Consider the following 144,179-nt stretch of genomic DNA (forward strand, 5'->3'; position numbering starts at 1 on the left):
AGGAGAAAATAACAAATAACAACCACAGCAGAGTCAGTGGCAGTCATGTGCAAAATAGAAATGCAATTAGCTCTGAACTGTCGAACGGTGTCCGCTGATAATATTTTACATGCAAGGAGATCGGCCTTAGAAAATAGGCCACTGGCCAAAATGGATAAAGGATTCTTATCTGTGTGGGCAGTGTCTGCAGGATGTACAAATGCATCTTGAGTTTGTTTTCTTATGACTAATAAAGTGCCCGACTATAGCGGCTATTTCAATATATTAACACTCATGGGAAGAGGGTGGGGGTGGGGGCTTAAAATATGCTGACCTTTAATTAAAAAGCGGTGACATGTAAAACTAAAAGTGCAAAGGCTTGCTTGTAAGCCCCCTTACTGAAGGAAACTCTATCACTCCAGCTTACCTTTCAAACTTGATTACTAAGTGTGTCACATATTTCATACCCAGCCTTTGGGAGATGCCGGCTCCTAGGAGACTTTTCATTTAGGCAACAAAGAATATGAAACCTTATCTCTTTCTATACTATCTCCAAATGTGTCAATCACTAGCCTTGTATGATATCAAGAGTTCCATACTGATGTTTGAAAAAAACATGCTTCTCTATTTTTTTCTGTTCAGCTATGAAGGTGGTAATTACCACTCCCTTAGGCAATATATATATATATATATATATATATATATATATATATATATATATACAGTACTGTGCAAAAGTTTTAGGCAGATGTAAAAAAATGCTTTAAAGTAAGAATGCCTTGTCTTGTTGCTGTGCTCAGTATTGCCATGGTGTATGACTTTTGAAAGTAAACTGTCTTTAGCAACCTCACCTTGTTAGCTGAGTTTGGCTGTTCCTCACCCAGTTTTATTCCTCCTACACAGCTGTTTCTGTTTCAGTTAATGATTGTGTTTCAACCTACATATTGAATTGATGATCATTAGCACCTGTTTGGTATAATTGTTTAATCATACACCTGACTATATGCCTACAAAATCCCTGGCTTTGTGCAAGTGTACCTAGAAGAATTGATGCTGTTTTGAAGGCAAAGGGTGGTCACACCAAATATTGATTTGATGTAGATTTTTCTTCTGTTCACTCACTTTGCATTTTGTTAATTGATAAATATAAACTATTAACATGTCTATTTTTGAAAGCATTCTTACTTTACAGCATTTTTTCACACCTGCCTAAAACTTTTGCACAGTACTGTATATATATATATAGGACTATACATAAGCTCTTTTTACACACACACAGCTCAAAAAGGAAGCTGGAGTGGAGGTACTTACCATACGGGGATCGGGAGTAGAAGGCTGTGGTCTCCTTCTGGGGGGGGTCTCTTGGACTTTGCCATAGAGCTTACTCATGGACGCTTGGTAAAAACGCATGCTGTTGGTCAGACCGCAGGTCTTGATGGCATCCAGGAGATGTAGTGTGCCAACTCTGTCCACATCTGCAGTGTATTCAGCCAAATCAAAGAAATCTAGAGACAGGAAATAAATATAAAGAAACAATATGAACGTAGAAAATAAAACTGTTATATCTCCCCATTTCATAGCTATGTGTATTTATTGATTTATAGAACAAAGGAAGTGAAATGAATGCATTTTCTGTGTAAACCATTAATGAACTACAGTATTTGCATGTACTTGGAGCAGTTTGGTTAAAAAGTCAAGTGTAGTGGAATTCAGGCCTGGAAAATGCATATTAGAAGTATTTATCATGTATGCATCTATAACTTTAATCATTTAATCATGAAATAGACGGTAATATAAAAATATACAAATGACTTTGCTGTTATAACAAGAAAGACATTGACAACAACTTAATGAAGGTATGAGACATTGCTAGGGTTAAAAGGATTTGGAATAGAGTCATACATACTTACAGCAGAGTAGAACATCATTCACAGATGAATAGGGTTGAGTGGGCAACTTTATTGCCTGCAGGGGACAGTTGACCAACTGTAGGCAGAATGCACGCCCACAAACTGCTATGTATGTGAAAAACAACATGCACCATCCTTCTTATACAAAATTAAGAACAAATTTAGAACAAATACCATTTTAAAATTTTGGTCTAGTGAGTGAGTCTGGAATCTAATGCTTACAACTCAATTAAACCATTGCCCATCATAAAACATGACCCTATTTATATAAGCCCATAGAATAACTGCACATGACATAACTTGTGATGTACTGTATGCCACAGACAGATACATATTTCAGCATCATTAAACATCAGTAGGCTCCAGAAACCTTATCTGTGCTCACACAAACTACCGTAATCTTGAGTAGAGTATAGCATTTCTAAAAAGTGGGGTGTTTGAAAGTTAAGAAATTGTTGCAGTTTAAACTCATACCTTGCATACCTGCCAAGTCTCCCGATTTTGTCGGGAGACACCCAATATAGAGGGTGAATCTCCTGTCTCCTGCTGAGACTCAGACAACTCACAATAATTTGGATAGCCAATTGTAATGCATTATTACCTTAAGTAAATTTTCTCTAACAAGCGCACCTACCCGCCCCCCGCCTGCTCACTCACTCGCTCTACAAGTAAACCAGTAAAAAGGGTATGTATATATCTTAATTCAGCATCCCCCCATCTTTCAAATGCTTTATTGTTTAGATGCCAGCAATACCTACAAGTGTGGACTGAAAGTGCATTTGAATTTCCAGATATTGGCCTTCAGGAAGAAATGGATGATAGGGAAAGGAGTGATAGTGAGGATGCTTACTATGTTCCTCAGCCAGAAGTGCACAATGAAAAACATTTTATCATTATTGAAACAACCATGTTTTAGCATGGAGAATGGTTGACTTAAAGCCTGTTAACACTAAATGGGATGGGCAGCTGCCAGCACCACCAGACAATGAAGCTCCACCTTACCAATACTTAAAAAAAATGTTTTTAGACAACATTTTTTATCACTTAGTTGAGCAAACAAACCTTTATTCTATGCAACAGATTGGATCATCTGTCAATACAACTACAGATGAAATGGAGTAATTCCTCTGAATTCACATTCTGAGTGGGATAATACAAATGCCCTCTTATCACATGTATTGGAATGATGTCGTTTCAATCTGATTGCAGATGCAATGCCCCGGAACCAATTTGATAAGCCTCAAAATGCCATACATCTCAATGACAACAGCACCATGCTCCCAAAACACCAACTGCAATATGACCCACTCTTCAAAGTGCGCCTTTTTCTAACATTAGTCAAAGAAATCTAAAAGCAATTCCTATTGAGAAGCACCAGTCAATTGATGAAATTATCACCCCATTCAAAGGCAGGAGCTCTTTGAAGCAATATATCAAAAATAAGCCTCACAAGTGGGGGCTAAAGGTATTTTTCCATGCAGGAACAAGGAATTGTCTGTGATTTTGCAGTGTATGTTGGCAAGGGCACCACAGAACACTGAGAAGTCCTCCCTTGGTATAGGTGGAGACATTGTGCAGAGGCTTTTAGAAGGTCTTCCATCTGACCAAAATGTAAAAATCTGCTTCTGAATCTGAAGTAGCCCATGCATTACTTCAGGCTGGCAAGTCTCTAAAGTGCAAAAGAGGCCAATCCTCCCTGGATTCCCTGGAAGATGATGCGCCTAGATGCAAGGTTTCCCAGAGGCCAGTGAATGATGTGAGACATAAAATATAAGAAGGTTTAGGTTTGGTCATGCTTGATAGGAAAAGTATATACACATATACACTACCGGTCAAAAGTTTTAGAACACCCCAATTTTTCCAGTTTGTATTGAAATTTAAGCAGTTCAAGTCCAGTGAATAACCTGAAATAGTACAAAGGTAAGCGGTAAACTGCCAGAGGTTAAAAAAAAAAAGTTTAGGTTACCAAAAACTGAAAAATAATGTACATTTCAGAGTTATACAAAAAGGCCTTTTTCAGGGAACAAGTAATGGGTTAACAACTTACAGCTGTTCTGCAGCAATGGAAGTAAATTAAGCCTTGAAAGTTGATGCTAACAATTCCTACAGGTGTCCCAACTTTTGTTAATTACTTACAAACCCTCTGTCTGTATAAAAGCAGTGTTGGAACAGACTGTGTTACTACACCCTCTTAAGCATTATTTGGACAGTATTGTACTGCAGGAAGTAGTATATTGCTCTCATAATGGTGAGAAAAAGGCAATTAACAAAGGAAGATAGACAGACCATTATAACCCTTAAAAGTGTAGGTCTTTCCTTTAGAGAAATTGCAAAGAAAGCCAAGGTGTCAGTGAGTACAGTTTCCTACACCATCAAAAGGCACTTGGAAACTGGAGGAAACTCTGACAGGAAGAGGTCTGGCAGACCCAAAGCCACAACAGAATCAGAAGACAAGTTTCTGAGAGTCAACAGCTTGCGTGATAGGCGGCTCACAGGACAACAGCTTCAAGCACAGCTTAACACTGGTCGAAGTAAGCAAGTCTCAGTTTCAACTGCGAAGAGAAGACTTTGAGCTGCAGGTTTGACAGGTCGAGTGGCAGTAAGAAAGCCATTGCTAAGATGGCAAAATAAGAAAAAGAGGCTTGCCTGGGCCACGAAGCACTGCCAGTGGACTACTGAAGACTGGAAGAAGGTCTTATGGACCGATGAATCAAAATTTGAAATCTTCGGTTCATCACGCAGGGTTTTTGTACGCCGTCGAGTAGGCGAAAGGATGGTTCCTCGGTGTGTGACACCAACTGTCAAACATGGAAGAGGAAGCGTGATGGTCTGGGGCTCTTTTGCTGGATCCAGAGTCGGCGACTTGCACAGAGTGAGTAGCACCCTGAACCAAAACTGCTACCACAGCATTTTGCAGCGCCATGCAAGACCCTCTGGTATACGCCTAGTTGGTCAGGGGTTCATCCTACAGCAAGATAATGACCCAAAACATACCTCCAGGCTACGTCAGAACTACCTTAGAAGAAAAGAACGGTAGGCTTCAAATCATGGAATGGCCAGCACAGTCTCCAGACTTAAACCCCATCGAGCTGGTTTGGGATGAACTGGACAGAAGGGTGAAAGCAAAGCAACCTACAAGTGCAACACATTTGTGGGAACTTCTGCAACAGTGTTGGGAAGAACTTTCCGAACAATATTTGATTTCCATTGTAGAAAGAATGCCACGAGTGTGTTCGGCTGTTATATCTGCAAAAGGTGGCTAATTTGATGAGTCAAAAATTTAGATTAAATTTTGTTAAACAAAACGATTCCATGATTTCTTTTTTATCTCCAATTGTTTATTTGTTCTATGCTTTAATTTCATTGAGACATTAAACTGCATAAATGTCAATAAAAACTGGAAAAATGGAGGTGTTCTTTAAAATGACCGGTAGTGTATGTATGTGTGTGTTTGTGTATTTTATTAAAGCATTTTAAAATTAATAATTAGTTCCCTTTGTGTTAACATCAAATAATTTTTTTAGCAAACATTTTTGAGGAAAACATCTTAATTATTTTTGTGCTTCAGAAATTAGTTATGTTAAAAATGTTTTTAGAGTATTCAGATACTTCACATGTACTTTAAATTGTTTACAAAATCTTTTTAAAAATTACAAAAACAATTACACATGTTTTTACTTCAGTGTTGCCCACTGATTCCAAATGAACTCATGTTGTAATTTAAAAATAAAATATGTAGTTGCAATTTTTTTTCAAATTTCTAATATTTATTGTATTAATTTTCTGTGTGGTCCAGTTGTTAAAGAAAATGGCTTGTAACCAGGAGGTCCCTGGTTCAAATCCCACCTCAGCCACTGACTCATTGTGTGATCCTGAGCAAGTCACTTAACCCCCTTGTGCTCCATCTTTCGGGTGAGACGTAATTGTAAGTGACCCTGCAGCTGATGCATAGTTCACACACCCTAGTCTCTGTAAGTCGCCTTGGATAAAGGCGTCTGCTAAATAAACAAATAAATATATATCTAACCATTTCAATACTTAACCATTTTACAGACCCTAGGTTAACATATTAAAAGATTAGAAAACTGGTCTACTGTTTTGATGGGAGGGATCATTCCTGTAGTTCTAAATCAGTAGACTTAAGCAAGGTTATCTTTCCTTGACCTGTATACTGGTCTGCAGTCCCGAAAGAGTTAAACTGGAACAGGGTATTTTTTTGCACAAAAACAAAGCATATCAGCAATCAATGCATGGGGATGCTTCTCTGAAAGAGTGGTTAGTAAACTTGGATTAAGTTAATAAAATGGTTACGTGAATAAAATGAGCCGTGGTTGTAATGTAGAAGTATGGACCTGAAATTTAGAGAAAGGTATAAATTCATGTGGCCGCAAAATGGTACATTTTTATTGGACCCAAATAATCAAAGGGAAACACACTGTTTCTGTAGCAATTAAATAGCCAGAAGTAAAAAAAAAACATGGAAGTGAAACAGTTCATTGTTAAAGGGCAAACTTGACTGTGAGAATCATAGATTGCACCTGTGTACCAAATATGAAGACAATATCTCAAAGTTTCTCTTTTATGCAAAAACACATACACACAAATAAAAACATGACCTCAAAATGGCAGCCACGTCAAGGTCCATGTCAAGTTCATCATGTAAAGATGAAGTCAGAGACAAGTTTATGGAATTACTGACACCAAAGGGTAGATTTTTCTTGTAATACACTATTTAACATCTGACCTACAAAATAATAGAATACAGTACAGATAATACAGACAGTCTCAAACCATTGTCTGTATTATCTGTCCAACAATATACTTAGATACTCACCTGCCCCCCCCCCCCCCCCCCCCCCCCCCCCCCCCCCCCCCCCCCCCCCCCCCCCACTTCTCTTACTCTTTCCAGCCAAAGACTTCATTAATGGAATGTACAGTTAGAGCAGATAAGAGAGCGGAGAACAGGAGGAGGAGCGGGAGAGATAAATCTGCTCATGAGAATCAGCACAGCTATAAAACTGTGTCAGAAAATTTAACCTCCCCATTCTTTTTTTTCTCTTATCTCACAGTCCATTTATTATTAATTTGATGGGGTGGGGGAGATGTCAGTGTTCTGTGGTGAGAGCCAGAGAGCCATTTATCTTACAGAAAAAAAAGAAAAACAAATATTTTCAAACCTACTGTTCAGAGTTTCTCTGGTTTCCATGTGCCAAATGAGAAAGCAGGAGCAAGAAGAGCAGTCAAAAGAAGTCTCTGAAGCCCCTTCCAGAAGATCAAAGGTTTCTTTCCTTAAACATTATGGCACCATAATGGTTTTGTGGAGTCAGAAAGGCCTTTCAGCTTGAAATGTTGTAACTTGAATGATTAGTGACACTGTAATACTTTGAAAGTTTGCTTACACAGAGAGATCCAGCTGTGCCAGAAGCTTTTAAAAAAAAAATGACAAAAAAACACGAGTTGTGGAGCCACTAGAGAGTATTAGTATGGAGATGTAAAAAGATAGCCAATTCATTTTTTTCCCCCCTTTATATGTGCTCTGGGAAAAGAAGACTGAGAATAAAATGTGGGAGAGAGAGAGAATATGACTATTTTTAATAAGTACTTTTATAGTTTTAACTTGTTCCCAAAAATGGCCAACAGGACACTAATGAATAATGTGAAGATTATTTAAAAAAAAAAAAAAAAAAACTAAAAAAGTTGAAAGCACCCTAGAAGCCCAATTATATACTGTATATTGTAACAGTCACTTGTGCACTACAATGCTTAATATTGAAGAGGTGCTAACCAGTATAAGGCATTATACAATGTATAAGGCAATATAAAAGTATAAGCGTTTATAAAAGTATAAAGGTGTATATAAACCAGTATAAGCCATTATAAAAGTGTTTCTGTAGGTAAAGATGTCAACATACAACTGAAACAGCATTTAAATCACTCAACAATCTGCTTTTATTTTCTCATCTCTGTCACTAAGAATTACAGGAAAATTGGCAAATATACCATGGTATTAATTTAGTTAGAGAACAGAACAAAGAAAACTCTGAGGCAAGCAGTAGCAGTAACACTATTCAAAAGCCATCAGAGAAATCACCACGCAAGTCTCACTCAGCATGTATACAGTATATGCAGCAGCGGCATCTACTTATTAAACTAAATATCGCCTTATAAAACTGACTAGAGAGTATGCAATGTTTAAATTACACAACCGTTGGGCTTTTAAAACAAGGTCGGGTTTGGCATAGAATTCAACTGTGCTCGCCCCGGACGGGAAGGACTGCGCAAACTGACACGGAAGTCGTTTAGTCCGCATATCATCTAATGCTGGTTTACAATCTAGGGAAATTATGCCAGTTACCGGCCATTGGTGTGAAAACAGCCTCAGAAATTATTGGTCAGCTTCTCTCGAAGACCGCAAAAATAAAATAAAATAAAAAAAATTTAAAAAAAAAACTCTTGAAAGCCCCCCCCTCCCCCTCGATGTCAATCAAGTGCAGTGTTTGGCTGTTACATGAATCCTCCCTCAGATGTGGGAAATGAGTCTGCTTTCAATTCCCAAATGCCATTTCATCAGGAAAATGTTACTATAAATGGCAATGTTCAATGTAATGTTTATGGCAAATAAATAAAAAAGTACAAAATATATGTTACAATCAAACAGTCTTCAGGAACTATTTTTTCTCAGTGGAAGGATACATAATATATTTCTTATTTTTTTCCCTTAAAAAACCTATTTTGTTTAATTATTTTCAAGAAAAAAGTGTAGCCATTTTGTAAGCAAAATAACCCACTCCAGGGTGTATGGTAAGACAATTTTTATCGCACTTCCTGGGTGGTTGAAGGGTCTCGGCCTGCGGCCTCGTGCCTCACAGCGCACCCAGGGCGTGCAGTAAGAATTGTCTTACCACACTCCCTGGAGTGGATTATTTCTTACATTTTATATAGTGAAGGTAGAGTCTATACGACAATACAAAAGCACAAAAAGCTTTGACCCAAACATTTTTAATGCCTTACCAAAAAAGTTTCCAGAGGGATATTCATAGTCGCACTCTCAACATTTTCTTCAAAAGGATTCAGTGCGCAACTACTGTTGGTTTATATTCATCCAAATATTCCTTATTTGTTTAAAAACAAACAACATGTTTCAACACCTAATGTGTCTTCATCAGGTTCACATTAATTGTGAATTAAAGGGTGGCTTTACATTTAAACCAATCAATTTTACAATTAGTTAAATATCTCATATGTTTTTCAGTTAGATCATTTGCTTAGGCAATAAAACATTGAATAATCATTATAAGAAAAAATCTAAACAACATTAATCAGCAATTTAAATATTGACAAGTTAATTACACTGAATAATTAAATGACAAGTCATCTTTAATAATTTAAGTAATATACACAGGTTTTACAAGTATAACGATCAGTTAAGCAGACAATCAATTATCTAGTGTGTACAGTGCCTTGAATAAGTATTCACCCCCCTTGGACTTTTCCACATTTTGTAGTGTTACAACCTGGAATTAAAATGGATTTAATTGGGATTTTTACCATTTGATTTACACAACATACTTAAGACTTTGAAGGTGCAAAATATTTTTTATTGGTGACACAAAAGTTAATTAAACAAAAAAAAGACATTTGTTGGTTGCATAAGTATTCACCCTCCTGAGTCAATACTTGGTAGAAGCACCTTTGGCAGCAATTACAGCTGTGAGTCTTTTTGGGTAAGTCTCTACCAGCTTTGCACATCTGGATCCTGCAATTTTTGCCCATTCTTCTTGGCAAAATTGCTCAAACTCTGTCAAGTTGGATGGGGACCTTTGGTGAACAGCAATTTTCAAGTCTTGCCACAGATTCTCAATCGGATTGAGGTCTGGGCTTTGACTGGGCCATTCTAAGACATTCAGGTTCTTGTTTGTAAACCACTCCAGTGTAGCTTTGGCTGTGTGTTTAGGGTCATTGTCCTGCTGGAAGGTGAACCTCCGCCCCAGTCCCAGGTCTCTTGCAGACTGAAACAGGTTTTCCTCTAGAATTTCCCTGTATTTGGCTCCATCCATCTTGCCCTCAATCCCTACCAGTTTCCCAGTCCCTACCGATGAAAAGCATCCCCATAACATGATGCTGCCACCACCATGCTTCACCGTGGGGATGGTGTTCTCAGGATGATGAGCAATGTTGGCTTTGTGCCACACATAGCGTTTTGCACTGAGGCCAAAAAGTTCTCATCAGACCAGAGAACCTTTTTCCACATGTTTGCTGTGTCTCCCACATGCCTTTTGGCAAAATCCAAACAGGATTTGATTTTTTTTTTTCAGCAATGGCTTTCTTCTCGTCACTCTTCCATAAAGCCCAGCTTTGTGAAGCGTCCGGGTTATAGTTGTCCCATGGACGGTTTCTCCCATCTCAGCTGTGGATCTCTCCAGCTCCTTCAGAGTTACCATTGGTCTCTTGGTTGCTTCTCTGACTAATGCCCTCCTTACCTAGTCACTGAGTTTTGGTGGACAGCCTTCTCTAGGCAGAGTCGCGGTTGTGCCATATTCTTTCCATTTTTTAATAATGGATTTAACGGTGCTCCGGGGGATGTTCAAAGTTTGGGATATTTTTTTATAACCCAACCCTGATTGATGCTTCTCCAGAACTTTATCCCGGACTTGTGTTGATAGCTCCTTGGTCTTCATGATGCTGTTTGTTTAGATATGCTCTCTAACAAACTCTGGGGCCTTCCAGAAACAGGTGTATTTAATCTGAGATCATGTGACACTTTAATTGCACACAGGTGGACTCCATTCAACTAATTATGTGACTTCTGAAGGCAATTGGTTGCACCAGGGTGTCACAGCAAAGGGGGTGAATACTTATGCAATCAAGACTTTTCAGTTTTTTATTTGTAAATAATTTTGAAAAATATGTAGATTTTTTTCCCCACTTCGACATTATGGACTATTTTGTGTAGATCAGTGACAAACAATCCTAATTAAATCCATTTTAATTCCAGGTTGTAACACTACAAAATGTGGAAAAGTCCAAGGGGGGTGAATACTTATGCAAGGCACTGTATTAACCATAACAATAGGACCACATTGAATACTTCTGAAGAAGAAAGAACACGTTGAGAGTGAGACTACGAATGTCTCTATGGAAACTTTTTTGGTAAGCCATTAAAACTGAATGTTTGGCTCAAAGATTTTTTTAACTTTTGTATGTTTAACTTTTGTATAATTTAATTGAGGTTTGCAAAATAAAAAAGCATGGCAATTAATAATGATTAATCGACATCTACTGTATATTTGAAATATTGGCAAATTGATGTATCAAATCACTAACATTTTTCTCAAATTAGTACCAGTACATACTGGAAAAAAAGCAATATTAGACAAAGCCTTTGTTGCATGAGTGTTAGAAAACGATCATCTCCGCTTTCAGCTGTAAACTCTGTCAGCAAACAAAGATTACTGCTACAATTTCACTGAAAAAACGTATTATTATTTTTTTTTATTTAAGAGTTGATTTATAATCCTAAGAAGCGACTAACGATGTGGAACAACCTCCTACCAGGGAAGGTGCACTAAGGTTAACTGAAACTGCTGCCTCACATTCTTCACCTACTGGCTTAGACACGGCAGCTATAGTGTAATCCTGAAATATTGGGTTAACTGCTCCCTCCACAGTCCTCTCCACCCTTGCAAATGCTTCCCTTGTCTGAACCAAACAGGGTTGATTTATAAAAGGTCAGTCCCTCACAATTTGGTATATACAGACGTGCTCAAATTTGTTGGTACCCCTCCACAAAAAACGAAGAATGCACAATTTTCTCTGAAATAACTTGAAACTGACAAAAGTAATTGGCATCCACCATTGCTTATTCCATATTTAATAGAAATCAGACTTTGCTTTTGATTTTTTATTCAACATAATATTGTAAATAAGAAAACAAATGAAAATGGCATAGACAAAAATGATGGGACCGCTAACCTAATATTTTGTTGCACAACCTTTAGAGGCAATCACTGCAATCAAATGTTTTCTGTAGCTCTCAATGAGACTTCTGCACCTGTTAACAGGTAGTTTGGCCCACTCTTCCTGAGCAAACTGCTCCAGCTGTCTCAGGTTTGATGAGTGCCTTCTCCAGACTGCAAGTTTCAGCTCTTTCCATAGATGTTAGATAGGATTCAGATCAGGACTCATAGAAGGCCACTTCAGAATAGTCCAGTGTTTTGTTCTTATCCATTCTTGGGTGCTTTTAGCTGTGTGTTTTGGGTCATTATCCTGTTGGAGGACCCATGACCTGCGACTGAGACAGAGCTTTCTGACACTGGGCAGTACGTTTCGCTCCAGAATGCCTTGATAGTCTTGAGATTTCATTGTGCCCTGCACAGATTCAAGGTACCCTGTGCCAGGCGCAGCAAAGCAGCCTCAAAACATAACCGAGCCTCCTCCATGTTTCACTGTAGGTATGGTGTTCTTTTCTTTGAAAGCTTCATTTTTTCGTCTGTGAACATAGAGCTGATGTGACTTGCCAAAAAGCTCCAGTTTTGACTCATCTGTCCAAAGGACATTCTCCCAGAAGGATTGTGGCTTGTCAATATACATTTTAGCAAATGCCAGTCTGGCTTTTTTATGTTTTTCTTTCAAAAGTGGAGTCCTCCTGGGTCTTCTTCCATGGAGCCCACTTTCGCTCAAAAAGCGACGGATGGTGCGATCAGAACTGACGTACCTTCACCTTGGAGTTCAGCTTGTATCTCTTTGGCAGTTATCCTTGGTTCTTTTTCTACCATTCGCACTATCCTTCTGTTCAATCTGGGGTCGATTTTCCTCTTGCGGCCGCGCCCAGGGAGGTTGGCTACAGTTCCATGGACCTTAAACTTCTTAATAATATTTGCAACTGTTGTCACGGGAAAATCAAGCTGCTTGGAGATGGTCTTGTAGCCTTTACCTTTACCATGCTTGTCTATTATTTTCTTTCTGATCTCCTCAGACAACTCTCTCCGTTGCTTTCTCTGGTCCATGTTCAGTGTGGTGCACACAATGATACCAAACAGCACAGTGACTACTTTTCTCCATTTAAATAGGCTGAATGACTGATTACAAGATTGGAGACATGTGTGATACTAATTGAAGAAACTAATTAGTTTGAAATATCACTATAATACAATTATTTATTATATTTTCTAAGGGGTACCAACAAATGTGTCCAGGCCATTTTAGAATATCTTTGTAGAATAAGCAATAATTCATCTCTTTTCACAGCTTCTTTGCTTTATTCTATGACATACCAAAGGCATGCAAGTATACATGATAAAATAGCTTTTAATTTCATCACTTTTCAGGAGGAATGAAGCATTATTTCAATGAGCTGTAAGGGTACCAACAAATTTGAGCACGTCTGTAATTTGGTATGTAAATGACAGCCTTGTCATATACTGTACATATTGTATCATATGCATCTGCAGATATTTTTTATAAATGTCAGTTTCAGATCAGTACTGTATCCAAGAATGTACAAACTAACAATGCTGAATGTGTAACAGCCTCCTGGCAAAGAACATGCAGATTTAAACGCCTACATTCTCTGAAATTGTACTATATGTGGTTGTAATCATTGAGGAATGGTCATAGAGCACCACAGAATCACTGTCAAATTACTGCTCTCCTAGCTGTCCACTAGCTACACCCTATTGACAGAGTTACAGTAGTTTAAAATGCATTGGCCAACCCCGATACACAAATAGTTAATAAACCCATTGTATTTTAGACCCATAAAATTGAGGGGGTAAAACATATTTCTGTGGCAGGACATAGAGCAAATGTACTGTAGAGTTATGGGTGCACAGCAGGGACCTCAGGTTAAATTACACAAACAAAACACACCTTATTAAATGTAACATGTTTTTATTTGACATGAGCACTTTGCTTGATACTCTTAATCCTCTTAATCCTTAGAAATGTCAAGAATTATGAAAAAAGGTACTAAAATGGTGGCATTTCCACACCACTGCAAACAGCACTAAATTAAATGACCCTTGATACTGACAGTCTTGCAAAACTCTTAACTTTCAACTGAAGAGGCCTAGAATGGATTCCATTTAGCTATCTGACACCCCAAAGCACATACCACAGTGAATTTTTATTACAACCCTATACTGTAAGGTTCTCAAGTTATATCATCTCTTAGATTCTCCAAAGACTTCAGTACTGTAGGCATTTTAGCATGGCCAGCAATGGACAGCCACCATTCTAGCCCGGTATAAAGTTAAACACAAAATCAATTACTTACTTCTGTTTCATTCTCACATAAGAACAGATTGCATACAGAGTGGAGAGGTATGTTCCTGCCTCAATTGCATGATAACAGATACAAATACGTGTCCGTCATAATAAAACAAGAAAGTTATTGAGTATACACAAGGGTACTGTACTATCCCCAATTCACAGTGGAAGATATTGACAGTTATTGGACTACAGTAAGCTTAAATTGAATAAAGAGTGTAATTTACCCAGCTCTAATAGGTCAGGAACAACTGTGTCATTCTTGCCCGCACACACACCAGTGATAAATGCATGGAACTTAATTACAAACTGAGCAGCATATAGTACAGTCAGAGTGAAACTAGAAAGCAATCACTTCAAGTGCTTGGGATTTTTTAGAAAGGTAGAATTAATAAAAGCCACAGTGGGGATTAAAACAGTGGAGTAGCTGGATCCATAAAAGTTTGACAAGTTAAATCAAACAAATTGTTCTAATGCTTACATTCTTTGTAATTATGTAACTATTGTTATTTCATCAGCAGTGCTGAAGTTTTAAAAGACTGGATCCAAAGCCTGGGGCCCTTAGGTCAGGTTCTGGCAGATATTGTTCTTTACTTGGCTGTCTGTGAACTTTGCCAAGTCTTGTCAGTATTGGGGTCCACAGCCAAGTAAATACAACAAAAAAAAGTTACATGTATAGATGTATTTTTATTACAAAGTTTTCTGTGATCCAGATTTGAGACTCAGAGGAGACATTTAAGTTTATTACGAGCTGCAAACGTTTTTTTTTTTTTTTTTTTTTTACATTTGTACTTATTAAACAAAGTTGTAAAGTACAGTAGAAAATAGTTTTAATCTTTCATTTCAGGTGTCGTTTTCATTCTGAGTTTAACAAATTGAAAAGGTTGAGACCCTAAATGTCTACAGTACTGTTTAAATTTACGATTGTTGGCAATACTGTTATAAAATATTGTTTTGGTTCTTTGTTTCATACATCTAGCACAAATGAATGGTCTAAGGTCTTTATATAAAAACAGAATAGACAAACTAAGTGCTCTCTGGCTGTAAATGATTCCAACCCATATATCAGGATATTACATAGGTTACAAATTAAAATTATGAAAATTAAGAGTTTTAAATTGAGAGACTGAGAGAATTTGCTCTGGCCCAGTAGCTGTGAGTAACTTACCTAATAAGCATACCTAAAATTACATGGGACGCTAGCGGTGCGTTTTAAAACAAGGATTACAGGAAATAAAAGGCAAAACTATAAATTATACTATCAGGATCTTTTTCAGGTAGGTGAATTAATTAATAAATGGCAATTATATGAAAGGTGACACATAAGGGCATTGCGAAGGTGCAGTTGAAAATGTGGGATCAGTAATTATACAACCACATCGTAATTAAAGAATAAGTAGTTTTAAATGTAATTGTATTTATTTTTTCACCTTTGTCTTTCAGTTCTGCTGGCCGGCTAATAATAATATGAAGACGGTGAGTCCAACAGAGTCAAAAGATAACCACATCATTTGATTTCTTTGTAATCAGGAAGTATAGTACTTCAAATAAGTCACAACTAGGATTGTACAGGCACAGATAATACCAGGTGGAGACACAAATTATTAAAATGCAATATCGAAGCAACAGAACCACTTCACAGTCATTTTAAACATTAAAAAAAAGCGAATCATTAATGTTCTGACATTGGCATCTTTGCTTATTTCCTTTGGAAAAATTGGAACTCAGACACAAACATTTAAATATACCTTCCCGTATTTAATATTAATTAGGTTATTTGCATTTGAAACAATTATTTCTCAGGCTAAAAGAAAACTACATGGAAACACACACAACCTGAGAGTTCTACCAAAATAGAGTGAGAAAAAGGTGAGACTTATTTTTCTTTTTCCATGGAAATAGCCCCATGGAGTCACCTGTCAACCACTCTGGTGGCATATACATAGTACAAACAGTTAAATCTGTTTACTTCCCTTTAAAAAACCAAATGTCCATCTCTTTCCTTTGTCTCTAGTAATTTAAGAAATAAAAGATTTCAAAAGATTATTTAATTGTTTGAGGAAACTAGGCAGCATATTTCTCAGAAGATGTGCACCTCTCCATTGAAATAGCATCAGTCAGGTAACAATGTTTCCCCAAACCTGAGCTACACATTTCCCCCCAAAAGACATTCAACAGGTAAGTTTTGTATTTTTTTTTCATGTAGTGTAACAAGTTATTTCATGTTAAAAACAGCATTGTTTAATAGCGTCTAGTAATAGGGATGGTATTTTATCCATCACACTCTGTAGAACTATTGTAACCTTCTATATTCAGACCTCTTGAATAAATGAATAAATTAGTCTAACTGACCCATTAAATGTCAATGAGCCATCTACAATATTTTTTTCATTTTTAATTCCTTTTATTGCTTTAAATGTGTGTTATTGTAACTCCATCCAGTATCTCAGCTGTTTATCAGACAGCAATTGTATAATTTATTATAGAGACCAATTTCTGTTGGTCACCTCCCCCCTCTGATACATTGTTAAACACAACTTAAAAATGTATCAGAAAGCATACTTATGTCACAAGAGGCTATAGCCAATAAATAAATAAATAAATAACAAAATGCATACATAATCCCTGTATTTCTGTTTAATAATGCAGTCCAAAGACATTTTATGACAAGAAGAGTATTTGCTTATTCAACCAAAGCACAAAATGCTAAGACAGAAACACAACAGACAATATCTGGCCATATGAAGTCGGCCACGAAAAAGCCATCCCTGAAGGACATCTCTGTGATGAATAAATTGCAGCATTTAATTGGTTATAAACCATTTACTGTCTGAACCTTTCAAGTATGTAAGGTTGAAGTGATTTAAAGTGTTGACAAATTAACTGAGAGTACTGAGCTTCAACTAACAGGCAGTTTCCACCCAGATCATTTAACCTAAATTCTAGTCCGATAGATTAGATTAATTCAGTCAGGCCTTGGTCAGTCCCTTTTCTCACTTCACTGTTCACCCTTTGCAGGCCAATATGTTATGAGTGGCTTCACTTACAATGTGCTGTACTGTACATATCAGAGGAACCAACATGCTCATGCAGTACAAGCTTAAAACAATCCTTATTGCACATATTATTATTCTATTTTTAGTCTTTATTCTATAAAGCACCATAAAACATATCTGCCAAGGCACTAAATATTGTTATTATTACATACTAAATATGTAAGCAATAACCCACGACAGGCCATGCAGAAAGATATGTTTAACCACACACCCTGGAGTAGGTTATTACTCTTATAAACTGGCACTGTTTATTTTATAAAAAGAAAACAAAAAACATTAGGTTATTATCATAACCCTGATTCCCTGAAATAGAAATGTAACCATTATCATATGGATATTTACCTCCTAAAGACCCCAAACCTGAATAAAATATACCAAAGCTGCTGAGCGAGGCCTGTTGCACAACCACGGTCCCGCCCCAAGGGTACAAGAGGACTGCGCTCACAGATCTCATCGTCATTTTTCCTTCAAGCATTCTGCAATCATAGATACAGCGACCTTGAAGGTTAATGGTTACATTTCTATTTCAGGGAAGCATGGTTATAATAATAATCTAACGTTCCTTTTCAAGTATGAAATGTAACCATTACCGAATGGGTGAGTGTACCAAAGCTGTCGATAGGGCAATATTGCAGAACGACTGGAATGCTACAAGGCTAAGCCAAGAGGCTGCCTTGTGCGTTACCACACAGAACCCCAGTAACAGTAGCTAGAGTGAAAAAATTGAGGGAAAAACTCACCTCTATGTCTGTGTTGCACGGGTCGACTGGGAAGTCAGGGTTTTGAGGATCTAAGACATTCAGTCTGTAGAACCTAGTGAAGGTATGGGGAGTAGACCACACCGCTGCATTGCAAATGTCCTTGACAGATGCACCCTGGAATAAAGCCCACGAAGTTGCCATGCCCCTGGTGGAATGGGCATTGAGCTTTTCTGGAGGTGGCAAGTTGGCCAGCTCATAGGCAGCCCTGACTGTGTCTGCTATCCACTTGGACAGCAGCTGCTTAGACAGGGCTTGACCATAAGACTTTGCCCCATAACAGACAAAAAACTGTTTGGACTGCCTCCAACTTTTTGTCCTGTTAACATAATACGCTAGGGCCCACACTGGACAGAGCATATGGAGCTGCTGCTCTCTGTCACACTGAAAAGGAGGTGGATGGAAAGCCTCCAATTCCACAGACTGGTTGACATAAAATGCCGAGGTAGTATTCGGCAAAAAAGCAGGATTGGTATGAAGCGTAAGCTTTGTCCTGGCTTCTGCAAAAATTAAGCAGGCTTTCGCAATTGTAAATGCCTGCATCACACTTATTCGCTTTGCTGAGGTGATTGCAAGCAAGAAAGCCCCTTTGAGCAATAAAAATTCAGCTCAGCTGAATGCATGGGCTCAAATGGAGGCTTCATGGGTGTGTAAAGCACCACGTTAAGGCTCCAGTGAAGAACAATACCCTTCATAGGTAGCTGAAGCCGCCAAGCTCCTTTTAAAAATTGCCCTGCCAGGAAGTGAGCTCCTGGGGAGACCGAGTCAATCTTGACATGGCAAGCTGAAAAGGCTGCAGATAGACCTTTAACGTAGAGGAGGATTTCCCCTCGTCAAACAGGTCCTGCAAAAATTGCAGTATAAATACCATGGGACAGGTCGTGGAGTCAAAATCCTTAGGCAGACACCATGGCTGAAAGACGCCCCACTTGTACCCGTACTGGGAACACGTGGACGCTGCTCTGGCATTTGCAGGGTGTCAATCACCCTATGAAACAGACCCAGACAGCTTAAATGCAGCCGATCAGGGGCCAAACCCAGAGCTGTAGGCGCGATGGGTCGGGATGCCATAAGGTCCCCCATGCCTGACTGAGCAGGTCACGGCGCTTGGGCAGTCTCTATGGCTGGCCGCTCAGGAGCTGTATCAGGGCTGAAAACCAGAGTCTCTTGGGCCAATAAGGGGCTACTAATAGCACCCTGGCCTGGTCCTGTCCGATTTTCTCCAGACACAGTGGGAGCATTGTGAGTGGTGGGAAGGCATATAACAGTTGCCTCAGCCACTGGTGTGCCAAGGCATCTATCGCCAGCGGGTCCTTGCCACCTGTTATGGACGGTACATGTCCACCAGTTCGTAGTTACTGTGGGTGGCAATGTACAGGGATGCCCACCTGTACAAGCCACTGGCAAAACTACTCAGTCAGTACCACACACGAGACTGTGGGAAGCCTGCTTGTTAAAATGTAATAAACAGCCTTCGTAATAAGGATGCTAAAGTTGTCACCAAAACGGCAGCAAGATACTGTGGAAGAGATTGCAAGCAATCAATGAGGATCATGAAAAAGTAAATGACCATGACCTACATACATGTAAATGTTAAATATAGGGATAGACACCTCCATATATCACATATTATGATGCTCACAATTGATTCTCTCAATATACAGTGCCAGAAAGTGTGACATACTCTACATATGTACATACTGTAAGGATAGACAAACAGACCCCATGTACTCACAGATTTTGATACTCAAAAAACTGTGCTAAACAATGTAATTACTGACTATAAGTGGTTATGTAGATATATGTAAACACAAACATTTGTCAATGCTAGATTTGGGTTAAAGAAGACATTTAGCCAAGTCTACAGTACTTTCCATTGCCGGTATTATGTAAATTAAGAAAATTTCCTAACAAATAACACAAAAATGTGATGACATGCGTTCTTTTAGTATATCTGAAATAAAATACAATTAAAAACCTTAAATAGGTTTAAAATAATCACTTGAAGCTAGGTAATGTTTATCAGTCAATTTTGTGGTCAATCTAATTCTGGTAGTGCCATGAGTATTACAGTGCCTTGCATAAGTATTCACCCCCCATGGACTTTTCTGGGTCTGGGCTTTGACTGGGCCATTTTAAGACATTCAGGTTCTTGTTTTTAAACCACTCCAGTGTAGCTTTGGCTGTGTGTTTAGGGTCATTGTCCTGCTGGAAGGTGAACCTCCGCTCCACTCCCAGGTCTCTTGCAGACTGAAACAGGTTTTCCTCTAGAATTTCCCTGTATTTGGCACCATCCATCTTGCCATCAATCCTGACCAGTTTCCCAGTCCCTGCCGATGAAAAGCATCCCCATAACATGATGCTCCCACCACCATGCTTCACCATGGGGATGGTGTTCTCAGGATGATGAGCAGTGTTGGCTTTGCGCCACACATAGCGTTTTGCGCTGAGGCCAAAAAGTTCAATTTTGGTCTCATCAGACCAGAGAACCTTTTTCCACATGTTTGCTGTGTCTCCCACATGCCTTTTGGCAAAATCCAAATAGGATTTGATATGTTTTTTTTTCAGCAATGGCTTTCTTCTCACCACTCTTCCATAAAGCCCAGCTTTGTGGAGCGTCCGGGTTATAGTTGTCCCATGGACGGTTTCTCCCATCTCAGCTGTGGATCTCTCCAGCTCCTTCAGAGTTACCATTGGCCTCTTGGTTGCTTCTCTGACTAATGCCCTCCTTACCTGGTCACTGAGTTTTGGTGGACGGCCTTCTCTAGGCAGAGTCGCGGTTGTGCCATATTCTTTCCATTTTTTAATAATGGATTTAATGGTGCTCCGGGGGATGTTCAAAGTTTGGGATATTTTTTTATAACCCAACCCTGATTGATGCTTCTCCAGAACTTTATCCCAGACTTGTTTTGATAGCTCCTTGATCTTCATGATGCTGTTTGTTTAGATATGCTCTCTAACAAACTCTGGGGCCTTCCAGAAACAGGTGTATTTAATCTGAGATCATGTGACACTTTAATTGCACACAGGTGGACTCCATTCAACTAATTATGTGACTTCTGAAGGCAATTGGTTGCACCAGGGTGTCACAGCAAAGGGGGTGAATACTTATGCAATCAAGACTTTTCAGTTTTTTTATTTGTAAATAATTTTGAAAAATATGTAGATTTGTTTCCCCACTTCGACATTATGGATTATTTTGTGTAGATCAGTGACAAAAAATCCTAATTAAATCCGTTTTAATTCCAGGTTGTAACACTACAAAATGTGGAAAAGTCCAAGGGGGGTGAATACTTATGCAAGGCACTGTAACTATTATGTACAACAAACACTTTACTGATATCGTAACAATTACATTATTAACTTATTGGTGTTCTTAATCTAATCACTGTTGGTGAAATACAACACATTAATAATGACAAGCAAGAGATTCAAAATAAATCACAATACAAATCACTTCACACTATGGTTTCCACCCACACTTACTGTAACTTAGTTATACTAGGTGTACAGGCCAATAGTTCATGGTTCGTTGAGTGATTTGCAGCCTGTCAATGAAACAATTAATATGTGGCTTGCATAGCACGTCTTATTTAAAAACACTATTGTCAAGCCTCCACTGAATGTTTTATTGAACAGCATAGTTTTGAATGATTATCTGCATAACAGGGCACCCTTTCTGTGTACAGCTATAGAAACCCCCCAAAATTACATTTATTTCCCTGTATTGCTAGACACTTTTGTTAAAACTGATCATATTTTATTAGAAACTCCTTTACATTTACGTCACAACCACAACAAAGTTCAAAGAGGTCAGTAGCAACCCATTGGTTGTTAATATATTCTTGAGCCAGACACTGTGGTTCATCCTGTTTGGTTTTGAAGTCTCTTACTCCTACCTAACCCACAACCAAGTCAGAGTTCCATAAAAAGTCAAGCAAATGAAGGGCCTCAAAATGTCAACATGACTGTACCAAATGTTTGTAATGGAGTCAATTTCTTATAATTACAATTGCGTAAAACTTAATCATATATGTTCACTGGCTGAATGAACTGCAGTACTCCCTCCAGTCTGTAATTTTATTCCAGGCAAAAAGCAAAATGTGAACCCACTACGACTGTATATGTGACAAAATGGTATTATTACACCAATGGTTATTTAATTATTTCCCCTGGTAAGTACCTGGATTAAAGTTTTAGTAAACTCAGTTGATTTGATCAAAATATACCCATCTGAAATCCATCTCAGATGGGTATATTTCAACAAAGGATTTTGCTTCTTTTTATTCATGTGGCCACTCCACAATTAGCACCAATTACCTAAATGGGAAATGGCCACACCTGTGATTACCGGCAGGGACAGATTTAACACCATCCCTGCCAACCTTACATTCCCACACACACACTATATACATTAAGGACTTTCACCCTGCCACATTCCATTTAAAACATGTTATTGTATTATGATGTTTGCAATTATAACTCCCATATTTTTATAATTTTTCTTTTTCAACTTCACATGCGTCCATACTTTACCCTAAAGCTGGTAGAGTCAGCAAGTCACAATATCACATGATTTACACAAGTCTGCAACCAAAACAGCAGCCAGCTCATTTTAGCAGTAGAGAACATGTTTTTAACCTTAATATTAGATGCATCTTAATTTTAGACAGACAGGAACCACCATTCAAAATGTTTGTAAACATCATAAAAAGGTAATGGAGGGATACAGAAAATATTAAAATGGCATTTGTAGCTATTGCCCTTTAAATTGCAACACTGCAAACAGGCTAGCAGTCGACAGATCAGATCGCTCTGTAAGTAAATAATATTGAATTTTTAAAGTGAATGATTGCCAGTTGAGTTTGTAACATTGTTGTGGTGGTGTAACAAATCGACCAACTCCCACAGGGAGCAGCTGACTGGATTTAGAATAATTTGCAAACAATTGTCTGCAGCACCCAGCTCTCAACCTGTACTGCATTATATAAGCAGTGACACTAAGCTAGTGCGCCAGCACTCAGCGGAAGCTCACCGAAGAGCCTTATCGCCAAAGGGCCGGTAGTCTGCACTGTGGTAGTCCAAACAAGGACAGGACAGCATGGATCGGCTGCAAAATCTTCTAGCCAAGCTTCTAACTGAAAGCTTCAACTCCAGACCAGGTTTGCATACATTCTATCTTTTCTTTTTATTAATTATTGTTCTCGCTCCTCCTATACCTGTCTGTTTTCGCCTGCCTCTCGGCACCAACCTCTCCCATAGCCATTTCTACTTCCTTTCCTCTACTGCTCCCTACCATGACTAACTTTAATATCCCTGTAATCCTCTCCTCTCGTTCCTGTCCTCTGGCCTCTCCCTACCGCCACAAATCTAACTCCTCTAACCTCATCTCCCTGCTTCTCTCCCTTTCTTCTGCTCATCCCCCCATTCCCCCCGTCACCCTCTGGAATTGTTGCTCAGCTTCCAACAAAACTGACTTCATCTCTGCCTTCGCCTCTCACCTCTCTCTTGACTTCCTAGCTCTCACTGAAGAGTTAAAAGTTTTAACTCTTTCTTGCCAGACACTGCTGCACTGCATATGTCCTGGATGGAAGCACCGTGGAACAATGCCCATGAAGTCGACTGATCCCTGGTAGAATGGCCAGTGAGCTTCTCGGGCGGGGGCAGATTGGCCAGTTTGTATGCAGTCTGTACTGTGCCTGCTAACCATTTGGGCAGAAGCTGTTTAGACAGAGCCTGTCCCTGGGACTTAGCCCCGTAACAAACAAACAGCTGTTCCGACTGCCTCCAGCTTTTAGTCCTCTCCACATAATATGCTAACGCCTGCACTGGGCAAAGTGTATGGAGCTGGCACTCTTTGTCAGACTGGAATGGAGGGGAATGGAAAGCCTCCAGTTCCACAGACTGATTTATGTGGAAAGCTCAGATGGTCAGGCATGCTGCGTCCTTGGAAAGTAAGGACAAGTTTGCAGGCTGAACCAGTGCAGCAATGGGGGCCTCTACTGGTGGAAAGTGGGTAAGTTTGTCCGCATCAGAAACCCTGTACAGCGAGTCCATTGAACGGGAAACCGCCATGCCCGTGGCCGGGTGTTCCCAGGTGGACTGTAACTATCGGCTGTTCATCATTGTAGCAGGGCAGGGCCCTGCCTGTAAATGTTGTTGTGTGGTGATTTGGTGGTGGTTGGCAGGGATGGGGTTAATTTCCTGTCCCTGCCAAAATACATGTGAGAATGTGGCTGGAGCTAATTGAATCATTGATAATTAGGCTCCAGCCACATGGTATAAAAAAGGGGAAATTCCTTTGTTTGGAGGAGGTGTTTTGGGGTGAGTGAACAGTGTGTTACTGTGTTGCTACAGTTGTTTGTTGTGACAAAGTTCAGTGAAGGCTCTGCCCAGCCTGAACAGTTTTGTTTAACCTTTTGTTTTGGCCCTTGTGCCAGTTATTTTGTAAGTGTTTATTGTGTGCGAGATCTGTTTTTGTTTGACCTTTTATTTTTGCTCGGTGAGCAGTGTTTTGTTCAACTTTTTGATTTCTTTTTGTTATTAAACTGCGCAGCAGCGCTTTAACTGCAGTTTCCTTGTCTCTGAGTCTCTTTGCCTGCCGAATACCATCTGGGCCCATGACGCTACCCTGTCACAATCATAAATAGAGTGCCTTTCAGTTTGTGCTGCAGGCCAGGGCACTTGTAACACTGCAGTCGCCCACTGCATTAAAGGCATAAGTTTGGCTGAAAGCGAGAGCTGTGCCACTGGCATGTCAGACTCTGCATTATCTGATGGGAGGACCAGCTGATCATTCACCTCCTCTGAGGCAGCGACAGAGAGCATGTCATCTAACTCATCAGTCACTGTCTGCAAGGGTGCAAATGGAGCAATCAGTAACACTACTGGCACTGACGGTGGAGCTGAGCACTCTTTCAACAGCTCTGCAAAGATTGCTTGCTGGCTTGAAACTGCTTTCCAGATCTTGTCAATCTGCCTCCTGCCTGCCGAACGTGATCGGTGGGCTTTCTTCCTCCTCCACTTTGGAGGGGGGGAAGGTGAGGGGGAACTGCAGGAAGATGGTGAGGAATGAGAGGTAGAGCTAGATATGGGGCTTTTCCTAGCTCGACTCCTACCCACTCTCTGGACAGGACCATGAGAAGAGTGGCCAGCTTCACTGGTGGAGCATGGCGATGCCGAGCGCTGCACAGGCATGAGGGATCATTCCCTAGAGAGACGTGCTACTCGGTTCTCGAGAGTACGTTTCTTGAATGATGCACAGATATCACAAGAAGTGATGTCTGTCAAAGCCTTCTGCGCATGTTCAGATCCGAGGCACACAATGCACTCCATGTGATCGTCCTTTGCAGGCAGCTTGGCCTTGCAAGTGGTACATGCATGGAACCCAGATATGTTAACAATACTGTGCAATAAGTGTGCAATACACTATAAAGTGCACTTTTTTACTGTATATTAGTACCTGCACACTGTACTTGGTGCTCGGTACTGACACATAGTGTCGACACTAGCACTAGGCACTCGGTACCAAGACTCGTTGCCGATATGGTGCGCTCAGCATTGACACTCGGTACACACTCAGTGCCGATACGGTGCGCTCGGCGTTGACACTCGGCGCTGACACAGTACTCTCAGCGCTGACACTCAGCATCAACTCGATGCACTCGGTACCGAAACAGTAACCTCAAACTCACAAGCGAGATGGGGGGTGATAAATCGCAGTTACTGCAAGTGGCACGTTAGCAGGAATGCCCACCTGCGAACACAAAACCAGCAGCAGTCTGCACCAAAACAGTAACCTCGGTCCCTAAGGATAGGGGGCGACGAGTTGCAGTTACTGTATGTGGTGAATCAACAGGGATGCCAGCCACTGGCTAATTCTAAATTCGCACACGAAAATAGAAAAAGCCTAGCACTGCTAGTAGGAACACCTCTCTTAAGAAAAACACAGAAAAGCAATAAAAATGCACCGGTGGAACAAAAAAACCACAAGGTCCACAAAATATTCTTAGATTTATCTAATGTATATAAAAAACAACAATTATTATATACTCAGAAGTAGTGGGTTAGAAGGAGCGGATAACCGAGCTGCAGGCTTCCCACGTTACACAAGGCCGGGGTAGGACTAACCTAGCACAGACTAAAAACAACAGAATATAGCTCAAAATAATTTTATACTTCAGCGATTCTGTAATAATAATAATATATAGCACTAAAACAAGTTAAAAGCACTAAAAATAGGGCAGCAGTGTGGAGTAGTGGTGAGGGTTCTGGACTCTTGACCGGAGGGTCGTGGGTTTAATCCCAGGTGGGGGATACTGCTGCTGTACCCTTGAGCAAGGCATTTTACCTAGATTGCTCCAGTAAAAACCCAACTGTATAAATGGGTAATTGTATGTAAAAATAATGTGTAAAAAATAATGTAATTGTATGTAAAAATAATGTGATACTTGTAACAATTGTAAGTCGCCCTGGATAAGGGCGTCTGCTAAGAAACAAATAATAATAATAGGTATATAGAGAAGAAAGATACACTTATCAGGAGTAATCAGCACTGCTAAAAAAAGAAAATGGTATTGCTGGAAGGGTGCGCTGCTATTTTGTGGTTGCGGGGTGGAGACGCAGCAGCACCACCCTGCTCTAGCAAGAGTCTTTGGTATAGAGTTTTCAGTTCAGGTGTCTTAAAGGGAAACACCCATTTTGTAAAGCTTAATATTCCCTACTTAAAAGGTTACCCTCTGTGAGGGTGACCCAAGCAGTTGTGGTTTGCAGAACAGAATAAAGTAACTCCAAAATAAATGTAATAAAATAAAATATTTATTTTAGAAAAATTACACCGCTAACAAACAAACTTATTGTATAGTAACACAAGGGGGTTTACAATAGAGGTCTGCTGCTACCCCTTCCCTTGCAAAACAACAATGAAAATTCCCTCTCCCAAGATCAGGTAGTCCTATATATATACCTGGGTGGATCAAGCTCCTCCCATAGCTACACCACTCACCAACAATTTTCTTTTTTTTCTTCTGGTTATGAAATCTAGGGTGATTACCCAGCGCTGCAAAATGCTCTACAAAAAATGCAGATGTGGTATTTGTGAGTGGTATACTGTGGGGTATAGGCTGATAATATCAACCCCTATGTCAAGTAGACAATCATTTTGGCCCAGAGCCTAGGGACGTATTTAAGAGTTAAAAGTTTTGTACTAAGGGCTCATTATCTGAGGTTTTATTCCTGTTTTAAGCCTCCCACTGGAGAAATGTGTTAGTCAAAATGACAAAATTTCAACCCCTGTTGGATATGTTGTGTTTCATAGCACTGTTATCACAAGTTCTATTTTCCAGTAGCGGCAGAAGTCCAGACAGCTGAAAATCATGGTGATTGCAAACAAGTGCTGAGCAAACAAGATATTTACATTGCACATGATATCCCATACACAACATACTTGTCGTAGTGCGATCCACCAAGCCAACAACATTTTTTCTAGAAACCAGTTATTTTATAGGGTAGTGTTTATGGTGTCTCCATCACTCATGGTTTCAATTTGGTATCCCACCCTGTGACAGAGATCGAATGATTCTTGGCGTTAGATCTCCCTCCCGACCAGAAAGGGCACTGTGTAAAGGGAACAGAGTACCCTGGACTGGATGCATTGATGGTTTTTTCCCAGGGTTAGGCGGAAGTCGGCCATCTAGAAAGGGGACTGAGCTAAGGTACACAAAACCAATGACCTGGACAGGAAACGGCGTGGCATCCGTGGATTGGAGGAGCGGATGCGCTTGTTGACCAAGGGTCATGGGTCACGGTATAAAAAGGGGACGTAGTAATGTGATCTGTTCACAGTCTCCAAAAAGAGACTGTGGGAAAATAAATCGTGGGTGTTTTGTTTGTTTGTCTTGTCTAAAAATATTGTTTGTTATTGTTTAGACAGCTAACACGATTCAGAGCTATTAAGGAAGGACAGCACTAAACCCGGATCCAACATCACTGCACATTGTTTTCACAAGAACTGTATTCACCACAAGCACTAGAGCACGCACTGTGGACTGGTGTTTGTGTTTGTGTATGTGTTACTTGTAGGTAAAATATAACGGGACTATTATTATTTTGGGTTCCACCCGCAGATTACAAATAAAATAAAATTTAAAAAAGGTGACATTTCTAAATCCAACATGCCTGAAATACAACTGTAGACTATTATGCCTTCCGGTAGATATCGTTCTGTAGAGACCAATCACATTACCTTAACACTGACCTATTGCCTGAGCGCTCGCTCTGCATCCCGCCTCCAGATAGACAATCTGTCAGCTATGATTTGGGAAATTGTGTTTTGATTGACAGTCCGCCAATACTACCTTGCTATGTTTTTTTTTTTTTTTGACCGAACCTATATATTTTTTATGTCTAGTCATCAAAAAAAAAAGTTTTCAAGCGAGGATGTTAAAGATGATATTTAATGTATAAAATGTAATACATTGTTAGCGTTTTCGATGCTCGCACTCACGAACAAAAACTCATAATTTATATTAGTATAAAAGTATAATTAATATAAAAAAAATTAAGTTTTAACCAGTTATCTTTGGCATGCTAGGCAAACGTGCTAAACAGTACACTATAGGCTTGTGTTTCATTCACGCCTCACCCTAACAGTGACATAATCACCACACACACAGAACTGACAGGGAGGAAGGTAAAAAGGAGCTGGTGTAGTGAGAGATTTCGTTTTTTTTCGCGAGAATGAAAGAACCTCACAAAAAAAAAAATTGAAAAAAAAACTAGGTCCCAAATCCCTTATCCCTTTTTGTCAGGTCCAATTTCTCTTCTGCACTCGCCAAAAAAAAAGATGGCGAAAAAAGAATTGGCCTCGCGAAATAAAGTATTTAAAATCTATATTTCAAAATAGGAATTTCCTCTGACGACAAAATGGGGTCTAACAAAATAATATATTTTTTCGTGATGGCCACATTCTTTTTTCGTTCATTTCCACTATCCAAAAAAGTGGAAATCCTATTGAAAACAATGGTGGATGAAAATGTGAATAACTTTTTGGATTCATATTTTTACACGAAACAAACTCAGGTATACTCACTCACCCTAGCATGTTCTACCACAAAAAACGTTTAAAATTCCATACTATCTGTATCTCAAAAACCGCACAAGCGACTGGAAAGCTACTTTCCACATCAAGAGATCTACCCAAGGGACAGTGCATTCAATTTTTCTGGGAAACGACCCAAAAGTTATTAAAGGGCAAACATTTGAGTCCACATTGAATCCATGGTCAAACCCTAATCACGCCCCAATAATATTTATGTTCAGCGTGCACAGTAAATCTAAGATGGACCTCGGGGTTAATAGTTAATAGAGGGAGAAACTCACCTCTATGCCTGTGTTGTAAGGGTCTACTGAGAAGCCGCCATTAACACTCTAGTTCCAAATCACAGTTTTGAGGATCCACGAAATTTAGTCTGTAGAACCTAGTGTAAATATGGGGAGTAGACCAGTAAAGGAGGTGGATGGAAAGCCTCCAATTCCACAGTCTGGTTGAAATGAAATGCTGAGATAGTCTTTGGCAAAAGAGCAGGATTGGTACAGAGCATAACCGTTGTCTTGGCTTCTGCAAAAATGATGAAGGCTTTTGCGATTGAAAATGATTGCATCACACTCACCCGCTTTGCGGAGGGGATTGCTAGCAAGAAAGCAGCTTTCTAGATGGCGATAAAAATTTAATCTCAGCTGAATGCAAAAATTGCCCTGCCAGGAAGTGAGCTCCTGGGGAGACCAAGTCAATCTTGACATGGCAAGCTGAAAAGGCTACAGATAGACCTTTAACGTAGAGGTGGATGTCCCCTCGTCAAACAGGTCCTGCAAAAATTGCAGTATAACTACAATGGGACAGGTTGTGGAGTCAAAATCCTTAGGCAGGCACCATGGCTGAAAGACGCCCCACTTGTACCCGTACTGGGAACACGTGGACGCTGCTCTGGCATTTTGCAGTGTGTCAATAAACCTATTGAACAGACCCAGATGGCTCAAATGCAGCCATTCAGGGGCCAGACCCAGATCTGCAGGCTCAAAAGGATCGGGATGCCATAAGGTCCCCCGCGCCTGACTAAGCAGGTTGTGGCACTTGGGCAGTCTCCACAGCTGGCTGCTCAGGATCTGTATCAGGGCTGAAAACCAGGGCATCCTGGGCCAATGAGGGGCTACTAAGAGCACCATGGCCCGGTCCTGCCTGATTTTCTCCAGACACAGCGGGATCATGGCAAGGCCAGGTAAACTGCCTGCAATTCCAAAACACTAATGTGGCGACCATGCCAAGCTGGGTTCCACATACCTTGCAAACCCCTGCCATTCCACAGCGCCCCAACCCAGGCTGGATGCGTCCGTGGTAATGACCTCCTTTCTGGTGACACTGCCCAGCGCTACGCCGAGGCATAGATGGGCAGGCTGTTTCCACCAACAGAGTGCCTTTATAGGCAGTCGCAGTTCAACGTGGGCTGAAGAACCTGCTTTTGAACCAGGCCTGCAGATGGCGCATGCAAAGGAGACCCAAAGGTAGGGTCTGAGAAGCTGCTGCCATCAAGCCCAGATGTTTCTTGAACTTCACTACCGTGAGCGCTCTGTTGAGTTGAAATAGCTCTAAACAGGCGGCTATTCTCTGCACTCTGCCGTCCGACAGAGTGGACAGCATGAATCTGTCTCAGAAGGCATGATCTGTCTCTTCACAAGATTCACCATAAGGCCCAACCGTTGAAGGTGCCCGGTGACAAGTTCCGTGTGGGCCTGTGCTGGAGACTGGGCACAAATGAGCTGGTCGTCCAAATAATTGAGAACCGATGCCTTTGAGTCTCAATGGGGCCTCCATGCAGCTTCCATGCACTCTGAAAAGGCACAGGGAGCTAAAGAGAGGCCAAGTGGCAAGACCCAGAACTCGTATGCTGTTCCCTGAAAGGTGAACTACAGGAACCAGTCTTGATTGACTGCAAGAGCTGTTGCATTGTCAACATTTTGAACCTCCTTCGGCTCAGATACAGGTTGACCTGTGTGAGGCCATGTGGCGGAGTGTCCCGCCCCTATTTATTATTATTTGTATTTTTGTTTGCGGCGCGGGTAAAAGCGCCGCGTCTTTTGTTATTATATTTAAAAACCCCGTGAGGATGCATGGCTGATCAGCTACTGATTATTTAACTAGCTGACAGTCATGCATCCTTACCAAACACGTGCAGACTCTGGCCGGGGGATAATAAGATAATTACCAACTAGTTAAATCCCTCGGCCAGAGTATATAAACCAGCAGCACTATGCACTCGGGGTTGGGAGTGTAGAGGAGAGCGGAGAGAGCGGAGAGAGCGGAGTGAATAAAAAGTAATTAACAATTGCTAAAACGTGCTGGATTAGCCAGCACGACACTTACTTGTTTGTTTGTTTATTCGTTTGGCCCTCGCGCCTTTTGTTTTGTTGTTTTGTTTAAATCTTTTGTTTTGTTTATTAAATACGCTGAGTGCACTAGCACTCAGCTTCAACCGCCCATTCATTGTTTTGGTTTCTACTTCCTGGTCTGTGACGTCACCACTGCGAGCCAGACTGCCACATATGGTGGCAGCGGTGGGATAAACAACGCCTCCAACAGCCGGACCAGGATTGAAAAGTGCGTTTTTTTTTTGTTTGTTCGTTTTTTTTTTCCAAATTAAAAATGGGGAAAAGTAGCCGGAGGAGAAAGCAGCAGCAGCAGCAACAACAGCAGCAGGAGGCGCAGCAACATCAGCCTTACCTTGCCACACTGGATATCTGCCTCACCTGCCTGAAGGGTGAGGAGTGGTGCTTCGCGGTTGGTGAGGTTGGGCACGTGGCACCAGACCAACCCCCTCCATGGCAGGAGAAAGAGGAGCCAGAGCGTCCAGTGAGGGAGGACCTGCATCCTCCAAAGAGGACGAATGCACTCTCCTCTGAGGGAGTCTGGGACTGGCTGGTGGAGCCGGGGAGGGATTATGAGGAAGCCCTCCCTGCAGTGATCAACCTCCTGTGGGCAAGAGATGGGGAGCGCTGGGAGGCCTGGGAACAGCAACACCACCCAGCTTCCCTCCCAGACATCGCAGCCATGGTGTTCAACTACCTGGCTGCGGATATGGGAGAGACCCTGCTGCTGCCGTCTCCAGCATCAGAGGGAGAGGAGCCATCGCTGCCATCTCCAGCATCAGAGGGAGAGGAGCCATCGCTACCGTCTCCAGCATCAGAGGGAGAGGAGCCATCGCTACTGTCTCCACCAGCAGAGGGAGAATGCCTGCTGGTTTCGCCTCCACAGCCTGGGGAGGAGCCCGAACGTCCTACGCCCGAGTGGGAGGAGCCCGAACGTCCTACGCCCGAGTGGGAGGAGCCCGAACGTCCTACGCCCGAGTGGGAGGAGCCCGAACGTCCTACGCCCGAGTGGGAGGAGCCCGAACGTCCTACGCCCAAGAGGGGGGAGTCGGTGCGTCCACAGCCCAAGAGGGAGGAGTCGGTGCGTCCACAGCCCAAGAGGGAGGAGTCGGTGCGTCCACAGCCCAAAGAGGGGGGAGTCGGTGCGTCCATAGCCCAAGAGGTGGAAGTCTGCGCTTCCACAGCCGTAGGACCCAAGCTGCAGTCCCAAGAGCCGGAAGGGGAGGAGTTACAGGCTCAACCCCCTGAATTTTTCTGGGGGGGAGAAGGGCAGGATGCTGGTGTTCCCCAGCAGCCTCTATTTATGCTGCTGAAGGGAGCACGGCACACACCAGCCCAGCCGCCACAGCAGAGGGAGCCAGCACCGCCACAGCCTCCCTCTGAGTGGCCAGCATCCGCCCCATCGCCTCTGCCTCCACCACCACCAGGAGCAGAGCAGCAGGAGCTGCCTCTGTCTCCACCACCACCAGGAGCAGGGCAGCAGGAGCTGCTTCTGTCTCCACCATCACCAGGAGCAGAGCAGCAAGAGCTGCCTCTGCCTCCGCCACCTCCACCAGCAGAGGGTGAATGCCTGCTGGTTCCACATCCACCGTCGTGGGAGGACTGCTTGCCCCTCCCACCTCCACCAGCAGAGGGTGAATGCCTGCTGGTTCCGCCTCCACCGTCGTGGGAGGACTGCTTGCCCCTCCCACCTCCACCAGCAGAGGATGAATGCCTGCTGGTTCTGCCTCAACCGTCGTGGGAGGACTGCTTGCCCCTCCCACCTCCACCAGCAGAGGATGAATACCTGCTGGTTCCGCCTCAGCCGCCGTGGGAGGACTGCTTGCCACTCCCAGCTCCACCAGCAGAGGGTGAATACCTGCTGGTTCCGTCTCAGCCGCTGTGGGAGGACTGCTTTCCCCTCCCACCTCCACCAGCAGAGGGTGAATACCTGCTGGTTCCACATCCACCGTCATGGGAAGGACTGCTCCTGCCCTGCCTCGCACCACCCAGGGATGCCTGCCTCGCATCGCCTGGGGCTGCCTGTTCCACATCGCCTGGGGTCGCCAGGGATCCTGCTTCGCCTGGGGTCGCCAGGGATCCTGCTTCGCCTGGGGTCGCCAGGGATCCTGCTTCGCCTGGGGTCGCCAGGGATCCTGCTTCGCCTGGGGTCGCCAGGGATCCTGCTTTGCCTGGGGTCGCCAGGGATCCTGCTTCGCCTGGGGTCACTACACTGTGGTCGGAGCCCCACGGAGGGGAGCTGCCGGCCATGAAGAAAGGGGGGGAGGTCAGGAGACCAGCTCCCCCAGCCGCACTTTCGCGGCCGGAGATCATGTGGTCAGAGCCCCACGAAGGGGAGCTGCCAGCCATGGAAAAGGGGGGGGAGGTCAGGAGACCAGCTTCCCCAGCCGCACTTTCGCGGCAGGAAATACTGTGGCTGGAGCCCCGTGAAGGGCAGCTGTCAGCCATGAAGAAGGGGGGGGAGGTCAGGAGACCAGCTTCCCCCGCAGCAATTTCGCTGCAGGAGAAAGGGTGGCCAGAGCCCCACGGAGGGGAGCTGTCGGCCATGAAGAAGGGGGGGCAGGTCTGGAGACCACCCCCAAAAATTTTTTGGCCAGAGGAGCTGGCCGGTGCGCGGGCCATTGGAACACTACGGCTGTTTGGGTGGGAGGAGGACATCCCACCGTGGCCGCCACCTTTGGCCCGTTGCTGCCCCTGTTCCTGCGCCGGGACTGCTGACCGGGACTTTGGGGACTAAGGGGGGAGGTGGCCGAAAAGGCCATGTGTGCTGCGCACAAGGGGGGGCATGTGTGGCGGAGTGTCCCGCCCCTATTTATTATTATTTGTATTTTTGTTTGCGGCGCGGGTAAAAGCGCCGCGTCTTTTGTTATTATATTTAAAAACCCCGTGAGGATGCATGGCTGATCAGCTACTGATTATTTAACTAGCTGACAGTCATGCATCCTTACCAAACACGTGCAGACTCTGGCCGGGGGATAATAAGATAATTACCAACTAGTTAAATCCCTCGGCCAGAGTATATAAACCAGCAGCACTATGCACTCGGGGTTGGGAGTGTAGAGGAGAGCGGAGAGAGCGGAGAGAGCGGAGTGAATAAAAAGTAATTAACAATTGCTAAAACGTGCTGGATTAGCCAGCACGACACTTACTTGTTTGTTTGTTTATTCGTTTGGCCCTCGCGCCTTTTGTTTTGTTGTTTTGTTTAAATCTTTTGTTTTGTTTATTAAATACGCTGAGTGCACTAGCACTCAGCTTCAACCGCCCATTCATTGTTTTGGTTTCTACTTCCTGGTCTGTGACGTCACCACTGCGAGCCAGACTGCCACAGGCCACCATCCCGCTTGGGCACTAGGAAGTACCTGGAGTAGAACCCTTCCTCCAACTGGAGGGGGTCTATCATGCGAATGCCCGTTTTTACAGCAGAGCTGCTACCTCCTGAGACACCACTGTGGCATCATGTGGGTCTGTAACTGAAGTTAACGTCATGCCCCGAAAGGGAGGGGGACCCTGCTTGAACTGCAGTGAGTAGCTGGTCTAAACGGTAGTAAGCACCCAGATATCCGTGGTGCACTGACGCCAATACTCCAAATGGCTCATCTGAAAAGGGGCCCTGGGCCTGTGGCAGCAAACCCCTAGGGCTGCTGCATGGCTTTTGCCTCTGCACCATGCAGCAGAACCTGTTGTAGCCTTCGCAGCAAGCTGCCGCGGGCCGGTTCTGAACACCACCTCTGGCAGCAGGCACAGCCAGCTGTACCGGTCTTGGAGGCTGCTGGAGCACCAGTTTGCCACTGGTTTGCACACTGGGGGTGGTCGCTTGGAAAGCAAGCGCACCAACTCCTTTGTGGATTCCCATGCTGCAGCATCTCGTCCACCATGGGACCAAAGGTATGCCCTGGTTCAACCCTTTGCGGTCCTATGTCGGACCTGGTCCGACATCGCAATTTTCCCTTTCCGGTCCAATGTCGGACCCTGTCCGACATCATCAGAAAGACACAAAAAACAGGTCTCTAGTCATTTTTTGTCCGGAAAAAGCTGAGAAAACCATTCAATGGCCAGAGAGAAGCCGAAAAAAAAGTGCGTATCTCATGAATACTGATAGACCTGGCACCACATAGATAACACGGACATAAACAAACAAGATAGCTGCTTCTGCATCCAGCACTCAAAGAACATCACAGACATTTGCAAAGCTTTTTTTAGATGTTATAGTAATAAAATAATGACTTGGATCGCATTATTGAGGAGTTTGGTGATAAAATGAGTGATCAAGAGATGATTTATCGGTATGTACTATTATTAAGAGGCATTTGAAAAATATAGCGAACAAGGGGTGAGGCAGGGCTGGAGATGCAGTACTGAGTGTCCTGTTGATATGCAGTGCCTTTTAAATGTGTTTCACTGGAGGCTGTGTGGTCCAGTGGTTAAAGAAAAGGGCTTGTAACCAGGAGCCCCCGGTTCAAATCCCACCTCAGCCACTGACTCATTGTGTGACCCTGAGCAAGTCACTTAACCTCCTTGTGCTCCGTCTTTCGGGTGAGATGTAGTTGTAAGTGACTCTGCAGCTGATGCACAGTTCACATCCAGTTAACATCCTTGGACAGAAGCACTAAATTAGGCACCTGTACCAACACGGCAATTGAAACCTCCACCAGAGGAAATTGGGCCAGGCCCAGCTTCTCTGCATCATGCACCTATATAGGATGTCCATAGACCAGGAAACAGCAATAGCTGTGGCCAGGTGACCCCAGGACGACTGGATCTCAAAAAGAAAATGTGGATGCACTGGGGGGACACAGGAGAGGTGATAGGCTTGTCATCAGAGATGGACTGCAGTGGCCCTCTTGATCAGTGGTAGAAGCTCTGTCGGCAGGGAGAGCTTAACTGCAGGGGATGTGCTGTCTGACTCCATGTCCTCAGATGGGAACACCAGCTCCTGTTCACCATCTCCTCAGAGGCGGCGACGGAGAGGGAGAGCAGGGCTTCCTGTGTGAGCTACTTTTGCTACATCCGCTCGCCCTTGGCACAGAGCCATGTGTTGAGGATGCAGCCACCTCTCTGCCAGAGGATGATGGGGAAGAGCGCTGTGCAGGAGTAAAGGATGCAGAGCGCTCTGTAGAGCTGCGGTTTCTCAAGCGTGTGCTTGGAGAAATGTGCACAAAACTTGCAGAAACTGTGGTTCACCAGTGCCTCCTTGGCGTGCTTTGGCCCCAGGCTTGTCCTCTACAGGCAGACTGGCCTTGCTTGTCTTGCAGGGATAAAACCCAGGTATTATGCAAGTAGCAATGCAGTGTACAGTAACACTGTAGAGGTGCTGCCTCAGTCTGCTTATAGACAGCAACGGGCCTGTTCAAGACCCGCACAAGACCGATTTGGTACTGGACCGGGGGTGGTGTAAGCACCAGTCGGTAGCGGGTTAGAAAAGGGACAGAACTGAGAGAACTCTGTTTGTTAGAATGAACTAACAGCCCTCGTAATGGCGATGCAAAAGCTGTCACCAAAACGGCTTCACGCGGGGCACAAGGCCGCAGCGGGATGTAGCAACAGGCTGTAGTGCACAAATACGTGTAATTAGTAAAACTAATACAGTGATTATTTTTAATATCACATATAATTTGGGTAAAAACATAATAAATGCAAACATCTGTAGCAGAAAAAGTAACAAGTACTTATCTGAATAGGCTCTTCTGTCAGGTCAGCTCTTGAAAAGAAAAAAAAAATGACGCTGAGATCTGTTTGTGCAGTCCTTTATACCCTCTGGGGCGGGGATGACTGCGTTACAGGCTCGGCTGAGCAGCTTTGGTGTTGAATATTCAGGTTTCAGGTCTTTAGGAGGTACTCATTTGGTAATGGTTACATTTCATACTTGAAAGGGCACCATCTCTGTCCTGCATAAAACATGGAAATGCAAAATGGCAAGCAGGTATCTAAATTTAAAATATCAGTAGTACTTACATTATTTATATAAAGCTCTGAATGTTTCGTTTTTGTTGTCTTAACGTTAGCCCACGATCTGTTGCAGCATGTCAATAAGCATATCTGTAAACCAGACCAGTGAAAATACATTTTATATTTTTGAATCTTACCTTTAAATAATAAATAAATGTATACAATACATATTTTAACCACCTTTAAATATCTAGGATTTTAATATCACTGAATACATGTAGGGATTACTTTGATATTTAGTACACACAACAAAGCAAGGTTTTTTGGGTTTTTTTTTTTTGGTAGGCCCAGGTATTTACACATTTACACATGTAGACAATGAAGTAAAAACATAACACACCATCCACTGGAACAACTGCTTTCCGGACAGAGCACAAGGATTCCCATCACTCAATGCTGAAACTCTAACCACTTTCGAGAGGTCAGTATTTGGGATGAGCCCTTATCAACTGCAGATCTGTATAACAAAGCAGGAGCCCAGCACTGCTGTGGCCTCTCTTCCCATCACCCCTAGCTGAGCCCAGCACAGAGTTTCCTCTCAGCTCCCAGCTGTTCCTGCTACATTTGGCTTTAATCAGGTGCAGGGCAGGAACTCAACATCCTGTTGCTTTGCTCTGATTAGGAGTCAAATTCGACAAATTGGTAGATTTCTTGTCCCAGTGTTCGCCATTTAATGAATTGTTTGGTTCAAAGTATTTGTTTTTTAAAAAAAGGACTAACAGGGGAACAAGACCTACAGCTCAACATGCTCCTCTTTCACCAACACTAGACCATTCACAAACCTGTCTTAGTTACCAAACCTTTTATTTATCTGGTATTTGCAAGCCAAAAAATACACTTAATTACTGTTTTTACATCAAAATGTGATACTCACTTTATGATGTTTTTATATAGCAAACATGGTATTGTATTTCAATTAATGACAGTTGCCTCTACTGTATATTCACATTGTTTTCAAGTGAAACGATAAGCAAAAACTTAAATGTGAAATAATTAAATAGCATCCCATTAAAATATACACAGTCAGGAAGTAGAAACCAGATATATTTGCAAACTGTACAGCTGGGTAGGAACATTGTTTAGTTATCGCTGCTTCCTCAGTTGAATCTTTATTACAAGTTTGTTCAAAGCTTACAGACTGGGGGACTGGTGTGACATCTTAACTGCCAATTTTATTAAGCCCGTTTACACTCAGCTTTCCACTACAGTACTGTGCAACACTTACATTGCAGTACACTGCAGTAACATTGGTGTTGTAAATGCAGAAGATAAATCTATTCAAAGAGGATGATGCTATTCAACACACTTTATTTTATTCTTTCTAATTTAAACATAAAGGACCAAGACAATCCTTTGATAGTGTCCTTCTGTGACAAATCTCCCCAAAAAGTTGGATTTAAACCCCTACCATTTACAATTTAAACCAAACTGTTATTAGGGTTGTTTCAAGCCAAAAAATAAAAATAAAAAGCATGAATTTGCTGCTTTTTCTTTGGTAAAAAAATCTAACCTATGGAATTGAATGCTACATTTCACGTTTGAGCATAATCGCTGCGAAAAAAAATGTGAAATTCGCTGGGGAAAAAAAAAAGAAATACGTTCGATTTTTTGACAAAAAACACAGAGATCACCACCCTGTCTTGCTAAATTTGGATATAATCTGAAGGTAATATGGATCGGGTGCAAGCTGCTGCATGGTTATTGCTCCGAAGAAGAGAAAGAAAGAGAAGAATGTGGATTCACCCAATAAAAACGAGCAACGGGAAACCGTAGGGGAGTACCAGCATCATGTGCAAGAGCTGAAATATACTGTATATATTTATATAATCTCAAATTGTGTTACTGGTAACAAATAATCTCAACAAAGTTATTGACAAAAAAAAAAAAAAAATTAGAAGTACAGACAGGACTACCAAACACAACCATTTCAATGCATCCTGATTATTATTATTATTATTATTATTATTATTATTATTATTATTATTATTATTATTAATAATAAACAATACAGCAAACGCAGGAAGATGGTACTGTCAATGCAGATGTAACATCAGACAGCGTTTTTACATTATTGGGGAAAAAATACACATATATTAACATATATGATTGACATAAAACCATTTTAGACAGTTTGATTTGCTGTAAATACAATACCACTTACCTGCGTATGCTACTGGATATAATTAGATATGTGATTTTGTTTTGGAGTTCAGTCTATATTTAATAACGGGCCGCGGTATCTCATGGCATGCACTAAACAAAGCTACACCCGGACATTTAACGAAAACCTGTAATCAAAACAGTGTGTTTATTTTAACATACCATTAGTGCTGCTTACTTTCTGATTTCCTCATATTTTCCCATAATTTCTGTTTGTATTCTTTATCGAGATATTTCTTGTGTTGCTTATCATAACGAACAAGATATTCTGCTCTGCTATAAATCAGATGTTCCCCCATCTTGCCTATGATATTTGACGTGCAAGTCTGAATACAAAAATAGCAGCGAAATATTGGCGTAAAAAACGCAGCGAATTAACCCTAAAGTGTGAATAGCCCTATAGTGTGAATAGCCCTTTAGACTGATCAGGTTAGGTTTTGGTTTTTTCACAACAAACCAAAAATATTACCTTCCTGAAATGTTGCACATAAGAAGCAGAGATCGTGCCCGTTCCATGTATTTTTTTTTATATAGATTTTTATTTTTGGGGGTTTTACCCCAAGGTCAAAGGTCAAAAACTTTGTTAAGGTGTAACTTCCTTTGGTTGTCTTCCAAACATGTTTTCCATGTTTTCCAATACTGAGTTTGGTATAAATCGGAGATGGTAGGTACCTGTTGGGTGATTTATCACGGAATGGCCCAATGATGAAGTGATGTATTGAGGAAGCACATACATACGTATGTTATAGGCAAATGATTATCAGTAATATTAGGATTAACATTAGGTATGTTGTCTCCACTTTTTAGTTTAACATCCTCTTATGTTTTTCATATGTCATATGATTTTTAATTAAAAATTAATAGGTCTCAAAAGTGCCTTTGACTTTGCTTTGGGATTGCTTCACTGCCCTAATGCCTTTAGACATTTTACATGTACCATGTACAGCATGGTACATGTTAATGCTGAAGAGAACTAAGATATGTTTTCCCTTGCTGCAGTATTTCCAATGCACAGACCAACAGCAGCCCAGGAAGAAAAAACAGGAAATAGACAGGAGTGCGAACCCAGCTTCCTGTTCTGTACCTGAGCTTTGCTGTTCCCACAAGCTTCTCAACAGCTTTTGAATTCCCAACAGCAAAATACAGTGAGATGTTTTTGTTTGTTTGGTGGCTTGGTTGCTATATACTCATTCCCAGGTCTCCAGAAAAGATTTGGGGTCATTGAGTAATTTACTCTCAAATTTAGGCACTATGTGAGCAAAATGCAACATTACCTTAAAATCATGAGTACTTTTAATACATACTGTACATATTTTAATGTTAACTTATGGGGTATGGATTAACTACAGCCTTATATTTTAACTGTAATGTTACTTTGAACAACAACTTAAATTTACAATTGTTCCACATGTAGACACTGGGCTTTCCTTATTTTCCACCCAGAAAAATGTATTTTACGCAGCCATGTACCTGCCTTAATAATAACAGTCTGTACTCCCGATGTACGGTAGTTAGTACTGCGTTCACCAAGTCTCCTCCCTCTAATACTAGGCTGTTACAGTTTTTCTAGTTGTTTTCTATAAATCTTTCCACAGCTGTTGCTAACTTGAAGTGACTACCAGCAGAGGGTCCAGAGGGCTACCACCTGGTCTGTATTAGGGGCAAGCCTCCAGCTGGGCACCCCCACACCTACACACACACACACCCCCACCTCCACACCTCCCTGCCTCTGTTTCACTCACTAAGTGAGGGCATGAATGGTCTCAAAGGTCTTATCAACTCTTGTTTTTGCACATCACTGGGGGGTGGGGGGGGGGACCAGGCTGCAGTTTGTTCTTTCAGGGGACCCTCTGGGAGACACTTTCCCAACTCTAAATATCTTTTGCAGTGTAAATGTGGCCAATTTAATTTATACTAATACCTCCATTATGGGCTTAATGAAGTGGAAAGTGAAAACTTCTGAGTTTCTTTTCATGGCAAACTAATCCTCAAATTACGAGTCACTTTTGTCTGAGAAAAATGTTGGTTTTGTGTGAAGCTCTACAATGAAGATTAAAGCTACACCGTTATAGAGCAGAATCCACAAGTGCCCTTTTCTGGTTGATGCAAAAATCTCAAACTGGATAAACCAACTAAAATAAACAATCAGAATTCATGAAAGGCAACTCAGTAAAGTTTACCAGTCACTGCCTTCCTGAGAACGTACTATTTTATAGCTACACTCTGCAGTTTTTTTTTTTTTATAAAAGTACACAATTGCAGACAGAATGACAGAATTTTACACTTTCTGCAGTGCAATAGAAATATTCTTAAGCAATAAGTGAGGCACAGAAAATGTACGTCTGAGATATCAGCATTCAAACAATCCCTAATTTAAATTTCACACTACAATGAATACTTTTTAATTATACTACCAGTATATTAAATCAGGCAGTGGGTGAAAGCCAGACAAAACTGCCCGGACCGGCACTAAAACAATGTGAACCGTCTTCAAAACACAATTACTCTATAGTCTACATATTAAAAAAGACCATTCATTACATTAATTTTCACTTTTTTATTTATTTATTTTTTTAATTAAAATGGATGTGGACCAAGAATAAAACTCCCCAGACAGGGCACTAAAAAAAATGCTGCTACAGTTGAACTGCTTTTAGTTGAAGAGCTTATTAATGACTATAAAATGATATTTGGAAGTTAAGGAACAAAACATAGGCAAGCAAGGACAGACATTATTTTGAAACCAATATTGCAGAAAATAAATACTGTCGGTCAAACAGACAGAACTGCAAGTAAACTAATATATATATATATATATATATATATATATATATATATATATATATATATAGACAGTGAAAACGAAAGAAAAATTAACATTGGCAAAACAAAAAATCTGCTTGGGTGGTGAACCGGCTCATGGATACTTAATTAACACCTGAAGAAATAAAAATCCAATCAACTATGAACCAAAAGTATGAATGGAATTAGGGGAACAGATACGCACACAGTCCTCAGACAGTCACTACTGGTATGACTGTATCTCCAGATGTGTTTAAGTAGGCTATCAGGGGTTTTCAACCTTTTTGTTTTTTTTACAACTGTACCCCTTCGGTCTGGAGGTTTCAACTCAAGTACCTCGGTTTTATGTCTCATCCGAAGGATATTTATTTAATATATATTTTATGTCAACAGTTTAGGACTGACAAACTGCTGGCTTAGGACAGAATACCAAATAGTAATTCTTAAAGTTTTTAATTACAAGTCTTTGGATGCACTGAATCAAAAGACAGTATTTGGGAATCTCTTCGGAAACACACCTATTTGCTTTCTATTCGGCAAAGTTATTATAAATAGTCCAAAACAGTCTGCACTGTAAAATGTTTATCATGTTAATATTTACTTCCCATCTCAGCATAATTGTGCCATTTCAAATGTTTATATCAAAACATTAACCTCAAGAAAAAACGACAATAACTAACTAGGAGGCTGTGTGATCCAGTGGTTAAAGAATCCCAGCTCAGCCACTGACTCATTGTGTGACCCTGAGCAAGTCACTTAACCTACTTGTGCTCTGTCTTTTGGATGAGACGTTGCTGTAAGTGACTCTGCAACTGATGCATAGTTCACACACCCTAGTCTTGTATCTTGTGAAGCGTTTTGTGATGGTGGTCAGCTATGAAAGGTGCTATATAAAAATAAAGATTATTATTAACAATGTTAAATCTTTTATTAAAGCCACCATAAAATTATCCATAGCATTCATTGGCTTTGCACTTTCTGTAGACTCTTTTATGTTTTCTTCCTTCGTTTTTCTTTTGCAAGTAAGAAAGGTATCCATTTTTGACTCAAACCGATACACAGGATAAACTGGATGTACAGCACTTTACCAAACACCGAAAACAAATTCAACCAGAAGCTCTTGCTGTTACTAAAATGCAGCTGCACCTAAATAAGACAAAAATGGTCAAAGTATGAGTATTGTGATTATTATTTATGTTTACCGGATAATTTATACTTCTTAAATGCAGAAAAATTGTACTTGCTGTTTAATATTCAATTATATGACGAGTTGAAAACTGAGCAGTGCAGAACACTCTGAGCAGAGTGTATTTTTGTGAATAACCTAAATTTATATTTATATATTCAGTGTGTAAGGTAATTTGTAATATGGGAATGTAATAGTATTATAATATGTACAAGTTAACTATTTTTGTTCTGGCTTACCCACTAGTACACGTATATGAAATTACATGAATTAGGATTTCCCCTGCCTAATTCTTACTCTCTGACCCTCTATGTAACCAAAGAAGAGCAGCACCTTCCTACAACTCCAATGTATAAGAATGAGGTTAATACATATTTTTTTAAAAGCCAACTTCTCCTGGTTTTAATAATACTCCATTGGGAAGGTCCCCCACCCTTAATTAACAGTACATGCAAATATTTGAAATACAATGCTATTCATAAACTGCGTCTTCTTGGTGCCTCCGCTGTAGGTCACATGATCTGATTGCAGTGAGACCACTGAACAAGTTTGAACTACAGCACACAAAGGGGTTAGGCACTAAGCAGCAGTAGCAACGTTTCATATATACAAAATCAAAGTATACAATACAGCCAAAACAACACAAGGTCTTCAACAGAAAAAAAGTGGGATCAATGATAATATTGCTGGCGCTAATAAGAGGTAAGAAAGTAGATTTTAAAACCTTGGTTAGCAACCCTTTCTAGCTTAATTCCTGTCAATTTCACAGATCTTAAAAGTCAACATTTTTTTAGAAAAACTAAATGTGTATGCTCAAAAAGCAGCCCAGGCAAAATACCATGATACAATTAAATACATACCAGACTAAAGTTTTACAGGTGACAGAAAAGTTTTTAATTGGCTACAGACAAAATAAACCAGTTATTAATACTGGAGATAAAACTACAATAGAGGGAATTCACTAAGGGTTTGATTTGATCAATATATACCCTGCCGAGTCACAGCTGGATTTTTACATTTAAAGGGATTACACCTGGATTGCATCAAGCACCTATTTTTAGGGGTATTCCTGGGATGACCAAGGCCAGGTGGTTAAAGTAATCAAAGGGGATTCCCCAGTGGTGTGATATCTTTTACAAAAATCCAGCTGTGGCTTATACCGGAAGGGTATAGGTTGATCAAATCAACTATTAACCAAGAAGACAAATGTTCAGGCTAAAGCCTTCTCCAGGGTTATGCCGTATTGTAATGCGGCACATTTACAGAAAGCTACCAGTAAAAAAATGGTTGCACTGATGCATTTCGAAAAAAAACTTTATGGAATTGTCCTCTGAGTTTATTATTGATTATTTGAAGGTAGGTTTAATACATTTGCAGTATAATAATATAATAATGGTGGCAATCTAACAGGCCATCTAATTAAACACCACATGAAAATCTTGCAGCCCACCACAACAATAAGATGGAGTAGCATTTGGCAGGAGGGCTGTGCCTTTAAGAATTTACAAAGACGGGGTCTTCACCCCTTTATTAAAAAAGGAAGCGTTGCTCAGTAAAGGAAGGATACCCACTTTAAATAAGGAAATGAGTTTGCAGGATGTCCAAATGCTACTTTCTATTAATGATAAGACTGGTCCACAGAGCACTCTTACAGACTTCTCTCATAATTTTGTTTGGTAAACTTATTGCACATTACCTGAACAACCTGTACAAAAATAAACAAACCACATATATTGAATACTGCTTAACAGTTTTATTCCATCTCTCCATGAAATGATGTCATCACAATGATTGTTACTAAATGCTTACTGGGTGTTCTGCTCTAGTTAAACACTGGAATTACAGGTTTACTTGAAGATTTAGTGCCAAGCAAAAAACATTACAGACAAAGTGATGGGGTACCAGCACCAGTTTGTTTTGTTTCTTTCTGTCTATCTTTCTTTGTTTGCCCCCCCCGCCCAGTGTAAAATAACAGGTACGTGTGCTTCGGTATTGGCGGTGATTTTTTCATGAGTTGCTGAGCTATTTTAGAATAGCCCCCATGTCTTTCAGTTGTACAAATCTGTAACCATGAGGGCACTTTTACTCGGCCACTGGCGCGTGGGTTAACATATGGAACCAAACAGTTAATTGCATTTCACAAAACAACAAGATTATATGGTAATATGCTTACAGGTAATCAAAAAAAAATAATAATAATAATAATAAATGGCATTTGAAGCTACATGGTCTTTAACAATCCAGCATGATATAAATAAAAAAAATATATATAAAAACCCCTTTAAAGGCATCTGTTTAGTGTCTGCAAGGGTAACGTGACCCATGTCACACACCAATTCCTGAGGTTTGCGTAAAGTAGATGCCTATCCTCTAACATACTAGCTTACGTATCACTACTACAGTATAAAACTACAAATTGTTGATGGGTTCAGGTACACTGTCAGCCAGCGATGCACACTTACCAACCATCCTGTAGCACACTTAGTCATGTTTAAAATTAATCATTCTCTTGTGCAGCTACTAAACATTAACTACAACTCAAATTCACAACAAAAACAGTCAACAGGAAAACATAAAATAAAAATGTATTAAGGTTCACTTGAGTGTTCAATACTAGGAGGCCCTGTATTTACCAACCTACTGACTGAGGTTGCATTTCCTTCAGACGTAAGGTGAATATTAGCGTTTTCGGCATTTTTGCACTGTGGAGATCAGAAGGATACATAGACAGTTATTAAAGACAGAATAATGTACAACAGCATTCCACTAGAGGGTGGTTTCACAAGTGCTTGCAACAGGATCTAATCTGTGAGGGGGACTGTAGACAAGCCTTTTTCACCTCTTACCCCACAGTATTGAGATAATGAGGCAATTAAACAAAAGGACATGTAGGTTGACATACAACTTTATTATTTTACTGTGTTCTACTGGTAAAATGTTTGATTTGTGGAAATCAGTCAGTTCATAAAATAACCTGGAACATTTATCAATAAGGAGACTGTTGATAACAAGACTGTACCAAGGACACATTCCTTACTAAGCAAAGAAAATACAAGGCCCTGGAAATAATAAGGAATGAAATGATATTCTACCCTATTCTACTGCTGGCAGTACATTTTCAGTAACAGTAACACGGTCAGGTGATACAAAATATGAGTGCCTGAAACATAAAAATACAATTCACATTATATGAAATCTGTGAGCCCGTGTCAGGAAAGATTTCTTACAGGGAGAAGGAGTATTATCTACAGGGTACTGTATAGCTCAATCCCTATTTTCAGGTCTCATGGACAAGGCCACATAATTGTGCAATTTCATATGTACATTTCCAAGGCTTGTGAATGTAGAGCTTATTTGTTTTGTTGAGACTGAGTGGCTACCCTTATCAAATTGACTGCAGTGGTTGGTTCTGAAAATGTTTAACTATTAAAAAATATATACACATTACCATGGATCCCAATTCAAATTAAAGTGTAACAGCTTCTCTCTGTAAAATAAACCACATTTGGTACAATTCATTTTGAAATATAGGCTACAACACTAGCTGTTCTTGTCTTTTTTAAATATATATTTTTTAGACACACTAAAGGCAGATTTTGGTTTGACACAGATATAAATACAGTTGAGCAGTCATTTACAAGGGCCTACTGTGCCATAGTTATCATAGGGAGAGTCAGTATTTGAGTGGTGGGAGTTACTGTAGTAAAGTATTTAATAAGTTCAAGTTACCACCAAACACTGACCTGTAACATTGCACACTGAGATAATGAGAAATATGATGCACTGATCTGCAGTTGACTCCACAGAGTTCACAAAGAGTCTGTGTATGTGGGACTACAGACATGGTGGCCTCTGTGAGAAGTGGTAAGAACATTAAAAGTGGCTTCACAATGTGATTTGTGGATGAAAATAAGGAAGCTGGCTTTAATTATTTTACTTTTAATTATGGCTCTTGTTTTTTTCTACAATGTGCCATTGTGCTCAACGAAGAGCAAGTACCCCCTCTCCTCCCACCTAAATCCTAATCAAAGAAAACAAAATTACTAATTGAACAGTGAAAGACACTTAAACCACTGATGGATTTATGACCACGTTGTTTAAAAAAAAAAAACATTAAGATAACAAGGTGTTAATATAATTAATAGCTGAATAGATAAGGCCGCACTGAATAGAAGGTGTGCCACTAACTGAAGCACATCATTAAGGTTTTTTTTTTTTTTTTTTTACATGTTAAGATTTTTAAGTATCAGCGCAACGGTCTCTATAAACATTACAGCAGTGTGGATTCTTCCAAGCATTTCTGTTTCTGTGGGTTGCATTTTTTGAACGTTGTGTAATTTTCTCACTACCGTACCTGGAGCTATCATCCATTGCACCCCCTTATTCCCAACCCCATCAAAGTTGAGAGAGGGGATGGTCTTTATTTAATGGAAGAAACTGGAAGTGAAGGGTATACAGTGCACATTTATCCGGTGAACGGTGTAGCATGGTGTGCTGATTAATGGGCTGTTTAGCAGTGTAATTGATTATCAAACTGTAGTGGTCCATAGATGGCTGAGTTCTTCACTTCAGAAACAACCCAACACCTGCATGGGACCACTAGCATGAGAGGACATATTTCAACAGGGCAGACAATTGCAGTGGGCCTTAGTTCCAGTTAATTCCAGTGCTCGTGACAAGGGTAGAAACAACAAAAGGGTTTGAATCTGTTAATCCACGGTTTCAAAAACCATAAATTATTTCAATGCAGATTCAACACTTTATGCCACCCTTGAAAACGGAGATATTCCATCTCAAAGTATTTATCCGAAACTCTTTTAAAAAGCTTGTTTATCATTTAAAGGTTCTTACTGGTTCGTTGACAGGTTTCTATTACTGTGGTTTCTTGGACAAATCCAGTTTTTAATAAAAAGGTTTAATTTGAATAGTATACATATTCAATTACAAGATGCAATTAAAAGTGGTCTCAGTCCCAAATGACTCACCAAAAAAAGCATTTGGATGTGTAGGTGACAACACAGATTACTCCATTTGTATCTTATCTAGTTTATATTTTCAAGACACACCAAGGCCATTTTCGGTTTGATACAAATGTAACTACAGTTGGGCAAATTTCCTGTAATACATTTAAAGGTACCTTCCAACACTGCATCATTTTTCCATACATCAGATTTAAAAATGTGTTGCTGATACGTTCACTTATAAGCAGTCATATTTGTAAAAATGCATTCTCATTAAGAAAATGACTAAATCGTGCTTTAATGTTTGCTTAACAAGGATTTAGATGTTGAAGATGCAAGGTGTTTTTATTATTACCTCTTTATTGTGCAACCCAGCTGTGAAGTACTATTTTTTTCCATTTTCGTGCATGGATTTACTCTTTCTTGAGATTGACATGCATCACTGTTTACTTGATTTTTATTTGAAATGTGCTACAAGTAACAAAAAATATGCTTTTTACTCATTAAATTATTTGTACTCTAAAAAACTGTCAATTCTAAAAGGTACTCAATACACTTCCAGCTCTGTTGTAACAGATACTCAGCACACCCCTATTAAAAGATTTAATGAATGCATAATTCAATTAACTAAATTAACTCCTGTATCATGTGGCAGTGTAATACAAAGCAGTAAATAGGCCAGCCAGTAGCAGTCACAACTAGGCTGTGAAATTTGGGGGTTCTTTTAATTAGTTATTAAATGCAATACTAAATAAAGTGCAATAGAGCTGGAAGTATAATTAGTGATGTTTGAGCCAAGTTCTGCTAAAAGCACTTTATTCCTGACTTTAAGGACCACTCCCAAGCAGCTAGTGGAAAATGTGCTGAACAATGGCAAGGTTTTGTGATGTGAGGCTTTTGTCATGGAGGGATGAATTTAATTCAAACCTGGACTCCCAAAAATGAAAGTGTTACTCACTATGCTTCCTTGCCACTGACCTTTGCAGTAGACTTAAACTAGGGTTACCATGTGGCTCCAGATTAACCTGAAGCTGTGAGACAGAACGGGATTTCAAACTTGCCCCTAAATTGAAATAAATGAAGGTGTAAATGAACCATCCTTAGCTAAAATTAAGAATGGTGCTTAAATACCCGCATACGCGTCAAATAATTGTATTATACTAAGAATGAATTGCAGCCAGTCGCTATTTTTTTCTGTTTGTTAAAATTCAATCGCACATATTATTCTGCAAATACAATCGCATCATCATCTTGTTGCTTTATCGATAAATTAGCTATTCGTTCATTAAGATCTGATCAGAAGCAGCTGATCAGTGTGAATTGTTTGCTGCGCCGAAGCAAATCCACCACAGCAGGATTAATCTCAGCAAAGGTGGAGCTCATTTATACGTGAATTACTTTCAATTTAGGGGGAATTTTGAAATCCCGGTCTGTCTCAAAGCGTCCGGTTAATCTGGAGCCATATGGTAACCCTACTTAAACCCAAAACTTGAAAACATGCAAGGTCTGACTGTCTGGGAGGATTCAGTAGGCAGTTATGATTTATTTATTTTAATTTCACAATGTGATCTTAAACAGTCGTTCAGTGAAAAATATGTTGAACATGTACATGGGAACACTGTCATCTTAACCTCAGGATTCAATGCAGCCATATCTTTTCTTTTCATTTTAATCTTTTATCCAAGAATAAATCATTCATTCAGTGGGGGGGGTGGGGTGGGGGGGGGGGGGGGGGGGAGTATGCCCAGCAAGCAACAAGCAGCCTAGTGCTGAGGCCGTGCCTTTGCCTCCGCTGCTTACCTGCAACACAAAGCGGGTTTTGTCAGTGGTGGCTGCAATATTCCCAGCCGCTGCTGTTGCTGCTGCAGCACACAGTGTACATATTGAAAAACAGCTGTTTGCTGACAGAGCACTAGCTGGGAAGTAAAAGCTGAGTGAAGTGGTTAACCCACATGCCTTCCCCACTGATAAAGTGCTTTGATAAGCAGACTGTACTGGTGAAAGCTGGCAGGACGGCCAGGACGAAGGCTCTTAGCAATGAATGCGTGGCTTGTCTGGAGGTGGCGGCCCTCGGCTCCTGCACAGGATTCTCCGCATTTCTGTTCATTCTGATAGCTTGCGGAATGGGATGCTTTGATCCTTCAAAGAAAGTGAGGTCCTCTGAATGTGGGAAATACAGAAACCGAACCAGCTTTTCCCTGGATTTTATTATCATTATTATTATTATTATTATTTTTTTTTATCTTTATACAATGTATATTTTTGCATTTTTAAGTGGTAGGAATTCAAATGTAATTCCACAGTAGCGTTTCATTATTTATCAATTATTTTCTATAAAGTAATAATGATATTCACAATAAAGAAGCCTACAGTTCCAAACCATATTCCGAAAATGTCATTATATGAAAATATAATGGTTCACAATAATAAAACATTTTCAAATACTAAGCTGTTATGCATTCCACAAACAGGGACATTAATTTCAGTTATAATTTACTTTAGGAAAAATCATACACTTTTATTTAAATGATTGAATGGATCCCCCACTGTTTAGATTAACTGAATATAGCAAAAAAAAAAACAACCCTTTCATAGATGTATTGTGAAGAGAGTCTATTTCATTCCAACGTTTATACATTGAGCTTTTCTTTGATATTTTTACAAAAGACATTCAAGCGTTTTTGTGTTCATAATAATCTGCACAACAAATAATATTTTATTAATATATTTTATTATCATTTGTTTTAAAATATTTATATACTTCTGACGTACTGAATACATGTGATTTTGATCAACTTGAGCATCTTAACTCTTTTAATGCTACTAGTGTCTTCCTGCAAAAATAAAAAAAAAAATTAAAAAATGGTTGACTAGCAGTTAAGATGGCATCTCTAAATAATATAGTACATTTGTTATTTAATTTTACGAATATATACAAAAACATGGTTTGGTGGTCGTAAAATAGTTCTGAAATCAGTAATGAAATTAACTTACCTGTAGGATATTTATTATAAATTACAAACACATTAAAATTGGGTTTCTAACAAATAAATCAGTGAAAAAATACATGTAACTTCAATCTTTTTTTTACACTTGGCGATTCAACATTTACCTAACAGATAAATCTGAAAAACGTTATCGTTCAACAATTAAATCTGAAAAAATAAATTTGTGTTTTCACAAAGAAAATCTGAAGCCAACGTGCAAATGAGCCCCCACCAATTGACACGTTTGATTTGGCACTGTCCGCTTCCCTGCCTCCTCTGCATACAATGCCAAAAGAATAATGAACACATTTCAAAACTTTTAAGAATGTGTTTGTTAACATTTATGTATTTAGCTAAATCTGGACTTTTTTGGTTAAATCTAGAAAAACACTCGCCACTTCAAACATCATTTCTCCAATTCTACAACTCCTAGAGTGATCGTCAACAACTCATTTGAGGTAAGAACTTGGACTAATTAGCTGTCATTTATGTATTTATTCATTTTTCTCTCCTTAAAATTTTTTTTTACAGAACTGCCCCTTTAGTCAAACCTAATGACCAATGCATTAACCTAAGCCCCTTTCAGACTAGCACTCCTACCTGTATCCAGATCCGGGTCACAATCCCGGGTAGTGTGAAACCACGTACCTGGGTTGTACACGGGTTGACCTGGATCCCAGTGACCCATATTAGGCTAAATCAACATTTGGGCCGATGGTTCAATCCAGAGAAGCTTGGATGGATGTGTCAGTAGCAAGCTGCTTCCGGGGCATTGATACACATATTGTGCACTTGCGTCTGTCACCCAGGTCAACCCTGCTTTATCAAAAGAAGTGTGAAATCATGTACCCGACCCGCGTGACACCGGGTCCTGACCGAGGTAGAGCATGCCAGTGTGAAAGGGGCTCTAGTAATGATCATCAACCCTGAGGGAGCAATCCCATTTGAGTAAACAGTGGCACATTTAAATACTGCTACTATTTAACTCTGTTTAGATCACTAAAAAGGACATATATTACCGTAAAAATCGTTTTATAGGTTGCCCCCCCTTTTTGAGACTTCAATTTTAGGAAAACACATTTTTTGTGTTTCAAATACTTTTTTAAACAATTGATTTTTTTTTCCTGCATGCTCAACACCAATAAATAAAGATACACAGGTTTAGTTTAGAAATAACCCTTGTTTGCAACATTTTATTCCATTAATAATTTTACAGTGTTGTTTTATGTTTTTAATTAAATTGCTAGAAACTATACTGTTTTTCAAAATTTATAAAATTTAAAAAGTAATAATTAACAGAGCGTAAAATCAAGTTATTTTTATTTTAGCTTACCAAGTACCCAAACAAGTTCAAGAACATATCTTCTTTGCTTTACTGAACATTTCTTTCCAAAACCATACTGAGACAATAGTTCCAGCTGTATTGGCTTTATAAATTAGTTGTATTAATTCAAATTTAAAAGAAAAGTATTAAACAGCACTGCTTCATCAATTAAAAAGCAAAAAAACAATAAACTAAACAGTCCATCTAATAACCAGCAAACAACATATTTTAGAGTTGTTGTATAAATACATTTATTTTGTTTTGTTAATCAGAACCATAACCATACACATACTTTACAAGTGTCCCACTGCGTTGCACTGACATGTAGAACAAGTTACAGTATGTATTCATTCAAAGTCATTCAAACTAAATGTCAATAATCAGGCCATAAGCACGTTCCTCCTCTATCTCCAGGTACGTACTGTTTTTTCAGCATGCAATTACCATTTATTTTGGTAAATTCAACAACGCGCAATTTCAAACCTGTTGAGTAGCATTTTTGTTTTTTGTTTGACTGTCTTACTTTATCCAGTCTCAAAGTCACCTGCATTATTATAGCATTGCAGCTACAATGAACGGAAGGCTTGATAAGTTTACTCAGCTTTCTAACCAATAGCGGTTTGCTATGGATCCCAGGGGCGGGCTCAGTTTGAATGTTGACAAATCAATGACTCGTGATGGTGGGAATAAGGAAATTCATAGAGATTGCTATCTATTGTGTTAACAGTGAAGCAGTGTAGCTGTGACTTTTTCATATTCTGAAGATTAAGAACTTTAACCACTATTTTTTTTCCTCCACGTACACACGTCCGAGTTGAGAGGAGGTCAGTCAAGAGTCTGAAAGCTTGCGTTTAACATTCAAAATGATTAAGGGTGTTGAGAGTAACAAATTAAAACTGTAAATTAGAACAGTGGTTTTCTGTTTCTACCTAGCAACATGACCTGATGCCGTAGATCCTGAACAAATAAATCGGGTTGTTGACAGTTCAGTTTGTGTGAGCCATGACCGTGGCTGTAATAATCCCATTGTGGCGCTGGTACAGTAGTTTAATATTATACACACCGGCGCATACGTCGCACCGGTGTATTAGTCGCCCCCCCCCCCTTTTAAGGGCCCTGCAAAAATGCCTAGAAAATCGACTTATTGGTGGTTTTTACGGTAGTTTAACCTTGTCTTAAGAACACTTTTGGAAATGTTGTCCTCACCTATGAAATCTATATATATAATGAGACATGTTTATTTATTAATTCATTAGACAAGTTCTATAAAAAAAGAAAAAGATAGCATTGTCTGTTTTAATGATTTAAACATCTAAATATTGCTGTCTTTAAGTAGAATTTCCCACCAAAAGGCAATTAATCAATCCCCTTATTAACATCACTCAATACAAGAAAAATACAGTGAAAAAAAGTCCACATTTTTTACTAGTTTATGAGTTGGAGGGTGGCGATATTTAAATATGCAGCTGTTTAGATGATCTAAAATACTTTAAAAAAATGCATAGCCACAAAAAGCCACTAGACAGAGGCTTCTCCATCTACAAAGACAAATACGTCTCATCAAAATGTTTGTCTAAATGCAAAACTAAGTTTCTTTTTAAATCAAAGATAAACACACAAATAATAAACTATATTCATTTTAAAAGTGTTTTTTGTCTATCAAACTGCCATTTTTTTGTTTATCAAACTCCTCCATCCTTTATCTCCTCTGATGACTTTGCCTCTTTCTTCTATTCTAAAATCTCAGATATCCGCACTCTTTAATACCTCTCTTCCCCCCCCCACCCCGCTCCAACCCCTACACCCCCTACTATCACACCCTCCTTCTCCACCTTCTCTCCCCTCTCAGACTCTGACCTCTCCTCCCTGCTCCAGGGCAACAAACCCACCATGTGTGCCCTGGACCCCCCTCCCCACTCACCTCTTTCAAGCTGCTGCTCCTGCTCTACTTCCCTTCATCTACCTCCTCAACACCTCTCTCCTTTCTGGTCTCTTTCCCTCTGCCTTCAAACAAGCCTTTATCACTCCCCTCCTCAAAAAACCTACCCTTGACCCCACCTCCCTCTAGAGCTACCGTCCTGTCTCCCTCCTACCCTTCCTCTCCAAAACCCTCGAGCGGGCAGTACACCACCAACTCTCTGCTTTCCTGTCCAACCACTCTCTGCTCACCCCACTCCAATCTAGCTTCTGCTCACTCCACTGAAACCGCCCTCCTGTCTGTCACTAACTCACTAAACTGGCCGAGCTGCCTCTCTCTCCTCTGTCCTAATTCTCCTCGACCTCTCTGCTGCCTTTGACACTGTCGATCACTCTGTTCTACTATCCTCTCTCGCTGACCTGGGAATCTCTGGCACTGCTCTGGCCTGGTTCTCCTCCTACCTCTCCAACCACACTTACCAGGTAACCTGGCGTGAAGCAACCGCCACACCTTGCCCTCTCTCAACAGGAGTCCCCCAAGGGTCAGTCTTGGGTCCTCTCCTGTTCTCTCTCTTCTCCTGTTCTCTCTCTACACCCGCTCCCTGGGCCCCCTCATCGCATCCTATGGTTTCTCATACCATTTCTATGCTGATGATGCTCAGATTTTCCTCTCCTTCCCCCCCTCTGACTCCATCATTCCCTCCCGTATCTCTACCTGTCTGTCTGTTATCTCCTCCTGGACGCACTCGAATCACCTCAAACTCAACCTCTCTAAATCTGACCTCCTTTTCTTTCCCTCCTCCTCCTCCCCCTCCTCTGATCTCTCTATCTCCATTCCTCTGGAATCTACCACACTCTCTCCCTCCTCCTCAGCTAAGAACCTGGACCCCTGTCTCTCGTATTCCCAGCACATCTCCACTCTGGCACGCACTTGCCGATTCTTCCTGAGCAACATACAAAGAATCCCTCCCTTCCTCACCAACTAAGCCACGTAGCTCTTTGTCCAGGCCCTAGTACTCTCCTGCCTAGACTACTGCAACTCCCTCCTGGCTGGCCCCCCTGCATCTGCCACCCCGTCCGCTCCAGCTCATCCACAACTCTACTGCTCGCCTGGTGTTCTCTCTGCCTCGCTTCTCCCACGCAACTCCACTGCACCGCTCACTCCACTGGCTCCCAATCGCCGCTCGCATCCAGTTCAAGACTCTTGTACTCGCTTACAGATGCCTTGACCAGACTGCACCCAGCTACCTCCAGACCCTCATCTCTCCCTACACCCCCAATCGACCTCTCCGCTCCTCCTGCACTAGAAGACTGGCTCTACCTCCTCTACGCTCCCCTGCCTCCTGAGCCCGCTCCTTCTCCACCCTTGCCCTGCAGTGGTGGAATGACCTTCCTACAGACGTCAGGACTGCCTAGTCCCTGACCACCTTCCGGCGCCTCCTCAAGACTCACCTCTTCAGACAGCACCTATAGAACTCCTATTCCCTCTGGACACTTTATCACTCTTCCTTAATGCGCTTTACTTGCACTTATCTGCTCCCTATTTTACTGCATTTAATCCTGTACTTTACAGAGTACATCGTATCCTGATGTAACTATCACTGACACTGTTATCTGCTCCGATATTGATTTGTATTTTGTAATATACTTGTACTTACTAGAACTGAAGTCATTTTATTTTATCTTGCTCTTAATTGTATTAATACTTGTACTGTGGTTCTTGAAATGTATTTTTTGTTTATGACTGTAAGTTGCCCTGGATAAGGGTGTCTGCTAAGAAATAAATAATAATAATAATAATAATAATAATAATAATAATAATAATAATAATAATAATAATAAAAATAAATAATAATAAAAACTCAAAAAATTACAAAAAATTTTGTAATCAATATTGATTCCAAGAGACAATAAAAGAAGAACAAATTCTACATATCAGCAACTGCGACTCATAATTTAACACAAAAATTCTGTGTGTGTATATATACACAACTATATATATGCCCAAATAACAACACACCTTTGTGGTGTTTGAAATGCCAGAGCCACCACCAAGCCTTTTTAATAAAACCAAAATAGATGTATAATATCAATTACTTTAAACACCAACAATAATAATAATAATAAGTAACTATTGCAGGGATTGCATTATTATTATTATTTATTTCTTAGCTGACACCCTTATCCAGGGTGACTTACAATTGATACAAGATATCACATTATTTTTACATACAATTACATTATTTTTTTTCACATTATTATTACATACAATTACCCATTTATACAGTTGGGTTTTTTGCTCAAGGGTACAGCAGCAGTGTCCCCCACCTGGGATTGAACCCATGACCCTCCAGTCAAGAGTCCAGAGCCCCAACCACTACTCCACACTGCTGCCTTAATCATGTAGCTGCTAGTGTCTATAAATAAGTACTAAATAACAAAAGTAACAAAAACATATATATATATATATATATATATATATATATATATTTGTGCAGTTTAGCAGTTTTACAGTAGCAAAAAAATTATACTATCTTCTATACAGTTTTTGTTGTTTGGTATTTATTTCCAACTGTAAGTACATCAGCAATTAATTAATTAAATTTAATTAATTAATTAATTAAAATGTAACCCATGTTAACTCATTTTACAGTATAGAAAATGAATACATATTGCTTGATTGCTTAGTTTATATATTTATTGCCCATGGATTCTTAGATCAAGGTATTCTAAGAATTTCCAGAATTAAATAAAGCTTGTCTAGACCGTGGGTCATACACTTTATGTGAGTCCGTTTTCTGTTGCCTGGCTAACCAATCTTCAGCTGTATTCCTTCTACTCTAGACAACCTGTTCAAGAAGTTAACAGTGACAGACATTTTCATTTTACCTAAGGGTGCATTTAGCAAAACAATTGTCAAAAGCATATGAAGAGGGAAGAAAATGAAACTTCTGGGGAAAAAAAAAAAAAAGAAATATAAGGAGGTCCAAGAAATGAATATTTGAAACACTTACGCCATCAGCCAAAGCAGGGTGCCATGTGTTTACTTTAACTAATGAGATAATTACCCATTATTAATCTTCTGCAATTGTGTAATTTTGAAGGAATGCTGGTACTGTGAAGTGTTGTAGATTAAGGACCATTTCCTGATAGATAGGCAAGAAAACAGCAGAGCCGTTCCCACACCATGGATTAGATCCCAGAAGCCTTTTTGTCTTTCATCTTTTTTTTAATTTTTTTTTTAATATAGCCTACAGAACTCTCCGCTCCAGTGGGACTCAGTGCTAGTGATAACATCAGGATTATGCATTTTGATCTGCTTCTCAATGCCAGTAACCGATAAAATAGAGAAACGTGAGATGAACGTGTATTCTCTTACCATCCCGACACAATGCGTGGCAACTGAAACTAATATTGGGTTATGTGTGACCAAGTCTTGAATTGTTTTACAGCTCCTTTGTGGGATCTGTTTACCCCCAAATACAGTGTTATGCTAACCCCATAATCCATCTGACCGAAGACAACCCCATTTGAAAGAGAGGCAGTTACATCCCACGGTATGAACAAGCCAGAGCATCTTAACCTGTTTTTTTTTTCATTTTCCCTGGAGCAATTGGTCAGTCATGGTGGTTGTGACAAGTAACAGATACAGGTACCACATCGTGGCGGAGTGTCCCGCCCCTATATATATGTCCACTGTTTAATTATTATTTGTATTATTGTTTGCGGCGCGGATAAAAGCGCAGCGTATTTGAGGATGCGTGACTGATCAGCTAGTGATTTATTTAACTAGCTGACAGTCACGCATCCTTACTAAACTCGGCCAGAATATAAAAGCCTCCAGCTGTCCACGAGAGTGTACAGAGGAGAGTACGGGAGAGCGAGCAAGGAGAGAGTTATTTAAAAACAACAACTGCTAAGCGTGCTGGTTTTCACCAGCACAATACTTATTTGTTTATTTGTTTGGCCAATGTGCCCTTTGTTTGTAGTGTTTTGTTTGTTTAAATCTTTTTTTTTTTTTTTTTTTTTTTAAATAGTGTTTTTTGTTTGGAAAAAAAGAATAAAATGGATAAAGTGGAGGAGTTTATGAAGAGGTGGCATATGCATCAGAGGGAGTTGAAGGAAGGAGGGGTTACATGGTGCCTCGCCTGCCTGGAGTATGGGCACCTCCCTGATGTGTGCCCATATGAAGACCCCCTCTTTGTGCAGGTCTTGATCCAGGTGAGGTGGAGACCGCGGAGGAGTGGATCCATCTGAAGGCCATACCATCGCCGCAGGTGGATCAGGAAACCTGCCTCACCTGCCTCAAAGGGGAGGAGTGGTGCTTTGCTGTCGGCAAGGTCGGGCACAAAGCACCCAACCAACCCCCTCCATGGCAGGAGGTGGAACTGCTGGTCCCGAAGAAGGGAAGGAGGGGCAGTGCCAAGAAGGCGAAGAAGCAGGCTCCAGCGCCCAGAGGGGGGGAGCCTGTGCATCCAGTGCCCAGAAGGGGGGAGCCCGTGCATCCAGCGCCCAGAAGGGGGGAGCCCATGCATCCAGCGCCCAGAAGGGGGGTGCCCGTGCATCCAGCACCCAGAAGCGGGGAGCCCTGCATCCAGCGCCCAGAAGGGGGGAGCCCGTGCATCCAGCACCCATGAAGTTGGAGCCCGAGCGTCAAGAGCCCAAGAGAGGGAAGCTCAGGAGTGGACGCTGGGATGGCTACCTTCCGAGGCCTCAAGTTGGTGCCCTTCCTGCGGAAAGGGGGGCCACTCCGTCGTCAACTGCCCCCGCCCTGGAGAGGAGGAGACATGCCCCCGCCATGGGAGGACAGCTTACCGCTCCCACCTCCACCAGCAGAGGATGAATACCTGCTGGTTCCGCCTCAACCGCCGTGGGAGGACTTTTTGCCCCTCCCACCTCCACCAGCAGAGGGTGAATACCTGCTGGTTCCACCGCCATGGGAAGGACTGCTCCTGCCCTGCCTTGCACCGCCCAAGGATGCCTCCCATGCATCGCCTGGGGTTGCCTGCTGCTACGCATCGCCTGGGGTTGCCTGCTGCTCCGCATCGCCTGGGGTTGCATGCTGCTCCGCATCACCTGGGGCTGCCTGCTGCGCCGCATCGCCTGGGGCTGCCTGCTGCTCTGCATCGCCTGTGGAACCACCAGTTACAGGGTATGAGGGAGAAGTGGAGCTCCCGCTGCCGCCTCCATGGCCAGGGGCTCCCCTCCTGAGTTCCTCCGGAGGGTCCGCTGCTGCTGCCGTTGCCTCCGGAGGGTCCACTGCTGCTGCCGTCACCTCCCCAGGGGCTCCCCTCCCGAGTTCGCCTCTGAGGGTCCGCTGCTGCTGCCATCGCCTCCGGAGGGTCCACTGCTGTTGCCGTCACCTCCCGAGGGTCCGCTGCTGCTGCCGTCGCCTCCCGAGGGTCCGCTGCTGCTGCCGTCGCCTCCCGAGGGTCCGCTGCTGCTGCCGTCGCCTCCCGAGGGTCCGCTGCTGCTGCCGTCGCCTTCTGAGGGTCCTGTTCGCCTGGGGTCGTCGAGGGTCCTGCTTCGCCTGGGGTCGTCGGGGGCTCTTGCTTCGCCTGGGGTCGCTGGGGGCTCTGCTTCGCCTGGGGTCGCTACCAGTCCTGCCATGCGGCAGGAAATACTGTAGCTGGAGCCCCATGAAGGAGAGCTGCCGGCCACAAAGAAGGGGGGGGGAGGAGTTCAGGAGACCAGCTTCCCCAGCCGCACTTTCGCGGCAGGAGAAACTGTGGTTGGAGCCCATACTTTCCACAATGGAAATTTTCTATACTGTAACTGTAATTTCTAATTTTAACATATACTTTAACATGCTTGTGTATGATTCTCTGTTACGTTTTCTGATATTTTATTATAAAAGAGGGACTTTATACAGAACATTATCAGCTCAGACATCAGTCAGAACGTTGGTTACAAAAAAAAAAAGAAGATACTACTACTAAATACTACTCCAACTATTACTATTAGCAAATGTTATGTTTGCAGAAAAATCACAATGCTACATAACAACTGCAGCAAGAAACTATGAAGTAGGAGCTCTTAGATTAACTTCTTTAGCTATTTATTGGAAGCTTTGAAATGTTAGATTATTATCATAAGCCTGGTTCCCTGGACATGCATCTTTATAAAAAAGGAAGACTGCCCAGATAGCATCAGTACATGAGAATGTTTTTTTTTTTCTTAAATGTATTTATTTATGACTATTTGGTGTTGACTTTTGGCAGTGGTCTCATGTGTCTGCCATGTTACTAGAGAGTTTGAAATGCTTGCTGGGGCCATGCTAACAAAGCAGTGCTAAGTAAAACAAAGCAACACAAAACATGTATGTTCATGTAACCTTTACTGTATGGGTATTAACTTCTAAGAACCAAAACCTGAATAAGATGTAACAAAGCTGCTCGCAGAGCCTGTGATGCAGGCATGTCCCGTCCCCGAGGACATAAATGAACTGTATGCACAGATCTCATCGTCATTTTTCCTTCAAGCCTGCTGCAATCATGGACGCAGCGACCTTCAAGGTTAATGGTTACATTTCTATTTCAGGGAACCAGGGTTATGATATTAACCTAATGTTCCCTTTCAAGTACGAAATGTAACCATTACCGAATGGGTAAGTATACCCAAGCCGTCGCAAGGGCAAGATTCCCACATGACCGGAATGCTACAAGCAGGGTGGGAAAAAATCACTTTATAGGCCTGTAGCCATTTGGCCACTAGCTTTCAATACCTGGGGGCCAAGTGAACATTTATGGTTGCCAACATTTTCAAATGGGGACAATATGAGGAGACTTTTATATTTTACACACACATTGCTTTTGCATGGTTTGTTTTCATGTAATGGGTGTTTTTTATGATCTTTAAGTTGTGGTGGGGGGGGGGGACTAAATACAATCGATGTGCCAGAGAACTAACTCCATAAAATTCCAGGGAACTATATACATTACATGTCAGGGAACTAGTTACATTAAATTCCAGGGAACTATGTTCTGTGTGCATAAAATACCAGTGAATGAAATATATACATAAAATGCCAGGAAAAATAACTATATAAAAAAACAGCAGGAGCTGTAGCCAGGTGACACCAGGACAACTGGATCTCAAATAGAAAATCTGGGTGCACTGGGGGGACGTGGGACAGGTGGGACCCCAATGGGACAGACAGCCCAGCAGTACCGAACGTTCACTCAGCAACTTTGCGAGGACAGTTCCGTGGTGTGAAACTGATGCCCAGAGCTTCTCCGAGTCTGCCAATTGCTTGGACCGGTGACTCTTCTTCCTCTTCGGAGGAGGAGGAGAAGAAGAGGCAGAGGAGGATGAAGAAGACCGTGAGGACAGCTTCCTGCTTGGGCTACTTTCCCTGGTACATAGTACGATCTCCCTTGGCACAGAGCAATGTGGGGAGTTTTGTGCACAAAACTTGCAGAAACTACCAGTGCCTCCTTTGCGTGCTCCTGCCCCAGGCAGGCAGAGCATCTGCCGTGCTTGTCCTCCACAGAGATAAAACCCAGGCATTATGCAAATAGCAAGCAATGTACAGCAAGAATGTACAGTTGCTGCCTCAGCTGCTGAAGACAGCAATGGGGCTGTCAACAATACCTGCTTGGTACCAGACTGGGGATGTAAACACCTGGTCGGTAGCGTGTCTGAACAGGTATGGTACAGTACCGGGCTGGGAACGGAGCAGGTCGGTGACCATAGTACCTGGGTACGGGTCTACTCGGTTTGCAGTTACCGCGGGTAAAAATGTACAGGGATGCCCATCTGTGCAAGCTACTGGCAAAACCACTCAGTCAGTACCCACACGAGACTGAGGGAAGCCTGCTTGTTAACAGTCCTCATAACGGTAATGGAAAGCTGTCACCAAAACGGCATCAAGATGCTGTGTGAGGGATTCCCGAAGCATCCTGAGCCCAGCAGCTGCTCTCAGTACACGTATGCCACAGCATGCAATGCAGACAAGCCTGCACGTAGTCTTTGTGAAAACAGAAAAATATCATGAGAAAAGAAAATATTTCTCACATACAATAATACAGTAATACAATTACTTAAATTATACAAACTGTCTCATAATATTATCCGAAGCCGGAGCTATTGCAGCCTGGGGGAAGAACACAAAGTCAGCCGACTTACTTTGCTTGATCCCTGGGATTTAAGCGATTTAAGCTGCTGGCTTTATGCAGGACAAAAGGCCACTGTGGGAAGTAACAAACAACAGGCTGTAGTGCACAATATATATGCGTAATTAATTAAAAAATATTACAGCAAAATAAATGATCTCGTAAATTATGTAAAACACAATAATTAACAGACATTATACAGTCATAAGCAACAAGTACTTATCTGATAGGCTCCTCTTGTCAGGTCAGTCTTGAAAGGAAAAATGATGATGAGATCTGTGCGTGCAGTTCATTTATGTCCTTGGGGGCAGGACATGACTGCATGTCGCTTTGTTATATCTTATTCAGGTTTCGGGTCTTAAAGAGGTTAATACCCATACAGTAATGGTTACATGAACATACATGTTTTGTGTTGCTTTGTTTTACTTAGCACTGCTTTGTTAGCATGGCCCCAGGAAGCATTTCAAACTCTCTAGTAACATGGCAGACACATGAGACCACTGCCGAAAGTCAACACCAAATAGTCATAAATAAATACATTTAAGAAAAAAAAATAAAAACAAAAACACATTCTCATGTACTGATGCTATCTGGGCAGTCTTCCTTTCTTATAAAGATGCATGTCCCTCGTAAGTTTACCAGGACTTTGAGTTATATTACTCACTTAAATAAGCTATTAAAAAGCAGGGGAAATATTTTCCTTAACCATATATTAAAATTGACTTTTCTTTCTGATCTCTCCATTAACTTAAATCACTAAATAATATACCCATTAATCTTGGGGTATGCTGGGTAATATTTTGCTTATTCAGTTTAAAGAAAAGTGCATTTTAAATACCTATTCTAATGACCGTTAAATGATTTTAATTAATCTCCATTATGGGATTTAAGGCTGAAGAAAAGGTGCTGGACTGCGCAAAAACAACCACCAATCTTAGAATACAAACTTCAAACTGACATAGCTCTCTATCTGAAGCCCCCTAGTTAATCTGTTCAAGTCATACTCCAGCCAAAGCGTGGGCCAAGTGCACTGCTGTTCTTTTCATAAAATACACAGCAAAAAAAAAAGATCCAAGTCCGACTCCCACTGAACTCCTCCGGTGCAGTTAAAATCAATCAGTGCTCAAATTCCAGCCACCTTAGGTGGTCCTCTCAAATGTGAAACTGCCTCAGTGATGTAACAGTCTGACGGCACTGAACATTCCTGAGCCAGACCATAAACTGTGAACTGACAAAAACACTGTAAATTACATACAACTATCACTGGATTCTGTAATTTAAGCCAGGTAACTCCAACTGTCACTGGGCACATTTCGGTCAACATGCACTCTCCTGTGACACAGGTATTCATTTAGTTAGCTCTGCCGGGCAGCACAAGCTCGTCAATGCCTTTTGGAAAGGGGTGCGTGCAAAGGAAAGTCAGCTGTGTAATAAGAGGCTATGCAGTGTCTGTATCACTAAATTAAAGACAGTACACCAGAATCCACTGATTAAGTCCTTCATCCAGTAACAGATATTGTTACCATGGTTATAACAGAACAAAAATTGTGAATGTTAAATAGCTTCAACTGACATTTTTTATGTTGTTTTTTGTTTTTTACCACACAATAATTGCAAACATAATAATAAATATTACAATGTCATTGTTAATTTATAATAATTGTTTTTTTACAAAAAATATTACAGAGAATTAAAATCCTAAGTGTCTTCAAGACCAGGTATTAACAATGTCTGTTGCTATTATACTACTTATTTCTGGAAAATGTGAAACAAGATGACCTTTCAGCAGAGAGCAGTAGAGAATAGCACTGCTCATTCACTCTGTCTAGTGGTTTTTGCAAACCATTAGGAAGCTATAAGACATAATACTGCACTCCAGAAGTAAAGGCCAAATAAAATATTGGGGTAAAATAATTAAATAAATAACTAAATGAGACAGTTTCTCCTCTAACATTTTTTTTTTTTTTAACATATTTGATTTTTTTTTCACAGGGACAAGTAACATTAAGCTCTCTCTCTCTCTCTCTCTCTCTCTCTCTCTCTCTCTCTCTCACACACACATATATATATATATATATATATATATATATATATATATATATATATATATATATATATATATATATATATATATATATAGCTTTGTTAGGAGCTGAGTGTATTAAAACATTTTCTTAATTTTGTAAAATACATGGCTAACCCATAGAAGCTGCTGTTGTGGCATCATTTTAATGTCCCTTCTAGTGTGGCCCAGTCAAATTCCTAAAACAGTATTTTTCAGAAAGAGTCTTTCAGATGTTTTTGGATTTTTTTTTTTTTTCAGCTGATAATAGATTAGAAGTAAACAATGATGGAACCCATCCTCTGTTTTTTAATGCACTGCTGCAAAAATGTCTTGGGGCCCAATTCAATTGGCTTTTAGTGAGGGGAGAAAAGCACTTCAAGAACCTGTAAATTCATGCATACAAATTAAAAGATGTGGATGAATGCTTAGTTCATCATCAATGGTGTGTTAATCTCATCAAAATAAAACAAAATAAAATATGAGCTGCTTACTGCTTGTATTTATATTTTACTAAAGTGCTTTTCCACAGCTAAAATGCATTTGGCCAAAAAATATTATATTGGTAATGGCTCTTCATAATTGAAATCTATCACAGAATATTATAATTCTCAACAATAAAATAAAATAATATAAAAATTCAGCTCACAAACACTCTGTTGTAGTGCTGTTTTTACTATCAACTATGCTCTACAACAGTGGTTCTCAACCCTGGTCCTTAGGGACCCCTGTGTCTTCTGGTTTTCATTCCAACTGAGCTCTCGATTACTTATCTAAAACCTTAATTGAACAAATAATTAGCTTAATTAGGCCTTTTTAATTGTTTTCTGCTCTTAAACAGATGGAGGTTTCAGTTTAACTACAAAGTGTTATAAATAACTTGAAATCTAACTTTTTAGGAGCTGAGCACAATTAAAAAGGCCTAATTAAGCTACTTGTCAGTTCAATTAAGGTTTTAGATAAGTAATCGAGAGCTCAGTTGGAATGAAAACCAGAAGACAAAGGGGTCTCTTAGGACCAGGGTTGAGAACCACTGCTCTACAAGAATGCACTTTTAACACTGTTCGGGCCCTATTTCGCAACGTTTGCAAACCCCTAAGGCAATCGCAAAACACTTTTACGGACAGATAACGCACCAGAATCAGGTGCATGTGTGGGCAACAGGCTTTGCCCACATATGCGATTTAGTAACCGTTTTAGTGCCCACTCGGTAAGTTAGCTTTGGTGCTCGACATCGTTAGCACTAGCCCAAGCCAGGGAGCCATTGCTAATGGTGAAACTACCAGGGAAACAGGCAAAGAAAAGAGAGAGAAAAAAGAAATACGGAGTGCGCACTGGATTCATGTGATAATGTGATACTTTGTACTGTGATTTTGTAACAATTGTAAGTCGCCCTGGATAAGGGCGTCTGCTAAGAAATAAATAATAATAATAATTTCTACGTGGCCAGACAAAGAGAGGAGAAGGAGACGTCCCCAAATATTTAGGAGTCATCTGTCTTTTCTGAGCCTGTCTAAATGTATGCTGCAATTTCACCTCAGACAAACAATCACTAACATCTGCCAACTGCTTCAGGCTGACCTGGAAGGAGACATGCAGAGAGCATACTGTCTGTAGCACTAAGGTATGCGCACCAACATAGAATAGGCACCTCTACGTAAATCACAAGGGGACCTATTCTGTCAACGTGCAAATAGTGTGTGGTCTGTGATGTTTGAGGGAAGCAGATGCTGAATTTAAAGCCCCAGTGTTGGAGGTTACAGATGCTGCAAGTGCCAGGCAGGTCAGACAAAGCCTTATAGACAGGGGTTCACATAACTGGTACGCAGGTATGCATGGGGACAAGAGTCCAAAGCCCTAACCACTAGGAAAGCATTTATAATAAAGGCAGCAACTGTGCTCACGGTTCGAAGGTGAGCTATACATTCCTAACTTAAGGAAAACTCCTGATTCTAAATTTTTCGCCCAGTCACTTGCTCGCCCACTCAGCAAGTGAAACAGAAAAGAAATTATGTAACTTAATTTTGCTTATAGATCACTTTTTTAAAAAATTTCGTACTCACTCTCCCCTTACAGGCTGGTAAACATGTGTAGCCTTGCTTGAGGGGCTTGGTCATCCTGTTCACTTGGGCTGCTGGACATTTAAATAAAAATTGCACTTTTATCTTCCTTCTTATTTTTTGGTTTGAAAATACTCTCCATTCACTAAAGGGAATGTTGAATCCTTAATGGTTGTAACCTTACTCCCCCATTGTGCTTTGATTGGCTGGGCGCGCGATTCACTATTTCATGTGTGTTAGCCCACGCATGAGACCCGACTCCTTAAATCACATTTTCGTGCGCTACTGCAGTGGTTCATGCGGCTGCGCACATATTTACTAAATAGGGCCCTTCATGTTATTCTTTTTGTCACATTCTTTTTGACCTGCGGGAGAAATGTATTATATAGAAGCTTTACTGTTTGTATAAAAGAACAGTACCTGATTGGAACACTAGTAGAAATACAAAAATATTGAGTTCTGGTATATGAACATTCCCTCCATGGACATTTTTATTCACCCACAATCGTTCCCAACACATACCCTTTCTGTTACCCAGCATTTTGAGTAACTGTGAGACACTGAAACAGAATAATGTGGGAGAGTTCCCTGCAGTGAAAACAAACAGTGAGAACAGGTCAAAAGTGTTCTCTTGATTGATGTATTATGTTGTTGTCTGCCACAGGAGGCATCTAAAAACAATTTCTAATTACCATTCATCATGTTTTTGTTTATCACAAAACGAGGGTGGTAACTGTAACTGATGAATAAAATAGCATTTTAATGGATGTTTTTGTGTAATGCGTAAAATACACGTACGAGCACTTAGACTTCACACTTTTAAGCTGCACTTATGCTATTATAGCTATTAGTGTTTTTTTTATATATATTTATTTATTTTATTTTTGCCGATTGAATGATGTTTTAGGTTGGCATGACTTAAACATCCTGTGGCTTGCCATAAGTACTCCTCTAAAAATGAGCCTGACATCAGAAGAATTTTCTAGTTAAAAGTGATTTTATATAATATATGGATGTGTGGCTGAATGAATTGTGTGATTGTGTGAAGGAATTTGATATTTTAAAGACATATGAGAAACACATTGATTCTCACGTAAAGTGTAAAGGGGTTTCAATGACACTTTTAATGTTTTTTTTATTAAGATCTAATCAATCATTTTCCCCTATAGAATAGATACTGAGAATAAAAATCGCAGTGGGCTTCTGTGACTAATCAAGTGATACTGTGACCTTTCAGCTCCAAAATATGTTGATTACTGTACGTTTGCTCCATGGTATAAACGCAGTTTAAAGGTCAAAGCATATATATATGCTTTTAAATGACAGCTAGTTGTTAAGTTAGATGAAAGCTACTGTAGTTTGAGTAAAAATTGTTACTTCTCAATATTGGATAACAGAGTAATTGAACCACTCAGAACAACTTATAAAAATAAATAAATAAATAAAAAACATTACAGTGGAATTTGAAACAATCATTTTTACATGCCTAAGCCTGTCTTCAATCTTTCTACATAATATTTTTCGATTTGCCAGCGATGGGGAGACAAATGCAACTAGTCTGTTTTGGAGTGAGAACTCCTTAGCCCAATACCTCTGAAAACTCCCTGTTTCACAAGGCCCTTAGAATGACCTGATTATGTTTCAGATAAGAGCTTATTATACTGTTACTGCTGTTCAAACCTGTGCTTGGTAATTACTGAATTAAGTATATAATTAGTCTTCAGAACAGTAGCCAAACTGGTAGCAATACAGCATTCACTCTGCCAGTCCTCGAGTGCTTCAGAGAAAGGATTTTCTTCCTTATCCGAGATGAAGTTACAATTAAACTGTATTTTGTCATGTTAGCAAACAAAGGATTGAACAGCACTAATAGTGTAATAACCTCTAATCTGAAACATAATCAGGGTATTCTGAGAGCCATGTGTAAAAGGAAGTTTCAGAGGTATTGGGCTAAAGCGACCCTACTCCTTCCCCTTCGGTTTCACAGTTTGTAACAATCATGCTATTGTCGTACGGTCCTCTGTGCACTGTATGACTGATTTCTTTAAACAATCCTGCTGCATGCTGTCATGTCTGGGCATAATGGCTCTGGTATTTTGCACTGTTTAAAATCCAGCCTCAGGGATGACAGATTTTATGTTACTCTCTCTTAATCCCTACAATTTCAGAACAGTGTAATGACTTCAAGGCCCCATAGGTAGCGGCTGTCAGTGTTACAGTAGTACTGGGGGGTCAGCTGGAAGGTGCTGAAAGGGATTCACATGGAAACAGCCTCTACAGATGTCTTCTTGTAGAAGAACATCATCTACTGAATAACACAAGCCTTTAAAACAGCACATAAAGACTGCCTTCAGTCAGCAATAATATATAAACAATAATAAATAACCCAGACTTTTTTTTTAGAAAACCAGACAGATTGTTAGCTAGGCAGCCATAATGTTATAAAGAAGATCAATATATATTTTTGCAGAAAATGATAATGGTTACTTACAAAAAAAGAATAAACTGATGATGTTTAAAACATCAACTGAGTATATCTGTGAGGCAACACACACATGGGAGTTTTGTTTTGTTATGTCATAGGCATTGTTATAAGTAGTTTTCAGCACCCCGTACAGATGTTCAGGGTCACAGTGTAAGTTTGAAGATGTCAAATAGATTTATACAGATTTCCATTATTTAAAGTTCTGTCATCATGAATTACAGAAATCCATTAAAACAAACTGAACTGATGCATAGGTTTTATAAAATACCAAGTTTCTTTATATATACTATTCAACTTTTGCTAGAGATCAAGATTTTCAATAAAGCTACATTTAATACGGTGTTATTTATTGAATGGCTGATTGTGTTTACATACAGTTTAACAATGTATATGTGAAAAAAAGATCTGTTTTAGTGATATGGCCAGAGGTATTCTTATTTTTCCTGTCCTTCACTGGCAATGGAACATGACTGAAAGAATCAAAGAATACTGCTGTATAACAATTATTAACACAATAACTCTTCTAACTGTTCTCTTTACCCAAGAAACTTGACCAAATAAAAACCATATGACCTCAATATGGCAGCCATATTAGGTCAGAGGTCAAAGTGAAGGGTACTGTTGCCAAGGTGACCAATAACAATTTAGATCACACTCTCTTGCCTTTGGACTATCTTAAAATGTACATGCCCAATGTTTCCCTTTTCCATCAGTGAAATATACACTGCTCACAATTCTCTCTCAGGCTGTTCCTCTGTGAATTGACATTGTAAGTGGAAATACACTAGTGAGGAAGGCTGGATTTACCTGGAAACCATCACTTACAGGTACTAACCCTTAAAATGGATGAACGGGGAAGAATTTACAGTCCTAGTTCAACAGTGGGTTGGAGGCCAGCTAAAAAAAAAACATAAAAATGTACCTGGTTGAATTTCTAAGAAAGCCCTTAAGGCATTAAACTGACACAGACACCACAATAACCAACAATACAGTTAACTGTCAGGAAGCGTAACAGGAAGTTGACACAGATGCAGATACTTGCAGGTTTGAAAGCGCTGGTGCACGGTGTTTATTACAACAAAAATAAATCAAAAGATTTAACAAAAACTCTGCTCAGAGAGGAAAATAAAAGAGTAAACAAAAACAAATCTCAAACACAAAACTGACACCCAAACAAATACCGTGCTGGTCTGCCCAGCACAAGTAGCATTTGCTTTCTTTCTGTTTTACTTTCTGTTTTAATCTCTCCCGTCTCTCACACACTTGTTCCTCCTCTTTGAACACCCACCCCAAACCAATTACTTAATTTGAAGACGGTCACATTCTGCACGAGTTTGTAGGGATGGGGTTTTAACCCCTTCCACGCTGCCAAACAATAACAAACAAAACCACGTGTTTTAAATAAACATAAAATACCTTTTAAATCATAATCCAACAATAACCCATTCCTTTTTATATCAACCCACAATAACACATTTGTTTTAAAACCCATACATTTTTAAAAAAATCATAATACATTGAGTCACCCATTCTTAGTAAACATAAACAACACATTTAACAGCAGGGTTTTGCCCTGACCTCTATTTACACGCAGGGTTTTGCCCTGACCTCTATTTACACGCAGGGTTTTTTCTGCCCTGCCACAAGTTGCTTTGAGTTCTGGGTCTGCTCTTCAGTTCTAGTTGCGTGCCTTAGACATATTTGATGTAGACAAGATCAGCTAAAGTGTGCATTTTTCAAATGAGGGCCCTAAGCAAATGTACAGTACTATATATGGTATTGGGAAAAATTTACAGGTATTACAGTAGCAACACAGATTACATTTAAGCGATTATAGAATAGCCTAAAGGAGAGAGATCATTTTCATAGTCTTTCCATCGTTGTTTATGACGAATGACATTATTCAAACGAGTAATGGAGACACTAATCCAATCTTGTTCACAGTGACATAAATGTTGTGTAAACATGTAATGAATTAGAAATGTCTCTCAGTATTAGGAAACTGGATATGCTGAAGACAGAGAATGGATTCAAATTTCATTTTAGACTAAGTTTATCACACCCAGGGATAATTAAGTTGCACATTTTAACAAATATACATAAGTAGCTTCATGCAAACAGGTTTAAAAAAAGTGAGACAACTTTGAAACAACTTTGAAGTACAGTATAATCCACGAAACATAATAGTATTTAAATATATAAGATTCTATCTTTACCAAATACATTTGAGTTTAAAACCTGTCAAACGAATAAAGGTTAATTTCTTTAAATACCATACAAATTGACAGAACTGACTTTTCAATGGGAGCCACAGAAGCATAGGACTCAATATATAGGCTGTATTCATCTGTTTACTGTGTTTGCAAACTATCAGGAGAAAAAAAACACAATGGTGTAGGCTCTTCGATTTAAGCTGCTGGTCAATAAACTGACATGCCATTACACATACAATACCTTTCTAATGAAAAACTAAAATCTTTCAAAATATAACCATTTCCCTAGACTACGTCTTGGCAACATTCTAATTAAATGTCAACTTTGAATTTCAGGCTGTCTGTGCGAGTTCTTACTTCTCACCTGATGCAAAACCTCTACAGCAGGGGTACTCAATAGACAGACTCCGTTCCAAATCCGGACCGTAAGTACATTTTCACCGGACTGCCAAGTCATATGCCAGTCTATGCTGTCACATTGAAAGTGGTACCCTGTCAGATTTTGGTTGATCTGGTTTTTGCAAACTTAAACTGGAAACAAACAAGACAAAATGAAGTCCACTGCAAATTTCCAGTAAAAAAAATTTACAAGATAAATATTTGCATACTATTTTCTTAATGGTGGAAAAATATGGTAAATTAAATTGAAAAAGATGTAAAAGACATTATCATAATCATGGTTCCCTGAAATTGAAATGTAACCAAACCATTACCAAATGGTTATTTACCTGTAAAGATCCCAAAACCTGAATAGAATATCAAAGCTGTGCGTAAGTGCCCATGACGTAGCCATGCTCGCCCCTGAGACGCTAAGAGGACTGCAGACACAGGTACTAGTAATCATTTTTCCTTCAAACATGCTACAATCATGGATGCAGCGACCTTGAAGGTTAATGGTTACATTTCTATTTTTAGGAAACCATAGTTGTGATAATTGTGTGGTTTATGTAAGCCACCAGCACTGATGATGGTCAATGTTTGACTGAAACATCTGCGCTTTGCACTTTTTGCACAGTATGCACATTGTGTTTTAGCCTATTAATAAATACAGCCTGTTGTTTTTCATTGAATTTAGTGTTGGTACGCTTTTTTTTCCTCGGTATGCAGATCTGTTATGTGGCGTGTTATCGGTTTATATAAGCCACCACAGGAGTGTTGTCTGTCCGGACAAGCACGTGTCTCCCTTGAACCTTCTGTAAAAAAATTCTGCAGGGCCAGACAAACTGCCTGCAGCTCCAAAAGATTTATGTGGCGACCCTACCATGGGGGGTTCCATAGCCCCAGTGCACCCCTGCCATTCCACACAGCGCCCCAGCCATGGCTGGATGTGTCCGTGGTGATGACCTCTCTTCTGGTGACCCTGCTCAGTGTTACGCCAAGACGTAGATGGGCAGGCTATAAGTGCTGTATTGAGCTGAAAAAGCTTCAAACAGGCAGCTATTGTCTGCACTCTGTTGTCCGATAGAGTGGACAGCATGGACTTGGAGTCCTCTTATGCTCTCGGGGGTGAGCATGGCTGCGTCACAGGCGCTTGCCCGCAGCTTTGTTATTCTATTCAGGTTTCGGACTCTTTACAGGTAAATACCCATTCGGTAATAGTTACATTTCATACTTGATAGGGAACAGCATAATGTACCAGATTGGAATGGGCACTTCCCTGCTTTCTTAGCGGAAGTTGTTTAGGCATTGTTTAGGCATGCACGAGCAAGCGCAGTGCGCTGCGTACCACTGTTCACAGAGTACCTGAAAATAACACTACATCAGTGTTACAAAGCCCATTTTTGTTAAGTAGCTTTTCCAAGCCGATTACAAAATATTACTGGTAAAACACAAAATATAATGCTCTTTTTAAAAACACATACGAGTCAACGCATATTTGTGTTACTGTTGGTACTCCTGTGTGGTGGAGTGTCCCGCCCCTTTGTTTATTTATTTATTATGATTTGTTTATTATGGCGAAAGACGATTTTGTTATTTGTTATTTATATTTTAAAAACCTTGTGAGGATGCGTGGCTGATCAGCTACTGATTATTTAACTAGCTGACAGTCACACATCCTTACTAAACTTGTGCAGACTGTGGTCGAGGGGTAATATTATTATTATTATTATTTATTTCTTAGCAGACGCCCTTATCCAGGGCGACTTACAATCGCAAGCAAATACAAATACATTCAAGTGTTACAATATAAGTAATACAATAAGAACAAGAAATACAATAATTCTCAAGTGTGACAAACCACAATTCAATAATACAGCAGATAATAGTGAAAGTTACATCAGGATATGATTAAATAGTGATAGTTACATCAGGATATGATTAAGTACAAAATACTACAGATTAAACACTTGGCAGATTACAATATTCTGAGGTACAGGATTAAATGAAGTAAAATAGGGGGCAGATAAGAGGAAAATAAAGCATATTTAAATGAAGGGTGATAGTGTCCCAGGATACAACAGAGGAGTTCTACAGGTGCGGTTTGAAGAGGTGAGTCTTAAGGAGGCGCCGGAATGTGGTCAGGGACTGGGCAGTCCTATCTTAGTCCTATAAGATAGGACTGGGCAGTCCTATCTTATTATCTAATAAGATCATTAACAGCTAGTTAACCCCTCGGCCAGAGTATAAGAACCGGCAGCTGTCCGTGCTACGAGGAGAGAGTGTACAGAGGAGAGTTCGGGGAGCGGAGAGAGCGAGGAAAATAAAATAAAATAAAACAAAACAACTGCTAAGTATCGTGCTGGGTTAAAACCAGCACGCTTATTTGTTTCTGTTTGTTTGGCCAACGTGCCTTTTTGTTTTGTGTTTTGTTATTTGTTTAAATCCTTTGTTTTGTATTATGATTTAATAAAAGCAGCTGAACGCTGTAGCGTTTCAGCTTTCACCCGCCCATCCACTGTTTTGGTTCTGTTACTTCCTGGTCCGTGATGTCACCACACCTCACCACTGCAAGCCATCCTGCCACATCCTGACTCAGGGAAAGCACACAATATCGTACTGTACAGTACTACTCGTGTGTAAGAAACTTCACTTTGCAAGCAATGGTAGCGCAACGGACAGAACTCCGTCCACTACAGATATCACATCATTCCACCATCCACCAAAATGTGCTATGTGTGCAAAGCTTAGTAATCAGTATGCTGATTGTATTGGCGATTAAAATTGTCAAATTCTGCGATCCAAGTCAGGCTTACAACACAAGTAGTTAAAATGTTTCCTGTCTTAAGTATCTGCAGATCACATTATGTTGTGGATATTCGTTCTCCAAGACATACATTATTAATATTAATATCAGCATCCTGTTCTGACTGATGCAAATCTTTGCGTCTTTGTATTGCTCTTGCTGAACTCACCTGTAACTCAAGGCCCTTGAGGACCTGCCACTTCTCCCACTTACTGTGAGTATTAGTCGATTATAAATGTACTGAATGTAAAATAACTGTATTTTTTTATTATTTGTAAGGTGTTTTTATTTTTAATTCACTTGAAAGAGGAAGCACAGTGATTTTTCAGTTCTATGGTTATGGCAGTGTTGGATCCAAATACCACCATCTTTGAAAATCACTAGATCCTCTGCTGTTTAAAATATTTTTGCAACCAGAAATGCACAAGACATGCACATGCACACTTCTTGTTAGATCTTCATAATCATGGTCCAGAAATGAATATGTATTATCTTACTAACAGTATATAGATGTGCTACTGTCTCGATCAATAGAAAAGACCCCATAGAGTGCTAATTGATTTCCTGTTCTGAAGCAAGATTGATCTTTGGATACAAAAACAATCATAATAATCATTTTATATACTGTATTTTTTGTGTGTCATTTTTGATGAAAACCTCTCTGGTATTATATCTGCCATAGCTTTGTTGCATCTAATATAATACAAAAGCTTTATTTTAAAGTGTAGTGCTAGGCTTGTTCTGAATTTAATACAGAATATTAATGCTACAATAGCAGTCAGAAATATGCAAGTCGAAACACAATCTAAAGGGAAACAAAGCACCCATAGAGCCCAAAATGTTAGCAGCTCTAAATAATATCCCACCTGTCATCATGTCAAACAGCTTGGCGCGTCTCCATAACAAGACAAAAGTCACCTTTGTGTGGTGCATAGACTTAAATCAAGTAAAGAGGTGCTTTCTGTAGCAAGAGAGCAGATATTCTTAAACTAGAAAACAAGGCTACTTTCTTTCATTTCTTGCACGTACAGGTTAAAGTTTAACAGCTGCAGCTGTGTCAAACTGTAAAATATTATGTTGTAACCTTTTCCTCAATCGTAGATACTGTTTAATAAAAAAATATATACTGTACAGCTTATATTAAAAATATGATCAGTAAACTGTTGCTAATGGATTTGACTCCACTAGTAAGAAATATATTTACATAAAAGTGTTTCTTTGTAACTGATTAAGTGTGTATTGTATCAATGTTTGCACACAAACATAGACTATGATAATGTAAAATAATACATTTCAAATATTTCATGTATGTAGTTTTTCTTAATGAGAAGACTCAGGAAAATGTCATTTGTTTTAACTGTAAGCTTGGGCTCACCCAATTGTAAATCTGCTTTGTGTGACTTAGTAAGGTAAGTTTCCTCTATATATACACACTAGGGGTGCACCGATAATCGGTAGCCTATCGGCATGGCGCCGATGTAAGGAAAAAAAAAACACAATCACGATCAGCAGTTTTTGTTATTTTAGCCGATAATGTACACAGATAGTCATGCTTAAATTTCTTCCAGCACAGAATTTTAGGTTTGGTCAGGTGTGCTTACTATACTAATGACAAGAACACTGAGACAGTCATTTTCCCAATGCTGTCCAACGTGTGATCAACTTGCAGTGAATATGTCTCAAAAGAGCGGTGTTTGGGATTTTTTTAAATATCTGAAGACAACAACAGGATAGCAGAGTTGTGTGCAGCAGAACAGACTTGATGCCCTTCCCGGTCACAATAAAAAAAAAAAGAATTAAAAGACATTTATGTTGAGATACTGTCTATGATTTGGGGAAACTTATAATACTCAGATGTACAGCAGAAAAACTATTTTTCAAAAGAACTTAAGGTACAGTACTGGAAAACAAAATAATATTTGCACTGCAGTATACAAAAGCAAACCTGAGTTTGTTTTCAATGCTTTAGTTTTATTATCTGTAATGCTTGTTACTACAGACCAGTATACTAGCTGCATCTAAAAAAAAACATTTCAATTTAACAGTTAAATTAAACAGTTCTAACAACTAAACATCTCTTGATAAAGCTCATAAAAACAACAACCTTGGTGATTTGGGCATCATAAATACCCCACAGATGCATATGAAAACACATCATTTCTCTAGGAAAAAGAAGATGATCACATTGAAAAAAAAAAAAAAACACAACACTATTTATTTAAAAAATACTTATGTTAAGCATTAGTGTTAAACATGTTATCTTGAAGGATCTTACCATGCAAATGGACCCCCGAGACCTGCCCAGCATGGCTGTTTGACTTACTGTGATCTAACTATACTCTGCAATACTCTTGTTGTCAGGGATGACAAACCACCAATTATGAAGAACAAACTAAACAGTGTTAGAAGCAGAATTTAGTAGCACAAATACCTTTTTAACTGTTAATATTACACAGAACTTTGTTCAATGTGAGAAGTATCTCAATTTTAAGAAAACAATGGACAAAAGCATCTTTATGCATTTTAATGATTAAGAAACGCATCACCAGCAGTCTCCCTTTGGGACCATCTCTGGGCAAAGCTGAGCGATATGGAATTTCTCTTATGAGGCCAGACAAAAAATGACCACAAGTGGTGTACAGTGGTAATTTCTTCCCCCCTGACTGGGTTTGTTACAGGGAGTTTGCAGTGGAATGTATAACAAACTTACTGTTTCAAGGTGCAAGAAAATAACTGGTACACACCTCTACCTTATTACAGAAATTCCACCTTGCTCAGGCTTGCTATGACACTGCCCCAGAAGTAAAATATGCTGGTGACTTTAATAAACAGGTACTAAACAAACAGTAATAAACGGTGATTAAGAACGCATAATACACATTAAGAATGTATTGAGTATTCCTTTACAAGTGCAAACCTTCACAGTCAAGATGAGGTGTATTATTAGATCACTCTACCTCTTCTTTAAACATTTTTGATAAGTCCAGTTTTGTGCATACAATAGCGTACACGACTTACCAGGAGTAAACCCACATTAACACAGCAATCTTTAACAGTAATCCAGCATATTCAATGACAGAAACAAAGTCCAAGTGCTATACAATACGTAGGTCCTCTAGGCAGGCAGCAAGAACCCCCAGCAAGAATGATTTAATGTACCCCAAGCACACTGTAACGGTGTATCGGATACAAGGGGCCCTATTTACAAAACATTCAGGGAAGTTTTAAGACTGTTTTTTTTTTTTTTTTTTTTAAACATATTTTGATAGTAAAGCAGAAGGGCAGTTACTGAAACTCTTGATAGATTTTAAATATTGTGTTCATTTTAATTCTCAAAGAATGACTAGCGGGCCTGCAGACTGAAAAGAAGCGGTTGGCTGACGAGGTAAAATCAATTGGCGACTACTAAATTAAAAAAAAAAAAAAAAAACAGGCACCTATTTGTTTTTCCCTAAGGTTGTTAGCCTGATTTAGGCATCTCATCAGTCGTTCACAGCTGCCAAATAGGGATTTCTGTTTTAATTTGGCACTCCACATTCCTCCTCGTACACGTCTTATGTATTTAATATTAATGCCAAAATAGACTCGGCTGGTGAATAATACAGCGTTCCAGGAGCATACCGCAGAGGGAGTGCCAAAACAGTCAATGCAAAGCGACCTGACAAACATCACCTTTCCGACGCAATTCAAATTTGCAATACTGTTAATGTTTCCAAGTTCCCTGTGTGACTGTCAGTGTGTCGTTGCCTTTGTGCATTGACCTGTTTGGGTTTTAAAAGCTGTGCTTTGCTGCTCCATAGAGAGTTTATTCATATCCCACCCACTGTAATTATAATTTGTCCCTGTGTTGTATGGCCAAGTCAAAATGATTTCCTGGTCAGAGTTATTAGACACTATTTTTTTTCTGGTAAAAACTGTCTGACATATTTATAACTGCTTTATATTTCTGATTTATATAGTGCTCAAAGAACCAACCCTTGTTACTTTAATGCATAGTTCAAGTTAGATTTCATGACGTCGCTCTACATATGAATATGTGTACCTCTTCTTACAACCATTTTTTCTACTGAATGTTCTACAGTGATTCTCAAACGTTTTCTAGATGGGACTCCTTTTGAAGTGATCTGGGTCTGCCATGACACAAAAATAATAGCCATTATATATATATATATATATATATATATATATATATATATATATATACAGTGCCTTGCAAAAGTAGTCAGACCTCTGACCAATTCTCTCATATTACTGAATTACAAATGGTACACTGAAATTTCGTTCTGTTTGATATTTTATTTTAAAACACTGAAACTCAAAATCAATTATTGTAAGGTGACATTGGTTTTATGTTGGGAAATATTTTTAAGAAAAATAAAAAACTGAAATATCTTGCTTGAGTTTTACCCCCCAGTGACTCGACTCGAGCTTGGCATGTCAAAGACTCGACTCGACTCGAGCCTTACCCCCCAGTGACTCGACTCGAGTCCCAATTTTTGTGACTCGATTACAACACTGGTGGAAGTACCGACTTCAGACTCTGCAGCTTTACTGTGTTGAAATTAATGGGGAGACAAGAAAGGCCTCAGCTGTCCCACTTTCAGCAGCCATGAATACCAAAACCTTTTCCTCCATACATATTACATATGTATGATAAATTAGGGGCAATCATATCCCTCACAGCAACTCGATAACTGCACAAAATAAAATAATGTAAGCACCATCTTTAAAAATATTACATTGCATGTAAGCGATCCTCTGTACTGATGCAACAAATAATATAAAATAGTCTGCACTGCAAATATTTCTGACATTACCATTTACTTCCCGTCTCAGCATAATCGTGTGCCATTAAAATGTTTACAATATCAAAAACATTAACCTCAAGATAAAACTATAATAACTAACAATGATAAACTTTTTTTTTTTAATTCAAAATTACCCAAAGGGACTCTGTATAACTTTCTGTCACACTGCACTTTCTGTAGACTTGTTTTCTTCCTTCGTTTTTCTTTTGTAAGAATTCCAAACACAAACAAATCCACCAATCAAAATCAAGCATGCATACAGGTGGAAAGTGCTTACCTGAAAGATGTGTTTTTTTTTCCATCTGCGATTCACTTTGAGCTACTAAACAAAACAAAACATACGATATATTTATGCTCAATGGTTTTTAAATAATATATAATACCGTTAACAAATCAATTCAGTCATTATTTAATTTAATTTAATTTAATTTAATTTAATTTAATTTAATTTAATTTAATTTTTATTTGTGCATTTCTGAGTCGTCCTGCGAATCCCTATGACCCTACGCGTACTCTCGGGTGAAAACCCCTGAGCTACAGTATAGTATGAATATAATAAATATTTATTTTGTTTTATCAAACCTTGCAAAAATACAAACAATACAGTTGTTGACGCCGTTAATTACCCGCGCAGCAATACTTAAGGACTCATAAATAAATACATCAATAAACACATTTAAAACAGTAAACATTTGATTCAGTTGCACATAAAAACACTGTTTGTAAATTCTGTTTCAATTTTACATGCTGTCATTTCAGTAGCTTCCAGTACCTTGCTCCCCCCCCCAATCTGCCGAAGAGGCAGTGGACTCTTTAAACGCGTCCCGGCTAACGTCAGAATAAACAAAAAAATCACTGACCTAAAACACAAGTTATGACAAATGCGCATAACATATACAGCATGACTTCAATTTTCCACACCCCCGATTACATAGCAAGATCTGTGCCACTGTCATATTGACTATATAAATACTTAAGTGCATTATTAAGTTCAACACCCTGAGTTTTCATTTATCCACCTTTCGTGCATATACATTATTAACAAATAGAAAATTAAAAGGAGTACAATAGTTTGGTATAGAGCAGTGAATCAGTGTAGTTGGAAGTTCACAAGTACTGTACAGGTAGTATAAATACATATTTACACTGATATCATAATAAAGGTGCTGCAGATCATTTGAGATTCTTGCTGGACTGATCATATGTACGCTTAAAACAGGGTTAGTGTTTTGTGCAGTATTTATACTTTTAAGCACTTTTTATACAGCCTGCTATATTGATTTTAGTTCAATAACTATAACTCCTCCCGTTTGAACGAGCGTTAACAATCAATTGATTAGAAGCAGAACTCCAAACTATGAGCCTTTTAGCAACGCTCTGAAAATACGCACAATTGGCCTCAGCACTTCCAAATACATTGTTTTGCTCCCATGTTCCCCCTGGTGGCAGGACTTTCACTTCAGTTACTGGGTTAACAAATTCAGTCTTTACTATTTTCTCCTTTACAGTTCTCTCTATTCATCTTATAATCTACGGTAGTTATTATTAGTAGTAGTATTCACTGTTGTATAGGATAACTTTCATTAGAGTTAACATTTTTAAAAATCATTTAAACTGACATGTCCTTAAATGTCAAAATGAACAGTAATCAACAGATTAAAATATGCCTGAAGTGTGTTTCTGTAATAGTAACTTGTGTTCAGACTTTACAGTATCCTAAAGGCAACACAGCATGCTTTTACAATTACAGGAGGCATTTAAGATTTGTATTGCAAATGTAATGTGATTAATCACAATTCACACATCAAATAACAAAATCCATAGAGCCACCTTTTACATCATCATAAATTGTTGACAATGTTATTGTGTATCAAGCTGTCAACAATGTAAAGTTACTGAACTGATACTGAGTAATCTATTCAACAGAATAACAATAACTATATATATATATATATATATATATATATATATATATATATATATATATATATAGTTATAGTAGCCTAGCTACTCTGAAATACATCATGTCATGTACTTTATGCAATTTGAACTATTTTTGGCACATATTAAATATACATTTTATTATTTTTTTCACATATTCAGAATTGTTATCATAAATATGGGGTCTGACAAATATCCCCCAAAGAATCTAAATGAAAATGTTATTCCAAAAGTGAACTACAACTCTGTAGTAGTACATTGGACACCCTTTCATCAGTGAACACTTCCACAAATATGTAGCAACCAAAAATGTAAAGCCCTTTTCATATCTAGGTAATATTAATGGATTTAATCATTTTGATTTCATATATTCTATTTGTTGTTAAAGCTTTTATGAATGCAAAATATGTTTTTTTTTATTGGCTAAAGACAATTATCTATCATGTAATATCTGATATGGGGGCTAGAAATACTGTAATGAACCCAACACTTGTTTTTATTTCTATGTACATTTTATACAGTTTGTTTTATGTACATTTTATAGATTTGTTTTTGTTGGTCATATTTTTGTAAAGGTTTGTTTTAAGCTGCTTAGAATGAGATTACATCTATATGTTAACATTATCGTTAAGCAAAATACATGTATATTCAACTGTTTTATACACTGTTAAAAAAAAAAACACTTCTAACAAATGCATGTAATGGGGTTGAGTTTAAAGCAGTTTAAAGCAGTTCCATTTTAGAATTCCCTATTCTTTTATAAAACTGTATAGTGTTCTAACTATGATCATTCAACCCAAAATATGCACCTTCTTTACTGCAGTATAACATTGATGCATCTTTTCAGTGTCCAGCTAAATTAAAGTTTAATAAAACAGAGCACTGTATTCAGGGTTTATTCGAGCCAAAATTATCAAATTTGACATTATGTACAACTTTCCAATATCTGTCAGGGAAATTCTAACAATTTCCTGTCCCCTGCCAAATTATGCTGACAAGGTTATGTGCTAAAAGTTGACTAACAGGTACTTAATTTGGACATAAATAGATAATACTGCTTTTTTGTCAGAAACCACACCTTAACTTTAATTAATACCAGTACTTTCTTCTTTTTATTTTTACTGTTGAATGAAGTCAAGGGAAGGAAGATAGAAGAGCTGACTGAATAAATGTCAAACATATTCCTTGACATGCAAGCTTTTCAATACTTATTATCTGATCTGCTTATGACAAAGTGCTAAAAAGAAACATTTTGACAAAGGTGTCAGATAAGTTGTTTATCAATATCTTCATATCACATAAACCAAATGCTTTTTCATTGAAATGTTTGTCAAAAAGTTTACCAAGTTTCTATATCTTAAAATAAAAACATAGCAGGCTACTAACTGTAAACTATGTACTGAGCACCAGTTTGTAGCCAGGCAAACTGTCTGTTTCAATCTTTTAATTAATTTTATTTTCATAATACACAGTATATACATGAACAATTCCCAGTTGTATTGCTTTAAAACTTTGTTACTGTCAAGCATTTTTCAGCAGTGCTGGGTAAAGCCCTGTCAATCTACTTCTGGCTTTAGTGGTTTTTATTAAAAAAAACAAACAAAAAAAAAACGTAGATAGCCATCAGTTCACTAACTGTCCTGTGCATTTTGCTGTGCTACCCAGCAGCTTTCTCCTTTTTTTAAAAAAAAGGGGAAAGAGTGCAATTGTACAAGCATTTCCGTCCAGACGACAGACTAAACAAATGTGACTGCTGAGGGGAAAACTCCAAATTATCTTGGTTTTTGAGCTTGGAAGTATGAAGGCAAGAGTGTTTCAGATAAGACTATATTCTGATTTTGAAGCTTAAACCTAAGCTCCATATAAAAAATAACAAATATATATTATATATATATATATATTTGTATTTATTTTTTGAAAAATATTGAATCAATTAGGTGCGAAATTGTAAGGGGGGGGGGGGGGGGGTCCAAATGAGACCTACCCGTAGTATAAAATGCAAATTCAAATAAAATATTTAGGCACTTGATGAAAAAAGAACAAGCATATTTGCTTGTATGTCTGGAAATTGTTTATAATATATATATATATATATATATATATATATATATATATATATATATATATATATATATATATAAAGGTTATACATTTATGCATGCTTTTCTGGTTTAAGCATATTTATGCACTATACGTTGATGCATCACATTATTAAATATCAAACTGAATTACATGTTCCACACACACACACACACACACACACATATATATATATATATACACACACATTTGATGGGGCACTTTTTTAGTTTATTAACTGTTTACAGCTAGCTTCCTAACATTCCTAAAAAAAAAAAAAGACCAGCTAAAACCTTGCAGCAAACATCAGATCTTTACATTGGAATGATCTACTCGAAGACAAGTATATCCTTAAGATGGGGTTAAATTGGTCTATTATACCCGTTGTATATTAATTGGTTATATATGTATATACATATACATACATGTGTTTAAATACGACTATATGTTCTTGTTTTTTAATTAATGTCATGAGAAATTACATCTCCATGGGAGAGACATTATATTGCTCCTGACTTTTGCACCTTGTACACCATAAATAAAAACACATTTCCAAGAATTAAAGCCAAACTAAAAAATACAACAGACACTACTGAAGCGTCGAAAAATATTAGAAATTATACATTTATATTTCATGTTGTGCTAAGAGCAGCAGGTTTTACAATAATAAGTTTGATCTTAGATATCTGCAGATGTGAGGAGAACGTCTACATTCTGTTGCCACAAAGCTTTAAATCAAGGTAATCTGGAAATGTGTCCTAGTTTAGAAACTTTCCTTCTACATTATTTTCAATTTTTTGGTCTTTCAAGGCAAAACATTTTTTTTTGCACAGCTCAGTTGGTTTATTTTCTCTATTAAAAAAACATTATAATATTTCACGTAGCTTTTTTTAAAAAAAATGGATTAATATTTTTGCTATAAAAGGGCCTTTGAAACTTCAAAATAGTTTAAATAAACATTTGAGAACAATAAAAACAAAATATCAAATTTCAGTAAATTGTAGTTCTGAATCAGTTAGTGGGGATTTTATTTTCTCTGGAGTTTCGTAAATATGTACAGTAATCAGTACTTTTTAACATTTGTCAATTCCTGTATTCTACAGACTAGACAAATTCCAATGTGGTAAAATATTAAATTACACTTCTCTGAAATTTCCACAAGTAATATTTTTTTCAAGGTCTAATCAATCACAATACATTTGACTGTTAAGTGTACCAGTACAGTCCAAGCATCTGTAATACATTACCACATCTTTTTTATATCTCTACAGTAGCAGAAAAATAAAAAGACAAGCCCACAATCATTAATAATTCTAAAAACTCACTTTCCAATGGACTATGTCAGTAAATGTGTGCTGCAAAAGCTGTCAGACAACATAGGGAAATATTTTTGTTCTATATTGAAGCTGTTTGAGATGGGTAAGTTAAGTATGAGTGTTAAAAAGAGCTGACATTTGTGAGTAAAGTCTGATAACTGGTTCAAATAAAAAAAAAAGCTGCCTGGTTAAGAAGAAAACCAAGACTGTAGCTCACAGGGGGAAACACTGAGGAAGGAAAAAGACACACAGACAAAAGCAATTAGCCTCCGCTGCATCTTATTCATGTCACCTTTTTGATTGAATTACTCCATAGCTTCACTGAGCAGTAGGCAAGGGGATCACATGAACATTTTTCACTTTACAACTGACTGAAATTACCTGACTCAAACCATCTGCTCCAACACATAATCTCCCAACAGCTCACTCTCTCCCAATCCCCTTTGAACAGGCCACAGCAATCCCAGAGGGGCCAGCAGAAACAAATAGATATGTTGTAAGAAAATGTAAATTAATCAAATAAACACATAGTAAGCGGTTGGTGATCTGTGACAGCTTTAATTCAGCTTCTGGACACACTTGTATATCCACATTTCACCTGAGATTGACAGGGTCCAAGTAAACAGCATATCACTTCCAGGAATGTCATCCTCAAGATGGGGTGTAAGCAACATTGTCAGGGCAAGGCACGAGTTCACTACCAACCTGTTTTATTAACCTCGTTAACTGGTTGAGTGGCAAAGTAGTGTTTTCAGTCATATTTCTGTTGAATCTGTGTTTGCTTGTTTTATTCTCAGTGCCCTGCATCAAATGAGCAATTATTGGTATATTCTGATATATAAACAACTGATTTATTGGTGGTTTATATTATATTACTGTATCTGGAACAGGTATGTTTAAATATGTATCTGGAATGGGTAACTTTGAAACAGTGCACTACTGTATATAACTCTGTAGTCTGTCTTAAAGAGCAACTTGATATGGGTATGAAATCAGTTATTTTTGTTGTTTATATTTACAGAACATTAAATACATGGGTTTTTTTTTCAGATAACATATGATAACAGATAACATATCTGTGTGTTTCAATAAATACATGAATGCACTTTTCCAGAACTGTACTATTATTATTATTATTATTATTATTATTATTATTATTATTATTATTATTAACCAAATTACACTCACTTATACATTTGACACAATGTGGTTAAAACTCATACAAATTGAACATAATAAACATTGTTCCAGCCTGGCCCACATAACATCACCACACAACGACTGTAAAGAGTGGGACCATTCTACACACTGCTTTAAATGGCTGTTCCAAAAACCTTGCACCCTACTCTGCTGATTCCTTTTCATGAAGAGATTAATAAGATTAGCCCAGGGCTTGACAGGTTCCAGCCTGTTTTAGAAAAAAAAAATGTAAGAAACTTGAACCAGACACTGCCATTAAGATGTGATATTTTTAAGCAAACTAATTACAAATTGCACTAGAACAGAAATAATCATTGTATTAATCTACATTTAGACTTTTAGAGATCATACATCTAAACATTTTAAGTTAGCCAATGGTTATACAATTTAAACAATTAATGTTTCTCTTTTAACTTTTTTTTATTCAGATACTTAATGTCCAAAATGATACATTTAATACACTTTGATATCAACACTCAGGGTACACCATTAACTGGTTCAGAACTGAAATGAAGAACCTTTGTTCTAAAAGAACAATACAGTTTTAATCGTACTAATAATAAAAATAAATAATAATAATGATGAGTAGCATTGAGCAGCTCTAATCATATGTTTCACAGTTTTCTTCTTACTGTAGATTTCTTTTTTTTGGTTTTCCTTGAAGGCACATTCTGATGTACATTATTTTTGTTTGTCAACAACAAATAAATAATAAATTAATCTTAACATGTTCTGCTATATAGGATGTGAACAAATCATTTTGGTATTTGTTATAATTAGTCACTGCCAATGCTGATTGTTTTAAAACTGGAAACCAAAAACGTTACCTTCAATGACGCATTAAAAAGGGAAGGCGGTTTATAGTGTTTCAAGAGAAAGGAAAGTGTGGGTTCCGGTAAGAGTAGTGATTACTAAATGTCGATTTACAAGACCATATTTATTATTAAAAAATGCACAACTGTATTAAGCTTTATTCTGTACCAATCCAAACTGGCACTTGTACACACATGTTTTAAATGTACACAATGCACATTAGTTTTCATTGTTGATGGATTATGATCAAAGTAAAATATAATCTTGTACCTAAACAAACAGTATCTCTCTAGTATGAGAAGACTTCACTACTGGCATCAGGTAAAGTAAGTTATCTACAAACTGAAATCACTATATTAGTTACAAATGTGGTTCATTATATTCTTTTAAAATAAAACCTAATTTAAAATATCAGAAGAATTTCTCTAAAAGAGCCAGTTTTATTTATGTAATGCCTAAATCCTCAGAACCACACCTTACCTGAATGTATGTATTACAGATGTTTTATTGCGGTTAAACTGTATGATCTTTTTGTAGTGGTTTATTATTATTATTTTTTTTTTTCTTACCTGATCTAATTAATGTCTTATCTTGATACTTTGTGTGGTGGTGCCAGTCTGGCTGCCACACCATGACCGAGTTCTTTGCGGAACATTTTCCCCAAAAAAATTGGATTAGTTAAAATCAATACAAGAACAATTAAACCTATAACATGTAGCAGCGCCTCCATAAATCAGATTTTATCTTAGTGTCACAGTAATTTGAATGCTTTATTTTTCAATTGCATTTTTAACTCATTTGGAATAAGCAGAAACGTGGCTTAGATGTAAAAAGAACACGTGATAATAGGCAAGTATACCTAAAATGATTTATCAGAATTAGCTAATCATTATTTAAAGTAACCTTTTTTAACTATAATGTATACAGCATACCGCGACCCTCACCAGGAGAAACGGAATGATAATGGATGGATGGATGGATGGATGGATGCATACAGCATACAGTATATGAAGCAAAGCTCAGTTTAGTTCCTGACAAAATAAGGATGCAACTAGTTATTCTGAGTTAATTACACTAAAAGGCTGAAAGTGCAAGGATTGCCTTTTTGAAATACCCCACATCCTGAACTGTAACTCAAAAATAGGTGTCTTTGTTGCTCAGTCAGTTCTTATGTTGCTGAGCCTGCCACCAGTATGAACACTCATAGAGTCAGTGCATCGATGCACGAACTGCATGACTAAAAGTAGGAACCAGATATTATCTGTGACAATGGCATACATACAAGCCATTCTTCCAACTGTCAAAACAGAGGACAAATCAATTAGATGTCAACCTTCTCTTGTTTGCACTTATTACTGAGGAACACCATGTCACCCCACACCCAATAGTCTTCCAACCTTAATATGAATGTTTCTTTATTCTGTAAATAGACAGTGTGATTTATTATGCTGTGTATAGGTGTGTTTCACATGAGAATGCCAATCCACCTTTCATCTCCCTCATCTGCACTGCACACATGACCTCATTACAGTTGGAAACAGTACTGTAAATTCTATTGTAATACTCATAATAACATATTTGGCTTCTCTGAGCTGAATTAAAAATGTACTCAATAAAGTGGAATAATAAAAAATAAAAAAATAAAACATTAAAAAAAACACCTCCATTACCATACCTCAGGAGGTCCATTCAGGATGCCTGGAATAAAACTTATTTGGTTTCACAAAATTACAAACTCCTTTATGCTGACTTTTGATAGCATATAATCATCACTCAGTTATGGAACTCACTAAGATGGCTCTATTCTGGTATACAACAGTAAACAATATTTTTTTAAGACCCTTCTAACAAAACAGTTTGTGAGAGGAAACAGAAAACAACATTTTAAAAACTTGTCAGTTTATCAGTTTAAGAGATGGTACTAACAAAAGGCCTTTGAAACAATTTGCCTTGCCTTCTGTTCAACGGGTTAATGGCCTGTACCTGACACCAGCTTTTGCAATAAATAATTAAAGGTGACTATAATGTAATCCGTAACCTCCCTCTATCAAAGCATAGTCTTTGCATGTAGGAGCTCAGCAACGCCTATAAAAATGCCACATCTTGTTTTTTGTTTTTTTAATATAACTACTATTAATGATCAATAGGAGACATGCATGGTAGTAAATAATTAAATAAAATCCGTAATATCTAGTTGCTTTAAACATTTCAATCTAAATGCCCCCTGGGAATCCATAGTTACAGCCTCTATTATGCAACACTACCCAAATATTTAGTATAATACTTAGTTACTGTGCTGTCTCTTCAACCTATCCTGTCAATCTCCATTAAAAATGATGCTGCTGTATTTGTTTATGCATTAACACATTGGAGACAAGACTCTTCCACTAATAACACACCATGCCACCTTAAATCACTCGGCAATGCCACAACACTACGCGGGGTGTAATGAAAAAAACGCTGACATTTGAGCAAAGCCCAACAAACATTCCCAGGACACGCTCGCCTGACTCCTGAACTGACATTTCCTCCCTGAAACCTGCTTGACTGAAAAGCAGACATGCAGGTCAGGTCCTTAACTGGGCTGAGGCACCGCTCCTGCCCTATTTTCAGTAACAAACGGCATCCTGTAAAACGGTTTAGTCTTGCGTCGACTCAACCTGAAAAACATGCACTGAGCCCCCGCCTCTCCTCCCCTTATGATTAATACAGGGTGACTGACATACCTGAGACACCACAAAAGACACCTTACCTGGAACTTCTTTCCTCTCTCCGTGCTCTCCCAGTCCCACTCCTGTTATCCAGGCCTATGTCATTCTCATCAGTTTTCATTTTTTTTTAAAGTATAAGATGAATGCAGATGAAAGCAGTAAGATTGAAATGTCACTCGCCTTTCATTGCCATCAGAGGAGCAGACTTTTCCAGATTATGTGACACTTTGCTGCCACCTATCTGTGTGAATCTTACAAACAAGACATTCTGTAATGTATGTGATAGGGCTTTAGTTTTAAAAAAATACCTGCAGTAGACACAAAAATCCAGCTTTCAGGATAGACTGCTGGAAAAAAAACAACACACTTTTTTTTTTACCCACCAGCCTAAACCAAAACAGTTGCTATTGTTAACTTTATAACAGTCCAAAATGTATGACCCCAGGTATATTTTTTGAAGAGTATATTTTTGCTTTAGAGGTTAAAAGAGAACACAAGCTGATTCATCAGCAAGGAATATAACTTTGTGCTATCATTTTATGGTATTGTACAGAATCACTTAAATCATTATTATTACAAAGTAAGATTTGAATAGAACTTGTATCTGAAGAAACTTTGGAACAATATCACCCTGCTGTAATGGACACAGTCTACCTCCATTCCAGTTAAAACCCCTTCCCTAGAACTCTTGTGGGAATGTGGCTGGAGCCTTAATAAGGTAATTTATTAATAGGTAATTAAGGCTCCAGCCATGAATAGAAAAGACTCACTCTCGGCTCAGAGGGGGATGTTCAGAGGAGGAACGGGAGCGAGAGTGAAAATTAAAAAAAACAAAACATATACAGGATCAGTGAAGGCATTTGCCCAGCCTGACCTGTATTGGCTGTTCGTTTTGTGTTTGTGATTTGTTTTATTTAAAATATTTATTTTGCTCTGTGAGCACAGTGTTTTTGTTTAAATCTTTTACTTTATTTTTTGTATTTAAAAATAAAGACGGCGCAAACGCCATTGCACCCTACCTGCAGTATCTGTTTCAGTTCCTTCTAGCCTGACGTCACCACACACTCCATCCTGTCACAGGTATGCATTTGAACAAATGAATTATATTAACAGTTTAGCATGAATCTGTTTTATATGCATGCCCGCAAATTAAACATTGTGATTTTTTAAAAATATATTTTGATACTACAAGTAAATACAAATTACAGCAAGCACTGTACAACCTCAAAACCTGTTTGAAAAGGCAGGGTACAATCTGGTTTTCATGGCAATAGGAGCCATAGAAAAGGCTGACAATCATGGCATATTTTGTGGTTTGTTTCTATTGTGGGAAACGCCTCCCAGGGGTCTGTGTCAAGACCACAAAACTGATTGAGGTAAAAAGTCACACAGTGCACACTAACTAAAACCACAGTCACAGGGAACCTTTACTGGAGTTGGTGTACAAGGTTTCAGGGTTTGATTTTCATACTGCATTTTCCTTTCACAATAATAGCCCATTCTTGGTAAAGTGTTGGTCACTAACATAGTTTTAGTTTATATAAATTTTATATTCTACAATTCGAGCACATCACAATTCCTAAGATTTACAGCTTTGTAAATGAAAAAAAAAATACTTGTGAAGCTGTTTGTTTAAAAAATCTACTTTGACTAAAAAAGGATGACCTAGTTTACTATTTTCAAGAAATATTAAAATGCAAAATCCAGAAGCTATAGATAGGTAACAATGGAAGTGTAATCTATGTACATATGTAAAGACAGACAAACAGTTCTGCACATTTGTTTTACAGATTAGCAAGGCTTTCTATTTTTTTTTCTGGACTCTTTTCTGAGATGGAATTATTACACACGGCAGAAGTCCATGTGCTTCAAAGGCTAGTGATTTCCGTTTCTCTGTTGTAGGTTATTTTCCTGCTGATGTGATTTAACTACAAAATCATGTTAATGTTTGGATCCTGAAAAGGGCACTGCGGCCATAATGGCTGTGAATAGACATACATTTTGAGGGGCATTGCAACAACTGAGAAGGGCACCCATGGCAATTGCTGCATGGTTAATTTCGAGCCCTGTATACATCTTCAGGCAGAAATCCTTATTCACTGATTGGCTGCACACCAAAATATAGCTTTCTCATTGGCTCAGGCACTTGCCTTTCTGACTTGCACATAATGCAAGATGTTTGTTTTCATACCAGACATCAGTGACCATGAGAGAGGCACCAGCATTATTTGTGTCAACACATTTGCAATAAATAATGTGAGAAGGATTTCAAGTTATTTATATGTTTTATTTGAAAATAAAAATAAGGCTGTACAACTTGTTTGAAAAGTACCCTGTACTATTGAAAAAAGATTCATCAGGAACAAAAACTAACACATTTTGCATAAAATCCTAGGCATGTTCATGAGTAAATAAAACAAATGCACATATAAATAACATGCAAGTGTGAAAAATGTTTTACCAACAGTTGAAAGAACATGTCCTGCAAGTGATTACACTTTTTAGAAAATAAATGAGCTTACATTCAGAGTTCATGTTGTAACGATCACTCTGCACAACTGAGAAGCAGTTGCACTGTCCTCCCTAAGGAGAGACTACTGGCCCTATTCCTATAGCTAAATAAGTCAGCAAGAGTGACAGACAGCAAAAGCAGGGACGTCAGAGGTGTCAATTTCAAGAACAATCGGTTTATTATTGTGAACAATAATGTCAACAAATGAAAAAATGAACAAATGAATGAAATGAATAATGATAAGAAAGTAATTCAAATAATTGCAGGTAACAGGTAAGACATAAGATGGTGGGAGAATGACAGGTAGGCCCAACAAGTCCAGTAATAGCAGGGTAATTGAAATCCATACAAAGTAACAAAATAACAAAAAAATACAGGAAACAAAGTATCAAATTAAAGTAGAAAAAATCCAAACAAAAAAGAAATGATCTCACCCACAAATAAGGCAGTCCAGCAAAGTGTCCCGAAATGATGGTGATTGTAGAAAGTTGAAAACATTGAGTACGTTGAAATTGTTGAGACTGTCCAGTAGTGTTGAGTTGAATGGTGAACAGTTGTTTGAAAAAAATCAGGAGGATCAGGAAAAAATGGAGGCTGTCACACATAAAACAACAAACACTAAACAGACCTAGAAAAACAGCTCAACTTAAACAAGTAACAGTGAAAACAAAAAGAGCAGTTTAGACAAAGCGCAGTGACAAAAGAAAATGAACGGATGCACTGGAATTATCTAAGGATGGTAATGGATTCACTGAAATTTAAGTAAAGAAAATGCTGTAGTTAAATGGATTCCTCTGAGAAAGGGAGTCTCCCTCAGGCCTGATTAGCCAGCTTTAATACAAGTGCTGGCTACTAAGGAGCTCTGAGATTGGAGGGGTGGAAATCTGAATGAGCCAATGGGGAGAGAGGATGAACAGAGGGTGGTTGCAAGGAACTATGGGAAATGAAGTTTTGACCTGGCCAGGCTACTGACCCTAATTAAAGGGACAGGTGGGTGAGACTTACACCCACATTATGTAGCATGGGAATTGCTACATATTCCCCCCCCCCACACTGGAGGTGCAAGGGACGAACGCCATAGTAGCGTTTTAAATTAACAATATTGACAGTATCCTCTTTGAAATAATCTGGCTCCCCCCACTTGACTTTGTAGTTGTTGGGTCCAAGTCTCTTGGTTACAAGAGCTGGCCCAAACCATTTAGGGGCAAGTTTTGCGGAAAACTTTCCGGAGGCATCAGATAAGGGGTGAGATCTTATCCAGACTAACTCACCTTCTTCATACTGACAGTGTGCTCTCCGGGCATTGTAATTCAGAGCTTGCCGTTTCTGAGCTTTGGCAACGTGATCCCTCACCTCTTCGGCAATCTGCTGCTGGCGATCTAGCAGTTGGTAGGGATCGGTGGATGGAGCAGGAGCAACAGCGATTAATCGGTCCAATGGGCCTCTGATGGTCCTTCCGAGCGCTAGTACTGCAGGAGAGAAGCCAGTGGTTTCATGTTTGGCGGTGTTGAGGGCGAAACGAAACTCAGGTAGCCACTGATCCCACAGCTGATGGTTTTTCCCAACGAAAGATGCAACCATGGTCTTTAAGGTGCGGTTCACGCGTTCTGTCAGGTTGGTCTGTGGGTGGTAGCTGGTGGTGAGTTTTTGTACTACTCCCCAGGTCTTGCACACCTCTGCGAGTAGCTGGCTCGTGAACTGAGGTCCACGGTCTGAAAGAATGTGTTGCGGTGTTCCCCATCGAGTGAATATTTCCTGCGTCAAAATGTTCACAATTTTGGTGGTCTTACTGTCCCGCAATGGAAACAGCTCAACCCACTTTGTGAAGTAATCAACAATGACCAGGATGTAAGTGTTACCTTTTTTACTTCTTGGGAAAGGTCCCATTAGGTCCAGACCCAGCATCTCTCCGGGCTCCTTCACAGTAGTGGACTGGAGTTGACCTGCAGGTTTGGTGTTGGACGGTTTGTACTTCTGGCAGGTTTGACACTCCTTTATGTGGTGCCATGTATCTTTACGGATGGAGGGCCACCATGCAACCTCCAGCATGCGCAACAGGGTCTTCATCCTGCCCAGGTGACCTCCCAAAGGGTTGTCATGGTAGTGGTGGAGGAAGGAATCCGTCAGCTGTTCCGGAATAACCAGCTGGTATCGGAATCCTTGTTTAGGAATGGGCACCCGGCGATACACAAGTCCCTGCTGTTGGATGAAGGAGATGCGGTTATCATTGGCAGTATTGGAAGCAATGTCATTGATGATGTCAGAGATAGCTGGGTCTTTGGACTGAGCGGCCGCAATCTGGTCCATGGTGGTGGGAAGATCCATGCTACTCGCAGGGGCATTGCTAGCACACACTGATGCAGAAGGAGTTGAAGGTGGTACAAGTGGAGCTCTAGAGAGTGCATCAGGTACAAGATTCAGACTACCTTTCCTGTAAATAACGGTAAAAGTGAATTGTTGTAGGCGAAGAGTCCAGCGGGTCAGTCTGGAAGAGGTTTTTGGGTTGTTGAATGCCCAGGAGAGTGCAGCGTGGTCAGTGACAACCTCAAACTCCATCCCCTCCAGATAATGCCGCCATTTTTCTACTGCCCACACGACAGCGAGACACTCCTTTTCAGATGTGGAGTAGTTTTTTTCGGCAGAGTTCAGTAATTTGGAGGCGTAGGCTATTACCTTCTCATCATCTCCTTCTAGCTGAGTCAGAACCGCTCCAAGTCCTACATCGCTGGCATCAGTAAAGACTCGGAACGTCTTGTTGATGTCCGGGTGAGCGAGGACTGGAGGACTGATCAAAGCTTCTTGGAGGAGTTTGAAACTCTTCTGGCACTCTCCTGTCCATTTCCAGGGGACATCTTTCTTTTTCAAGTTGTTAAGTGGGGCAGCAATATCCGCAAACCTGGGGATGTACTTGTGGTACCACCCTGCCAAACCTAGGAACCGTTGAACCTCCTTCAAGTTGGTAGGAATGGGATATTCCTGGATGGCTTGGAGCTTGTGGGGATCAGCAGCTACACCCTCACCTGAAACCACATGACCAAGGAAATGGAGAGTGTGTTTAAAGAAGTGGCATTTTTTGAGATTGAGTGTAAGACGGGCCAGATGAAGTTTGTTGAAGACAGCTTCGAGGTCTTGAAGATGCTGTGCGGAGTTTGGTGAATAGACAATGATGTCATCTATGTAGACGAAACAGATCTTCCCTCTGAGGTCTCCTAACACTCTCTCCATCAGCCGTTGAAAAGTGGCTGCAGCATTTTTTAACCCAAATGGCATTACATTAAATTGATAAAAACCAAAGGGTGTGGTAAACGCAGTCTTCGCTCTACTTGCTGAGTCCATCGCCACTTGCCAGTAACCTGAGCGTAGATCAAGGGAACTGAATACCGCAGCACCACTCAGGGACTCCAGGATGTCATGAATGAGGGGCATGGGATATGCATCAAAGACAGTCTTTGCATTCAGCTTTCTGTAGTCCACACAGAACCTGTAACCACCATCTTTCTTCTCTGTGAGCACCACTGGAGAGGACCATGGGGAGTTAGATGGTTCTATAACTCCGTCCAGCAGCATGTCTTGGACGTGTTCCTTGATTAAAGCCTTCTTCAGTGGAGACGCTCTATACAGTCGACCCCGAACAGGGACTTTGTCCTCAGTGGAGATGGAGTGACGGGTGACTGTTGTCATTCCCAACTTATCAGTGCAGACTGAAGACCACTTTTGCTGGAGGTTCTGGAGTTGTTGCTCGACAGGAGATGGTTCAGCTGAGGTGATGGTCATGGTCACCTTCGCCGGTTGGCATGGTTTTGGATCAGAGGTGGTAGGTGGCTGGCAAGATGTATGGAAGTAGAGGCTGACACTCGATAAGGACCTGTCCCAGGAAGCTTCCCCCTCATACCGTGGCAAAAAAGGATGGTAGGAGAAATCCTTCTGATGTTTGACACCATACTGCCTATTGACAATGTCAATCTGGGTATGAGTTTTCTCCAAGAAATCCAAGCCTAGAACAAGGGGAAACGTCAGGTGATGATCCTGTAGGACATATGTGCCTAGAAACCAGATCTCTCCGTGGAGAAGGTAAGTGAGGCGAACTTGACCTTTGGCCTGGTGTGACTGTCCATCCGCCAGCATGAAATACTGGTCCTGTGCAGACTCCAGCTCTTCCCCTGGATGAGCTATCTTCCTCCAGAGACTCTCTCTCATCAGAGTGAAGGTGCTCCCAGTGTCCAGGACTGCAGGCCCTTGGAGCCCTCGAACGCCTACATCCACGATCAGCAGAGTCAGGCTTGCAGCAGGAACCATATTTTTCTTCTCCTGGCTTCTCACCATGCTGACCTCTGCCGGCTTCTTCATAGCTCCTTTATGGCTCCTATTGTCCTGAACGGCTTTGCTGGATTTTGCCTTGATCCAGTATTCCCGCTGAGCAGCGTTGTCTCTCTCCACCTGGGTCCCGATGCGCACCAGTTCTGCCACTGTCTTCACTGTTCCCCTAAGGGAGCTTGCCAGTTTGGGATTACAGCTGTTTAGAATGCGACAAACCAACTCAGTCTCCTCCAAGTCTGGCTTCCAGCGCAGACATAGGGCACGATAGTCATAGGCGAAGTCAAGGATTCGCTCGTCAGGCAGCTGGACTCTGGAGCGGAGTCGGTCTTCCACTTCGGTCTGGAAGTCAGACGGCAGAAAGGCTTGACGGAAGACAGTCTTGAACTGTTCCCAGGAGTGGATTCCCTTGCGCTCTGCAACCCACCAGCTCTTTGCTGAGCCTTTCAGCACACTGGACATGGTTGCCAGGATCTGATTTGGTGTCATGGGTCGTAGCGCTAGGAATTCATCACATTTGTCCAGGAAGTCAATGGCATCGCTGCTGGCCTCCCTGCCAAACTCTGGGAAGTTGATTTTAATGGGCAGCTTTGCTTGGGAAAGACTTCCTTCAGTTCTGGAGCCATGGTAATCAGCAGACCCACCGTCAAAGCAGAATTGTTGTGGTGCAGACTGCTTTCTAGAGGAGAAAGACGGCAAAGAAAGTGGTAGACGAGGGGTGCTGGTCTTTTTGAAGAGTTTCTTCAGCTCTTCTCCCCACAGCACATCCCGGCGTTTCAGGCACTTCACCACTTCCAGATCCATTTCATCAAGGGCCTCTTGCCTTCGATTCTCCATATCTGCGAAGCGTCCTTCGATGTAACCTCGCAGGACCTGTTCACGATTAATGCTGCTCTCCTGTAACTCAGACAGCTGTGTTTCCAGTTGCTCAACACGGTCAGTGAGATGGGAACAGTACTCAGTCAATTGCCCTATCACAACACTGTCAGTAAGGTTCCCTTCATCATCATCGCCTCCAGAAAGATCTGCCCCTTCCTGTGTAATGTACAGGTCACTAATGCGGGTGGTTCTCTCTGTGATAGGCTCTCTGATAGTCACATGGGGTCTATCTCCAATCTCAGAGAAGTTTAGCGAAGTCAAGGTCTGATCTTCCATTTCTGACATTAAGTTCCCAACAATTTAAACTGATGAATTTAGATATGAATTTAATGACACAAAGGCTCCCCGTACGGGCCACCAATTCTGTAACGATCACTCTGCACAACTGAGAAGCAGTTGCACTGTCCTCCCTAAGGAGAGACTACTGGCCCTATTCCTATAGCTAAATAAGTCAGCAAGAGTGACAGACAGCAAAAGCAGGGACGTCAGAGGTGTCAATTTCAAGAACAATCGGTTTATTATTGTGAACAATAATGTCAACAAATGAAAAAATGAACAAATGAATGAAATGAATAATGATAAGAAAGTAATTCAAATAATTGCAGGTAACAGGTAAGACATAAGATGGTGGGAGAATGACAGGTAGGCCCAACAAGTCCAGTAATAGCAGGGTAATTGAAATCCATACAAAGTAACAAAATAACAAAAAAATACAGGAAACAAAGTATCAAATTAAAGTAGAAAAAATCCAAACAAAAAAGAAATGATCTCACCCACAAATAAGGCAGTCCAGCAAAGTGTCCCGAAATGATGGTGATTGTAGAAAGTTGAAAACATTGAGTACGTTGAAATTGTTGAGTCTGTCCAGTAGTGTTGAGTTGAATGGTGAACAGTTGTTTGAAAAAAATCAGGAGGATCAGGAAAAAATGGAGGCTGTCACACATAAAACAACAAACACTAAACAGACCTAGAAAAACAGCTCAACTTAAACAAGTAACAGTGAAAACAAAAAGAGCAGTTTAGACAAAGCGCAGTGACAAAAGAAAATGAACGGATGCACTGGAATTATCTAAGGATGGTAATGGATTCACTGAAATTTAAGTAAAGAAAATGCTGTAGTTAAATGGATTCCTCTGAGAAAGGGAGTCTCCCTCAGGCCTGATTAGCCAGCTTTAATACAAGTGCTGGCTACTAAGGAGCTCTGAGATTGGAGGGGTGGAAATCTGAATGAGCCAATGGGGAGAGAGGATGAACAGAGGGTGGTTGCAAGGAACTATGGGAAATGAAGTTTTGACCTGGCCAGGCTACTGACCCTAATTAAAGGGACAGGTGGGTGAGACTTACACCCACATTATGTAGCATGGGAATTGCTACAATGTAGTATACATAACCAGAACATTTACACTGAATGTTAGCATGGAACATAGCAATTGTAATTGTTATTGTAACAGGGCAAGCAGCCCTGTACATTGTTTATTTATTTTTAGATCGGGGTCTCCCCCTCCACCCCTGTGCAGAGTGTTTTTATTTTGTATTATTTTTATTGTATTATTGTATACATGACGGCGAGCGCCGTATGTGTTATTGTTTTGTTTATTTAAAACGTGTCCTGGCAGAGGCGAGATCGGTGCTCGTCCTCTGCCAGGAGTAATAATTAAAACTCGTGCAGAAGGTGGCCATCTCCCGAATTAATTAGGTGATTTAATTTGTTGCTAATCGGGAGATGGTCACCTGCTATAAAAAGCCTGCAGCTCGCCAACTCAGTGTGGGGTGTTGGAAGGCGAGAGCGAGAGCGAGAGCGAGAGCCTAAATTTATAAAATACAGGAACAGTGACAGCGACTGCCCAGCCTGACCTGTATGGTCTATTTATTATTTATTGTTGATTTAGTGTTCGTGATTTGTTTTTGTTTAACCTTTTATTTTGCTCTGTGAGCGAGTGTTTATTTTTGTTTAAATATTTTATTTTTGGATTATTTAAATAAAACGGCGCCCGCGCCACTGCACCTTACTTTTTGTTTTTGTTGTCCCTTCTTCTGGTCTGACGTCACCCTCAGCCATTCCTGCCACACGTTGTGTCCTGCGTGGGATCGCAGCGCCTCCAGGACGCAGGCAGAAGAGGGTACTGCATCTTTTTCATTTTTTTCGTTTTTTTGATTGTGTGGAGTGAAGAGGAGGAAGGAAGATGGGAGGAAAGAGGTTGGAGGAAGCTTCGTGGTGCCTGCACTTCACGGAGGTGAGGCACTACCAGAGGGAAAGTGCTCCACAGAGGCCACCTCTCCAGAGAAGGATGGAGAGGTATGAGAGCTGGCTGAGGGACCCTAGCGCCCCGCTGTGGTTAAAAACAGAGGGGAGACATCTGCTGGGGGACAGCAACCTGGATGTCTTCTTGGACTTCGTTAGGCTGGAGCCAGAAGTTCAGGAAAAGGCCATCACCAGAGGATATCCAGGGCTCATAGAGGCCTTGGAGAGGATGACCCAGATGGTCGACCGGGTCTACCAGGAGCGAGAGGGGAGAGAGCGGAAGGTGAGGAGAAGGAGGCAGAGAGGGAACACTGACCTGGAATGGGAGGAGCCCGAACGTCCTGCGCCTGAGTGGGAGGAGACCGAACGTCCTGCGCCTGAGTGGGAGGAGCCCGAACGTCCTGTGCCTGAGTGGGAGGAGCCCGAACGTCCACAGCCCAAGAGGGGGGAGTCGGTGCGTCCACAGCCCAAGAGGGGGGAGTCGGTGCGTCCACAGCCCAAGAGGGGGAAGGCCGAAGGTCCACAGCCCAGGTACCTGCCAGCAGAGGGAGAGTTCCTGCTGGTTACACCTCCACCTCTGTGGGAGGACTGCGAGTCCCTCCCACCTCCGCCAGCAGAGGGAGCATACCTGCTGCTTCCACCTCCACCGCCCTGGGAGGACTGGGTGTCGCTCCTACCTCCGCCAGCAGAGGGAGAATACCTGCTGGTGCCACCTCCGTCTCCGTGGGAGGACTGTGAGTCGCTCCCACCTCCGCCAGCAGAGGGAGAATACCTGCTGGTGCCACCTCCGTCTCCGTGGGAGGACGACGTGTCGCTCCCACCACCACCACCAGCAGAGGGAGCATGCCTGCTGGTTCCGCTTCCACCACCGCCAGCAGCCAGAAGGGGAGGAGCCCCTGCCGCCTTCGCAGCCTGAAGGGGAGGAAGCCCTGCCGCCTTCGCAGCCTGAAGGGGAGGAAGCCCTGCCGCCTTCGCAGCCTGAAGGGGAGGAAGCCCTGCCGCCTTCGCAGCCTGAAGGGGAGGAAGCCCTGCCGCCTTCGCAGCCTGAAGGGGAGGAAGCCCTGCCGCCTTCGCAGCCTGAAGGGGAGGAAGCCCTGCCGCCTTCGCAGCCTGAAGGGGAGGAAGCCCTGCCGCCTTCGCAGCCTGAAGGGGAGGAAGCCCTGCCGCCTTCGCAGCCTGAAGGGGAGGAAGCCCTGCCGCCTTGGCCGCCTGAAGGGGAGGAGCCCCTGCCGCCTGAAGGGGAGGAGCCCCTCCCGCCTTGGCCGCCTGAAGGGGAGGAAGCCCTGCCGCCTTCGCAGCCTGAAGGGGAGGAAGCCCTGCCGCCTTCGCAGCCTGAAGGGGAGGAAGCCCTGCCGCCTTGGCCGCCTGAAGGGGAGGAAGCCCTGCCGCCTTGGCCGCCTGAAGGGGAGGAAGCCCTGCCGCCTTGGCCGCCTGAAGGGGAGGAAGCCCTGCCGCCTTGGCCGCCTGAAGGGGAGGAAGCCCTGCCGCCTTGGCCGCCTGAAGGGGAGGAAGCCCTGCCGCCTTGGCCGCCTGAAGGGGAGGAAGCCCTGCCGCCTTCGCAGCCTGAAGGGGAGGAGCCCCTGCCGCCTTGGCAGCCTGAAGGGGAGGAGCCTTGGCCGCCTGAAGGGGAGGAACCCCTGCCGCCAGAAGAGGAGGAGCCCCTGCTGTCTTTACCGTCAGGAGGAGAGGAGCAGGAGCTACCTCTACCTCCACCACCACCACCACCATTGGGAGAAGTGGAGCTCCTGCTGCCGCCTTCATGGCCAGGGGCTCCCCTCCCGCCGTCGGCATCGCCTAGGGTCGCCTGTGTCTCCCTTGCATCTCCTAGGGTTGCTGCCGGTCCTGCGTCGCCTCCCGAGGGTCCGCTGCCGCTGCCGTCGCCTCCCGAGGGTCCGCTGCCGCTGCCGTCGCCTCCCGAGGGTCCGCTGCCGCTGCCGTCGCCTCCCGAGGGTCCGCTGCCGCTGCCGTCGCCTCCCGAGGGTCCGCTGCCGCTGCCGTCGCCTCCCGAGGGTCCGCTGCCGCTGCCGTCGCCTCCCGAGGGTCCGCTGCCGTCGCCTCCCGAGGGTCCGCTGCCGTCGCCTGGGGTCGCCAGGGATCCAACGGAAGCGAGATGAAGTGAAGTCTCAGCAGAAACTACTAAATGCCGCCACAACAACAAATGAAGGTATGTTAAAAGCATCATATCTGCTGGCCCTTCGCATAGCCAAATGCAAGTCACCATTTACAATCAGTGAAGAATGAATAATGCCTTCAATAATAGATGCCTGTTGTGAAGTCTTGGGTGATACAGCTGTCAAAAAAGTCAGTGACATTCCTCTGTTAAACGATAATGTCTCACGTAGAATTACTGATATTGCAGAAGATATTGAATCACAATTAACAGAGAGAGTGAAAGCATCAGGCTGGTTTGCAATTCAATTGGATGAGTCAACAGACATTTCCAGTAACACAGATCTTACGTGACAGGACGTGGACTCCAGTGGCACCGTTGCATTTGAATAACGAGTACGTGACAGGACGTGGACTCCAGTGGGACCGCTGCATTGGAATAACGAGTACGTGACAGGACATGGACTCCAGTGGCACCGCTGCATTGGAATGACGAGTAAGTGACAGGAGGTGGACTCTAGTGGCACCGCTGCATTGGAATAACGAGTATGTGACACGATGTGGACTCCAGTGGCCCTGCTGCATTGGAATAACGAGTATGTGACAGGACGTGGACTCCAGTGGCACCGCTGCATTGGAATAACGAGTATGTGACACGATGTGGACTCCAGTGGCACTGCTGCATTGGAATAACGAGTACGTGACAGGACGTGGACTCCAGTGGCACCGCTGCATTGGAATAACGAGTATGTGACACGATGTGGACTCCAGTGGCACTGCTGCATTGGAATAACGAGTACGTGACAGGACGTGGACTCCAGTGGCACTGCTGCATTGGAATAACAAGTAAGTGACAGGAAATGGACTCCAGTGGCACCGCTGCATTGGAATAACGAGTAAGTGACAGGAGGTGGACTCTAGTGGCACCGCTGCATTGGAATAACGAGTATGTGACACGATGTGGACTCCAGTGGCACTGCTGCATTGGAATAACAAGTACGTGACAGGACGTGGACTCCAGTGGCACCGCTGCATTGGAATAACAAGTATGTGACAGGAAATGGACTCCAGTGGCACCGCTGCATTGGAATAACGAGTAAGTGACAGGAGGTGGACTCTAGTGGCACCGCTGCATTGGAATAACAAGTATGTGACACGATGTGGACTCCAGTGGCACTGCTGCATTGGAATAACGAGTATGTGACAGGACGTGGACTCCAGTGGCACCGCTGCATTGGAATAACGAGTACGTGACAGGACGTGGACTCCAATGGCACCGCTGCATTGGAATAACGAGTACGTGACACGATGTGGACTCCAGTGGCACTGCTGCATTGGAATAACGAGTACGTGACAGGACGTGGACTCCAGTGGCACTGCTGCATTGGAATAACGAGTACGTGACAGGACGTGGACTCCAGTGGCACCGCTGCATTGGAATAACAAGTACGGGACAGGAGGTGGACTCCAGTGGCACCGCTGCATTGGAATAACGAGTATGTGACAGGACGTGGACTCCAGTGGGACCGCTGCATTGAAATAACGAGTATGTGACAGGACGTGGACTCCAGTTGGACCGCTGCATTGGAATAACGACTACATGACAGGACGTGGACTCCAATGGCACCGCTGCATTGGAATAACGAGTATGTGAGAGGACGTGGACTCCAATGGCACCGCTGCATTGGAATAACGAGTATGTGAGAGGACGTGGACTCCAGTGGGACAGCTGCATTGAAATAACGAGTATTTTTCAGGACATGGACTCCAGTGGCACCGCTGCATTAGAATAACAAGTACTGGACAGGACGTGGACTCCAGTGGCACCGCTATATTGGAATAACGAGTACGTGACAGGACGTGGACTCCAGTGGCACCGCTGCATTGGAATAATGAGTATGTGAGAGGACGTGGACTCCAGTGGGACAGCTACATTGAAATAACAAGTACGTGACAGGACGTGGACTCCAGTGGGACCGCTGCATTGGAATAACGAGTATGTGACAGGATGTGGACTCCAGTGAGACCGCTGCATTGGAATTTGCACTGACGGAGCAGCTGCAATGACAGACAGACATTCAGGTGCATCGGCTGCTCAAGCAACACATTGCTTCGTTCATAGAGACGTATTGGCAGCCAAGAAATTATCTCCAGAACCTAATGATGTCCTCAGTATAGTAGTTAAAGTGGTGAATTTTGTGAAAGCAAATTCACTCAATTCTTGCATCTTTGCTGCTATGTGTGAAGAAATGGGGGCTGACCACCATGACTTACTTTTACACACTGAAGTGCGGCAGTTGTCGCGTGGTAAAGTATTAAACCGAGTGTACGAACTGCGACGTGAATTTGAAGCCTTTCTGTCTCAAAAAGAAGTCTCCTTTGGTAGAATACTTTAAGGATTTGCAATGGCTGGCCAAGCTTGCATATCTGGCAGATATATTTGATCACTTCAATAAGCTGAATCTTTCTATGCAGGGAAATGTATCCAGTGTGTTTGAAATGGCTGACAAGATCACAGCTTTTAAAAGAAGCTCAAAGTCTGGAAAGAAAGAGTCAAGCACGATTGTTTTGACATTCCCGTCTTTTGCATTTATGGCTATTGATGGTAGTAAAGATGTTGATCACACTTGCCTGTGCGAAATTATTTCATCCCATCTAAAATTAACTCTCCAAAAATGTGAAGAGTATTTCCCCTCCGAGTCTGATCCACGGAAAGGAAAGCAAGGGTCTGTGACCCATTCTCATCTCTAGACACAGAGATCTCCTTGTTGCCATCGTTAGAGGACAAGTTGCTGGAATTGGCAAGTGATGAGGGTCTGAAGTTACAATTTCAAAAACTTACTCTACCTGTTTTCTGGATCTAAGTCAATACAGAATACCCACAACTCAGTGAACTGGCAGTCAAAACCTTACTCACATTTCATTCTATTTACCTGTGCAAAAGTGGATTTTCAGCAATGACTGCAACTAAAACTAAATAGCGAAACAGGCTGAGCATTGGAAACATGCTCTCAGTGTCCTTGTCTGAAATTCTTCCCCGGATTGAAAAACTTGTGTCTAAAAGGCAGGCACAGAAATCTCATTAAGATTCTGGTGAATTAATCCATCTAATATATATTTTTTTAAATTTCTGATTATTACTGTATATAAAAATTGACCATGCTCACTGTTACATTTACATGTAACCCTTATAATTAAAAAGTTATATGCACAAATCAGAAAAAAAAACAGGCGAAAATGGCCTAGTCCTTAAAGTGGTCCGCAGTAGTTTAGGAAGACAGCAGGCCGGTCCCTGGCATCAAAAAGGTTGAGAAACACTGGTTTAATGACATTCCTAAAAGTAAACTGCAAGATCCGAAGGCTAAAATGAATCAAACGTTTATGCTGTATATTAATAGCAATTGTACCAGAAGGTAGATGTGCCTGATCAAAAATGTAATCGTCTGTAGAGACTCCATGTTCCTGACATTACCAGCCACATGCCTGTTACAGCACTGAAAATGACGTAGGGTTTTCTGTTAAAATCTGCTGCTCATTTGGTTGCTGTGTGTGAGTAGAGCTGGTTCTTAGCTCATCAGCACTTCTATATGGTTCATTCTTTATATTTAACCCATGGGACCAGTAGGGAATGTAACCAAATGTAATACATTTTATAGCTGATGTTTGTTACACAGAGAAAATGCACTGAGCTTACTGTGTGGCAGAAACACAAAGAAACACAGAGCATATTCAGACACAGACCAAACATTTAAAGCAATTGCTAATATTTCATGAGCAGGAGCTAGGGCTGCGTGAAGAATATGGGTTAGTATTTAGAGGCTTAGCCTCGAGGGAATGATGATGGCCTGCGGGCCAGGAGTGCTTGTTTTGAACTGTTGGTGGCCTGTTGGCCAGGGAAGGTTCGAGCTATTAATGGCCTGCGGGCCAGGGCAAAGGATGGGGTCCAGACTTTATACCGTAATAACCTGCGGAGGTCAGCCCCATGGGACCCCCTGAAAAACAGAGAAATCCTCTGATTCTGCAGAGAATCCTGGAGGCACTGCCTTGTGGACCGGGCCATGCCCCCAGAGGACAGAAAGAAGGAAGGAAGGAAAGAGAATCCCTGTCTCCAGGACCCGCCCTCAAAGAGGTGAGGCGAGTCCTCCAAGGCCAGGCACTGGAGTGTGCCACAGGGGTATCTGAAAGATAGAGTTTGTTAGTATTTGGACTTTAGTATTTAAGGATTGTAGATGACTACAGCTCTTACTGGTACAGTGAGAGAAAAAAAAAAAAGTCTCTGGGTGAGACAAGAAATAGCATATGAGCTGCGAAAGAACAGCTCAAAAGGGAGGTAAATCCCTATCAATATGCATGAAAATTGGTGTGTGTGTGTGTGGTCGGATAAGACGCTTTTGTATACACCTGTATCTCAAAAAGTACTGCCAATTTAGGAACCGCACTTGGCATACACATAGTCCCAGGAGTGTAGATGTGCAACGGGGTAGTTATATTTTTTGGGGGGTCCTGGTTTTACCGAAATTGAACCATAAAGTTAACAGTCTGACGTCACTTCTGTCTGACGTCAGTGCTTGGCAGCATTGCTTTTGACCGTTCCATTTCACTGAATAGGGAGACATTTAATAGCCTATAGTTCAGCACACACGGGTCAGATCTGTGTTTCTGTCTGGATAAAACTGGTAAACACTGATAATTATGTAACACAATTTTTGTTCCTGGGTAGTAAGTGTTATTTCCTAATTGCTTATGCCTCAAAAGTATAGAAAATGGCTATTATTCCTCACAAACTTTGCTTTTGTGACCAGGAGTGATATTTTGAAATTTACCTATTTCCAATGAGAAAACGGGCGAATTTGTGTCTTTTCGTTCACATAAAGTCAGAAAAAAACAACATATGAATCCAAATTAACATGTATTTATACTAAAGTAATACAAAAATGACTACAAAAGATTTAGAAGTGAGTAGTTTTTCAAGATTTACGATTATACTGTAAATCACTTTCACGAATCAGCCCCCAAATGTAGTCTCCCATCATGTTCTAGTTATACTGTCCTTCATTGACAGCTCATCCAGGAGCCTCAAAGCCGTGCTGCTCCATAATGGTAACAAGTACCCGTCTCTTCCCCTGGCTCACTCGGTGCACCTCAAAGAGGATTACAACAGCATCAAGACCTTGCTGGATGCCTTGAAGTATGATGAGTACAGCTGGGACCCCCGGAAGGTGCTGATGCCACCACTGCACATCAAATTGGGCCTTATGAAACAATTTGTCAGAGCTCTAGATAAGGAGTCAGCAGCCTTCAAGTACCTTCAAGACTTCTTCCCTAAGCTGTCTGAGGCAAAGGTCAAAGCCGATGTCTTCGTCGGACCACAGATAAAGAAGATCCTGGAGTGCAATGAATTCCCCAAGAAGCTCACTAGTAAGGAGAAAGTGGCTTGGAACAGCTTTGTCGCAGTGGTTCGGGGCTTCCTGGGCAATCACAAGGCCGAAAACTATGTGGAGCTGGTTGAGACTCTGGTGAAGAACTACGGCACAATGGGCTGTAGGATGTCCCTCAAAGTCCATATCCTTGATGCTCATCTTGATAAATTCAAGGAGAACATGGGAGCGTACTCGGAGGAGCAAGGCGAGCGCTTCCACCAGGATATACTGGACTTTGAACGCCGCTACCAAGGACAGTATAACGAGAACATGATGGGAGACTACATTTGGGGGCTGATTCGTGAAAGTGATTTACAGTATAATTGTAAATCTCGAAAAACTACTCACTTCTAAATCTTTTGTAGTCATTTTTGTATTACTTTAGTACAAATACATGTTAATTTGGATTCATATGTTGTTTTTTTCTGACTTTATGTGAACGAAAAGACACAAATTCGCCCGTTTTCTCATTGGAAATAGGTAAATTTCAAAATATCACTGTCCTGGTCACAAAAGCAAAGTTTGTGGGGAATAATAGCCATTTTCTATACTTTTGAGGCATAAGCAATTAGGAAATAACACTTACTTCCCAGGAACAAAAAAATAATAATAATTTGTTACACGGTGTAATAATTAGTGTTTGTGCCTTCAGTATTGGAAGGCACAAATGATATGATACGGTTGGGAGTTCATCAAAACTGTCAGTGTTCCATTCCACACACACACACAGCGTCAGCGGTCAGAGAAACGAACAAGTGAAGCAGAGAATGCAGTAGCACTTTACAGTATTACCCTGTTTGCTGGGTTGTATTGTTGCTCACCAGTCCCTAATTTGTAATGACAGGGATGGCAGGGCTCCAGCGATAATTTAAAATTAAAGTCTGTACGTTGCTGCTGCTTGAATAGAATGAACGTACAAGAAAAAAAAAGCACACACACACATTTCAGAGCGAAAAAAAAATTAATAACTAAAGGGGGAAACCAAGAGGTGCTGTGGCTCAGCCCTGGAGAGCCCTGGCACAAATTAAGCACTAGTTAAATAATAAAATGTAAGCCTCGGATAAAGGCGGCTACCAAATGGATAAAAACTAATAAAGACTACAATATATTTGTTATGACACCTCCTATTTTAAACTCCAATTGTTTTTTGTTTATTGAAGATCGTTGTTATTGGTTTTGTGATTATTTGTTTCTATCAAAGTTGTAATTTGCTTTGTTAAACTAATGATCTGACTGACAGCTTTACATGGCCCGGCTTGAACAAAACTTGTTCTTCGAGGAACACATTGATTCACATAAAGTAAATACAATCTGCCTGCTGGATACAAAAAAAGTCTGTCAATTCTTGTAAACGCAATACTGTAAATGGTTATGATCTTGTACAGCGTAGGTTCTAAAAAAACTAAAAAGTGAGACGATAATGTTTTGCCAAATAGAATAAAATACAAAAGCATACTATTATATGTATGCATGTTATATATTCCATATTTAAGCACATACATTAAACACTTTCTACTATTTGTTTACTGTGTAAACAAATACGAAGTTGTTCTTCAACTGCTACAGAATGTTTATCTTGAAAGAGACCTTCTTCACAACGCAAAGTAATTTACTGACAGGTGGGTAAAAGCTATTATTAATCATTTGTGTTGATTTAAGAAACCCCTGAAATAAGGATGTATCAGACAGCAGCAGAACATCCAAGAGTAAAATAAAGTTATTTAACTTTTGTTAATGAAATGGTTGAATAACAATATATTTTTTAGAAAGTATAAAGTACATAACTGATGACGATAATCAATCAGCCTGAATTGAGAAAATAAATTAATACTACTCGCAGCGAGGTGTCTAGAGTCAGTAAAAAAAAAAAAAAAAAACACTACAATACAATACAGTATATTATTAATACAGTGACAATGCAACTGTAGTAATATTTGTATTGTAATTGTTTATGTGTACAACTCGTCAAGACAGTATAGTAAAGTACAACTATACAGAATTCTATTTATTACATTTCGAGTAAACTTTTGGGCAATTCAATTTAGAAATGCATGTAACCTGTTATTGTTATTATTTCATTTTTAATAAATACTCTTAGTATATCAGATTATTATATACATGTTCAGATATCCAAATCACTATACATAATTCTATTTATTACATTTCAGAAACCTTTTTTCCTTTGGTGGTTGATCCAAATATCTCCTATCTAATTCAGGTAAGAACTGACAAAGATTTGAAAGATGCGCCTGAGAAATAGAAGAGAGAAGAAGCGACGGCTAATCCAATATGGCATCAAGACCTTAAATTGCACACAACGCATCCGTCTGCCTAAAAACCTGCAGGATTCTTACATGATCTTTCTAGAGAGAGTGGACAGAGCCACACAACATGAAGAATAACTGCTCCCCATAATTCTTCAAATAATGTCACCAGCCTCAGGTACAGCCCTTGCTTTCCCCACCTTTCCAGCCTCAGATAGAGCCCACCTCCAACCTCAGGTACAGTCCTTGCTGTCGCCATATCTGCAGCCTCTCTGACAGCCGTTGCTGTCCCCACCTCTCCAGCCTCAGGTACAGCCGTTGCTGTCGCCACATCTGCAGCCTCAGGTACAGACGTTACTGCCCCCACCTCTTCAGCCTCCAAGGCAGCCGTTGCTTTCCCCACCTCTTCAGCCTCGGTACAGCCGTTGCTGCTTCCCCGTCCTCAGCCTCAGGTACAGTCCTTGCTGTCCTCACCTCTGTAGCCTCCAGGGCAGCCATTGCTGTCCCCACCTCTTCAGCCTCCAAAGCAGCCATTGCTGTCCCCACCTCTCCAGCCTCCAGGGACAGTCTTTGTTTTCCTCCCTCCTCTAGCCTCAGGGGCAGAGATTAACAACATTTGATTTTGCCTCAATAAACCTGGCTTTTAAAAAAAATCTTTACATACTTGTTGTTGGTTGTTTGATTTTCCAAGATGCCTTCTGCAAAACTATGGAAATTCAATGGCAAAAACTTTGTTAAAGTAACGTTAAGGTTTGTTTGAAAATGTCCAAAAGGTTAGGAAATTGCAAGTTAAGGTAGCCACGCAACCTTAACTCTGCACCCTTATGTGTATGTTTCCTATTAGACTTGACATCACATGTGACATCATCAATGACATCACTAAGCACATGACAAATTCTCCCCGAAAACTGGCCATACGGAAATCATTGTGATTGGTAACATGTTCAGTAACTGCATTATCTTTTCTGTCGAAATGTGCTTTAACCAACAACAGATTTCCATGTACTCAGAAATGTGTAATTCATGTTGAGGTATGTAGTGATGAGTATTTGATGTTTGGAAAGGAGTACCTGAAAATGGATGGGACGTGAAACCCTATATGTAAGATAACACTCTCCATTAAATTTCACTCAGAAGGCGCCAGTGTAATAGAAAAGGAATCTTCTGTAGTACTGTATGGTATACTGCTGCTCCATGTGTACTGTGGTACACAAAGCAGTGTTTTATGTTTCTTGGAAGCATAAAATCCATGCATTACAATCCACTTCTGCTTTATGTACTTCATTGAACTGCAGAAATCTGCAATTGTACCTAAACATTTCAATGTCATAATTGGCTTCCAGCCATAGGATTATGTTAGCAATAATTCTTACTGAACTGTAAAGTTTGAAAGAAGAATGGGTAGAAAATGCAGTGACTCCTTTTGCCATGTGAAACAGTGTAGTTCATACAAGAAAGCCAATGTTGTGGATTCCAGTATTAGAGTTTGAAGAAATATGGCTTGTGGAAGGTCCCAACTAATTAATTAGCTCTACTGTATTCTGAGTTAATTGTTTTTATTTAGAACACTGGTGAAATAATGAACTTGACAGCAAAGATTGTGGGAATGCAGTTACTGAACATGTTACCAATCACAATGACTTGGCAATAATGCGAATTGCGAAATTGAATTGGGTGAAGGGAGATAACGGGTTGCGTTTAGAGATTGATTTTGATACTTTGAAGTTGTTAATGAGCTGACGAATGCGTTCCATGATTCTCGAGTGGGAGGCTAGCTTTGTATTTCAGAAGCATTTAAACTAGAAAGCAAGGGGGGAGAAAACAAAAAAAACAGAAGGGAGACCACATCAAAATAAGGGCAGCAACTCAGGTAAGACAGCCATTAAATGTATGTATCTAAATGCTAGAAGTCATGAAAAACAAAATATTAGAACTTGACGCTACTGCACTAACAAGTAACTACGATGTGATAGGTGTTACAGAAACTTGGTTGTCTGAGAGTGATGGAGATGAATATAATATAACACTAATTTACACACGTGCAGGGCAATTGCCCTGCTACACCGCCAAATTCAGACGGCGAGAAAAATAATCTGTTATACAATGACATTAGAAATGTGTGTAGCAAAGGAGAGGCCATACTAATGGGGGATTTCAACTGGCCCCATATAAAATGGGAAAACCCGGTGGGGAGCACAATGGACGAAATTGAAATGGTGGAAATGACAAATGGCTGCTTCCTAACGCAATTTGTCAATGCACCGACTAGAGGGGAGGCGTGCCTTGATTTAGTCTTTTCAAATAACGAAGACAGAATAACTAAAACAGAGGTCAGAGAGCCAATGGCAAACTCAGACCACAACATGGTTTCATTTGAAGTGATTTTTAAAACCCAAAAAGTAATGACTAAATCTAAGGTTTACCATTTTAGAAAAGCAAACTATGAAGGTATGAAACAGAGACTAACAGAAGTAGATTGGAGTGAAATAGAGAAAACATCCACAGAAAAAGGATGGCTGTTTTTTAAAGATGTAGTACTAGAGGTGCAAAACAATTACATCCCAAAAGTAGACAAATCTAAATCTAAAACAAAATGGCCAAAATGGTTTAATAGATCAATTAGAAAAATATATTCAATGAAAAAGGCACTTTACAGAGCGTTTAAAAGGGACCAAAGTACACAGAAAGAGTACTTGGAACTGCAAACACAAGTTAAAAGAAAGGCCAAGACAGAAATAGAAATGAACATTGCTAAGGGGGCTAAAACCAATTCCAAAATGTTTTTCCAATACTATAACAGCAAGAGAACATTCAAGGAGGAGGTTAAATGTCTAAGAGACACAAATAGCAAAATCATAGACGAAGAAAAAAAATAGCAAATATATTAAATTATTACTTTTCACAAGTTTTGACAAAGATGTCGACCTGTTCCTATCCAGTTTTAAATAACTTTAGCATAACAGAGGCAGAAGTGTTAAAGGGAATATGAGCTCTTAAAATAAACAAATCCCCTGGGCCAGATGAGATCCTCCCAATAGTACTCAAAGAAATGAAAGAAGTTATTTACAAACCGCTAACCAAGATCATGCAACAGTCTCTTGACACGGGTTGTACCGACAGACTGGAGATTTGCAAACGTAATACCGATCCACAAAAAGGGAGACAAAACCAAAAACAGGTAACTACAGAAAATAAGCCTGACTTCCATTATATGGAAACTTATGGAAACTATAATAAGATCCAAAATGGAAAATTACCTATATGGGAATGTGGCAATGTGGCCACGCCCTTGTGCATAGTGTGTGTTATATGTTGTATGTTACGTGTTGCGTGTAAATGTTGGTCTATAGAGATGGTACACAGGATATAAACGGGTCTGTGTTTCACGTGTATTTAAAAATGTAGATTTGTATTAGGCACGAGGATGGCACAGATCACTTCACGTGCTGGTTAAAATGTAATGTGTGGTCACGGGAGTACACTTAATTAATTCACATGCAGTTGTACCGAGATTCCAATTGAATGATTGACCAGCAATCGACTCTCGGTACAACTGCATAAAAGCAGCATGTTTTCACTCACTCGGGGTTGGGTGTTCGTGAGTGGAGAACAGGAGAGAGAAAGGAGAAAGAATTAAAAGCTAAAGAATAACAATTGCTACAGCGTGCTGGAAGTACCAGCACGGTACTTGTTTAAACGTTCGTCCACTTGTTTTGTGTGTTAGTACGTTTTGTTTATATATTTATTTTGGCCTCAAGTGCCGTGTCCTGTTTTTGTGTTCTCTTGTTTTGTTTATTAAATGCTGAGCACAACCAAGTGCTCAGCTTCACCAACCTCGCTGTCTCTGTCTGTCTGTTTCTTCCGGGTCTGACGTGTCACCACTCAGCCAGCCTTGTGACAGGGAACAATATCCTGGGAGACAGTCAGCATGGTTTTAGGAAAGGGAGATTGTGTCTAACTAACCTGCTTGATTTTTTTGAGGATGCAACATCGACAATGGATAACTGCAAAGCATACGACATGGTTTATTTAGATTTCCAGAAAGCTTTTGACAAAGTCCCGTATAAAAGATTAATTCTCAAACTGAACGCAGTAGGGATTCAAGGAAATGCATGCACATGGATTAGGGAGTGGTTAAAATGTAGAAAACAGAAAGTACTGATTAGAGGAGAAACCTCAAAATGGAGCGAGGTAACCAGTGGAGTAACACAGGGATCAGTATTAGGTCCTCTGCTATTCCTAATCTACATTAATGATTTAGATTCTGATATAGTAAGCACACTTGTTAAATTTGCAGATGACACAAAAATAGGAGGAGTGGCAAACACTGTTGCAGCAGCAAAGGTCATTCAAAATGATCTAGACAGCATTCAGAACTGGGCAGACACATGGCAAATGACATTTAATAGAGAAAAGTGTAAGATACTGCACGCAGGCAATAAAAATGTGCATTATAAATATCATATGGGAAATTGAAAATGGAATCTATGAAAAAGACCTAGGAGTTTATGTTGACTCAGAAATGTCTTCATCTAGACAATGTGGGGAAGCTATAAAAAAAGGCCAACAAGATGCTCGGATATATTGTGAAAAGTGTTGAATTTAAATCAAGGGAAGTAATGTTAAAACTTTACAATGCATTAGTAAGACCTCATCTAGAATATTGTGTTCAGTTCTGGTCACCTCATTACAAAAAGGATATTGCTGCTCTAGAAAGAGTGCAAAGAAGTGCGAACAGAATTATCCCGGGTTTAAAAGGCAGGCTAAAAGACTTGAATCTATTCAGTCTTGAACAAAGAAGACAATGCGGTGATCTGATTCAAGCATTCAAAATTCTAAAAGGTATAGACGATGTCGACCCAGGGGACTTTTTTGACCTGAAAAAAGATACAAGGACCAGGGGTCACAAATGGAGATTAGATAAAGCGGCATTCAGAACAGAAAATAGGATGCACTTTTTTACACAGAGAATTGTGAGGGTCTGGAACCAACTCCCCAGTAATGTTGTTGAAGCTGACACCCTGGGATCCTTCAAGAAGCTGATTTTGCGGGTCGCTATTCCGATGGGGCTAATTCTGAAGATGGCGAACGGAGCTGGGAAGGAGCCAGCCATGAATTCTTTGTCCATCTCAACTTGGAGTAGAGACTCAGTGATTCTGGGCGCGGAGGAAGCAGAACGAAGATTTTTGCATATGAATGGGATAGAGGGAGATTACGAAGGGGGCCAAAACCAAGGCTTTAAAATTAGTGCGAGTCTGTGACTGCGAGGCGGTGAAGCGCTTGTGTGTGTCTGTGACCGCAGGGCGGTGCAGAGCGTATGTGTGTCTGTGATCGCGGAGCGGTGCAGAGCGTATGTGTGTCTGTGACCGCAGGGCGGTGCTGAGCGTATGAGGACATGACTATCTTACTGTGACAGAGATCGAATGATTCTTGGTGTTTGATCTCCCTCCCGACCTGCGAGGACGCTGTGTAAAGGGAACATAGTACCCTGGACTGGATGGCCCGACAGTTAATTCCCAGGGTTAGGTGGAAGTCGGCCATCTAGAAAGGGGGCAAAGCTACGGTACACTAAATCATCGACCCGAAAGGGAAATGATGTGGCATCCGCGGATTGGAGAAGTGGGTGCACTTGTTAACCAAGGGGTCATGGTTGATTGTATTTAAGGGCCGTAGTGATGTGATCTGTTCCTTTGTGAATGGTTAAAATCGCATGACCAAAAGGAGAACCTGTGTTGTGAAACGTGAGTGTTTTGTCGTTAATAATACTGTTTGTTGTTATTTAGACGGCTAACATGATCTGGAGCTGTCACCAAAGGCCAGCACTAAACCCGTATCAACATCACTGAGCTTTGTTTTCACTAAAGAACTGTATTCACCACAAGCACTAGACCACGCACTGTGGACTGGTGTTTGTGTTTGTGTATGTGTTACATGTGGGTGAACTGAAATGGGACTGTTATTATTTCTGGGCCAACCCGCGGATTACAAATAAGCAATACACACCGCTGTATTGCTTCATTAACATTGTTATTATTTACTGTTGTTTGCCATCAGGCCATTGGCTATAAACATTAAATCACCATTCCACCTGGATTATCGTTGTCAGTCTGATTTATTGATCACCTGCACCTGCACACTGTTAACCACTTTTCCACACTTACCGATTATTTAATTATCACAAACCTGAAACCTGCTTTTTCTAAGAAATGAGGGCTTTTCATTGCATGATAACAATTAGCATTCCCTTAACATTTTGGTGTACAAGCCAATGTGTATATTTTACAATCAGGTAGCTGTCCAGTTTATGTACGTCTTACTAATCACGGTGTGGGTTTCAGTTGAAGTTCACAAAAGAGACTGAGACATATAATGCAGTAGATTAAAATAATGTCATAACTTTTTACAAGGCCTTTCAATGTCTTGTAATCAGGCTGTGTTTAAAAGCTACTGTACAGCATGTCTACAATGCAGATAGCATGGAAATCAGGAACAGACACTATGTAACATTTTCCAGTTTCTAACCGACACATTCAGTCAAGTGAGTGACTAATAGAGGGACATGCACCATGAGAATTAGAATGCACAGGCTCTTAACTATGGGTCTGGTTTCAGGCATGCTAACAGGACTGGCACTTAAAATAAGAAGAACTGTCCAACAGCTTATTTTCAACATTGTGTTTACTTTGTAGGGTCCCTTATGCATTAACCCTGTCTGTTTGTCTGTCTGTCTCTACACATTTTTAACTTTGACTAATGTAGTCCGAGATCACGGGGATGTACAGTATGTGTGTCCACTGCATAACCTATTTTGACCATTATGCTCGTATTATAAAGTCTAGTGAATACTTCCTCCAGCACTTTTAGATTCTTGAAAAGCGCTTATAAATAAAATGTATTATTATTCTCAAATAAGGTGGCAGCTAAATTGTAAGTGCAACTGGCTGTGCCATCAATAGACTGCTCAAATATGCCAAAAATAAACAAGTGAGCCATGCAGCATGGCATTTAATAATTAGCATTTGACAACAATATCCCAAGCACTCCACAAATCTAGCCTGTATGGTAGGGTGGCAAGAAGGAAGCCATTACTCAAGAAAGCCCACCTTGAATCCCGTTTTGAAGTATGCAAAAAAAACACTCAGGAGATTCTGTAGCCATGTGGCAAAAAGTTTTGTGGTCTGACGAAACTAAAATGGAACTTTTTGGCCTAAATGCAAAGTGTTATGTTTGGCGCAAACCCAACACAGCGCATCACCCAAAGAACACCATCCCTAATGTGAAGCATGGTGGTGGCAGCATCATGTTATGGGGATGTTTCTCATCGGCAGGGACTGGGGCACTTGTCAGGATAGAAGGGAAAATGAATGGAGTAAAGTACAGAGAAATCCTTGAGGAAAACCTGCTGCCCTCTACAAGAAAGCTGAAACTGGGACGGAAATTCACTTTTCAGCATGACAACGACCCAAAGCACACAGCCAAAGCTATACTGGAGTGGCTAAGGAACAAAAAGGTAAATGTCCTTGAGTGGCCCAGTCAGAGCCCCGACCTAAATCCAATCTAAAATTTGTGGCATTACTTGAAGGTTGCTGTCCATCAACGCTCCCCAAGGAACTTTACACAAGAATAGTAAAATATTGACAAATCTAGGTGTGCAAAGTTAGTAGAGACCTATCCCAACAGACTCACAGCTGTAATTGCTGCCAAAGGCACTTCCACCAAGTTTTAAATCAGGGGGGGTGGAGACTTATCCAATTATGATCTTTCAGTTTTGTATTTTTAATATATAATTTTTTTCTCAATAAAAACTTTTTTCCCCTTAACAGTGTGGAGTATGGTGTGTAGATAAGTGGAAAAAAGTGCTCATTTAAATGCATGAAACTCTGAGGCACTGACACAACAAAATGTGAAAAAAGTTCAAGGGGGTGTAGATTTTCTATAGGCACTGTATATTAGGGCTGTATTAGAAGGTTCGAAGTTCGTTCGCTAAATGCTCTACACCAGAGGCGTCGCTAGCATCCTCTGGCACAGATTCCAACGCACTTTTTTCAATTGAAAGCATTGCAAGGTGCTGCAGTCTGTTTTGTCCCATTGTGCTTCTCAGCCAGCTGTGTAGACGTCTTAAAGCACTAAATGATCTTTTACAGCTGCAGCTACTGACAGGGATAGTAAGTGCTACTTGTATCATGTTTTTATCAGTTGGAAACATGAGAGGGTCCAGAAGCCGATACACACTTTTCATGTTGATTCTCACCATTCTCTTGTTTGCTGGCCAAGTAATTTTTAGCAACAAGTATTTCCTCATGTTTTATTTCTATTTTGTAGTGTTTATCAAGAGTTGCTAAGTCTTCCACAGAGAGAAAGTTTGGTGAGAAGGGGCTGCATGCCTGAAATCCCTTCACAAGCTCTGCTTTAATGCTCGAGAAAAACTTGTCAAGTTCAGCAAGCATCCAGTCTAGACAAGGATAAAATAATTTCGTCCTGAAGTTATCTATTGTACTGACATCCTCGCCTACACCACATGCAGATTCATCCACAAAATCTTCCATGCGTTTTTGTTTCTTCCTTTACAGAGCTGTTTCCTGGATGTCAATATCATTGTTGGTGCACCAAGCCCTTGCTTTACCATACAGTTATTTAGCTTTTTCATCTGTTCTCATGTTCTTTAAAGTGCTGTATATAGCTTCTTTAAAATCTACTGCTCTGGCCAAATCAAGGTTTTCTTTTTGGAGCAGATTGTGAAAGCCCTCGGTTGTAGTAAGAAGAGTATGGAACATAAAAAGACAGTACACTGTAGACAATTTGCACAGTTTGGTTAACAGACAGACAGCTGTTGTAGACTGAATATCGGAAAGGCACTGGATAACAGCTGAAAAGTTTGTTATCATTGCATTCACAGAACGTACCTGGCAAGACCCATGAGTATCTGAAAGCTGTACCAGTTCACTTTGCTTTAATCCTAGTTGAGCATGAACATCACAAAATATTTTGTGATTTATTAGTGAACCACTAAAGAAGATGTACACATTTTCCAATGTACTAAAAAACTCAGTAGCTTCTTTGATAGCTTTACAAGTGTGGCATAGCACAAGGCTGAGTTCGTGTGCATAACAGTGGACATATATTGCTTCTGGGTGATATTTCTGAAACTTAGCTTGAACACCACCACTTGCTCCACTCATAACAGATGCTCCATCATATGTTTGTGCCACACACTGAAGATCATCTAATCCATTAAGTTTTAGGCAGTGCTGTATTGATTCGGCAATTGATTCTGCATTAAATGATTTTAAATTGCTAAATCCAAGAAAACTCTCTTTTACAATCCCAGTTTCTGGATTGACATATCGGACACAGATTGCTAACTGCCCCTTGCTTCGTCTGCCATTATAGCATACATTCCTGATGTTTTTAAATCACTCACTATGCTAAATGCTATTTCCTCTGAACAGCACTGAATCACCTCATTTTGAGACAAAGGGGAAATATAGCTACTGGATGATGGTGCTCTATAATTTTGAAGAAATGGGTCGAATTTTGTCAGTAAACTTAAGCACTCTGCGAAATTCCCTCTATTTTGGGCAATGTTCGGTTTTGTCGTGACCTCTGAATGCTATTCCGTTTTCCGAGACTGCAACACCAACGATACTCGTCGGAGATACTCGCGTCTTTCTCTGATCTCGTTTTCATTTGCGGTGTGTAGCTGCTGGACTATATCACCATACACCTTACTATCCCTGAAGGCTGCCCATGATAACATGCTTGCCTTGTGGACTATTGCCTTTTCATGCTCTCTAAAAGAATCAAGGGCTCTTTTTGAGTTGCTTAAACCAGTATTAAACAGTGCATCTATATTAGATCTGTTGTGTTTTAGACCAAAATTTTTGCATGTAAAACAAAATGCAGCATTTTGCTTAACAGAGTATTCTAACCACTTATAATTTGATACTTAAGATACTTACTGTATATTATTTAGTTGTATTGTCCAAGATTTGCCAAAGCCCTTCTTAGTTAATTAAACACTTAAGAATATTTCACAAGTGAAGAAAAAGTCTCTGTAACCCTGTGAAACAGTGTATTGGAGGAAGTGCTGGGGGAGTAATTAAGTTACTTTTACTGTGTACTGAACTAGGCCAGAGAATGTCAAAAAAAACAATTCCATCTTCATTGGTTTCCTGCAAGAAAATAAACCAGCTTCCTATAATTTTGTTATTTTACTTTCAGCATAGCCCACGTGTATTTGTATGGAAGAGTGATAGAGGGATTTATTTTGTGGAAAACATGGTCAAAACAACACCCACACTGAGGATATATCGTATTGCTATGTACTGCTAAAATACAAGAACAAGAGAACATGTCTATTTATTGCACTGCATGGCATCTACATGATGCATATAACTGATAACGTTCTGAATATTCTTAAAATAACATTTCAGTCAAGATTTGTTTATAGAAATAACAGTATCATATCAGTATATGTCACTAATTTATCATTACCAAAGAATTTAGTGACATCATTATTTCACTTTTATTAAATTACTTTGATGATAAAACAGAGATTTTCTCTTGGGATCCACAGTTTCTTAGTCATTACAGACAATATTAGATGACGCTTGCAATAAACATGAACACCCACTCCGTATTTCAGAGAAAGCTGGAACCTCTGACTTAAGCCGTTGACCATTTCAATGTCTTAACAAAGGGAAGTGTATAAAAAATATTGTGTACCAATGCCAACTTCTAGAATGATCCAATTCTTTCCTATCCAATATGAACATTGGTACCCTTCACATTTCTAAAGTTCACCAGAAAGTCAATCCCACACTCATGAAGACAATAGCCAAAATGTACTTGAAGAATAACTATAATACTGGTCAGCAGTGAATGGCCACTTATGATGCCACTGACTAAACTATTATTTCGAAGTGCAAACTGTATAACTATTGTAACATTACAGCTTTCCACATGATCCTGGGAAAGAAGCCCACACTGTGTGTGGCATTTTTTAAAAGAAATTATTCTGAAAGTGGAGGTGTAGAAATCATCCCAAAGAAGCAATGGAGTCACACACAGAGACAGAAACAATCACCTTCCGTAAGACACAGCAAGCTACTAGGGGATTTTCCATTTCCTTAAACTCTACTGCTCTTATCTTGGGTTTTTTATGGATAATCCAGTGGGTAGTTACAGCAGGTTATCTGCTGTGGGCAGAATAAAGGATTTATTGATGTTAAGATTTCCAGTCTCTGTCCTTGGTGGCTCAAAGAGGCCAGTCCACCACAAACCTTTTACACTACGAATACAGTTTTAGAAAAGTGAAGCCTCAAATCTATGAATCTTCAACATAATGGATAATGAAAGCATAAACTACATTATATTCAAAAGAAGTATTACTAGAATATGAATACAGTTTTTTGGGGTTTTTTTTGCAATTTATAACCACAATTTGTCAAGACAGGTGGAAGAAAAAGAATTTCAAACATTTATAACAATTAGCCTAAAAATCTGATTATTTATCAGCCTTTTTACTATAATGTGGGTATTTAAATAAACAGTGGCAGATCTTGGGGAGGATTAATAGAGTTAGGAAGGCTTAGGTCGGCCAGGGTGTCCTCGGTTCACCACGCAACAGCAACCCCTGTAGTCTAGCGGGCCTGTAAATTTCCCAGAGCTGCGTTGTCCTCTGACGCTGTAGCTCTGAGGTAGATGCATGGTGGGCCTGCAGTGTGAAAAAGAAGCGGTCAGCTGACGGCACACACTTCAGAGGACAGCATGTGTTCGTCTTCGCTGCTCCTGAGTCAGCGCAGGGGTGGTAGCGGTGAGTTGAGCCTAAAAATAATTGAGTATTCCAAATTGGGAGAAAATGACAAAAACAATTGACAACTACTAAATTAAAAAAAAAATAAAGAACATATATATAGCGGTATATTATATATATATATATATATATATATATATATATATATATATATATATATATATAAAAAGGAAAATCTTCAGTTTATTTAATAGTTCTTCATTTAGCTTCTCTGTTCCATATAAATAACTTAAAAGGCTTGGCAATCTAATATGTGACTAGGAAATTTGAGAAACGCAAATACCTTATTAAAAATAAACAAATTCTTAGCAATCTGAACTGTTAAAAGCACTGCAGACATATATCTTCTGACAGTCTACATATTCCTGCACTAACCACTCTGCACAGATGACACACTTCTCATCCATAGAAAGTTCTCCAGTTCAAATATATCACTAATGGTTTATAATATTGGTTCCGAAGAACATCAGGACAGTCTGGTTTCATGATGATGCCTGATATAAAAATATTTTTTTACTGAAAATATGTTTGAGGATTAGGAGGTGGTTCCAATTAGCTTTACAGCCAGGCTACTCAACACGCAGCCTATGGGGCGCATTGCAGCCCCCTTAACGTCAGTCTGAGGCCCACAAGTCTTTTCTTGTGCAGACTACAAAAAACAAGATATAGCAAAAATAAAAATTGTACATATTTTTCATCATTAAACTTTTTTCTGTACATTACGTCAGTGAATGAAGCAACGTTTCCTTGATTGCAGAGAGTCACTGTTCGCAGATTTAAAAAATAAGGATGACATTATTAAACAAATCTACAAGTTACAAGTGTCAGACTCAACAGTTGCAAGACATGTGGAAACTATATCTGAATACTTGTTTAGTCAGCTGTGCAATGGTCTTGAAAATGCTGAATATTTCAGCCTAGCATTAGATATGTCCACAGATCGTTCAGTTGTTTGGGTGCGTTTTTGCAATGGTGAAAAATTTGTGGAGGAAATGCTTACTTTACTATATAGGATATTTAGGAGCAACTGATAGAACATTTTGAAGTAACAGGTAAAAATATTGACCTAAAGAAGAGTGTTTTTATAACTACTGACAGTGCACCATCCATGGTTGGAAAAGAAAAAGGATTGATTGCCCTGCTTAAAGCCAACGACGAGATTCCATTTCTTTTATATCACTGCATAATAAACCAAGAAAACCTGTGCTGCAAGTGAAGGAAAGGATCTCTGAAAGCCACAACGGAGTTTGTGGTTAGAATAGTCAACTTAATCATTGCACTTGCACTCAAGCACAGACAGTTCAAACTTTTAGTCAACGAATATGACACTCATGACAGCGATTTGGTGCTGCATGCAAAAGTAAGATGGCTTAATCAGTGGTCAGGTTTTGGCTCGTTTCATGGATCTGCTTCCTGCCATCAGAGATTTTTTGGAAGAGAAGAGCCGGATTGATCTACTGTCATCCCTGAATGATGAAGCGTTAATGCTGCATTTCTTACCGATATCACCAATCATATGAATGCACTAAACCTCAAGCTACAAGGAAAGGGCAAAATCCTACCTACTTTACTTAGCAATGTTTCTGCATATAAAAAGCAAAAGTGGTATTTTTTTGTGATCAGCTTCTTGAGAATAATTTCACACATTTCCCAACTTTGCAATTACAGGTGACAACATTGCTTGACCCAGCATAATTTTTTCCACAACCATATGTGGAGTATCTAACTGAGTTGTCAATTGAGTTTGCCCCTTGATTTTCTGACATGAAACCACAGATGTCAGTATTTTTGCGTGTCGAGAACCCAATTTATGCTGATGTCAAAGCCGTTTCAAACACAGCAGAATGTTTTGAGGTAACAAAGCCAGCTTCCAAGAAAAACTGATAGAATTGCAGCATAACAACGTTCTGAAAGTTAAACACCAACAGGTAACCATAGAGAAGTTCTGGATGTCCTGTGTACCAAGTGACACATATCCTGGAGTTGTTAAATGTTCCAAGAAGGTGCTGACCAGATCAACTTATGTCTGTGAGAGTGCATTTTTAAATCGATGGGGATTATCAAATCAAAGCTACAACATAGTATCTCCCAGATGCAAAAAAGATGGTGAAGAGAATGCAAGCCCAGTCCTCACATTAGGTAAGAGTATATGTACTGCCGTCATTGTTATTGTTTTCCAATCTAAAAAGCATTACTTTTACATTGTTCTTTTCGATCCCCGGGGTTCCGCACACACAACAACGGTAACAAGTTTAAAATTAAAAAATGCACACAAGGAAGCTTCCACTAAAACAAACAAAATACAAAGTCTAGAAATACTACTTGGAGCTACCCTCCCGCGGGTAAAAACACTCAATCAGTAGTCACAGCAAATCCAACAAAGGAGACAAAATGCAATACTAATGCAGTTCGGAATTAGTAGTCCAGAATCCTGCAAAGGAATGGAAAAGATCGAAGAGTCCGGGGAGGGGGAGGTGTTATATAAGAACATAAGAAAGTTTACAAACGAGAGGAGGCCATTCAGCCCATCTTGCTCGTTTGGTTGTTAGTAGCTTATTCATCCCAGAACCTCATCAAGCAGCTTCTTGAAGGATCCCAGAGTGTCAGCTTCAACAGCATTACTGGGGAGCTGGTTCCAGACCCTCACAATTCTCTGTGTAAAAAAGAGCCTCCTATTTTCTGTTCTGAATGCCCCTTTATCTAATCTCCATTTGTGACCCCTGGTCCTTGTTTCTTTTTTCAGGTCAAAAAAGTCCCCTGGGTCAACATTCTCTATACCTTTTTAGGATTTTGAATGCTTATTTCAGATCACCGCGTAGATTTCTTTGTTCAAGACTGAATAGATTCAATTCTTTTAGCCTGTCTGCATACGACATGCCTTTTAAACCCGGGATAATTCTGGTTGCTCTTCTTTGCACTCTTTCTAGAGCAGCAATATCCTTTTTGTAACGAGGTGACCAGAACTGAACACAATATTCTAGATCTTTTTCATAGATTCATTCTTCAATTTCAGTAATAATTCCCATATCATATTTATAATGCACATTTTTATTGCCTGCGTGCAGTACTTTACACTTTTCTCTATTAAATGTCATTTGCCATGTGTCTGCCCAGTTCTGAATGCTGTCTAGATCATTTTGAATTACCTTTGCTGCTGCAACAGTGTTTGCCACTCCTATTTTTGTGTCGTCTGCAAATTTAACAAGTTTGCTTACTATACCAGAATCTAAATCATTAATGTAGATTAGGAATAGCAGAGGACCTAATACTGATCCCTGTGGTACACCACTGGTTACCTCGCTCCATTTTGAGGTTTCTCCTCCAATCAGTACTTTCTGTTTTCTACATGTTAACTACTTCCTAATCCATGTGCATGCATTTCCTTAAATCCCTACTGCGTTCAGTTTGAGAATTCATCTTTTATGCGGGACTTTGTCAAAAGCTTTCTGGAAATCTAAATAAACCATGTTGTATGCTTTGCAATTATCCATTGTCGATGTTGCATCCTCATAAAAATCAAGCAGGTTAGTTAGCCATGATCTCCCTTTCCTAAAACCATGCTGACTGTCTCCCAGGATATTGTTCCCATATAGGTAATTTTCCATTTTGGATCTTATTATAGTTTCCATACGTTTACATATAATAGAAGTCAGGCTTAATGGTCTCTAGTTACCTGGTTCAGTTTTGTCTCCCTTTTTGTCGGTCGGTATTACGTTTGCAATTTTCCAGTCTGTCGGTACAACCCCTGTGTCAAGAGACTGTTGCATGATCTTGGTTAGCGGTTTGTAAATAACTTCTTTCATTTCTTTGAGTACTATTGGGAGGATCTCATCCGGCCCAGGGGATTTGTTTATTTTAAGAGCTCCTAGTCCCTTTAACACTTCTGCCTCTGTTATGCTAAAGTTATTTAAAACTGGATAGGAACAGGTCGACATGTGGGGCATGATGTCCATGTCCTCCTTTGTAAAAATCTGTGAAAAGTAATAATTTAATATATTTGCTATTTTTTTTCTTCGTCTATGATTTTGCCATTTGTGTCTCTTAGACATTTAACCTGCTCTTTGAATGTTCTCTTGCTGTTATAATATTAGAAAAACATTTTGGAATTGTTTTTAGCCCCCTTAGCAATATTGGTTTCTATCTCTCTCATGGCCTTTCTAACTTCCTTTTTGACTTGTGTTTGCAGTTCCAAGTACGCTTTCTGTGTACTTTGTCATCGTCCTCCAGGAGGTGCTACACCCGCCGGTACCGTCCTCCAATCCGCCGTCGACTCTAGAGAGGGGAGATCCCAGGAAACCTGGGAAAGGTCAAAAGTAGCTTTCAAGAAAGAGGAAGTACAGGTAAGCAAGTTCACAATTCCTCCCAAATCCAGCAAAGCTGGTTACTTCCTTTTAGCTGGACTTGCGCCCTTGTGTGTCTCCACCTCTTTGTCTCCCCAGCCCGGATGGAACCCGCGTCGCCGCTACTCTCTCCTGGACTCTGGAACCGGTAAGTATCGCCGTCGCCAACTGCCCCCAGTGGTGCTCGGAACAATGCACACGGTAAGTAGCTGCTGGACTCCTCCCAGTTGTATACGTTAAATATGAAATCGCCCAATGGATGTTATCAAAAATACTACCCCCCTTGCTTGTGTCTTTTCAGGTTCCCAGTACCGTATCGCCCCAACCGAGCCTGCTGCGTTCGTCCTGGTAGGTAGTCCACCACCACCGCACAATACTATGCCACTATCTCTCTCCTTCCTCCTCCCACCGGTCCACCAATCTTGGAGAGCAGCACGAAGAGGGAACACACAAAACAACAAGAAGCCACACAGAAAAAGAAAATACCGGGACTACAGCGACATAACCCGTGGTGCGGCCTCCAAATAGTTTTCACACTTGTATCCAATCAATAAAAATTTCTGTTAAAAACAACCCTTTTTCATAAAACCGTCCGTCTCTTCCTTCTTTATATAATAATTGTTATGCGCCATGTAAAGTCAAAAAAGGTGCAATTTACCAACTAGGAGAGAGGTAATATAGCCAAAAAAAGAAACCAAAAAACAATTGTGGCAAAGAAACAAAACGCAGTCCCAATCCAACTATAAAAAAACAAAGTCCTGAAACAAATGTCCCAATATCTAAAATGATCCAAAAGTTACAAAGCTCCCATTCGTATTCCACACTGCCACTCTTAGATCCTTCTTCTTCCAAATGCCATTTCCTCAGAGAACTGTCCTTCCATTCCTCCAAGGCTCTCCCTGGTGCTTCCCCTTCCTGGTTCTCTAGCCACCCCCTTTATACAACCCCTTCCCCTTGCTCACCCAATCACCGGTCGTGCAGTATGCTTAGGGCGGGACCTACTCAACAGTGCTAATAAAAGTGCAGTGGGGTAGCACAGATAGTGCAGTCAAAATAAAAACAACAACAGATTCAACAAAACAGTCCACAGTGCACACAGTGAGAAACAAAAATTACAACAACACAAACACCACGGTTCGTCACCTGTGACATTTACATCTAACATGTAAAACAGCACTTTTGCCCTATTTTACATATAAAGTATCCCATATGATTATGTGCAATTCATATCCAACTATATATACCTTATAAAAACAGTATATACAAATATTACGGCCCCAGCTCTTCTGACAGATTTTGAAATGGCCAACAGTACCTTCAAAGTTGAGAAGCCCTGCTTTAGAGGGTGCCATTTCAACACTGTGGCATGCCATGGTCCTTTAAAAATGCATGGTGTTGTCAGGCAATTATCAAAGCTTTAGGGGTAGGCAAATTGTTATCTGCCAACACTACTATCTAGGTCAGATTCCTTAAAAGGTCCAGTGTTGCACCCTTTTGTTGTTTCAGAGGGAAAGCATGACTGTACATGTGGGTGAAATAATGTGTGTGACAGAAATATCATGAATCTTGGTTGTAAATCTCTCTCCCGGCCTGTGAGAGCGCTAAGCAGCGAAAGTAGAGTTCTTTGGACAGTCTGGCCTTACAGTTCTTTCCCAGTGTTGGGAAGTCGGTCAGTCTGGAAGAAGGCGAGACAGGAACGTATTGCATTTCATCACCTCTGTTCTCACTCAGCAGCCACTTTGCCACAGTGTGTGTCACTGATGAACAACACTAAACCTTTGTGGCTATTTGTTCACTTGGAAACTTGCAACAGTTCAAGTGTATGAACATGGAAATGCTTCTACAATTTACATGAATAATTTAATTTATAACTTTAAGTGCTTAGTTTGCAGGTACTGTACATTAAAAGTGGTCAAGGTGTTTTGTGTAATGACTGCCTGATGTGTCCAACCATAACCAAGTTTATCACATATTATACATATGGGTGTTTTTGTGTTAGCTTCATCCATTTTTTTGTGCTCAGTTAGTACAACATGGTAAACCCAGTATTTTAAGGGGACTGGAGGTGTATTTTGAAATGTGTGCATCTTGCCTGAACAAACATCCTAAGGCAATCAACGCTGCAGAAAATTTAGAACAATTGATTAAAAAAAACATAAAAACACAGACGAGCCTATGGAATCTAATGAGTTCCGAGAAAAAAGATTGCAAGCAATGAATTCTCAGTTTCATCAGCAGTCTATGTCAGGTCTCAGTGTGATGTGCTGATTCGGTTTAGAGTATGTCATGGAATGTGTATTCATATTTTAGCATACAGAGAACAGATGTTGATATCAGACCATCATCTCAGAGAAAGAGCAATATTAAAATGTTTTTAGAACTATAAAAAAAGACATTTGAAACTGATCGTACATTGACATGAAACTATAGCTCAGGATCAAAGATAACTCCAAGGTTCTTAACAGCCCCCTTTGGTGGGTGATAAAAACCCACAGTAAAGGGTGTGGCATTCTTTAAGACTTGCTGAGAAACCAGCAGAATGAACTTGCATTCAGTTACAAACTCAGCGTTAAGACATACAGGATCCAGCTGAAGGCAGTGTCAAATGACACCAGTAAGGATTTACTCCCCAGTAATGTTGTTGAAGCTGACACCCTGGGATCCTTCAAGAAGTTGCTTGATGAGATTCTGGGATCAATAAGCTACTAACAACCAAACGAGCAAGATGGGCTGAATAGCCTCCTCTTGTTTGTAAACGTTCTTATTTTCTTCTTAGTTGTTAAGGACGGCTGAATAACACTAGTACTGGAGATCTTGAAGAAATATGGTAAACAAATAAAATGGTAGGCAGCGCTCTAAACAAACTACTGTTGGCAATGTTTCCTTCTTTCAACTAAATAAGGCAACGTTTCATCTCTTTCAATGGTACAACTGTCAATTTCTTGCCACAACATGACAAGCTGCCTTTTTTTTCTGAATTCATGATTTTGTGATCTTGTATTTGTGTCTTTATAGCGAATGTTCCACGCTGGTGTCACGTAATGACCTGTAGAACTAAATAATATGTGGTTTTAAGTTTCTGATTTGCAAATTGATTGTAAAAATGTATCTGCAATTCTGTAAGTTGTGTGTTGTTTACAGTGCTAATGTTACTTTTTTTTACTGATGGGGGTATATTTTACACAGCGACTGCAGTCTGTTACTTGAATGCATTAAAATGTTCTCAGCGGAGGCATATATGAAATCAGCTGAATAAAGTACAATGAAGACCCCAGAGATGTACATTACTTAGCTCAATCCAGACGGTTGTCATGCTGATGCGCTGGGGAGACCGCACTGTGGTTGATCCCCGGAGCCAGCATCGCAGCCGTTGTGTGTGCTGATGCGCTAGGGAGGCAATAAGCTGATCCCTGAAGCCAGCATTACACTGCAGCCATCAACACCAGACAGAAGGATATCTACATCATCATATGGAAGGAAACGCAAATGGATGGAGACACAGATGGATCACATTAGTTTACTGTAAAGCTACGTCTTAGTTGGTGCTTATCTTGGCGACAGCCGAGTTCAAAACAGCATCAAGTTTTAACATCTAATCTCGTGTAATGGAAATCATTAGTATGTTAGCCATTGAGTTGGGTGGTGGTAACAACTATTTAGCAGTGGTGCAATCAACACCTAATTTCGTATTTGATTAGTGGTGCAATCAACACCTAATTTTGTATTTGATTATCATATAGGCATTTATCAATGATAATCGATGCATTTACGTTTTATTTTTCAAAATAAAGAACGAACATTAGGTTTTTTTTAACTAAAAACACTGTTGTGTATAATAAACAATAACACACAACTTATATTCAAATTAGAACACCTTGGATTATAACAAAAGAAACACAAAGGACTTGAGTTTTTAACAACTGAAAAGAATATGCGTGCATCTGCATCAGATGTCCCTTTAACATTGTAATAATAATAAAAACTACTATATTTCAACAGAAGTATTTTCTATCTGAACTATGGTTGTTAAGGTTAACATTACTGTTAACATTTTATGTCCAAAAGCAAAGCAAAACATTAGAATTAATCTCACAAACCCTGACTAATGTAACTATCATACTAAATTCAGCATCTTTTTATATAATATTGTCATATAATGTAAACACAACGTGCTTTGAAACAAAAGAAGGTAAATTGGTAGATTTAATAGAAAAACGTATTGCCTTCATTTTTAAATCAAGAAAATGTGAATACAATAGGCCTACTTCTGATTTGGTTTGTCAACATGAATGTAGAGGCCTAAAGTGTGTATACTAGCAATGCAATAATCTACCGTACTAGCACTAAAAGAAACACACTCTCACACACAAATGGTTTTAATGCAAACCGGCAACAGGAGACTTCAAACTAGTTTCTAAGTGTGGTTTTGTGGCAAAGTGGTAATTGGTAGCAGGTGTATAACAGGTGCGGTGCGGATGCAGTAATTCCAAGAACAAACAGACAACAAAGTATGGGTGAAATAGTTTGTTTTAATGATTATAAATCCAATGGTCTGATGACAAGCCAGCAAATAATAATGAGCTGGCAATACACAACAATGTGTATTGCACAGTAATGAAAAAGGGTTGCAGTCCCGCAAACAATAACCACAGTACGAAACACACACAATTAGACACACACGATCACAGGTCCAATGTGAGTGCTCTCAGTGCTTGTGGTGAAGTACAATATAATACGTGCTATTGGTGAAACAAGTGCTGATGACAATGTTAATCATGACTGTAGTGCAGTGGTGATCCGGTTTTGTGCTGGCCCTTGGCAACAGCTCCGGATTGGTGTTTAGCCGTCTAGTGCTATATAACAAAAACACAGACAGTTACTAAACAGACAAAACAAACAAAACACTCACAAACTCTTTTCTCAATTTTACTTTGGGGAAATCTCCTAGTCCTTCCAGTTTCCTCATCTCTCTGAAACCCAAGCGAAGGAAAAGATTTACAATTCTCCGGCCCCTTTATGCGATTATGCATGACCCCTTGGTAAACGATTGCAGCTGACTCTATTGCCTGCAGCTGCTACCTCGTTTACCTTCCAGGTCAATACGTTCCTGCAACGGAGTCTTGCCTTTATCCAGGCTGACTGACTTCCCGACCCAGGGAATGAACTGTCAGGCCAACCTGTCCAAAGCCTTTCCCTTTTGCTATTTAGCACCCTCACAGGTCGGGAGGGAGATTTACAACCAGAACTCATTATATTTCTGTCACAGGCTTTCATTCATGTCACTTCTTTTGTTTGACCTCCTCCTCCCCTGCCACTACCTTGCAGCGTGTTTTGTCTTTGGGGGGAGGTGGCCCCACAAGCCACTTCCTATCTGTGGCAATAGACTATATGATGGCATCGTGTATTGGCTAGTCGGACAGCATTGCGGATAACTGTCAGCACCCATGGACAAGGTCTCCGGCTAAATTCATCATTAATTCATCTCTTCAATTGCAATTTAAATCATCCACATTGCTGATTCCACTATGTAACACAATTTTTGTTCCTGGGTAGTAAGTGTTATTTCCTAATTGCTTATGCATCAAAAGTATAGAAAATGGCTATCATTCCCCACAAACTTTGCTTTTGTGACCAGTTGTGACAGAAATACAATGAGTTCTGGTGATAAATCTTCCTCCTGACCTGTGAGGGCGCTAAAGAACGGGAGGAGAAGTATCTGGAAGGGCTGGCCTGACAGTTCGTTTCCGGGACCGGGAAGTGGGTCAGCCTGGAAGGAAGCGAGACTCTGTTGTAAGACCGTATTGATTTGACAGGTAAACAAGGGGCAGCTGCAAGTAATAAGGCAGCTGCAACCGTTTACCTAGATATCATGCGGGATTACATATAGGGGCCAGGGTAACGCTGTTCTTTTCCTTCGTTTGGGTTAAACAGGAGGAGAGAAGGACTGAGAGAGGAGCTCTCAGAAATATAAAAAGGAATAAGTGTTACGTGTTGTGTGTTATTTCTGTCTGTCTATAATTGTCTGTCTTTTTGTCGCACTACTAGACAGTTAAAGCACACCTCCGGAGCTGTCGCCACAAAAGCACTATCCGGAGCACCACTGCACAGAGCACCTGCACGACTGAGTTCACCCAGGACTGGTGACCGTGCATTTGTTTTTCTGTTCAGGACTGTGTGGGATTATTCACGCTCCCCGTGCTTTACACATTGTTGTGTACTGCCGGGGATTTATTATTTGACGGTCGCCAGACCTGGAAACAGCACAATAAACACTTGTTCACCAAATTATCGTTGTCTGTCTGTCACTCCTGCATCACATCACCGCTACACCTGTTCCCCTTACCATCCACTTTGCCACACCAGGACAGTGATATTTTGAAATTTACCTATTTCCAATGAGAAAACGGGTTAATTTGTGTCTTTTCGTTCACATAGTCAGAAAAAAACAACATATGAATCCAAATTAACATGTATTTATACTAAAGTAATACAAAAATGACTACAAAAGATTTAGAAGTGAGTAGTTTTTCGAGATTTACGATTATACTGTAAATCACTTTCACGAATCAGCCCCCAAATGTAGTCTCCCATCATGTTCTCGTTATACTGTCCTTGGTAGCGGCGTTCAAAGTCCAGTATATCCTGGTGGAAGCGCTCGCCTTGCTCCCCCGAGTACGCTCCCATGTTCTCCTTGAATTTATCAAGATGAGCATCAAGGATATGGTCTTTGAGGGACATCCTACAGCCCACTGTGCCGTAGTTCTTCACCAGAGTCTCAACCAGCTCCACATAGTTTTCAGCCTTGTGATTGCCCAGGAAGCCCCGAACCACTGCAACAAAGCTGTTCCAAGCCGCTTTCTCCTTACTAGTGAGTTTCTTGGGGAATTCATTGCACTCCAGGATCTTCTTTATCTGTGGTCCGACGAAGACACCGGCTTTGACCTTTGCCTCAGACAGCTTAGGGAAGAAGTCTTGAAGGTACTTGAAGGCTGCCGACTCCTTATCTAGAGCTCTGACAAATTATTTCATAAGGCCCAATTTGATGTGCAGTGGTGGCATCAGCACCTTCCGGGGGTCCACCAGTGGCTCCCACTTGACGTTGTTCCTCCCCACAGAGAACTCGGTCCGCTGTGTCCAGTCCCGCCTGTGGTAGTGCGCCTTGGTGTCCCTGCTGTCCCAAAGGCAAAGATAGCAGGGAAACTTGGTAAAACCGCCTTTGAGACCCATCAGGAATGCCATCAAGTTTCCTATGACCTCCCAGCCGTACTCATCATACTTCAAGGCGTCCAGCAAGGTCTTGATGCTGTTGCAATCCTCTTTGAGGTGCACCGAGTAATCCAGGGGAAGAGACGGGTACTTGTTACCATTATGGAGCAGCACGGCTTTGAGGCTCCTGGATGAGCTGTCAATGAAGAGGTGCCACTCATTCTGGTTACAGGCGATTCCGATTGCCTCGAACAGACTGGTCACATTGTGGCAGAAGCAGAGCTCATCTTGACGGGTGAAGAAGCTGGAAAAAGGTTGGTGACGCTTCCTCTGATCTGCGACTTGCACACTTTCATCCAACAAGTTCCACTGCTTGAGCCTAGACGTCAAAAGCTCGGCATTGGACTTGGTGAGACCAAGATCTCTAATAAAGTCGTTGAGGTATTTTTGGTTGGGGTAGTATGGGTTTCTCTCATCAGCTCCACCTCTGAAATTGTCATCTGGATCTACAACGTCTTCCTCGCTCTCTGACTTGCTGCTCTCTTCTAAAGACGGCTGCTCTCTCTCCGGAGGAGTGGGTACGGGCAGCTCATGGCAGTGTGGCACCAGGGCGATGGATGAAGGAAGGTCCAGATATGTGATAGCAGGTGCATTCTTGCCAGTCCGACGTTTGGAAGGGTCCACCATGCAGAAGTAGCAGTTGCTTGAGTGGTCAGTGGGTTCCCGCCAAATTCTTGGGATAGCGAACTTCATGGCTCTCTTTTCCCTTCTGTACCATCCTACAAAAATACATTTATTTCACCCATGACTAATGTGTAAGAGATTCTCGCAACATTTTTCATATATTATATATTTTTTCAATAACACTGAAAATTGTAAAACATTTTAAAATTAAATTTTTTTACAATTTTAAAAATTTTAACAAATTTTATAACATAAAATTCCGAGCAACAATTGTCCACCCAGAGTTTTTTTGCAGTGCTCGCAGGTGAAATGAGGTGCCCAGGGTTTGTCTTGATCCCCGACAGGCATGCCGAAATATGCCTTGTAGACCTCACACATCTTAGCAGATGCTTCCACGGAGTACTTTTTCGCTCTTGTCTTGATAAATTGGCCTCAGACATAGCAAAATGCGTCTGCCGGATGCTTGCAGCCTCTTGATGCCATCTCAGTAAAATGCAGATATGTATCCACTTAGGCAGCTGGAACTAAACTGAACTGGTGGGCTTAAGGCCCCTGTATTTATACTACTATTTATATTACTGGAAAGTTCTAGAAAGTTCTAGAAGTTACTCCAAGTTTACTCAGCACTTAATCTATCTGGAATGTTCTGGAAAATAGGTACATTTCAAAATATCACTGTCCTGGTCACAAAAGCAAAGTTTGTGGGGAATAATAGCCATTTTCTATACTTTTGAGGCATAAGCAATTAGGAAATAACACTTACTACCCAGGAACAAAAAAAAAAAAAATGTGTTACACGGTGTTCTCGGTAATAAAATGACTAGGAGAAGCAGAAAAGAGAGAACAAGCCCTTAATTTGAGAAGAACTGAATTTCCGAAACCATCATTAAATAAACTACTTACTTTTATTTTGTATAGTTATATTTTGTGAAACTGGGGTCACAGTGTCTGTAATCAAAAAAATAAGAAAGTGTCACATTTTTAAGGAGAAATCAACAAAAGGTATGGCTTTCACATGGCTTTAGAGCTGTGGTCAGAAGTACCAAAACCATGTGTGTATGCGTGTTACTTTTCCTTGTCCCAATTTAGACAGCTTTGTATTTGCAAATGAAAAGAAGCTATCAAGACAAGGCTACTTCACACCAAAAGTAATTCAGCTTGTCAAAATAGTTTGATTTCAGTGTCTGCGGTTTCTACTTTGTGCATTCTTTGTTGGCATTATAGCACAACAAATGGAAGATTAGTCACCAAAGTAACACCCAACCCAGGGGCAGCAGTGTGGAGTAGTGGTTAGGGCTCTGGACTCTTAATGTATAATGTATAATGTGATATGTTGTAACAATTGTAAGTCGCCCTGGATAAGGGTGTCTGCTAAGAAATAAATAATAATAATAATAATAATAGGGTATCGCGTACAGATCACATTTAAAATGGAGGTTACTTCAGGGAGATCTCACTACAACAGGTTTTGAGTGTCAGCTGGGTAACCAAGACAATGAAACAGGTGTGCTGCTTGAATTTTACACCCGACAGAAGAAAAAGTAATCCTGCTAATAATACACAATACAGTATGTGTATTCAGCTCAGTAACTGAAAAAACTATCTGTCTTTAGAAATCTTTACACAAGGAAATCATTTGACACCTACCTATCTAAAAATACAAAATCTAACTTTTCATCACATCTAGAAAGTTTGATTCCCGTCTGTGGCAAAGTGGTTTGCAGTGTGCAGGTGTAGAGGTGATGTGATTACGAAACAGAAGACAGACAACAAAGTTCACGATCCAAACAGAAAACGTTTATTTTTATAATCCCGGTCTGGCGACTGCAAAGAATAATCCCAGGTAACACATATTGCACTGTTTCAAAACAACGGGTTACAGTCCTGAAACAATAAACACAGTATAACAGACACAAAGACACACACACAAGATCACAAGTCCAGAGTGAGTGTTAAAGTGCAAGTGGTGAAATACAATTTATTCGTGTACGGTTGTGAAGTGCTGTCCGGGTTTGGTGCTGGCCTTAAGTGACAGCTCCGGATCGTGTTAGCCGTCTAACAAGAACAAACAAGTATTATTAGACACAACAAACAAACAAAACACTCATGGTAAGTTTACAGTTCTTCTTTAGCGGTTTGCTCTTAACCCTTTGCGGTCCTATGTCGGACCTGGTCCGACAATGCAATTTTCCCTTTCCAGTCCAATGTCGGACCCTGTTGGACATCATCAAAAAGATGTAAAAAATAGGTCTCTAGTCATTTTTTTCTCCGGAAAAAACCAAGAAAACCATTCAGTGGCCGAGTGAGACTGATAGAGCCGAGAGAAGCCGAAAAGAAAGGGGCATATCCCATGAATACAGATAGCTCCAGCAACACATAGATAACACGGACATAAACAAACAAGATCGCTGCTTTTGCATCCAGGGCTCAAAGAATATCACAGACATTTGCAGAGTTTTTTTAGATGTTATACTAATAAAATAACGACTTGGATTGCATTATTGAGGAGTTTGGTGATAAAACTAGTGATCAGGAGATGATTTATCGGTATGCACTACTATGAAGAGGTATGTGAAAAATGCAATGAAGAAGGGGTGGGGCAGGGCTGGAGATGCAGTACTGAGTGTCCTGTTGATATGCAGTGACTTTTAAATCTGTTTTACTGTGAAAAAAATACTTTTAAACCAAAGGATCAAGTCACCATGCAGGAGTGATGCAGGAGGAGATTGGAGTTCCAGAACCCTGGAGAGAAAGAAGGCTAGACAATCATTCTTGCATGGTGTGAATAATGACGTGCAGCTAAATCAAAACTTGTCAGAAAAAATAAAATCAAAATGCTGTCATGCGTCATCGTTGCAACAGACAGCATTCAGTGATCTGCGATGGTGGGGTAGCAAAATATGGCTTCCACTGTACTTTTGTTAAAAAACATGCCTCAGTACCGTTTAAAGTGAAGTTTCTTGTTGAATGAAGTCAAAATAGTTATCCTACTGTGCATCATAATATTATAATTGAAACCTCCACACACACACACACACACACACACACATACACTCCATGAGCTAAGGAAAAAGAAGACCTCACTTGTTGCACATAGTGCAAAATGATCCTGGTAGCACTTTTGTTTTACATTACAAATTAAATGATTTGTTATATGTTATGGTAAAGGTCAGAATCTGGTCAATCTTAAATTTTACCAGGAAATGTCAACATTTACCAAATAAGGTGGTAAATGTCAGAAATTATTAAGAAATAGATAACTTTTCGGACATTTACCAGTTTAATTTTATGATTTACCAAAGTTTATTGGTAAATATCTGAAATTATAAAGAAATAGATTGCATTTCAGACATTTACCGGTTAATCTTATAATTTACTTAAGACTGGTAAATGCAGGTACTGTATTCCTTCGCATTTAAGAAGAACTTTTTAAACCAATTCTTCTCAAAACTGGCCTACGTCTTAAATTCGAGTACAGTTTAGTGATGGTTGAATTAAAATCACCAATAAAAGATGTGACAGCCCAAGTACATAAACAGCAATGTGACTGACTGGCAGTTAAAGAGTTCCGTACTAGTTATCCTGCAGAGCGGACACTCTCCTCCTCGATGTAAACAAAGCAAGCTTTCGCTCAGCGTCCGTCTGTGGCTATGGCAGCAGTACAGTAGCCTCAAACTGGCGCTACTGCGTTCTTAAACAGAGTAAGAACATAACTGTAATGCTCTGTGTGACAGCAGACAGCTGCAAACTGCCTCTATACGTTTTCTTATATGAGTAAATGCATCTTTCTAAATGCATCTTTATTTGATTTTTTCCCCTCAAGTTAAGGCACACTTTGGTTATGACACAAAACGCCACAAAGTCAGGCACTGAATAGATAGATTTACTTACTTACTGCAGCATGATAGACTTTTGAGGCACATGGAGTTACACAGGACTCCTGAATCCTTACCATGCGTGAAAGCAAGATATTCCGTCATTAGCCAAAGGCACTTGGTTATTCTTGAGATTTACCGGAAAATGTCTGAAGTAAAATATTATCATGTTTATTTTGTAAAGACATTCGGTCATTAGCCACATATACAACAATGTCGACATTTACCAATAAATCTTAAGATTTGCCAATATTCAAACTTTTATCGTAACATATACATTATACATGTGGAAATCATTATATAAAATGCTCATTCCAATGTGGAAGAGAACAAAGTTCTGTTTTTCTAAATAGCTTTGGCATCAATAATGAACATATACCCTCTGAACTGAAAGATCCCACCTCTTTGTGGCGCTTGAGCTAAGAATTAAACATTGACTTACTTCCTTCTGAACATTTTTGTAGAGATGTTCAATCCTGCTTGAGCTGGATCTACGTACTCTACCGTGCACCTGTGTCAAAACAAAAATACAAGTCCATAAATCAGGAATGTTAGGAATATGTCTTTCTTTCAGGGTTAAGTAATTTCAGGACCTCAAACCGCTCATAATTGACAGGAAATCACCACCCCTACCCCTGCTCTCCCCCATAGCCCAGGGGAGATGCAATAAAACAGACCTGGTAATACTTCAATACATATATAATAATAAGTGATCCCATGGGCTCTAGATTAGTAAAAAGTGTACTTTTTCTTCCCCAAGACCGCCAGACAGAACACAGGTCCATACAAAACCTAGTTCCCTATAACAGACATGTAACCATTACCGAATGGGTATTTACCTCCTAAAGACCCGAATCCTGAAATTGTTATACCAAAGCTGCTCTTTGAGCCTGTGGCGCAGTCGTGGGCCCGCCCCCGAGGGTACAAAAGGACTGCGTTCACAAATCTCAGCGTCATTTTTCCTTCAAACCTGTTGCAATCATGGACCCAGCGACCTTGAAGGTTAATGGTTACATTTCTATTTCAGGGAACCAGCGTTATGATAATAACCTAACGTTCCCATTCAAATACGAACCATTACCGAATGGGTGAGTGTACCAAAGCCGTCGCAAGGGCAAGATTGCGGAACGACCAGAATGCTACAAGGCTACTCCAAAGGCTGCCCTGTGCGTTACCATTCGGAACCCCAGTAAGAAGTAGCTAGGGTTAAAATATTGAGGGAGAGTTTCACCTCTATGCCTGTATTGTAAGGGTGGACTGGGAAGCCACCCTTAACAGTAGTTCCAAAACCAGGGTTTTGAGGATCTATGGCATTTAGCCTGTGGAACCTAGTAAAGCACCCTGGAATAAAGCCCATGTTTGACCATGTCTGCTATCCACTTGGACAGCCACTGTTTAGACAAGGCTTGACCATGGGACTTTGTTGCATAGCAGATAAAAACAGTTCAGAATGCCTCCAACTTTTTTGTCCTTTCAACATAATACGCCAGGGCCTGAACTGGGCAAAGCGTATGGAGCTGTTGCTCCCTGTCAGACTGGAAAGGATGCAGATGGAAGCCTCCATTTCCACATGGAAAGCCGAGATAGTCTTTGGCAAAAAGGCAGGATTTATACGGAGCGTGGCCTTTGTCCTGCCTCTGTATGAAATAAGCAGGCTTTCATAACAGAGAATGCCTGCATCTCACTCAGGTGATAGCAAGCATGAAGCTGCTTTCAGATCAGCTGAATGCAGAGGTTCAAATGGAGGCTTCATGAGTGCATTAACCACCACGTTTAGCCTCCAGCAAGGAGGACAAATTGCGGGGTCGAACCCACGAGGCAGACAGCACGTCTGGAAGACGCCCCACTTGTAAAATAAATTGGACCTGACGCGCCTGAGACGCGCTGAATAAATGGACCGCTAGGGGTTAAAAAGGGGGTCCGCAGCCCATTTCATCAACCCGGTAGATGAACTGCCCGAAGTGAAAAGAGGTTCTCGTGAGCCACATGATCGAGACTGGGCGACTGCAGACCGCCCTGGTGGTAGTGGACCAGCACATGTCTCACTTGAACATCCTGCAAAAATGTTTGCAAGGCCAGGTAAACTTCCTGCAGTTCTAAAAATATTGATGTGGAGACCCTACCATGGAGGGTTCCACACACCTTGTACGCCTTGGCTATTTCACACAACACCCCGCCCAGGCTGGACGCGTCCGTGGTGACGACCTCCCTTCTGGTGACACTACCCAGCTCTACGCCTAGACATGGATGCGGTGATTGATCGGTATGTACAACTATTATTATTAATATTATTTATTTATTAGCATATGTGAAAGCTATAGCGAACGAAAGGGTGGGGCGGGGCTGCAGATGCCTAGTGAGTGCTTTGTAGATATGCAGGACCTATTAAACCCGTTTGACTGTGGAAAAAAATACTTTTAAACAGCGCGTCTAAAATTAACTGCGCATGTGAAAATAAATTGGACCTGACTCGCCTGACACGCACTTAATAAATGGACTGCAAAGGGTTAACAAAGTAAAAGGCACTAGGGCCAAAACAAAAGGTCTATACAAAAAACTCATGGACAATACAGGACAGCAACACACACACGCCTCACCAACACCAACATTAATTCTACCGTTCTACCCGTAATCACCCTTTTTATGCACCTGTGTCTGGAGACTAATAAATCATTAATTCAATTTATGGCTTCAGCTACATTCCCACGTGTTCTGACAGGGAACAATTTAACCCCCTCCCTGCCAACCCAATATTCCCCCCACCCCTGTTATGCTGTCTGTACGGACAAGCACGTCTGCCTTGAATCTCCTGCAAAAAATTCTGCAAGGCCAGGTAAACTGCCTGCAGCTCTAAAACATTGATATGGAGACCCTGCCATGGGGGGTTCCACACACCCCGGCCATTCAACACAGCGCCCCAGCTCAGGTTGGAAGTGTCGGTGGTGACGACTTCTGGTGCCACTGCCCAGCACTATGCCTAAGCGTAGATGGGTCGGCTGTTTCCACCAAGAAAGTTCCCTTAAGCCTGCTGCACACAGCCCGACTCAAGCCATCCCTACTCATCTCATCTGAGTATGCACAGATTTTGCAATCAGTTCTGCTCAGTTTTGGTTTGACGTCACAATTGAGTTTTTCCCGACTGGGTTTCGCACACTGCTAAGACTGAATTAGACGGACCGCAACTAGATACTGGTGATTACTATGTATGCAGACTTTTTGTATAGCTTGTCTACTACACTTTAGCCTGTGGTAAATACAATCCAAACTGTTGATTTTTTATTTGACTTTGGCGTTTTGTTTTTTTTTCTCAGCGTGTGGATCGAGGGACGTGTGATTTGTGACCTATTGGATATCGACACACTGGTTACTTCTGTTTTAGCGCAGTAAGAAAATATAGGCTGCCAGTAGGTTGATAATAAAAAGGTAAATTGATAATTTACCTTTGATTAGTAAACGCCTAAAAAAAACCTATTCAAGTGTGCACATATCTGATATTTTTGAATTCAGGACACTCAGAGCAATTCAAGACTAATGTAATTTTATCTGTGGAACTAAAGCTGTCAATATTCCGCCATCTTGTGACAAGTTACATGACAAGCTACGTCACTTAAACCTGCTTCACCTTTGGTTGACACCCTTATGACTAATCGGTCTCAGTCAGTCTTGGTCGGCAACCGATGCACACAGACAGACTGATCACATCTGAACGAAACTGCATCTGAAAAAGATTCAACATGTTCAATCTTCGATTCATCCAAACTCTGTACGGCCAGTTGAGATGAGATGAGTCGGGACAGCTTGAGTCAGGCTGTGTGCGGCGGGCTTTAGACAGAGGTCAACAAGCGGTCGCAGTTCAACGTGGACTGGAAGACCCTGCGATAGAGCCAGGCCTACAGAGGGCGCATATACAGAAGAACCAATAGATGGGTCTGGGAAGCTGCTGCCATCAGACCAGAAGTTTCTGGAATGTCATACCGTTAGTGTCTGTTGAGCTGAAAGAGCTCCAAACAGGCAGCTATTCTCTGCACTCTGTCGTGGTCAGCTTGGACCTGAAGACCAAGCAAACTCTGAGAAGGTGGCTGCCTGGAAAGGTGTGAGTTGGCTCTTCATATGATTCACCATAAGGCCCAACTGTTGAAGGTGGCCGGTGACAAGCTCTGTGTGAGCCTCTGCCTGAGCTGGAGACTAGGCACAATTAACCAGTCGTCCAGATAGTTGAGTACTCTGACTTTGAGTCTCAATGTCCCAAAATAGCTTCCATGCAGTTTGAGAAGGCACGTGGAGCTAGAGAGAGGCCAAATGGCAAGGCACAGAACTCGTATGTGGTTCCCTGAAAGGCGAACCGCAGGTACTTCCTGTGCGCTGGTTTTATGGGGATGTGGAAACAGGCATCTTTGAGGTCCACTGTGGTGAACCAGTCACCTGGCCTGATTGACTGCAACAGCCGTTGCTCAGATACAGGTTGGCCTGTCCGAGCTCGAGTATCAGTCTGAGGCCACCATCCCACTTCAACACTATGAAGTACCTGGAGTAGAACCCTTCTTCCAACTCAAGAGGGTCTATAATGCGAATAGCACATTTTACAGCAGAGCTGTCCCCTCTTGAGACATCGCAGCGGCATCTTGTGGGTTTGTGACGAATGTTAGTCACACCCCAAAAGAGAGGGGGACTGTGCTTGAATCGTAGCGAATAGCCGGTCTGAATGGTAGTAAGCACTCCGATGCCTGTGGTGCACTGGTGCCAATAGTCCATATGTCTCCCTGAGAAGGGGCCCTGGAACTGTGGCAACTCCTAGGGCTGCTGTTTCGCCTGTGGCTTAGCCTGTGCCTTCTGTCTTTGCACAGGGCGGCGGAACCTATTATGGCCTCCGCGGCGAGTAGCCGTGGGACGGTCTTGAGTATCACCTCTGGCAGCGGGCGCAGCTGGCTGTGCCTGTTTTTGGGACTACTGAGCCCTAGGGCAGCAGCTTGCCGCTGGTTTACGTGCCAGAGGTGGTCACTTGGGAAGCAGGCGAACCAGCTCCTTAGTGTATTTCTGAGCGCTGTAGCAGTTCGCCCACAGCGGGACCAAACATATGCCTTGGAGTGATCGGGGCATCCAACAGCAGTGCTTTGTCCCCATCAGGCAACTGTGCCTAGGAAAGCCAAAGCTGCCTGCAGGCAGCTACCAGCGCATCCAAGTTTCTGCCTACAGCCTGTCCGTTAAGTCTGGACACACAGGGCAGGTTTTTGCTCACCAGGGGCAGCCCATCTAGCTGTTGTGGTGAGGGCCTGTGGTTCGTGTAGAGGGACAACAGCAAATGCAACTGGTAGACTACCAGGATGCTGTTGTAATTCCCTTCGCCCCAACTGAGTAGGCTCTTTTGAGGATCACCTCAGAAACCTGGCACTGCTTTTTAGGGCAGGCAGCATCCTTGGATAGCAGCACCAAATTAGGCACCTGGACCAAGACAGCAATGGAAGCCTCAACCGGAGGAAAATGGGCCAGGCCCAGCTTTTCCGCATCTTGCCCCCTATATAGGGCGTCCGTCGTACGGGAAACAGCAGGAGCTGTTGCCGGATCGTCCCAGGAAGACTGCATTTCACATAGAAAATCCGGGTGAACTGGGAGGGATATGGGCGAGGTGGTTGGCTCATCATCAGAAATAGATTGTCTTGTTTCCGTTGCTATAGGCCAGGGCACTTGCAAGGTTGCAGTGGTCCTTTTATAAGCGGTATGAGCTTTGCTGACAGGAAATGCTTCAGCGCTGGAAACGTGCCATCCTCAGACGGGAAGGTCAGTTCCTGTTCGCTCACCTCCTCAGAAGCGCCGATGGACAGTATGTCCGCCTGTGGCCAATCAGAGCTTGCAGCCCCGTGGGGCCCCAAGGGGACATGCAGGGCAGGTGGCTCCGAGCGTTCCCACAGCAAATTCAGCAAGAACAGTTCCATCTGTTCCGAGTCTGCCAATCGCCTAGAACGCTACTGTCCCAGGTGCGTCATCTGCTCTCCCATGGGGCGAGGCTGCAGCAACCTCTCCATGAGAGGGTGATGTGGGAGAGTGCTGAGCAGGAGTAAGGGACGCAGAACTTCCTCAGAACTGCGGGTTGCCTCACTTTTATTATATGTGTCGACCAGTCAGGTCAAGACCCAAGCAGGACCGGTTCAGTGATTTTAGCACTGGGTCGGTACCAAGTCGCAACCGAGATGGTACCGGGTCGGTTTGGTGTACTTAACACCAGGTTAGTATTGGTTCGGAACTGGTTGAGGACTGGTTCGGAATTTGGTCGGCACCAACCGGGAAGGTTCAATACCAGTTTGGTGGCTTTAGCACCGGGTTGGTACCAGTTCAGAACCGGGACGGTTCGGTACTGGTTTGGTGGATTTAACACCGGGTCGGTACAGGTAGCAGCGCGGTAAATTTGGTCCTGGTTCGGTACCGGTACTGTACCGGGTTGGGATCGGAAGCAGCCGTCTGGTTGCAGTTACCACCGCAGTGGCAATGTACAAGCAATGTACAGTAAAACCACTCAGTCAGTATCAACACAAGACTGAGGGAAGCCTGCTTGTTAGAATGGACTAACAGCCTTCGCAATGGTGATGCTAAAAAGCTGTCACCAAAACGGCATCAAGATACTGGGGTTGAAGTTGCAAGCAACAACAACCGAAGCGAGTATCTCAGTCTTGCACAGTGCTGCTGAGCCCAGCATCTGCTCTTGCTGGACATGTGCTGAGCACCATGTTGCAGCCAGGCCTGCGCGTAGTATCTGTAAAACAGAAAAAAACACAAAGAGAAGAGACTTTCTCAACAAAAAACAGTAAGTAAACAATTACATAATAACATAAAACGTCTCATATAGGGCTAAAAAACTAAAATGAGAAA

At 40.7% G+C, this 144,179-nt stretch overlaps 1 protein-coding gene across 1 annotated transcript; it reads right to left on the reverse strand.

Moving 5' to 3' along the window:
* Positions 1-24,940: 24,940 nt before the first annotated feature.
* LOC131731529 (uncharacterized) lies at positions 24,941-96,500 on the reverse strand. The gene is made up of 3 exons (XM_059020791.1): positions 95,383-96,500; positions 25,499-25,653; positions 24,941-25,021 (listed from the first exon to the last, which is right to left on the reverse strand). Exons 1-3 carry the CDS (start codon positions 96,491-96,493, stop codon positions 24,941-24,943), a joined length of 1,347 nt encoding a protein of 448 aa, XP_058876774.1. The 5' UTR covers positions 96,494-96,500.
* Positions 96,501-144,179: the final 47,679 nt, after the last annotated feature.

Source organism: Acipenser ruthenus, chromosome 3, assembly GCF_902713425.1.
Source record: "Acipenser ruthenus chromosome 3, fAciRut3.2 maternal haplotype, whole genome shotgun sequence".
NCBI lineage: Eukaryota > Metazoa > Chordata > Actinopteri > Acipenseriformes > Acipenseridae > Acipenser > Acipenser ruthenus.

Coding starts and splice junctions, on each gene's coding strand:
- LOC131731529 (XM_059020791.1), bottom strand. CDS start 96,493: ATGGTGAGAAGCCAGGAGAAGAAAAATATGGTTCCTGCTGCAAGCCTG. Junction 25,654..95,382: donor ACGGCTGATGGAGAGAGTGT/TAGGAGACCTCA, acceptor TGTGAGTTTGAG/GTTACTGTTTCGGTACCGAG. Junction 25,022..25,498: donor CATATCGGCAACGAGTCTTG/GTACCGAGTGCC, acceptor ATCTTCCTGCAG/TTCCCCCTCACCTTCCCCCC.